The 104,416-nt window shown below is 37.0% G+C and overlaps 1 protein-coding gene across 6 annotated transcripts; it reads left to right on the top strand.

Annotated features, from left to right (window-relative positions):
* Window positions 1-3,355: 3,355 nt before the first annotated feature.
* Window positions 3,356-69,663, top strand: LOC121323706 (growth factor receptor-bound protein 14-like). 6 transcript variants are annotated; one of them, XM_041264914.1, is made up of 15 exons: window positions 3,356-3,439; window positions 7,939-8,020; window positions 24,818-24,947; window positions 56,766-56,922; window positions 57,958-58,079; window positions 60,960-61,034; window positions 61,332-61,469; window positions 64,251-64,361; window positions 64,621-64,716; window positions 65,076-65,138; window positions 66,014-66,130; window positions 66,665-66,731; window positions 67,035-67,122; window positions 67,575-67,668; window positions 68,299-69,663. In XM_041264914.1, the coding sequence occupies exons 2-15, from the start codon at window positions 7,989-7,991 to the stop codon at window positions 68,443-68,445; spliced, it is 1,437 nt and encodes a 478-aa protein (XP_041120848.1). In that variant the 5' UTR covers window positions 3,356-3,439; window positions 7,939-7,988; the 3' UTR covers window positions 68,446-69,663. The 6 variants fall into 6 exon arrangements, with proteins under 6 accessions (XP_041120848.1, XP_041120847.1, XP_041120845.1 ...); XM_041264913.1 differs by having other exon boundaries at window positions 3,365-3,469; XM_041264911.1 differs by lacking the exon at window positions 3,356-3,439 and adding an exon at window positions 18,363-18,573 and having other exon boundaries at window positions 7,938-8,020.
* Window positions 69,664-104,416: the final 34,753 nt, after the last annotated feature.

The following is a 104,416-nucleotide window of genomic DNA, read 5'->3' as shown; positions in this document are numbered from 1 at the left end:
CTCGCTTACATCACCTCCCACCATTCACACGCACAGTAAGCCCGCGTGGTCGGAGCACACATAGAATCGGCAGCAGAGCCATTCACAAAAATACAGGCAGTACAACTCGATGATCCCATTCCTCCCTCAAGTTCAAAACCAAGCACACAAAGTCTCAGTCTTTGATGGTGTTTGACCCAACACTACACTGCCCCAAGCTCAAACACTTCCCGTCCCAGGAAGAACCTGCTTCGGTATGGTAGCGGAGGGGCAGGTGGTGTGGTCTGACTGGGCGTCCGGTGGTGGTCTGCAGGCTTGGTAAGCTCCCAGTAAGAACATAAGAAAGTTTACAAACGAGAGGAGGCCATTCGGCCCATCTTGCTCGTTTGGTTGTTAGTAGCTTATTGATCCCAGAATCTCATCAAGCAACTTCTTGAAGGACCCCAGGGTGTCAGCTTCAACAACATTACTGGGGAGTTGATTCCAGACCCTCACAATTCTCTGTGTAAAAAAGTGCCTCCTATTTTCTGTTTTGAATGCCCCTTTGTCTAATCTCCATTTGTGACCCCTGGTCCTTGTTTCTTTTTTCAGGCTGAAAAAGTCCCTTGGGTCGACACTGTCAATACCTTTTAGAATTTTGAATGCTTGAATTAGGTCACCGCGTAGTCTTCTTTGTTCAAGACTGAATAGATTCAATTCTTTTAGCCTGTCTGCACATGACATGCCTTTTAAGCCCGGAATAATTCTGGTCGCTCTTCTTTGCACTCTTTCTAGAGCAGCAATATCTTTTTTATAGCGAGGTGACCAGAACTGCACACAATATTCAAGATGAGGTCTTACTAGTGCATTGTACAGTTTTAACATTACTTCCCTTGATTTAAATTCAACACTTTTCACAATGTATCCGAGCATCTTGTTAGCCTTTTTTATAGCTTCCCCACATTGCCTAGATGAAGACATTTCTGAGTCAACAAAAACTCCTAGGTCTTTTTCATAGATTCCTTCTCCAATTTCAGTATCTCCCATATGATATTTATAATGTACATTTTTATTTCCTGCGTGCAGTACCTTACACTTTTCTCTATTAAATGTAATTTGCCATGTGTCTGCCCGTTAGGGACTGATTTGAGGGCGATGCAATGTGTCATCCATTGTAGGGGCTGGGGACCACTTTTGCAGGGTTTCAGGGTGGCCACCAATCCTTGATACCCATGCCAGTCGTAGACAACCTACTGGGTCTGGGCTTCCTTAGACCACGGCTCATCCCCACAAAATGAGGCAGAGGCTAGCTTGTACAGCCCAAAAGCAACCTCCGCACCTGGCTGTTTCGTGAGGACTGGGTGCTGCAGCCACAGCGTGGGGTACTCTCTCAGGTGGTGGCGCTGGACACTCTCCTTTGGGGTTGGGCAGCTCGGAGCTCTCTCTCTGGCTTTGGCGATGCGGTGCTCTCTCTCTTAGGTTCTGGCGATGCAGAGCTCTTTTGGAGGCTCTCGCTCGGGGGCTATGGCAGTGCGAGGCTCTCTCAGGGGCTTTGGCGATGCTGGGCTCTCTCTCTGTGGCTCTGGCGATGCTGGGCTCTCGGGGGCTTTGGCAGCACTGGCCTCAGGGGCTCTGGCAGCACTCGACTCTTTCTCAGGGGCTCTGGTGATGCTGTGCTCTTGGGAGCTCTGGCAGCACTGGGTTCTCTCTCTGGCGATGCGAGGCTCACTCTTGGGGACTCTGACAGTGCAGGGCTCACTCTCGGGGGCTCACTCTCGGGGGCTCTGGCAGTGTGGGGCTCTCTCTCAGGGGCTGTGGCTCTGTCTTGAGATTTCTGGCAGTGCTCTGCAGTTTTGCGTTAGAACAACAGCTTGAGGGACGCTTCTCTCTCTCTAGATACAGCTCCGCTCCAGGACAAACACAATGCAAATACAGCGTGCAGGCCGCCTTTATATAGGCTCCTGCTTATTGCTCATTGGCTGGTATTTACAGTGACTCATTTACATAACCTCCCACCATTCACAGGCACAGTAAGCCTGCCGTGGGCGGAGCACACATAGAACTGGCAGCAAAACCATTCACAAAAATACAGGCAGTACAGCTCATTCACATATAACAGTAAAATAACAGACCTACTTACAAAAACGATGATCCCATTCCCCCCTCAAGTTCAACACCAAACCCACAAAGTCCCAGTCTTTGGTGGCGTTTGACCCAACGCTAAAATAGTAACTGTATTTATTGGGGCCTTAATCCCATTACTTGTCAGTGTCTGTGTTTTATTGTTAGGCCTGCTCAAACCACACGAAACTTGTTGTGGCATCTATTGAAATGATTTTCTATATATATATATATATATATATATATATATATATATATATATATATATATATATATATATATTTTTTTTTTTTTTTTTTTTTTTCCAGGATAGTAGTAGTCTTGTGAGTTACAAATATCCCTCTATAGTTACCGGCAGGTGTAATATGGTTGTTACAAGAAAAAAAAAAAAAGAAAAAGTAATATTGTTCTTTCCATTATCATTTTGCTATAAATAATTAAATGCAATACCTTCTGCACAGGAATATAATCTATAGTGTGGTGACAGCATACATGGACGTTGTCAGAATTAAAAAGTGAAAAAAAAAAACAATACATAAAAGGAACCTGGAGGAATTTGAGGAGGAAAAAAACAAAACATGTATTAATGAAATGCTGAAAAGAAAACCAAAATCATGCTGATGCCTGATAAACTGTATTTTAAGAAATTATTAAAGATATCTAGAAATACTAAAATAAACTTGAGATACAACTTAAAAATTACATTCTATATAAAATAGTGTATACGAATCTGAGGATATAGAGGATATATTTTTTATGTATCTAGAGAGCTGTTTTTCATACAGTGTATTGTGATAAAAGGAAAGAGTCTTACATGGTGGAAATGTTTCCTGCAAGTCATGGTTAAAAATTGAATATTTAATTAAATAAACTTGTCAGAATATATGGGTGTTTGGAGGCTGTCTGTAAATATGCCACGCTTATATTTATACACACATCTAGTTAAATCACTTGTACAATTGTGATGCACCTTGCACAGCACATTCTTCAGCACAAGTTACTGAATGTATGAGAATCGTGGGTTATATGGAGGTTGTCTGTTTGGAAGGCATAATGAATGAGTCAAACGTGAACAAGTCTGTCTGGAAAACTAAACGATGGTGGAATTATATTTTTAAACGTGGGTATGTACAGTTTGACCTCGTTAACAGTTTGCACCTACAACAAGTGAGGTCTGAACTGCTTTTTGTACATTCAGTTTAAGAGTGCCAGCGAGGTTGCAATGACGTAATACACGTGTCGCAGAGGACACCTGTTTAATACGAGCAGTGCGTGAGTCAGATACTCGAGTCGAGGAGAGAGAAAAAAAGATTCTTCTGCAAACTCAACAGAGAAAAACTGCAAGAACCTTTGGAAGAAGGTATCTGTTAGTACCACACACCATAAACTGGTACATGGCATTAACATGTTTCTGTATTTGTTTGTTTTTACGTATCTAATTTTTAAGCAGTTGCAAACTATGTTTTACTCGGGGAGGACCTTTCGAGAGGTATTTATTCTATAGTGTGAAGTTCGACTTTTTTTTTATTTGTTACGTTTTCTAAGTGCATGCTAAGTCATTATATTTCGTGAATGTAGCTGGTGCTAAAAGCGTAATCGTAATATAGACAACGTCATTAATTACTGAATTTGTAATGCGCATTGAGAGTTAATTTGTGGATTGCTTAACATGTAGGTTATCAGGCCTTGGGTACATTTCACTCCATGTATTTTACCAGCATAGGGTTCATGTATGCACACTAGTTACAGTCTTTTAATAAGGCAATAAACGTGCATGTGTTTCATAATGTTTTAATTGAGGAAGGCAACATAACTGTTTAATTGTTTCTACTGTTAGGTCTACCGGTATATGAAAAAAGTACTCCCCAGTATTTGTGTTTTATGCGTTTGTGATAGATTGATTTAAACTGTTTAAAAGTACAGTTATGATGCATACTGTAATGATTTACAATAATTGCAAATAGTGGAAGTTATCAAACTAATGAAGTAAAATTAGAGGACACTTTAATTGTACTTAATGACACGTTTAACCACCGGTAAGGGAAATGGGAAGGGTATAGCACCTTTTTGAAAGACGACAGCTGAGTTAAACGATGTCCCAAATCAAATGCACATCACCGTACTCTGCAGAAGCACAATACTGTGCATGCAGTATTGAATACATTTCAGTATGTGTAAATAGCTTCTGACTTGGCTGCCCAAGTCATACCTAATCCTAATGACTGCAATCTAACAAAGCTTGTCTTGAGTCCTAAGTAACATGTAGTATTTTTATGATGAAGTTTGGTTAGAATATTCTTTAACAAACGAGTCATAATCTAGGAATATATGGAGTCATCTGTCTGCCTGACATTTACATTTTTAAATGTGCATATTGTAGATGTAGGCCATTGTGATTTACTTTTTAAATTATACTTCATATACTGTACCTCTGGGTCAAATTAACTGTTTTTAACCAAGTGATTTCATAATGAATTAAATGCTTGAAAATATGGCTACTCTCCAGCTCCTTTAGGTTAAAAGCTGGAAGAGCAATGCGAGTAATGCAGTGATAAGCAGATGGTTCTTCCAAAGAGGCAGTGTCCTGTAATACACCCACATGTTATACTGGGTGATAAAACAATGGTATAAACACTCTCCATATTTACTGTGTTGCAGCCAAGGCACTGTTCTTCCCATGGCTGTGAATAGCACAGCTGTTACACTACCAGGAATGTTAAGGAGAGAGTTCTCTTGTCATATTTTCAAGGCCTTTTATTGAAGGCCCACCCAATATTATAGCATGTAAACATAACTTGCATGTTTGCAGTAGGTTAATATAAAAGCTAGTTTGTTGAAATATGAGCCACAGTTAGATATTTCTCTTAGGGCTGGTTGAATGCCAGTCCTATTACTATCATATTGCCAGAAGAATGTTGGTGTCACAGTTGGGATTACACTGGGGCTTGCTGGGGTTAGGCCCCAATAGCTCAATAATGAACAACCATAGCTTTATAAAAATGTCAACGTTCTTGGGGAACGGGTCAAAGCCCCAGTTGGCAGTTCTCTTGTCTGCAACACGTTAAAGCTAGATCAGTAGACCGTCTGTATTAATAAACAATTCCTACAGCACAATAATACAAGCATTGGGAGATTTAGGGGGAAATATATCATATTTCCCTGCAATTGAGGTTTGTACAGGAAATGTTGCCCCTCGAAAAGAGGGCATGATTCATTATCCCCATACATTTATCACTTTTGTTTTACTCTTACCATGGTCTTATTGGTACTATTTTCTTGTAGTCCCAAAATTTTATAAGCAAGTGCAAGTATCAATTTTCAAACTGCAAAAATTCAAATCTCTCCCAGTCCCCGTGGTAATGCAGGGCTGTCAGCAGTTCCATCTGCAGTCTGGAATTAGAGGGAGCAATAATCAATTATCGTGATATTATTGATAATTCTATTATTGGTGTTAATCTAACCCTATAAAGCACCCGTGCTACTTCTACTTTGTGTTCCTTTTACTTCCCGTAGGCAAGTGATTTGTCCATAAAAAGAAGCCCGCTGAGGTGATTTAGTACAACTAATTATTGTGCACCTTTTTAGCAGTTAATCCTTAAAAAAATGCAATTATCATCCTACTCGTTGCTAGCCAGGTTCACTACTGTGTATCACCCGATTATAATTTAAAGAGTGCCCCTTTTAATGTAAACACATGGTTAATCTGACCAATTGTTTATTTGCCAATTCTGCCGCCTTGTTATTTGTTTATGAAATAAACATTGTGTAGTGTAATGATTACACCTTTTACACAGGAACATAAAGAAGATAAAGCTAAAAAAAAAATTGGTTTGAGCTTGTTTCTTCATTGTGAGATAATGTAATTTAATTAAGAAACGGTCATGGTTTAACAAGGCTAATTATAACTTTATTAAAGGCAGGTGTGGAAAGAAGTAAACTAAACAGTAATTAAATGGGCAATTAATTTAGCTTGCTTGCTTACTTTGGGAAAACCCCGCCTTGAGCGCAGTACCTTAGTTTCAGTTTTTCAGCACAGAATAATGCAGTACTTTGCCAATTTGTTGCCGTCTTTTTTGCTTTTCTTATTCGCTACGTGTTTATGACTGTGGCAATATGATCTTTAATGGTAACGACTCGTACATGATCAATCGAATGACAGCAAAACTTGCAGAATAATATCCCACCATCCTCATCTAGATGATCAGAAAATTATTTAACTCTTGTCTTTTGCTGAAATGTTGCATTTTTTTCTTTGTTGGTGCAGCCGCCATGTTGAGTTTCAGAACAAAGGCAAGTTGGCTGGGTGTAGCGCAAAAAAGAGGAGAGGAGATAATTGAATTCCCAAAATGTCTAATTCTAGGGCCCTATGAAATTAGCGTTGTGGAGAACACGGACGGAGTCGCAGAATTCAGAGAAAAAAACGGAATTAGGCATCCAAGGACATTACCAGAAAATCAGTTTAAACAAAATATATATGTATATATTTTAAAAATTACATTACAATAGCATGTTGTTTGTATGACAAGAGGCTTCAAGAAACACACATCATGGGAACGCATGATAAAAACTATTTTTTCACCTCTCAGCCATCATACACGACCGTGATTTTAACTGTAAAAAAGCGCTGCGCCTCCTGCCACTTCACTTGCGAGCTACTGTTATGGCTTGGGGGGGAAATGACTACCTGTAAGTTAATCTAAGCAGATATTACTGTAATGACTACTGCAGAATGTACAGTCTCTGCTGCATTTTTTTCTGAAAAGTTCTCAGGGAGATATTACTAAGTGCCTTTTTTTAAATTAGAATAAATCAGAGTATTTAGGCTTTTATTTACATTGTCATTAATTATTAATGAAAACATTTAATCTATTTTGAAATGTTAGAGTTCAGCTTGTGTTGAAAAGAAAAACTACTAAAAAAAGCCTACATTTAGATTTTTTATTTTATTTACAATGTTCCTAGTTTGTTTCTGTTACATTGTGCCAATGTGTACCCTTTTTTTTCTGAAAGCACTTTGATTAAAACCATTTAGAAAGGGTTTTTTTATGTCATTTTTCATGCATTTCTAGCTTCATCATTTCTGTCAATGTATCAAACACTTATGGTTATTATAAAAAAACAAACTAACTAACAAATTACAGATTTTTAAAACGAAAAAATCTGAAATCCGGAAAAAATAAATCAGAAAATTCAAAATAATAAAACGGATTTCATAGAGCCCTACAATTCTGGTCCTAATGCCTGATTTCACGGTTCAGTGATCGTGGAAAATCAGTAGCTCTACCAGTGACATCAGCTCTAGGCCAGCAATTATAATTGCTATAACATTGTGTATTGTAGAACAATTACAGGGTTTTGCTGTGAAAATTCTGTTGATTACTGATGTCAGAAAACAAGTAATTGTGCTTTAGAAGATAATTCTGATAATACTTTATTAAAAACAGAAGGAAGCACTGTGTTGTTTACCAAAACCTGATGTCAATTAATATATATTCCAAGGAGTTTCTTTAGTTTTGCTGAGATTATAGTTTAGTGTTTAAAAATACGCATGAATAAATACTATCATATGGCCAAGTAAGGATACGAATTTGCAGAGGCCTGGTGAAATGAAATAGCTGTATGAACCAATCATGCAGCGATCACTAGAAATGTCATGGTGACCTGCAGATGAGCTTAACAAATGCTAGAGTGGATAGAAATGTATTGGCGGGGGTATCTTGGCAAAGCCTCTTGTTGATGAAACAGAAAAAGAACTGGGATTCTGTCCTTAACCTGAAAACTAAAAAAACTGTAGTAAACCTCCTGACATACTGTGTAGTGCCTTCTGTTTATGCAAGTTTATTTTATTTTATTCTTAAGGAAAACAGAGGATTGATACTGCAGGATACATGGAGAAAGGATGCTAAGAGATGTCTGGAAGGCAGCAAATGATGGCAGCAAGGTATAGTATGATTGAAGAAATGGGTAAGAAAGACATTCAGTGATTAGCATTGCCAACTTTAGATTATTAATTAAACTCCAGTTATAGTACATTAATCTTGTTGAGGCTGATTAGGAATACTGTAGTTATTATAATATACTTTATACAATATAGATATTAATTTAACCAGGAACTAAGCCATGAGGTATTGTGGGAAGCCAATAGGGGAGCTAAATCTTACCAGTACCAACTGTGTTCTTTTTTTTTCTTTAATTAAAATAGTGACAGTATTTAGATATGCAACTAGTTGGGTCAGTTGAAATAGAAGATTTCCTATTAAATGCAATTAGTTACTAAGTCAGATTAGGCTTTCATTGAGACAACAATTCTTGCGGCATTTATTTTGCAATGTCAGTTACTTATGTCAACGTGTGCAATAATGAGCATAGTTATTTGCATTGAAGTGTAAATGCTATTAATTAATACATGCATGTTGTAGAAAATGTTTTAATAAGTTAGGATTGAAAAGACAGTACATCTACATTTCTATTTAACATTGTTCATTTCAAATTACATTTTACTTTCTCATATTTTGGTCACAAAAGAGATCACTTTCTGCCTATTCTTTGTGCTCCTTCCTTCCCTGTGAAAGTGGGTGTTGCCCTAGGACCCTGAAAATACAGTAATACCACTTTATCATGAGTGGCACGAGGGCAGTTTAGAGTTTAAGAAAGATACATAAAATAATTGTTAGGTGGTGGATGGTACTAAAAAAAAACCCCAAAAACACTTATTCTAAGTACTACATAAGTAAAATGCAAAGCACTGTTAAGATATAAGAGGTAACACAATGAATTCCAGTTATTTCCAGAATTGCAGTACCACATGATGATGGTTGATGCTGGCAGGTATTATTAATAGTTTAGTATCCGTCCATTAGAAACTTACTGTATTGAAAATCTGAAACACGAAATGGATACGCAATCGCCAAACTCTCATTGGTATCATAACAGACCTATTATATCTATTCATAACATTTTGACAAAGTTATTGCATCATAGAAAGGGTTTTGTGGCTTTGTGGTGTTGGATATGAATATGTTAACTGTAAATGTGCTAGCTGTGCTTGTCTTGGCAGACACTTTGTCATAGGCTGAAGCATTGGGCTGTTGGATTGCATGTCAGATTTATCTCTGCTTTAACTCTGTTGGTTGATGAATCACAGCATAACTGCCAAGTCACATAAATCCATGAAGTGTCACAAGGGGCTGTCTATTGTTATGTTATTAGCGTGTGGTGTCATAGCAGTTCAGTCAAACTCACAATAGCTCCTACGGTAACTCTAACTATCCTGATGCACCACTTTTTTTCCCAATTGTAATAAAAATAAAAAAAAAAAAAAACACATTTATGGGTGTATAGATTTTAAATTCCCAAACATTTAAACTTTAAAATATTTGGATTGTATTTGAATTGGGGGGGGGGGACATCCCAGGAAGCCCTTATTTTTATATACCGTATTCCTTCGAATTTAAGATGCCCTTGAATTTAAGACACAGCCCACATTTCCCACCCTCAATTTGAGGAAAAAATAAAACTTTAAATAAATATGCATTTACAAAGATACAACCTCAATTATCGCATATGGAGGCAGTTTGCGGCCGTCTGCTGTCACAGAGCATTACAGTTATGCGCTGCTTCTCATTTCCAGTCATGATTACTCACATCTGTGTTTCTCCCTTTTTGTAAACTGTGTTATTACTTGGCATGTGGGGTCTGATCAGCATTTCCGATCTGTCCAAGCTGGTACTGTTTGTTAGAAAAGCTGAAATTTTAAAAGCTTATCTTTGAATTCCTCAGGAAGCTAATGATGACTCTTTGAAAATGGCTGCCTGTATGTCACGGATGATTCGAGACCGCAGTAACGTTTTGGTTTGTCTTTTCTCGGCAGTCAGTCATGTTGCTGTTTGTGTACTTGGGGATTTTTAATTTGTATTTTTAATACACACATCACTACTGTACTCATTTACAACGCAGGCTATTTTTGAGAAGCAGAAAATGGTTAAAAAAATTTGTCTTAAATTCAAAGGAATATGTTATATATGTTACACTAAGAGTCAGGATTTGGTCAATCACAGACAAAAATAACCATTTTGCAGTTTGATTATATCACTTTACTCAAAGATCGAAGAAGCTGTCTGTTCTTTTCTGTTTCGTTCTTTGCTTCTTTGGTATTTTAAATAACCTTTCATTGTGTTCTTTGATAATTTGTAAATATGACAGTGTTCAGAATAATTGAGACCTGATTTGATGATTTCTGAATGCAAACTAGACAGATTGTTTTTCAGTGAGTTGGTGTCTGATTTGCAGTTACAGGAAGATTAAAGAAAATAATTCCCTTTATGGTCGGGATTGTGGGATAAAAGCCTAGCGATATCTCATCTACCAACTTGATGAGGGTAAAAACCACCAGCACCATATATCATACCGGTAATCAAGTTTGCTTAAACCTGTATCTTTTTTTTTGCAAGCAGCTTTATAGTTCTTTTTGTTGCTCATATTCAACAGATTTTTTGAATTTATTTAAAAAGCAGTGTGAAAAAAGGGGATTAGATGTCTTTTGCAAACATGTTTTAATTAGCAAAGTAAAACCTAGCTTTATGCCATCAAGAAATGCACTGATTCACTGATGTGAAATTAAGGGAAGAAACCTATTACACAATTGTATTTGATTTGAATACAAGTACAAATAAAAGTTGATGTAATGTCTTGCTATGCCATAAAATATTTTAAATTATATTTATATACACACACAGTATTTAGTGTATTTATTGTCATCAACATATTGCAGTACCAGGGTAAAGCATAGCAAGTTATGGTAATTTACAGATACATATTAAAGCTATATAATACATTGTTTTGGAATTGACAAAGTAAATATCAAGGTCACAGGCCTGCTGTCTGCAGTGATATTGCAATATAAGATTTCAGACTGTGACATAAGGTGTCAACAACCTTTTTATATGGCATGTTGAAAAGGTCAGGACTTACAGTGGTTTGATGGAATGTGCACTTTCCAGTTCACACAATTATATAACTACTACAATTGACTTTTGAAGTTTTTATAAAGCTTTTTATTCCAGTTGAACACTAATGTTTCCCTATATTTTGATCACAGACGTAATGGTAACAGCAGTCATAATACAGTTGCTTTCGAGATTGTTCATTGTGTGTCCAATATTACCAGTATTTTCCTGCAAAACAGAAAACATACATGCATTTCTGTTATTATACTTCCAGTTATTCTTTCCTTTACAGTGCTGCCACATACATTTGTAAATGTAGCCCCATGGTGCCCAAACGGTTTTTTATTAGATACCACTTTCCAGATTTAACAGCTGTCCACCTACCCCTACCAGCAGACAGGGTTTATTTTAACCCCTTTAATACCAAAGCATTGTATAAAATGTACACATTATAATACACATGAACACGCATAATATACGACTATAATAATAATAATAATAATATATTTAATTTACGTTTTTAATTTTAATATACGTTTACTTAAAAACTTAAACAATGGCTTAATAATACTACTCACCATTAATGTGACAGATAAGCTTGTTTGTTCGAGCATAGGCGCATAATGTTGGGAGTGATGGGAGATATCTTGAGTCGTAAGTTGTTTTCTACAGCATGACGCTGACGATACTTTGATTTCATTGCAGTGAGTGACGAAAATCCGCTTTCACACAGGTAAGTTGTAGCAAACGGTATCAAAACTTTTACAGCTTTGTCCGACAATTCGGGGAACTCTGCTTGCATTTGGATCCAAAACTCAGCCAACTGTTTTTGTTGGAACTCAGTCTTTAGTCCGTCCGCAAGGTTGTCTTGTTCTTTTATTGACAAGTCTTGCGGCATGGGTATTGCAGAGAAATCCAGCTGTTTGCTTTTTCCATTGGGGGAAAGTACTCACGTAGTTGCCTCGCTATTTCAGTGAGATGTTGTTTGATGTCACCTTTAACACTGTCTTGCAACTGTAGTTCATTCGTCGTCAGGGATTCATGCATGCTTGGGAAAATTTCAGTGTTGTTTTTCTCCGCACAACAAACCCAGAATTCTTGCTTTTTTTTTATCATTGCCTCAATTTTGTCCTGGACGTTGAAGATGGTTGCACTCAGCCCTTGAAGTGAGAGAGTGGGAATGGGTGGTCTGTAAAAAATACCTTGACCTCAGAGTGAAGTTCAAGGAAACGTGCCAGTGCCTTGCCCCATGAAAGTCATTGCACCTCCGTGTGGAGCAATAGATGTATGTGCTTGCTTCCCATCTCATTACATACAGCGGAAAAGACTCTGGAATTCAGAGGTCGAGCTTTTATGAAGTTTACCATCCAGGACCTCCTTTAAGTTGGTAGGCATGCCTTTGGTAGCGAGTTCTGCTATGTATACTGCAATGCATTCACATCGCATTGGGACTCTGATCCACGTCACTACTCCACTATGCCTACCAGTCATTGCCTTTGCTCCATTAGTACAGATGCCAATACATTGTGTCCAGATGATATTATGTTCATTTATAAAGCTGTCAAGCACCTGGAAAATATCCTCACCTGTTGCTCTGGTAGGCAATGGCTGGCAAAACAAAATGTCCTCCTGTATTGCACCTTCGTAAACGTACTGTACGTACACCAGAAGTTGAGCTAAGCCTGCCACGTCTGTGGATTCGTCCAGCTGGAGAGCAAAGTACTGGCAGCTGATTACACGGTTCGCTAATTGAGTTAGGACATCATTGGCTATGTCATCAATTCGACATGACACTGTGTTGTTTGATAATGGCACTAACTGAATCACTTTTTGGACCGTCTCCCCAAGCATAGTGCTTACCATGTCTGCAGCCGCAGGTAATAGTAGTTCCTCTGCTATGGTGTGAGGTTTTGCTGACTTTGCAACTCTGTAACTTACTAAGTATGACGCTTCAAGGGCCTTAATATTTTCATCTGCAGCAGCAGCAGAACGTAAAACTTTCTTTCAAGCCATTAGCTGCGCAGGGTCTGCTTGAAAAATTCGGGTGGTTTGTCCTTGTGTTGTTCATGTTTTGTTTCCAAGTGTCTGCGTAGAACAGATGGTTTTAGGCTGTTATTCGATAGGACTTTGCCACATAAAACACATTGTGGCTGAGGGTATTCACCGGCTCCAGTCCAAGTAAATCACATTTCTAGTCAGTAGTTGTCTCGCCAGTGATTTCAGAAAGTGCGCTGGTACTGGCAAGACAGCATTCATTAATTCGCTCATTGCTCTTCTTTTTAATTGTACCTGTCTTTAACCATCTGTCCATTTTCACTGGCAGATATTGCTATTATTGTGTGAAAAGAAATATACAAGTTCACCGAAATGAGAAAAAAAACAACTTAGTTCTGAAATCAGTTACTAGATTGGACTGTTGCTGGGCAACTGAAACCACGCTGTACGATGACTGGCGGTGAGAGGGCTCTGGACGTCATGTATGTCTCTGTGTTCTCATTGGTACATCTTGAATTAAATTAACTACCTCGTTTAGCAAATTCCAACAGTTTAAAAGCTTCATCGTAGAAGCCTATTAAGAAAATCAACCCCCCCCCCCCCCCCCAAAAAAAAAAAAAAAAACATATAATCTGCCATTACACAATTTCTTCCACGTACCCACCCAGAGATCTCTGACGTACCCTTGGGGATACGTGTACCACAGTTTAGGAACCACGGATGTAGCCCATAGAACCATAACTACCAGTAAAAATAGTTCACCACTGGGTGTCACTGTTGCTCCATCCACAGTTTATTTTATAGGAGCAGAAAATTATAACTTGAAAGACACTCAATCTGAAAAATAACTTGACCACACGTGTCTGTCATCAGTATAACACTATGTAACACAATTTTTGTTCCTGGGTAGTAAGTGTTATTTCCTAATTGCTTATGCCTCAAAAGTATAGAAAATGGCTATTATTCCCCACAAACTTTGCTTTTGTGACCAAGACAGGTAAATTTCAAAATATCACTATTTCTAATGGGAAAACGGGCAAATGTGTGTCTTTTCGTTCACATAAAGTCGGAAAAAAATGACATATGAATCCAAATTAACATGTATTTATACTAAAGTAATACAAAAATGACTACAAAAGATTTAGAAGCGAGTAGTTTTTCGAGATTTACGATTATACTGTAAATACAGTATAATCGTAAATCTCGAAAAACTACTAGATCCAAGGATGTACCAGTTTACCACACACCCAAACGGATCAATACACTGACTACAGCAGCTCAACCAATAGGCTCTGTGCTTCCTAAAAACATCCTCGTTACCATTTATCTATCTATTCTGAAGAACGTAAAAAATGTGTCATGCAGTTTAATATTTCGTCCCCTGCTAATACCTTATGGATTTCCCAGCTGTTTCAATAAACAAGTTAGGCATTTGGTAATAACCAGCCAGGCTGAACCACTGCAAAACCAACTATATATGAAACTTTGCCTTTTTGGAGCCTAGGACACACACGAGCAGCAAAATGCCACACGTATCGCTCACCTTTTATTTCAATTAGAGTGAACATTGACAAAAAAATGACTTTGCAGAAAAGTATTGCAGCGGCAAAATTTTAGAATGGCAAAATATTGCTCGGTGAGCTCAAACATTTTCCTGCAGCGGCAAATCTGGGTCTAGCTAATCAGGTCCATGGTGTGTGATACGTCATGTCTTGATGAACTCGAATATCCATCAACATGGAGGAGCTACTGATAGCTGAAGTTTCTCAGCATCCTGAGCTATTTGATTATAATAATAAGAATGTCAAGTACGTTGGTTATGGGTCTATTGAATGATCCAAAACAAACAGGGCCTACTAACTGCTTACACCCTGCATTAATCCAGCTACTTGACATCCTGTATCATTTGTCAGATATACATGTCAATTAATTAACGAGTTGCCAGCCGACTGATTATTGTGTATACAATTGCGAAGAATGTGATCCCCTTTTTTCTTAATAATAGCAGCTCCTATACAATGTATAACCACAGATACAGTACTGCAGTCCAGTCTGGTTAAGTGCAATGCTGGATATATAATATCTGTTTCTTTGTAGAAAAAGGCTTTCAGATTGTATCCCAAAATAAATATCATATTTTACTTACATATCCTTAGGTAAATAAAATGCAAATATTTCTGAGTGGTGTTCTAATATGAGAACTTATCACGTTAGGTCCTAATAAAAATTTCTGGGGGTGGACATGGTCGTTCACTCTGGGTTCAAGCAGTAAAAGTTCAAGAATTATTTCTGTTTTTTGGGTTGTACAGCGCTGCAAGGTGGTGTGCCGTCTTGTTTTAATTTTTTTATTGCCGCCTCACTTTGCTGCCAGCAGGCGGTGCTGCGTGTCTCGTGTCCTAGGCTAAGCCGAGGGACTTGCATACCGGACTTAAGTGTAGGAAGCATGTTTTAGTTTGAGAATTCAGGGTAGCACAATTTGTGACTTTGGGAGACTTTGTAATGAAGCCTGGTTTTGTTTCATTACTATTTAGTTACTTTTAGTACATCCTTTTTTGTAACTGAAATAGGTTGTCATTTTTAATAAGTTGTCTTTTTTGGTAATACCTTGGTAATATCCTTTTTTGAATTGGGAGAGAAGGTAAACTGAATATAAATAGTGATAATCTCCAAATAACTGCAAAAAGTAAAATGTATAAAATACTTACATTGCATTGTGGAAGTCAGAAGTACACAAGACACCATAGCATACTACTGTGTGTGTGTGTGTGTGTGTGTGTGTGTGTGTATGTACATATATATATATATATATATATATCTATATCTATATCTATATATATATATATATATATATATATATATATATATATATATACAAAGAACATTGTAAGATAATATTTCTTCTTGCTGTGAGACTTAGCATTTTGTTTTGGCCAACGGTTTACTAGTCGTTATGTAACTTTTGGTGATATTTTCCTAAAGTATAGGATGAGTTTGTACTGACACAGCTGTTACAAAAAATAGATTTGTCTCTCTGCTTCTATGCATGTAATTAGAAAGTATTCACTTTGACTGATACCAGAAGAATGTGTTTTAAGCCACTCTATTTTTAGTTAAGTCATGCTGCTTTAGCAGTATTTTCCTGGAGGTCAAATTGTGTTGCTCAGTGGTTATACCACACAAATCCTGTGTAAGTTGAAGGGATGCCCAAAATCTTGCTTTAAAACACATGTATGCATTAAATTAAAGTAATGCTAACAACGCGTTTCCTTTTTAAATAAAGTGGATTGCAAGCAGTACAGCCAATGTCTTGCTGTTCTCTTCTCACCACGTTCTCTACACATACAGTACAGTAATTATGTCAGGCTGAATGGGTAATATGAGACCCATCTATAACTGGTTCATCAAGAAGTATCCCCATTTCAGTGCCTTCACATTGCAAGTGCATTGCTGGAACAGGCATCAACAGATAATGCAGATCAGACTGATTTCCATTTAAATAGTAAGTGCAACTTTACCAAACATGAATAGCCTGACAGAAAAGCAGTTTGTTTGAGTGGATTGAGAGTGGCTTGCTTGCCTATTTCTCTGGTTCTCAAGAAGGTCAAACACTATCTTGTGGATGCAAGCTGCTTGTTCGTGACTTTTTTTGACTGAAAACTTTGGAATTTTTGAAGCTGCAGCTTCTCAAAGAAACTACATAAAGCAAAGCCCAAGGGACCTTGATCTTCAGTCTCGAAACTGCATGCACACTATAAGCGTTAATATACAGCATTTACGGGGAAGTATTTTAAAGTAGTTTTACAGAGCAGCCTATGTGGTAGGGTTAAGTAACCATGACCTATTCAATGTTGAAGAGAGGCTAGACCTTTTAAATATACTGGAAATGAGAGTCAGTGTATACATTGGTGTGTACCAGGTGATTGGAGAGCTTTCAGAAAAGTACATCTGAGGCAATAAATTTTGTAAATTGTTGTACAGTAAAATACATATTACCATGTACACCACTGCAATTTATTGGAATTTAATGGAACATTACATTGGCAGGTAATTGTAATATTTCACATGTATCTCAATTTAAAAACAAAGTAATATTTCTTTTAACAAAGATTCTGAGAAGCTATATTTTTTAAAACATATTATTCAGTTTTTACAGATTGAGAGACAAAGCTTTTAAAATAGGTAGCTTTATTGGGGGCAATAAATGTATTCTAGTGTTCTGTCTTAATTCCAAAGGTCTGACTGCTTTTTCTTGTGCTGATTGATTTCATTGCACAATTAACAGTTGTGTATTAATTAAACAATTGATTAGTTAGAGGTGCACATTTAAACACTGAAGGGAAATGTAATAGAAAAATGGTTTACTTGCTACTATTTTCCCTCTGCCTCCTTCTAAAGTGCTATTTTTTGAGGTCCAGCCAGGTTGCTGTTTATTAGTAGCTGCACAGGGCACTGGATCCCTTGACCTGTAGGATGGGTACAAACACAATTAACATATAAATGCTAAGTCTGATTTTTTCACTTATTATGTACAGTGATGTTGTTTATATTCGATCTAGTATCTTTTAAAAAAAAACAAAAACAAATATAACATCCCTTGTGTACACAATTAATTTTTATTTATTCAGACTGAAAAAAATGAGGTTGGTATTTTATGTTTCCTTAAGTGAGAAACGTGCATGGCAGCCTGGATAATTGCTTACTGAAGGAGATATTTGCAAAAATCAGTGAGCATTATCTGATAGCAATTAGCTTCTCACAACGCCAGACCACTTCCAAATAAAGATTACTTCAACTATGGGCCAGTAAATGTGGTTTAACTTACGTTCATTATCGTTCAAGTATACATACATTTTAAGAAACTTGTAGCATTAGCAATGGTTTACTTAAAAGTTTCAATATAGTTTTGAGTTTAAAGTACAATTAGTGACTTGGTGCAAAGTCCATGATAAAGAATCAGTTGGTTTACAGTCAGTCTTGCCAGATCTCATTACAGTACGCTTCATACCAACAACGAAGAACCTTTTATGTACGTTGCACTGTGCAGCAGTACAGCACCTCCAGGTAGTGCCAAAAAAAACAAAAAAAACAAGTGCGTTCTATAGTGACAAAGGACATTTCTGGAGTTTAATATCAACTGTGAGAAAGCAATGAAGGCTAATTTAAGAGACATCACTTTAAAAATAACTTTATTGTGGAGGATCATGTTTTCATAGGAGGGATCATTTATCCTGCTTTAGCAGACTAGCAGCAAATTAAGTTCTGAGGTTAAGCTGCATGCAGAGGGCACAGGAGCTCAATGTGTTAACAACAATCTCTGTAGTACTTCTGTTCTCTCTGATTTAGATGATGCATTGGATATAGACAACCTGATGAATGATATGAATAATACACTGAAGGACTTGTACACTTCTGGGAGCCTGGGAGAAAAAGCAGCTATTTTTCGAAGCTGCAGGAATAATGCTAGCGGGTTTCTCAGTGCACCGTTGATACCTCTGCGTGCACCCCTATTACCACCAAAACTACAAGAAAGGGCAGCTCTTTTCAAGAGAAATAGGTATGGCCAGTTTAATTACTATTAAACATCTTATTAAACACTTTTTTTATAGGGTTTGTATGTGTGTATTTTAAATGTCCTTCAACAGATACTGGAGGAGAATATCTGTCAAAGGGGGTGTTTTATGTGTTATTTTATACTGCGAATTGATTGGGCTATTCTAGATTATGCTAGTCACAGCCTGATATCTACTGTTATCTAAATAACGTGGCAATCTGTAGTTCTATGTACCTGTAAACCGTATAGGTCAAAGATTGATTTGATTTTAATATGTTTATCACTAAGTCAGCTACAGTAATGCACATTTTTTAAATTTGATATTACCATCTGTTTCTTTCCAGTAAATACTAAGTAACATGTGCCATGGAGCTCTGCTCTTTCTCTGTAGAGCAGTTCAGCTACCTGTGGCACAACCAATCTGGTTGTTAGTGAGACTGTCGCAGCCATACTGTCTTCTCCTCCTTGCATAGTTTCTTTTTTCTTGCAGTCTAACAACACACAACTTTTTTTTTTTGCATTTATTCATTTTATATATGTCCTGAAATGCTGGAGACCATGATTGATATATTATTTATGAAAAGGCTGATGCCTGCCAAGCATGATAAATGAGATCTACGTGTACAATCCTGTTAATTCTGATAATTTGCAACCATTTAAAAAAAATAAAAAAAAAGGCTCAGATGATATGACAGATTGATGCTAAAGTGCTTTTGTGGTTGCCAATACACACCTCTCCTTGTGTGATGGTGTGTGTTGACTTTTTGTTTTTTTTGCAAGCAGAGGTGGAGGAGGGTTGTGTTTGAGAAGGTAGAGAAATGATTGCAGATCTTTGTCTGCTAACTGTACTGAGCCGTTTGCTGCCTCTGTGAGGACACTGATCATGCATGCATTTATTTATCTACCTATCCTATATCGATGGATTTGTCTGTGTGCCTTGTACAAACAAATTCATTGGAATTTATTTTTAAATATGTTCCTAGTTCTGCTTTTTTATTTTGAGTTACATTTTCTTGGAATAGATTTAAATTCTGTTTTAAGTACATTTAAAATCTGGGATAGACAGACCTGTGGTCATTTTTTTTTCTTTAAAACAAAACCTTTTCTATTTAAACTTTAGAGGTTATGCCAGAGAAAATAGCCAACATGCTGGAGTGTTTTTGATTCGAACTGATGCAGGTGAAAATCTGCTTTCATGATTAGTGTTTGTAACCCCAGGAACTGTCCCTTAAAACTTTGAAATAAACAACGTAAAGTTTATTTATTTATTTATTTTCTGAATCTGTTGTGTTTTTTGAGGTGTTAGTCTTAATTTTAGTTACACTAAAATAAAGTTTTAAAGGCATTGAGAAATGCTTCTATTTGGAATTTTTGTCAAATAAATGCAGGGATGGAAATAAGACTCCTGTTGCATAGCAGTTTCACCCATTACAGGTTTTATTACAAGCTTAACTAGCCACCATGTGTCGGTAACAAGCTCAGAAGTGTCTCATTAAACTCATAGTAAACCAGGAATTTCTTAAACTGCTATACAGTGGGAGTCTTGTTTCCATTCCTGAATTGTATACGTTTCTTATATATTAGGAATGAGTGTTTTTATAGTTGTGTCAGCTGTAGTTATAACGTACACCCACGGGTTGGGTTGCCTTACAGCCTATTTAATATGCCTGTGTTAATGATGTCTGAAATGGCTAAATTAATTTCATTTAAACATCAAAGAGTAATTACCTTTCATTGCTCACTGTGACCTACATTTAAAGTAGGTGGAATAACGTCTTGCAACAAATGTCTAAGAAACGTTTTAACAAATATTATTAAAGGGTTCTACATTAACCATGGCCCGGCGGCCCGGGGGTCGGTAGAGATCGCAGTCTGGCCGGTAGTTATGAAGCACCACAGGCCCAACTGGGCTGGTTCCATTTTTTAACTGTATAATGTAGATTATGTAATATTCCACATTTTCGGTTTTTGTCTTTAAAAACATTTCTCAAGAATTGCTAAGAGTTTATTTTATAAATATTAAAATAGGGATAAAATCATTATTATATATATATATATATATATATATATATATATATATATATATATATATAATACACACACACACAGTACTGTTCAAAAGTTTTAGGCAGGTGTGAAAAAATTTTGTAAAGTAAGAATGCTTTCAAAAATAGACATGTTAATAGATTATATTTATCAATTAACTAAATGCAAAGTGAGTGAACAGAAGAAAAATCTAAATCAAATTTATATTTGGTGTGACCACCCTTTGCCTTCAAAACAGCATCAATTCTTCTAGGTACACTTGCACAAAGTCAGGGATTTTGTAGGCATATAGTCAGGTGTATGATTAAACAATTATACCAAACAGGTGCTAATGATCATCAATTCAATATGTAGGTTGAAACACAATCATTAACTGAAACAGAAACAGCTGTATAGGAGGAATAAAACTGGGTGAGGAACAGCCAAACTAGCCTAACAAGGTGAGGTTGCTGAAGACAGTTTACTGTCAAAAGTCACATACCATGGCAAGACTGAGCACAGCAACAAGACACAAGGTAGTTATACTGCATCAGCAGTGTCTCTCCCAGGCAGAAATTTCAAGGCAGACAAGGGTTTCCAGATGTGCTGTCCAAGCTCTTTTGAAGAAGCACAAAGAAATGGGCAACGTTGAGAACCGTAGACGCAGTGGTCGGCCAAGGAAACTTACTGTAGCAGATAAAAGACACATCATGCTTACTTCCCTTCGCAATCGGAAGATGTCCAGCAATGCCACCAGCTCATAATTGGCAGAAAATAGTGGGACCCTGGTACACCCATTTACTGTCCGGAGAAGTCTGGTCAGAAGTGGCCTTCATGGAAGACTTACGGCCAAAAAGGCATACCTCCGACATGGAAACAAGGCCAAGCGACTCAACTATGCACGAAAACACAGGAACTGGGGTGCAGAAAAATGGCAGCAGGTGCTCTGGACTGATGAGTCAAAATTTGAAATATTTGGCTGTAGCAGAAAGCAGTTTGTTCGCCGAAGGGCTGGAAAGCGGTACACGAATGAGTGTCTGCAGGCAACAGTGAAGCATGGTGGAGGTTCCTTGCAAGTTTGGGGGTGCATTTCTGCAAATGGAGTTGGGAATTTGGTCAGAATTAATGGTCTCCTCAATGCTGAGAAGTACAGGCAGATACTTATCCATCATGCAATACCATCAGGGAGGCATCTGATTGTCCCCAAAATTATTCCGCAGCATGACAATGACCCCAAACATACAGCGAAAGTCATTAAGAACTATCTTCAGCGTAAAGAAGAACAAGGAGTCCTGGAAGTGATGGTAGGCCCCCACAGAGCCCTGATCTCAAAATCATCGAGTCTGTCTGGGATTACATGAAGAGAGAGAAGCAACTGAGGCTGCCTAAATCCACAGAAGAACTGTGGTTAGTTCTCCAAGATGTTTGGGCCAACCTACCTGCCGAGTTCCTTCAAAAACTGTGTGCAAGTGTACCTAGAAGAATTGATGCTGTTTTGAAGGCAAAGGGTGGTCACACCAAATATTGATTTGATGTAGATTTTTCTTCTGTTCACTCACTTTGCATTTTGTTAATTGATAAATATAAACTATTAACATGTCTATTTTTGAAAGCATTCTTACTTTACAGCATTTTTTCACACCTGCCTAAAACTTTTGCACAGTACTGTGTGTGTATATATATATATATATATATATATATATATATATATATATATATATATATATATATATATATATATATATATATATATATATATATATATATATTTACATGTGTAATATGATGCGTAGCAGTTCTGGTTTCTGATTGATTAATGTCCCTGGCATGTATGATGAGCAGAATGTGCAAGTTAAGGCCACATTTTCCCAAGTTAGCTGGTACTTTGCGAACCTTTGGGCAATGGCTGTGCTGACAGAAATAGTATCTATAGAAGGTATGAACATGACATCAGCACAAAACAAACCATGTTTATTCACCTTATCAAAAAAAGAAAAGAAAATTTACAGAACTAGACTGTCCAAGCCATCTGGTGACGTGTCAAAAACCACACTGGACATTTCCATCAGTGCATTCAATATAAGTTTACCAACTAAAGCATCATCATTTTCTGTCAAATATTTATGATTAAGATTGTAGGCGTTAGGCAGTATTTTAGCTGATGGACAGACAGTACTGTCAAACAAAGACACTAATACACACCTCTCTGCAGTAAACAGTGGCTGTCCAGCAAAGCACAGCGCTCTGACAAACTCATTAATATTCTGTGCGCATGTAAAGGACGCACGATTGCTCGTCTCTCAGTTCACTTTCTTGTTTTAGTTTAATGGGTCGCTTACTTTCAGTATTTTCTTTTATTCGTCAGTATGAACATGTACCTCAGTGCAGCAGTATTTGCAACGCTGTGCATTCTCTGCCCCATCTGGTCCACTTCTGCTATTTGACTTTTTGTATACTTCGAAACATTTGTTTTTCTTTTGAATATTCATAAACTGATTTATCTTTTCTCCCCATTCCTCACTCACTGAAAATATTATCTTTTCATGCAAGTATTTCAGTTTAGTTTTTGATCAAGCTAGTTACTACTCCCAGTACATGCCACAATCAAAGTTGATTGGCCAACAGAATCAGGTGATAATGTGCTTGTGAACAGAGAACCAAATGTGCCACGCTTGATCCTCTGACGTCTAAACGTACAGTACCCTGAAAAAGTATTTCCCCCCGTCTGATTTTTTTTACATTTTTGCCTATTTTTGACACTGAATTTTTCAGATCTTCAACCAAAATCTAATATTATATAAAAGGGACCCTGAGTGAATAAATAACGCAAAATTGATACTTATTTCATTTATTTATTAAAGAAAGTTATGCAACACACAATGAGCCAATTTGAAAAAGTAATCTTCCTCTTATGCTCGATAACTGGTTACACCACCTTTAGCAGCAATAAGTGCAACCAAATGCTTCCTGTAGTTATTGATCAGTCTCTCACAGTGCCGTGGAGGAATTTTGGCCCTCTCCTTCATGCAGAACTGCTTCAGCAGTGACATTTGTGGGTTTTTGAGCATAAACAGCCTGTTTCAGGTCCTGCTTACTATGGAATGCAGTGTTTGGTTTTTGCCAGATATAACTGGGCCCAAAAGTTCCACTTTTGACTCATCTGTCCATAGAACATTGTTCCAGAACTCTTGAGGATCATCCAGGTGCTTTTTGGCAAACTTGAGATGAGCATTCATGTTCTTCTTAGTGAGCAGTGGTTTCCGCCTTGCTACTCTGCCATGAATCCCATTTTTGCACAGTGTGTTTCTGATGGTGGAGTCATGAACACTGACCTTAGCTGAGAGAGACCTGCAGATCCCTGGATGTTGTTGTAGGTCTCTTTGTGACTTCCTGGACAATTTTACACCTTAAAACAAAAACACATTTACAATTACTCCCCGGTGCAGGGGAAAATTAACAATGAAATAACTTAAATAATTAAACAAAATTATGTGTTTTTGGCAGGGGGCATATTAACCCCCTCCCTGCCGTGTTACAATATTTGTTACTACAGATATATATATGTGTATATATATATATATATATATATATATATATATATATATATATATATATATATATATATATATATATATTATATATATAATATATATATATATATCTCGGGCCAGTTCAAATTGTATCTGGGCTAGTAAGAACACAGTCTCAGTGTCCCAAGGAGCAGTAGTTAAAAATCTACATGGAGAATCCTGTTATTGAGAAAAAAAATGGGCAAGAGGTTCTGAAGATAGATGAAGATAGCTTAAGAGAGTCATTTTTTTTTCTTTTTTTCTTAATATTAATTTGTTCTGTACCACATTTTGCTACACAAATAGTTTCACAATGTTTTTGTTCCCATTTTGTTAAGGATCTAAGTGGTAGAGATCTTTGCTCTTGGCATATGTTTTATTTCGAGTTACCACCCATGCTCCTGTTCTTTTAAATTGTAGTTACCCCTTTAGCTGAGGTGTGCTGCCAAGATACAATTATTGGAGGTTAAGTGGTTAAAGGATTTTATCTCGGTGCATACTCTATGGCCAATTTAATTTGTTTTTGCATTTTGAACAAGTACATTATACAATAATTTGAATGTATTATATCTTATATAACTGTATTGGTGACACCATTTGTTATGTACAGTAATTTATTGCATAGTGATATTTGAAACATGTTTTTCATACAGGAAACATGAAGAGGGTGAGGAAATGCTGGAAGCCTCAATTCCAAATCCTTTTCCAGACCTCTTCACCTCTGCAGTTTCATCAATAGTCTCAGAATGCTTATTACCTTGGACCAAAAAAAGTAAAACTCAGGTTTGTAATATTAAAGTTTTATACAGACAAACTGTTTTATTTTGGCACACATGAAAACAGAATAAAGAATCATATTTACAAGCTTATTGGAAAATGTATATTAATAACACAAATTAGTAAACATCATATATAACAGTATACATAATGCCTAATATAGGGCTGCATAATGTTTTTTATTGCTATTGTACTGTGGTAACTTTTGGTAATGTTAGACATGTTAATCATATTGTCACGTAGAATTGATTAGATCAAGAAAACACACAAAAGGACAGTTGTTATTGTTGTTGTTAATAATAATTATATATATTTTTTTTTTTTGGGTGGTGGGGAGAGGGGGGTCACAACCTGTTTTAAATCTCCACATTTTGTAAAATTACTTTACACTTACTTTAAGCATATAATGTGTATCAGTAAATTCAAAAGCCCAATAAACTTTGTATCCCTAGAGAGAGAACACAAACATAACTTCATTAAGTGAGGTTGACACAGCAGGAGGAAAGGGAGGTTTCAGTTCTGAGTGACTGTTCTGTAAACATTATGAATTCTTATTCACCACTGCTACACCCCGCTAGACTTTTCCTGCATTTTTTTTTAACGCAAGAATGTGAACGTGAGAGTATATCTGTACATTTGTTTTAAGTACTCGCCCAGAGGACTACAGAGACACAGACATCAACTAGTCCTTATTATTTAATTTGCCTCAGGCAAGCTCTCTCAAGTTGCTTGGGGATCGCTTATGGACAGCAGTTTTCAAGTCTTTCCACAGATTCTCAATAGGATTCAAGTCAGGACTTTGACTGGTCCACTCAAGGACATTCACTTTCTTATTCTTAAGCCACTCCAGTGTAGCTTTGGATCATTGTCCTGCTGAAATGTGAATTTTTGCCCCAGTTTTAAGTCTTTAGATGACTGAAACAGGTTTTCCTCTAGTGTTTGCCTGTACTTTGCTCCATCCATTTTTCCTTCAATCATAACAAGCTTTCAAGTCCCTGCTGAGGAGAAGCATCCCCATAGCATGATGCTGCTACCACCATGCTTGACTGTAGGGATGGTGTTAACTGGGAGATGTGCTGTGTTGGGACTGTGCCAAATGAAACGCTTGACATTTAGACCAAAAAGTTCCCATTTGGTCTTGTCTGACCACAGCACCTGTTGTCAGATTTTTTGCAGGATCACTCAGGTGCTTTGTTTTAAACTCCACGTGGGCTTTGAGATGGCTTATTTTTAGTAATAGCTTCGTTCTTGTCACCCTGCCATACAGCCTACTTTTGTGAAGTGTTCTGGATATTGCTGACTGATGCACATTTTTTCCCCATCACAGCCACTGAACTCTGTAGCTCTTTCAAAGTAGTCGTTGGCCTCACAGTGGTATTCCTTATCAGTTTCCTCCTTACCCGGCTGCTCAGTTTGGAGGGACGGCCTGATCTAGGCAGTGTCTGGGTGGTACAATGCACCTTCCATTTCTTGATGATTGAGTAGACTGTGCTCACAGGGATATTCAGAGATATTTTTTTGTACCCTTCTCCTAGTCTGTGCTTTTCAATGACTTTATCCCCGACTTGCTTTGAAAGCTCCTTGGTCTTCATGGGTGACTCCTTGGTCACTTTGCTTGAAATTCACTACCTGACCAGGGAACCTCACAGAGACAGGCGTTTTTATTCTGAAATCATGAGAACCACTAGTAGTGCACAGAGACAGAGACCATTCAACTAATTGTGTGGCTTGTTAAGGTCATTTTGTGCATTAATTTAGGTTTGCCAGAGCAAAGAGTTTGAATACTTATGCAATCATGACTTTTCCATTTTTATTTCATATTAATTACACTATGTAACACAATTTTTGTTCCTGGGTAGTAAGTGTTATTTCCTAATTGCTTATGCCTCAAAAGTATAGAAAATGGCTATTATTCCCCACAAACTTTGCTTTTGTGACCAGGACAGTGACATTTCAAAATATCATTATTTCCAATGGGAAAACGGGCAAATGTGTGTCTTTTCGTTTACATAATGTCAGGAAAAAAACAACATATGAATCCAAATTAACATGTATTTACACTAAAGTAATACAAAAATGACTACAAAAGATTTAGAAGTGAGTAGTTGTTCGAGATTTACGATTATACTGTAAATTATAAATGAAATAACTACCCAGGAAAAAAAAAAAATTGTTACACAGTGTTATCTATTTAGTTATTTCTTTTTGTTTTTTCTTTGAATGTGGAGTAGGTTGTGTATATAACGCATATTAATTCCTACTTCAAAGTGTCATGACTGCAAGCTTTAAAGCAACAAAATGTAAAAACTGTGAGAGGGTCTGAATACTTTTGCAAGGCACTGTGTGTGTGTGTGTGTGCGTGTGTGTGTGTGTGTGTGTGTGTGTGTGTGTGTGTATGTGTATATATATATATATATATATATATATATATATATATATATAGATATATTATATATCTATAATATATATTGTATATAATATAAATCATTTTTAATAGATAGAGAACGAGAGACATAGACACATACGTCGTTTGATATGTCATACTATATAGCTATATTTCATAAGTCATATTAAATACTATATTTCATATGTCATACTATGTAGCCTAAACAATACATAATTACAGTGTTTACAATGAAGTATGCCACGTTGTATTTAAATAATACATGAATGGTCTCCACACATTGATAAAGCTTTCTCCTCCTCCAGTAGAAGCTGCTCAGTTTTTAGTGAATGAATCATCGACCTGTCCCTTTCCTCTTTTAGATATAAACAAGTCTTTGTTTAAGGTCTTCTGACAGAATGAATTGGTACAGTAGCTTCCTGCAGTTTGTCTCTTGGCAGCATAGGAATTGTACTCATTAGTAAAAGATATTTAATTAATAGCTCTTGTCTCATTTTAATGTGTTTGTCTTTGAGTATATCTTGGGTTCTGTGTTTTAGCTGTTTAACTTCAAATCATTTTTCAATACATTTTTCAGTTCTCTCTTTTTCTGTTCCTAATATTTGTATGTGTAAAATATATTCTTGATTGTAGCTGTATTTACTTCCGCGCTGTATTCTAGCTATCTAGCTACGCAATAAGAGTAAACATAAGACAGAGCCCAGGTTGAGCACTGTGATTCCTGTCTACAGCAGTATGAGTCACATATAAAAACCAAGTGGAACCAGGTATTACTCATATAAAAAAGAGTTTAATGATCAATCTCCCCTTTTAGTAAATAATAAAACAACAATAAACTCATTATGTATCTTTTTTTATAGGCAATAATAAAAATGACTTGTCACTGTCTGCTACTGAAATTGTTTACTTATGGATAAAAACTCCATCACCTTAGATAACTCTGTGAAGTTCATTAGTTTGAGTTTAAACCTTTGTACCCTGTTTTGCTGCAGAAGATTCGACTGTGATCGTCAGTGTCACAGTCTACTTTTATTCTCAGAAACAAGAGGGCACTGTTCTTCAATAACTAGCAATGAGTACAGCTATTTCATCAACCTAAAAAGGGGTTCTGCAAGCCTTGACTGACATATATTAGTAGTATTTCAAAATGTATTGAATTGATGAGCTCAGACTAAAACTGCCACTTTTTTTTTAAGTTTCATGCAAGGTACTATTTGGAAAAAAACTGTTATGTTGGGAAATATCAGACTAGTTAGATACTCAAAGCCAGTGGTTTTCAACCTGAGGTACGCGTACCTTTACTGGTACGCGACAGGCTTGCCGCTGGTACGCACCAACAGTTCTTTATGACGATATGATTCCTCAAAAATGCTCTCTCAGTCGCACCATCGTAATGTATCAATCTGTTTGTACCACTGAATCAAATAAAAATACAAATACGGTTGTGTATTGCACACACGTGCCATTAACAAAATGCCATGGAAACTAAAATAAAGAAAACAATTAACAAAGGGCTGTAATGCAGCAAAAAGTGCAATAATTAAACAAACAAGGAAGTGAAAAGGTTACTGAACCAAACTGGAAAAAGTTATCTTTGTGAACTCCAAAAAAACAGAGTTCTCTTTTGCCAGTTCAAAATCGTAGTGCCTAAATAAAGCTTTGAGTCAACACGAATAGATTTTTTTTGTCTATTGCGTCTTGCATCCCAGATATAATAGATTTAGTTACATTGTTTACCATCAGGAGTTTAAGTATGATTTAATTGCACAAGATTTCCTCATTCAATGATGAGCTGATAATATCTCTTCACCCAAAAAAGCAGGCACAGTAATCTAAGAGCACCGTTACCATTATGTAAAACAGTCTGTAGCGTGAGTTTTGTACTACAGCAGGGTCAGCTGTTGCAGGGAACACAGAGTTTATTTCTCAAACTGACCATTTAAAAAATGTGAAAGCAGAACACACAGAAATAGTTGGGACTGTAATTAGGAAGTGTGCTATGTACTGCAGCTTACTTGATTGCAGTAAACAAAAAAACAAACAAATCTCCATTTACTAAATTACACTCTGAGATTGTGCTGATGAAAACACTGTGCATTTTTTTTTTTTTTTTTTGTTCCTGGGTAGTAAGTGTTATTTCCTAATTGCTTATGCCTCAAAAGTATAGAAAATGGTTATTATTCCACACAAACTTTGCTTTTGTGACCAGGACAGTGATATTTAAAAATATCACTATTTCCAATGGGAAAACGGGCAAATGTGTGTCTTTTCGTTCACATAAAGTCGGAAAAAAACAACATATGAATCCAAATTAACATGTATTTATACTAAAGTAATACAAAAATGACTACAAAAGATTTAGAAGTGAGTAGTTTTTCGAGATTTACGATTATACTGTAAATACAGTATTCCCATTGGAAATAGTGATATTTTGAAATATCACTGTCCTGGTCACAAAAGCAAAGTTTGTGGGGAATAATAGCCATTTTCTATACTTTTGAGGCATAAGCAATTGGGAAATAACACTTACTACCCAGGAACAAAAACTGTGTTACATAGTGAAATGTATGGGCTTGCTGTGGTGTATTTAATATGTAGATATAGCAGAACAAACTCGCTGCAATTTAAACTTTTTTTTTTTTTCCTGAAAAATAATCTGTGTAAATCATAAGAGCTGTCTGCGTTACATGCTGTCAGATCAGGACTTCACCAACACTGAGCATGCGAGCTGCAGCATTCTATTCCCTATATTATAACTGTACACAATTAAAGTTGCTTGCAAAATATTTAAAATATAAACATGCTGATTTCATTGCTGTCATCAGCTGCATAGATTACCATTCACAAGAATGAGGCAACAAACAAGTGAGCACAGACACAACACACCTGGTTGTAATGGGGTAGGTTTCAGTTTTACAACAGCAGTTTAAGTTTGCAATTAGTAACTGGTACAGCTGGTGGTAGCTGTTGGGAACACTGGTACTTGAGAGGAAAAGGTTGAAAACCACTGCTTTGAGCAACTGGCATTTCATTTGTGTAAATTCACCCTGTAGTAAGCATATCTCTCAGTGTAAGAGTGGACAAAGCTAGCAACACAAATAGTGGCTGCTTGTGAGAAAACGTTACATCTCTGGTGCAAAGAGAATCCTAAATAATGCAGGACGGGTGTAGATTTAAGCCCGGGGAAAATTTAACATCTAGTTCAGTCTTGTTTGTCTGCATAGTTACTGATGAGACAATTTTTTACATGTTTTAAACTAGCAATATTTAGTAACAAGTTGGCAGATTTATAATAAAATATTATTTCCAAAACAAAAACAGTGAGGGTAATGCCACTTTTGTACTTGGCTCATTCAATTAAAAATGTTATTATTATTATTGTTATTATTTAATATGCACAAAAAAGGCAAATTGCATGGCCTGCAATTGAAATGCACAAAAGGGATCAATAAGATCCTGGTACATTTTTAAACACATCTATTTTTTATGGGTTAGCTAGGTCAAATTTGGTCAAATATGTTGCCCTCGAGTTCAAGAGAGAACACTGCGTTCTAAATATTCAGTGTTCTCACAGTTCAAAGAAACTGTGGAGTGTCATTTTCCCCTTGATATGAAGTTTGGCAAATACAGAAAACCCATGTCTCAAGGTAATAAACATGATAGTTTTTGGGAAAATGTTATCTAGTTATGTGTAGCTAGCTGTGTGTTCTTTCTTATCCAATACGTTTTGCTATTTTTATCCACATGCTTAAAAAATATGAATCTAAGTATAGCATTTCATAATCTGGCCTTAGAGCTTATTTCTGCAACAGTTTAGACATTCAGAAATGTAACAATAAAAAGAAAAACCCAAAACCTCAAATGTCTGATACTGTGCAATTTGGTTCAGCTCCACGGTAGTGTGTGGGAGTGAAGCTAAAAAACACAAACAACATTTTCCCTCTACACTGTGAAATAGTGCAGTTTTCTGGACTTTGTACACATTTGTGTAAAAATAAATAAATAAATAAATATATATATATATATATATATATATATATATATATATATATATATATATATATATATATATATATATATATATATATATATATATATATATATAATCAAACTGTGTTAATGTAAAGAATAACTGAATTAAGAAAACATGTATACCTGCTCTCCTATTAAAACCCAACTGCTTAATTTTACATTAATACAAACTAAAAAAAACATTAAGTATAACAAGATATATATATGTTGTATTACTTCAAATCGACGATATATATGGCATGTAATATTTTATATGTAAGAAAATACGTTATGTTGCCGAACTCATTTTAAACTCATTGAAATTCGTCTGCTAAAATATCCTTCTCACCGGTGTAGTCCAGTTTACTTCCACCCTAAATGTTTGATATTTTGTGAATATCAATGAGTTGTTTAGATTTGTCATGACACTAATTTCAGACCACTTTGGGGAACTAAAGTCCTGTCACATACTGCCTGGGTGGGTTAGGTACGTTTTATATGTTTTGTTCATGGAGTCGTCTCCTTATCCAGTGAATATATCAAATGAAGGTGGGACTATGCAGATGTTCACAAAAGTTGTATCTCTCTCAATTTTTAACACTCTATAGCTGTCTACATGACAGATGAGGGGTGTTTGTTAAGGTATGCACCATTGCATTAGCTGCCCCCCCCCCGGTGCTTTGATACCTTGGTGCACTCTCAGCCCTTTGTCACGGTGCTTGTTGGGTACGGTATCTAGTACCTTGGTGTGCTTAGCACCCGCGGTGCTCTGTGCACGTGGTGCTCGTGCCCTCTGCCTGTAGACTGTGCTCCACTCTGCTGCAGGTTACGCGCTGCTCTGGTTGTGTGACTGCACCCCTGTCCAGTTTCTGTGATCGAGTCTGTGTAGAACTTCCCCTACAATTTTTATTGCTGGAACTCGGCTATAAACGCTGCACAAATACGCTCTGTTTACTCTTTTCCTTTTCAACAGCCTACACTGCTTTGCGATTCTAGACTGCTTTTATAACCTTACAGCGCTTGCTGTTTTTGTGTTTACTGCAGCAAAAAAAAAAAAAAAAAAAAAAAGACGCGTGATCTTCCACCGGGCCCCGGCTCTGCCATGCCCCGATGTTAATTTGACTCCGCTAGATTGTCTCGGCCCGCCCTCACAGTGCACTTAAAAATTCAGTTCACCTGCGTTGCCGTGGTGACTGTTCTATTTACCCTCACAGCTTTGCTGTTGTGTGTGTGTGTGTGTGTTTGCGTGTATGCCTTTTTATTTCCTTTAACTGCCTAAAAAGTTAGGGGAAAAAAAAAAAAGGCATGATTCCTCCACCGGGATTGAGCTCTGCTGCGCCCTGTTGTTCAGTTGAATCTGCCAGCTTTGTTACAGCCCGTCTACTCGGCGTGCTTGGTTAAAAAAACGAAATAAATAAAATAAAATAAAATGAAATAATATTATTATTATTATTATTATTATTATTAATACATTTTTACAGCTCATCCACCTGCTGTGGTCCCCATTGCTAAAAAAAAGAAGTGCACTTTTTCCTTCACTTCCTGTCTGACACTTCCTGTCTGACACGCCTCAGCTCCTTGAGCCTGTGCTCCACTCAGGTGTATGCTATACGCTGCCCTGTTTAATGACTGCACATGGTCCAGAACCAGGTTATCTCCGTGCGCTTTCGTGTACTGCTCTACTGATCGTCGACCGCAGCAACTCGAGCCTGTGTATTCACTATGCGCTAACCCAGGTTGTGTCAGAGCCTCGGTGCCTCGTCGCCCTCGGTGCTTAGACACTCGGTGCACCAGTACTATATTCTACCTCGCTCAGTGTCTTCAGTGCTTCTGCGCCCTTGGGGCCTGAGTGCTTCAATACACAGGGTTACACCCTCCAGTGTTTAAACAACAACCTCAGGGCCCATAGAAACATCAAGCATGACTAAATTCCACGCTTGCACGTCCTACATAGCATCCCCTGCTAGCACGGCTGAGTCATCATACACACTGTTGTGCACACAGTCACATTTTCCAGTCTGTTTGGCTGGGTGACTTGTTTACTAATGTGGGCTGAAAGGACGTGTATTCACGTTCAGATTTATCACTTGCACAGGAAATATCTCTACTTCCCTTTCAAGGAAGCATCTTCAAGTTTTCCGTGCTGCCATTTGGCCTCTCTTTAGCCCCCTGCATGTTTTCAAAGTGCGTAAATACTATCCTAGCCCCTTGTGGCTGCAAGGTATTGAATTACCTGGGTGACTGGTAGCAGGAAGGGGCAGTGGCCCATACGCAGCGGTAATGGAGCATCTGTCGAGGCTGGGTGTCACTCTCAACGATGCCAAAAGCCATTTAATTCCCTTACAATGTGAGCCTCTGTCAGAGTTCTCTTGGTCTAGAATAATATTTACTTAAAGTAGGTCACTGTAAAGCAAAGATGTTTTTTTTTTTTAAATTAACGAAAAGGTTTTCGCTGTGCTTTTTGTGCGCATTGCATTATGGGATACCTATTGCATACATTCCCTACTTTAAATCCCAGAACTCATGGGGGTAAATAACAAGATGTTTTATTTCATTTAATAGTATACTCATGTTTAGATATATCTTTTATTCTATTTTCTATCTGTGCTATGTCTCAGGATTTCATATCGCTCCTCCGTAAATCCTGGCTGGTCCTTATTGTCTGAATTTATGCACTGTGTAAACTGGAACGCTGTCATTAATCTCAACCTTTAGCAGTGTTTCACGATCATGTGGTTGTGTTGTAAATAGCTTATTTAAAATAATATGCGGTATGCTTAGCAGTAGAATATATTTACGTTGCAGTACATAAAAAGGGGAACAACTAAAAAATATAGTGACTTTCCATGTTACCATGACATAAAATAGAAAATAACTCATGGAAATTTAGCTACGTATGTAGTATATGTGTTTATTAAGCACACTTCAGAAGTATGTACTGCTTTAAGGATCATGCAGTGGTAATCAAATTGTATGGTCTGAAGTTGTAACCAATTCTCCTTTCTTACTTCAGTACTTGCACTTATAACTGGTCCCCTTTTCATGTTTTGGTTGATTTTCTTTTAAAGAATCACCCTCCATGAAGTAATGTCAAGCAATATTAATGTGAATTTAAAGAAAATATATGTAAGTGTGGTTTCCCTTTGGCCAACTCCTGTATACTAATTCACTTTGCTACTTTGAAAAGCAAAACTAACATTCCTTAGTGCAAGGAGTCGCTGAATATTGAGTCTGAGGCACAGCATATAAAGGATAATTTGTTTGCAATCAGACTTAGAAATTTCTTCCATGCAAACTGGAATAAGTTGCAAGCTCATGGCTTTTTTTTAATGTAAGTTGGGCATGTGCAATATGTGACTCAGGACTGTTTTTAGTTTTGTGTTTCTTTTATAGGATAGATAGTGTGAATGCATTTTTGTTTTGAGACTTAAGGAGACTTTGTTATCAGTCTGGCTCCATTTATTATAATGTAGATTTTTTTATTTTTTATTTAAAGCTACAGTATGAATTCTTAAGCGTCTACTTGTCTGTGCTCTTGCATGCAGATGTACTGAATTTTAGGATATTCCTGATTTTGTAGAATGCTCCAATAAGTGACACATATTAATGTGGTACGTGTTTCTTTTACTTTTAACAGTGCACATGTGTATTATATAGTGTCCAATATTTATAATATGTGAAAATAAGCCAGTACTTGTGTAGGTCATCAGGTTTATTCATCAGTAAGGCCCAACACAAAAGTCATTACCATGCATGAATAACTGATAAGGTGATAATGTAGTAGTGTATTCTTCCCATAAATGTAGCTACTTTAAATGTATATAGTGTGACAGAATATAGTGTGACAGAATATAAATTGCTCAGTCTTTGTGATTTGCAAATTAGTCGAAATACAGACAAACTTACTAAAGACAAACATTAATGATGGATAGTCATTTTATTGCTGAACAAAATGCAGCACAGTGAGCTGCCTAAATACTGAACATATACAGGACCTTTACTTTTCCTTTTTTTTTTTCCTATTTTCTCCCCAATTTGAAAAGCCCAATTATTTTTTATTTCAACTTAGCTCACCGCTGCCACCCCCGCACTAACTCGGGAGAGACAAAGATGGACACGCGCGTCTTCCGAAACGTGTGCTGTCAGCTGTCCACTTCTTTTCACTCTGCAGGCCCACCATGCACCTTCAGAGCTACAGAGTCAGAGAACCACGCAGCTCTGGACAACTTACAGGCAGATGCCCAGTCAGTCTTTAGGGGTTGCTGGTGTGCGGTGAACTGAGGACACCCTGCACGACCTAAGCCCTCCGCACCGGGGCAGCGCTCGGCCAATTGTGCGCCGCATCCTGGGAACTCCCATCTCCGGTCGGCAGTGAAATAGCCTGGACTTGAAGTGGTTACCTCCAGGCTATAGGGCATATCCTACAGTCCATGCAGGGTGCCTTATACCGGATGCACCACTCAGAAGCCCCACCTTTACTTTTGTTAACAGCTTTGTACAGTAGTGTCCATCATTATTGCGTCTCCTAAAATACTGTTTCCATGTACAACTACAGTGCTACCTCATTATAATGAGGTTGTCGGGGTCCATAATTAGGAGGCTGCGTTATTTGTGTTTCGCCTTATAACAAATATTGGCATTTTTGTTCCTGAAATGATTTACAGTGCCCACAAGCTAAATTAATATTCTAGCTTATGGTGGAAAATGAAGGAAGGAGACTCGCACAATTTGCAGGTACTCGAATCCATGGTCTATTGGGGCGGTTATTCCTACTGTCTGCCATGCTTCGTACTCTATGTCTGGAATGTTCACCCGACGTTTGCAAGGCAAATTGCATTATGGGGAAATGGGAGCCCCAATCTTACCGTGTTTTAACCGATTCTGCAATATAACAGGTTGCGATATAACGGGGTAGCACTCTACTTCATTTTAAATTCTGGTCCTAAAGGGTTAAGCTCTGAAATAATTGTGCTGCTTTGGCTAAATCTGTAGCCAAGTTCCCAGAGCCTTGTTGTGACGGTAATATTTCACACCATTCCTCCCTGCTGTAGTTATTTAAAAAAGGGAATGCAGAAGGATTAAGATTACAAGGTCAGTAGCTATTTTAATGTACTGGATAGCTAAATTCTGTTATTTGGTATTTTGACATCTTTTAATTGACCCTATGGAGTTTCCAAACTAATTGAAAATAGAGGGTGTTAGTTCAGTAAACCTAATTATAAAAGTAAAAATGTGTTATGCCATGCCCCTCAATACACATTCAAACTAAATGCAGTACAGCTATGCACCTTTTAAATGTAAAACATACAGTATATTAATATGTATAGTGCAATACTGTAATTTCTGTGAAGTCATGGCAGAAGAACATTGCCCATGAAATGGCAGGTTTCCATGAGGCTGTTTGGATAATGGAGATGTTGTAAAACCTCATTTTCGATTGGGGTAATCAGGGTTTTACCATACTGTTGATTACAATAGGGGTCAGTGGTATCTGATTCACAATAACACTGAATGGGCTATATATATATATAATATATATAACATTTGGCAAGGCAAACCAGCCTGTATAGATAATTACATTTAAAAAAAGACCAGAATCATAAAAGAAAATTATTTTATAAAGACAGCAACAGTCTTGGGTCCAAACTGTCAGCCTCGCTATATGGCCTTCATTAAATACTGATTAAAATAAAATAAAATAATAATAATAATAATAATAATAATAATAATAATAATAGTCAATCTGCTGCTGCTATTGGCTCGTACAGCTCTAGACAACCGCACAGCAAAGCAACATTGATGCGTGTGGTTGTGTTTTTTTTTTTTTTTTTTTTTTTTTAAATAAGGAACCAAGATTTAAATTTAACATTAGTGTGGCAGGCTGGCGAGTGGAAAGAGGCCCAGAGACAGACTGCAGTTCAAAAAAAATAACTATTTTATTATAAATAAACACAAAAATGAAAGGGCACAAGGGCCAAAACAAAGCAATTTAAACACAAAGAAAGACAAAAAGCAAAACTTACAAAAATAACAATTTCCAGGCTGGGCAATGCCTTCACTGGATTCAAACTTTCCAAACAACCAAAAAAAAACCCCAACCTGCTTCCTCAGCTCCCTCTCTCCAAATGAGAAGCAGAGGCCTCCTTTTATATCAGGTGGCTGGGCGCTGATTGATCGTTAATCAACCTAATCAACTAATCAACCCCAGCCACCTGAACATAATAAACCCAGGCAGGTAGGGGAAGTTAACCCCATCCCTGCCAATTTAAAGGGCAGAGCTTTGCTCTGCCACAATTAGCAATTGTTTTTTTTGGGGTGGTGGGGTGGGGGTGGGGGGTGTTGTACTAATATGATATAGCCATGAAGCATACCACAAATAGGAAGCATATAGATGAAGCATACCACAAATAGGAAGCATATAGGTGAAGCATGCTATAAATAGGAAGCATATAGGTGAAGCATGCTATAAATAGGTACTGTACTTGTAATTCTACTTTTATTCACAATCTCATTGCTATTATTATTATTATTATTATTATTATTATTATTATTATTATTATTATTATTAGTGGTAGTAGTGACAAGGGCTGTAATAATAAAGAAAATACTATTACTAATTTTTACAGTACTAATATTATTAATAATTTAGCTAATGCCTTTATCCAAGGTGACTTACTCCAGCAGCTTATTGTTCGTTTTGGATTGTCCTTTTACTGTAGCGAACAAATGGCTGTGGACCCAAACAGGGTTGTTATAGCGAGGGTGTACTGTATTTATTATTTGACTTGTATGTTTAATATACGACACTTGCACATTTTAATATATAATGCGTGCACATTTGTTATTTAATTTTTGTTATTTTTCACCTCCCATAGTGTTCAACATTTAACACATGCTATAAAGAAGTTATACCAATATTCTCCCTTACAAAAAAATAATATACTTGTGCCAAAATTGTCTGGTTTTATTATACTTTTTGTACCATTGTACTATCCTATGTTAGCACAAGTATACTTGCAGTATATTACTTTTTATATTAATTTTGTAAATATTGCAACATAGTTCTCAAATATTGGACATTTCTTAGCTCTTTCTTCTCTTTTGCATACCTGCATTGTCTCTTGCTAGATATGCACCTCCGGATTCTGACAAATACTTTTAGAAAACCAGGAGCAACTTCTGCTCTGGATCAAAAAGCTGTAATGCTCTTTGGCTGCCCGTCTAAGTAGATAACTCTCGAAAAACTAGTAGAAACTAACTAAAACACAAGTCTGTAAAATTACTGCAAAAAAGGTCAGTACTTACAATACTTTTTCAGTCCATGCCAAAGGAATTTCACGTTTTATTATATTTTTTTCTTACTTTTTTTTTGCACTGCAAGTGTGTGTTAACGCGACAAAGAAATGGAGTTTAAAAAACAAACACAGACTCCTTCTGAAGGTCGTTGATGTTGTGAAAAAAAATGATGTTTTTATTATTTTAGCGGTACATTTAGTTAGATGAATCCTTTGCTTTCTTGTTCTGTTTTATGTGAACTTAGTGACAGCTAGCATCCAAAAGGTCTTTTCAACTGCCTCTGGGTCTGCAGCAATACCCCTTTCGTCTTTTCTAGCACCTGGTTTTTATCTGCAACTGAATCCATTCTGTCATGCTAAGAGCTGCATTTACTGTTTTAGACACATACTAAAATATACATTGATCAGTTTCCATCTGTACCATTCAATTGGTACCAGCATGTGTAAATGACATGTGCCAGAGATCCATCACTGAATAGAGGTTTTCATGTCTTACAGGATGGGATGTGATGGGTTCTACTGTAAAGTGCTGAAAAAAGACACCTTATTTTGTTAAACTTTCTGTTATTATTTTTTTTTTTTTAATTATCTTTTTAATAAAGTTTATCTTTGTTTTCAAAGAAAGCATTTTGAGTTTTCTTCCCAAGGACAAAGGAGGAGCTTCTGTTCACTGATTGGCTGCTCAGTGCTCCTGTGTCCCACTCTCCCATTCTTTAACAGGTTTAGCAGTGTGCGCAATCTATATAAGCTTCATTAAAGTGCTCAGAGAACAGAGATATAACATAAACTGCCAAGGATTGCTTCTTCAATCTCACAACTTGGATATTTATACTCTTACTGTAATGCTTTGAAGACCAATTATGAACTTCTATGCAAGAAGAGTGACATTGCCTGCTATTACTCCACTGTTTCTTCAAAAGCGGGTAGGGGGTTTATTTTTCATAAATAAAAACATCTTAGTGAGCAAACATGTTCAATAAAGTATAGAGAATAACTGAGAATTTAATTTTGAAATACTGTTTACACGGGTTGCAAGAAATGCACATTCACTATGCAACTGTGGAGAATTAATCCTTGCAGATAGCACACTCTAAAACACTGTATGGACCGCTTCATTTCATTGTCTGGAATTTTTGGCAGCAGCAGTTCTGCAGCCTTGAAAACTACATGCCTTAAAACAGTGTAAGAAAAAAAAAACAACAAAAAAAACAGCTGCTGTGCTTTTACATTGCTTGGTAGAATTTGTCATTTTGATTGAAACCACACAGTGGATACATCTTTTTAAATAAAGGCACTTATGAATTGTATTCCATAGCGCTGTTTTTGTGTTAGTAATGGGACTATAGATTTATTTTTTTTAATTTATGCAGTGCAATTTTACAGTTCACTTCCTGCATGTTAATCTTTATTAATTTTTTTTTACACAAAATATGTTTTACTTATTTAGCAGAGTAATCCAGAATTTTTATGGCGATACGCTGAATGTTTAAAAAATGGAACACTGAATTTCACCTGTTCCTCTTCTATGAATTCAGATTAATTACAGTGCTCTCTTGCTGTTTTACTCTGGTTTATGTACAAAAAAAAGTAATATTTCATGACAATTGAACCAAATACAGTATCTGAATAACTGAATTGCAAAATAACGAGGGAGTAGTGCATTACATAGCTGTTTCTGGTTTCAAAACTGCTAATGCAGTTTCAATTTAAAAGTGGAAAAGTTATCCCTTCCCTAAACTTTATAAAATACAGTTCAAGAGCTAAGTCAGATGGACGTGTTGTCTTTGTCAGAGTAAGCATTTTCACAGCCTTATATTGCCACAGCCTAACTGGGCAAGGCAATACATTATTCGGGTATCTGCTTGCAGATATTTCTTACTAAGTCCAGTTTTGAATACTCCCTTTAACAATTCTAGCGTATCTGATATTTTTTACAGCATATCTTTTATGTACCAAAATAAAAGGGGTCACAATAGTTTGGAGAAGCAAAGTTTTACTGTATGAGAAATAAATTAATTAAAAGTCTTTGCATATGACAAGCTTTGGAAATAACCATGGCGATATGTAATGTTGTTTACTGTAGCTTTATTAGCAGAGAGTGCTTTGTATAGAGGACTTATTCCATATAAAGCAGGAATTTATTTTAGATTTAGATCAATATCGGTTTACTGCATGTGTATTATGGTCTATCCTATATATATGCTTGTAATTGAGAAGGCTATAGAGTAAGGTGCAAAAATTTAGCAAGAAAAGAAAATGAAATAAATAACATGATTTAGAATTTGTGATACCTTTTTTACAATTAATTACAGTAAACCAATTTACTAGGTATCATGAATGCTTGATAATAGTGTAATAGTGTGCAAACAATATGTAAACACTAATATGTGCAATGTAGATATCCGTGTATATGTGTGCATATACAGTTGTAGTCAAAAGTTTACATACCCCAATGGAAATTTATAATTCTTAGAAATTTCTCGAAAACAAAGAATTTTAGGAAAAATCTTTTGTAGCAAAGTTTTGCTTTTGTGGATGAGGAAAAAGTTACAAGAAATAGATGTCTACAAGAATTTATTTATTTATTTATTTATTTTTTTTGCAAAACCACCAAAATGCTAATTCAAAAGTATTCGTACCCTTTGATACTATGATAGCATTGGCTACAAGGTGCTAGAAATTCCAATGTGATAATGCAGAACCTAATCCTAGAAAAGTCTAGAAAATGCTGAATTGTAGGGGAACATTCTTAGAGAGTATAACAGGGTTAGGCGTAGAAAAATAGAGCTATCAGAAGACCTTAGGCAGAAAATGATTTACTGTCATAAAGCCAGAGAAGGATACAATAAGATTTCCAAGCATTTGAGTATCCCAATTTCAACTGTTGTTTCTATTATCATTAAGTACAAGACTCATGGTACTGTCACAGCACTCCCTCGTTCTTGAAGAGAGAAGGTTCTTTCACCAAGAACAAGTAGAAGAATTGTGAGGAAGGTTAACAACAATCCGAGATTGACTGCCAAAGATATTCAAAGTGAATTGGCTGCAGGTGGGAGTGGGGTTTCCATTTCAAGCATAGGCCGAGTATTGCATGGTGAAGATCTCAATGGTCACAGGCCAAGGGAAAAGCCACTCTTAGGGAAAACGTAACAAGGACATTCGCTTAAAGTTTACAAAACTGCATTTGAATGGTGGATATGAGTTCTGGTTAAAGGTTTTGTGGAGCGATGAAACAAAAATCGAGCTATTTGGTCACGCTGATAGTTGTTAAGTTTGGAGAAAGTCTTGCGAGGCATACAAAGAAAAGAACACCTTACCTACTGTCAAGCATGGAGGTGGTATCCTTGTATGCGCTGTTTTTCTTTTAATGGCACAGGAAATTTAGTTGCAATACAAGGAAAAATGGATTCCATAGCATACCAAAAGATATTGTCCAACCCTCCGCTACAAAATGTGGTTTAAAGTGCACTGGACGTTCCAGCATGACAATGATCCAAAGCACACATCGGAATCTGATTCGGAATGCTTAAAGAAGAATAAAATCCTGGTTCTAGAATGGCCTAGTCAAAGTCCCACTCTAAATCTGATTTGAGAATCTTTGGTATGAGTTGAAGAAGGCTGTGCAAGAGAAGTCCTTGCAATTTGAATGAACTGGAAACATTTTGCATTGAAGAATGATAAAAAAAAAAAATCACTAAATAATCAAGCCAAAAGCTCGTTAACAAATATCCTAATCGTTTAAAAGAGGTTGTTATTGCTAAAGGTGCCTCAAGTACTTAATTAAATTTTCCTTGTTGGGGTATGAATACTTTTCAATTAGCACTTTTGGAGTTTTACAAAAAAAAAATTGCTGAAATAATTGTTTCTTGTAACTTTTTTCATCATCCACAAAAGCAAAACTTTTGCTGCAGAAGATTTTGAAGATTTTTTCCTATAATTATTTGTTTTTGATAAATTATAAATTTCCGTTGGGGTATGTAAACTTTTGTTTGTGTGTGTGTGTGTGTGTGTGTGTAAGTATTTATTTATTTACTTTAAACATCCTCCCTTTGGCATTTCATTGTACAATAAATAAAAAATAAATAGATTGCATGTGTGAACTGTGGAAAAAGTACCTTAGCCTGGGGTAAAGGAGTCCGAAGCAGATCTATTGACAAATATGGGATGAGAATATTTTGTGAACAGACAGTTTCTTTCTAATGTTTGCTTCTCTTCAAAGCTGCTTTGTTCTGATTCCCTTTTAAAAGTGCTGAAAAGTGGTTAGCCTAAGGATACTGTAGTGTAAAACAGATGTGCAAAGTTTCAGGTTCCTGTTTGAGACTGAACAGAATGTCCTGTCTGACCAATCCAGTTATCCATCAATACCACAATATACCGGTACTTTATACTGCTGGTATATTGTTTTCACTTTTCTTTTTTTAGCGCCTTTGATTACTGAAGCAGAACCAGTCAACCAACATTTCTTGGTGTAATTTGATCTAAAAAAATCTACTCAACTGTTTTTAAATAATGAAGCTTTTTCAACAATTTGTATATAGCCCAATATTTAGCATTGTATGGATATGAGTCAATTATTATTAACGACAATCTTATATTATATATATATATATATATATATATATATATATATATATATATATATATATATATATATATATATATATATTCCTCCCTGCCTAAAACCATGTGAAAAATGCATGTTTTGTTTAATTGAATTGCTTTTGTTTAAGTTAATTGTATTATTTGTTAATTGTTAATTATCCCCTTCAGCTGGAGGTAATTGTAAATTAGAACCAGGTGCAGGGTATTTAAAGAGGGCAGCCAGTTTATTCTGGGCTGCTGCTGTAAAGTGTAGAGCCCGACTGGAAGTCCGTGTAAAACCTATGTTTGGTTTTATAAAAATCTGTATTAGAGTTTGTTTTTGTGTTATATGTTAGGTAAACAGCTTAGCTGTCCTGTGCGTTAGTCAGGGACCTGTATATGTTTAATTAGTGCTCCTAGGGAGCTAGGGTTTTGTTTGTTTGTTTTTGTGTTTTGTTTTGTATTTTGAATTAAAGTGTGCATAAGCACTTTAAAAATCAAATTTTTATTTCTGGGTCACATTTTTAAAGGGGCACGAACCCAAATTACGGCCAGCTTGGTCACAATATATATACATTATATATTTGGCACGGTTGTTATGTCCTTCCCTTGAGGGAAATTGTCCAAATACAATGCACAGTATTCAGAAATGCTTAAAATATATGCAGATATATACTGCAACTGAATATACCTTCTAAAAATGAATAAAGAAATGAGAGGAGCGCAACTAAGAATTGTGTCATTCAGTATCTTGGACAGGGAAAAGTTGAGCCATGCTTTCTGTGAGGCTGGCTGTATAAATAGAATGTGTTTGTATACCTCTGTGAGCTCCTTAAGAGAAACGTGAAACCAACACGAGGTGTAGCCAGGCCATACCTTTGAAATGATGTGTGATTTTCAGAAACTGGGTTATTCCAAAGGACAGCCAGGAACACTTTAGAGGTTAGATAATATTTAGTTTCCCCTGACATCATACACTATATACTGCTGCTGTTGTGGAATATAAATTAGGGGCATTTTGTGAATATATCAAAACCTGAAAATACACAATTCAGAAATATTAATGTATTAATAATAATGACTTTGCAGAGCCGCTCAATCATCAGTGCCTGCAGTATACATTTCTTTGTGTGCAGCATACATCATAGTGACTGTTAGGGTTAGAAATATGTTAAACTCTAAACAGCTATATGTATTTTGTTTTAAGTAGCTTGCAAAACAACTTGCTTAAGTCATTTTATGTCTCCTAGCTGTTTCAGAAAATGAGAAAACACATGTAAAATTGTTGGGAACAAAAAACCAAACAAAAAAAAACCATGGAAAACTGGCGCAGACAGGCTGTCTAAATTAGAATTTTGGGTATCAATTGCATACGATGACATCAGATTAAACACACAACTGGAAAGAAAGTTTCCTCATAGTCTCATTTTTGACTGTGGTCCCAACACTACATTGGATATTCTGACTGAAGTGAGGCATTTACTGTATGGGAAGATAGCATTAGGCAGAAAGTGCAGATCAGAATTCTAAGACTTGTTGTCATGGCTACAAATACAGATATCTATCTATCTATCTCGGTACAAAACAGTATAAAAATGTTTTGTTTTGTTTTTTAAATCCATTTTAATGCCTTTAAATTAGATCTCTATGTCCTTAAGAAGTTATTGCATTCGCAAAATATATCACCCAAAAAGGTTATTGTGCTATTCACCTAAACATTCTTGTATGATAGCATATCATAAAGCTATGTCAACATTTTCTTCGGTTCTCTATTATTGTAGTAGTCAGCAGTTTTTAGTCATAATCGCACCCAAACAGCTGCCAAACACTTGGAATAGGATACTTTAATAACAGGCAATTCTGTTCATTACAATAAAGCAGCAGACAAACGTGACTGTGTGTGCTTCCAGAGTCCAATCAATATGACAAGTGGCAGTAAAAAGTATTGAATCCACTTAAACCTTTTAATTTTACCTTTAAATTAGGAGAAGTATGTTTTTCTTATTTATAACTTTGGAGCCTTTGCTTGGGCCCTATTTTTAAACAAGTGCAAAGGCAAATATATAGAAATAAGGCAAACCATTTGTACCCACTGAGAAACTTGCGCTTGATTACCGTCGTTGCCACAATAAGTTGTGTACATTTTGTGGATCAAATATACTGTCAAAAAAACCACTAGCTAACTAGTATTTATTTATTTATTTTCCTTTCAAAAGATTTGTCTCTGCACCTTGACTTACATTACCCTCCTTCCATTACTCGACCACTGTGGGGAAGTATTGTTCTTTTGAATATCCTTCAGATGGACATAAATGGTGCTGAAACCCTGATAGGAAATTGCCTGAATACAAAGATATAAAATAGAGAGTCCATGATTTGTGACAGAACCAAAACAGTGTATACTTAGAGTAGAGGGTCTCATTCCTCTGTGTCAAAGCTCTAGAGAAATACCTGCTAGTTCAGATGTTTGAACCATAAACATATGTGTAGTTTAGAATAATGGGAAAAGTTAAATTCATGACAATTATCTTAGTTTATGGAGGTAAAGTTTTTTGCACAAATAGATAAAAACCCGCTCTGTACAGCTGTGGGAGTGAAGTTCAAGGTAAAACTATTTGTTTGTAATTACAAACTGTTCTCCAATATGCTCTCCTTGGCATTAGCTGGCTTGAGAAAGTGTTTCTATTTAAGTAAAGAATCTTTCAGTGCTGCTTGGTATGAAGTTCAGTTAAAAATGCTGAACAATTTATTTGCTTGAATTTGTCTGAAGTAAAGATGCTTTTTAAATATTTGCATATATGTATATATAAGAATATGGGGATGCCTGTCTGTACGTACATACAGTATAGTGCCTGTATTACACTTTTACATACATTGGATATAGGTCATGGAGATACCATTTTTTTAAAGATCACTGTAGTTTTTTATTTAAGTTTCTAGTGATGGGTAGATATACTGTAAGTTACTTTTATATCAAATTAAAAAAAAAAAAAATCTAACATAGAATCCAAGGATACATTCGCTACAGACATGATTTTCAGAGGCACTAAACTCTCCACCTAATCACCCTCCGTCCAGCTGGCAAGAGGAATTGATTCTTATTTTGATACTAGCTGCAGCCAAATAAATGTTTGATTATTAACACTTATACAAGTCAAATGTCTTGCTCCAATATAAAGTGTATTTTTGTGATTGTATTGTGGATTAGAAAAAGCCAAAACAATGTAGAAAGATCTTAATGAGTTAATTTTTTTTTTACACAAGGAGGCCTGTAAAGTATGCTGTTTTATCAACTGTAGCACTGGAGTATACCATATTCTGACCATAGTCCAACTTCTCTTAACTCCCTAAACTCAGCCTAATTCATATTAACTGTTTCAGCCGTTTGAGTCGACCCTGTTATCAGTTGTACTAGAAAAAACATTATTTTCTTGTTTTTGTACAGGCTTACTCTAACTCTGATTACATTCATGTTTTTCGATTTCCTTTAATGGCACAATTTGGGGCTCCCGCTAGTGGAAATTTCTGGAGACAATGTAATGGATTGGTAACAGAAAGTGAAGGGTGCAGGTTACATTGTGATTGGGGTTTACTTATTTTATTTATTGTACTTCTGAACAGTATTTCAGTATTCTTGTTCTTTTATTTTATGAAGCATTTTTATTTATATTTACTATATATATTGAAAAAAAATGTCAAAGATTTTACTTGAGTTACAGTTCATATAAGGAAATCAGTCAATTGAAATAAATTCATTAGGCCCTTATCTATGGATTTCACATGACTGGGAATACAGATATGCATCTGTTGGTCACAAATGCCTTAAAAAAAATAAAAAATAAAAAATAAAAAATAGGTAGGGGCGTGGATCAGAAAACCAGGCAGTATCTGGTGTGACCACCATTTGCCTCATGCAGCGCGACACATCTCCCTCGCATAGAGTTGATCAGGCTGTTGATTGGGGCCTGTGGAATCTTGTCCCACTCCTCTTCAGTGGCTGTCGAAGTTGCTGGATATTGGCGGGAAGTGGAACACGCTGTCGTACACTTCGATCCAGAGCATCCCAAACTTGCTCAATGGATGACATGTCTGGTGAGTATGCAGGCCATGGAAGAACCGGGCATTGTGTACAGATCCTTGAGACATTGGGCCGTGCATTATCATGCTGAAACATGAGGTGATGGCGGCGGATGAATGGCACGACAATGGGCCTCAGGATCTCGTCACGGTATCTCTGTGCATTCAAATTGCCATTGATAAAATGCAATTGTATTCGTTGTCCGTAGCTGATGCCTGTGCATACCATAACCCCACCGCCACCACGGGGCACTCTGTTCACAACATTGACATCAGCAAACCGCTCGCCCACATAACGCCATACATGCTGTCTTCCATCTGCCTGGTACAGTTGAAACTGGGATTCATCCTTGAAGAGCACACTTCTCCAGCATGCCAGTGGCCATCAAAGGTGAGTATTTGCCTGCTGAAGTCGGTTACGATGCTGAACTGCAGTCAGGTCAAGACCCTTGTGACTTTGACGAGCACGCAGATGAGCTTCCATCATGGTTTCTGACAGTTTGTGCAGAAATTCTTCGGTTGTGCAAACCCACAGTTTCATCAGCTGTCCGGGTGGCGGGTCTCAGACGATCCCGCAGGTGAAGAAGCTGGATGTGGAGGTCCTGGGCTGGTGTCGTTACACGTGGTCTGCGGTTGTGAGGCCGGTTGGACGTACTGCCAAATTCTCTAAAACGACGTTGGAGGAGGCTTATGGTAGAGAAATGAACATTCAATTCTCTGGCAACAGCTCTGGTGGACATTAGGAAAGGGATATCGTGTCTAACTAACCTGCTTGATTTTTTTGAGGATGTAACATTGATAATGGATAATTGCAAAGCATATTATATGGTTTATTTAGATTTCCAGAAAGCTTTTGACAAAGTCCCACATAAAAGATTAATTCTCAAACTGAATGCAGTAGTGATTCAAGGAAACACATGTACATGGATTAGGGAGTGGTTAACATGTAGAAAACAGAAAGTATGATTAGAGGAGAAACCACAGAATGGAGGGTGGTAACCAGTGGAATACCACATGGATCAATATTAGGTCCTCTGCTATTCCTAATCTACATTAATGATTTAGATTCTGGTATAGTAAGCAAACCTGTTAAATTCGCAGACGACACAAAAATAGGAGGAGTGGCAAACACTGTTGTAGCAGCAAAAGTCATTCAAAATGGTCTAGACAAGATTCAGAACTGGGCAGACACATGGCAAATGACATTTAATAGAGAAAAGTGTAAGGTACTGCACGCAGGAAAGAAAAATGTGTATTATAAATATCATATGGGAGATTGTGGCAGGCTGCCGAGTGGATAGAGCCCTAGAGACAGACTGCAGTTAAAAAAAATATATATACTTTTATTATAAATAAACACAAAATAAAAAGGCACAAGGGCAAAAATAAAGATTTCCAGGCTGGAAACCTTTTCCGAAGTGACCTAAATCTTTTTTAAAAACTGTGTTGGTTTGTGTTTTGGTTGGACGAAGGAGTGGAGGAGAGAGGGTTTACCTTTCTCCGGAGGAAAATACAAAGTCCACCGACCCGCGACTAACTAGTAATTATTTGGATTAGTTTGATTAGTTGGGGTCGGTGCACCTAACTTGTATTATTTTGGTCCTCCATCCCCTTTAATGGGGTATAGGGACGGTTATATTTTTTCCCGCTCGAAACGAGACTGTGTGTGAAGGGGGGTATGTACTCCCCCCACCCTCCCCTCCCCCCCCTCCCCCCAAGAGTCCAATTATGTCCCTTGGGTGGGCTGTTATGGTGGGTGGTGGTGGGCGGGGTTGATGTCGGAGCCCCCAAGCCTTCTTTAGTTGAGGGGGCCCCGGATCTTCAAGGTAATACGGCGACGGTGGCCCGGCTCCCTCTGGTGGCGGCGACGGCGACGGCGGCCCGGCTCTCTCTGGTGGCGGAGGCGGCGACGGCGGTCTGGCTCCCTCAGCAACCCTAGAAAACAAAAAGGAGACACCAGCAGTCCCAAGCGATGTGGAGCAGCAGGCAACCCCAGGCGATCCAAATGTGTCATCCCTGAGTGGAGCGGGCATGGCATCCCTGGACGGTGCAAGGCAGGCATCCTTGGGTCATAGCTCCTCCCCTCTCGGGCTCTGAGAGCGGCGGCTCATCCCTCTCGGGCTCTGAGAGCGGCGGCAGCTCCTTGTCCCTCTCGGGCTCTGAGAGCGGCGGCACCTCCTCCTCCCTCTCTGGCTCTGGGAGCGGCGGCACCTCCTCCTCCCTCTCTGGCTCTCGGGACGACTGCAGCTCCTCCTCCCTCTCTGGCTCTCGGGACGACGGCAGCTCCTCCTCCCTCTCTGGACGGCACCTCCTCCCTCTCTGGCTCTCGGGAAGGCGGCTCACCCCTCTTTATTGGAGTGACCGGGGCATCTCCCATGTCTACCGCCAGGTAATTAACCACCATGAGGGCAACCTCTGGGAAGGACGCTGGGTGGTGTTGTTCCTCCCACTGTTCCCACCTCTCCCCATCTCGACGCCACAGCGTGTTGATAACTATGGGGAGATCGTGGACGAGGTCTGCCTCAGGGTGCATCAACCAGTCCCAGATCTCCTGGGACAGTGGTGAAGGTGGTGGTGCTGGAGGTAGTGGGGTGGCCCCTGATGCCCGGGGTGAATACTGCACCTCCTCCTGGGCCTGGTTGTAGGGGCATCCTGCCCAGTTGTGGCCATCCTCCTCACACTGGCCACACCAGTTTGCCGGTGGCACATCTGGGCAGGACCACCAACGATGGTCCTCCTTCCCGCACCAGGAACACCAAGGGAAGAGGCTGGCTGGGTCCTCCAGCGGTGGCTGCAGCAGCTTACATTTCTTCAGCTGCTGCTTGTCCTGCCTTTGCCGCTGTCCGCTCTTCTTTCCCATTTTTATCCCAAAAATTCAAAAAAAAAAATACTGCTCTGAGCCTCTAGGTGGTGCTATCCCGCTTCTGACACCAAATGTGGCAGGCTGGCGAGTGGATAGAGGCCCAGAGACAGACTGCAGTTCAAAAAAATATATACTTTTATTATAAATAAACACAAAATAAAAAGGCACAAGGGCAAAAATAATGATGTTTAAACACAAATAACCAAACAAAAAAAGCAAAACTTACAAAAATAAAGATTTCCAGGCTGGGCAATGCTTTCACTGGATTTAGAAAAATTTAGACAACCAAACAAAACCAACCTGCTTCCTCAGCTCCCTCCTTCCAAATGAGAAGCAGAGGCCTCCTTTTATGTCAGGTGGCTGGGTGCTGATTGATCGTTAATTAACCTAATCAACTAATCAACCCCAGCCACCTGAACATAATAAACCCAGGCAGGTAGGGGAAATTAACCCCATCCCTGCCAATTTAAAAAGGGCAGAGCTTTGCTCTGCCACAGAGATACTGAAATTTAAGAAGGACTCTATGAAAAAGACCTAGGAGTTTTTGTTGACTCAGAAATGTCTTCATCTAGACAATGTGGGGAAGCTATAGAAAAGGCCAACAAGATACATTGTGAAAAGTGTTGAATTTAAATCAAGGGAAGTAATGTTAAAACTGTACAATGCATTAGTAAGACCTCATCTTGAATATTGTGTTCGGTTCTGGTCACCTCGCTACAAATAGGATATTGATGCTCTAGAAAGAGTGCAAAGAAGAGCGACCAGAATTATTCCGGGTTTAAAAGACATTTAATATGCAGATAGGCTAAAAGAATTGAATCTATTCAGTCTTGAACAAAGAAGACTACGTGGCAACCTAATTCAAGCATTCAAAATTCTAAAAGGTATTGACAATGTCGACACAAGGGACTTTTTCGACCTGAAAAAAGAAACAAGGACAAGGGGTCACAAATGGAGATTAGACAAAGGGGCATTCAGAACAGAAAATAGAAGGCACTTTTTTACACAGAGAATCGTGAGGGTCTGGAATCAACTCCCCAGTAATGTTGTTGAAGCTGACACCCTGGGATCCTTCAAGAAGCTGCTTGATGAGATTCTGGGATAAATAAGCTACTAACAACCAAACGAGCAAGATGGGCTGAATGGCCTCCTCTCGTTTGTAAACTTTCTTATGTTCTTATTCCTGCAATCAGCATGCCACTTGCACGCTCCCTCAAAACTTGAGACATCTGTGGCATTGTGTTGTGTGACAAAACCGCACATTTCAGAGTGGCCTTTTATTGTCCCCAGCACAAGGTGCACCTGTGTAATGATCATGCTGTTTAATCAGCTTAATGATATGCCACACCTGTCAGGTGGATGGATTATCTTGGCAAAGGTGAAATGCTCACTAACAGGGATGTAAACAAATTTGAAATAAACTTTTTGTGCATATGGAATATTTCTGGGATCTTTTATTTCAGCTCATGAAACATGGGACCAACACTTTACATGTTGCGTTTATATGGCAGAAAATTGGCCCTAATTGACTTGTTTAGTTAGGCACTTTTTATGTTTGGCTTTATTTCCTTTTATATTCAAGTCTTTTATCAATTATAATAAAATAAAAGTATTTTTTTCTGGAGGCTGTGTGAGTGTGGTGGAATTTAAATATTATTTCATATATGTTTTTTTTTTAAATTTGATATAAGATTATCCCAGTAATCATCAATTGCAAAACAAATATATATTTTTTAATACAACTTTTTGTCCACGACACACCTGTCTTAAAATATCTAAATAATTTTTAAGTGGTTTTCTATTTACAGAGCACTAAGGTCACTACATATCGCAAAAGACAATGAAACCTGTCACCTCTGTACCTCGGTGCTTTGGCGCCCCAGCACGTCCCTGGTGCCCTTTGTGCATACGCCCTCGGTGCTCGGTGCCCTCTGTGCTTCAGTGCCCTCAGTGCCTCCAGAGCCTCAGTGCACTTCCCTTGGTGCACGTGTCCTCTGTGCTCGCTGCCCTTGGTGCTCTCGGTGTCTCAGCACCCTTGGTGCTTAGGTGTTCTGTGCCTCAGTGCTTCCGCGCCTCAGCACGTTGCTGATGCCCTGGGTGCACGCACCCTCAGTGCTTGCTGTCTGCGGTGCTTCGGTGTTCTCGGTGCCTCAGAGCCTCTGTGCTTTGACGCCCTCAGTGCTTAGACACTCAGAGCCTCAGTGCCCCAGCACATCCCTGGTGCCCTTGGTGCACATGCCGTAGGTGCTTGCTTCCCTCAGTATGTCAGTACCATCTGCAAGCATGTCTAATTTCCATGCTTCCTGCACAAGGCAAGCACCTCCTCTGTGTTCATTGCCTGGGCATGCAGCATGCCTCCTCTACCCTTGGAGATGAGACATTCTGGTCTATTTGTGCAGCATTCCAGCTTTGGGTGCTACACAGGAGGCTTGTTAAGTTTACGGGTGATACTTCCCCTGCTAGCATGGCTGAGCCATGCTGTGTAGCACCCGAGGCCTTCCGTGGAACTGGGAGCTCCTCCCACCCCCCTCCTCAAGCTGTCCCTGAGCCCCTCACAGAGCATTCCCTGCGCTCCTGCTCAGGTGTCTCTGTTTCGCACCCGTGCCAAGTCTACAACTCAGAGTTCCAAGAGGGCCAAACACTGAAGACAGGCGCAGGACATTAAGGACTTGAAAAACCAGATGGCCAGAAGTCCTGGAATATTTGACCAAGCAGCAGGCTTAAGCCCCTGCCCCGGAGCTAACCCTGTATTCACCGGTGGTCACCCGGGATGTCCCAGAGCCGGATGTCAGGATGGCTGACGAGGACCAAGATGCAATCTCGATCGTGGCCTCTTTGGAGGTTAGCTCCCTCAATCAGGAGGAGGAAGGACAGGTCCAAGATCTGACCTTTGAGACGGGCCCAAGCTCAGAGATAACCTCTGACAATGGGGTTTCCCCGATCTAAAACTCGATCCCAGCGCTGGTGGATTGGGCCTCCAAGTTCCTGCAGGTGCCTTTGAAGGCAGCGCCCGTACAACGCCAATCTGTTTTTAATATCCAGCCACCTAGTTCCCTCCCCCAGCCCATCCCAGTGTTCCCGGACTTTCTCAAAGAAGTACTGTCCACTCGGAGCCCCGCTGACCTCCTTAAAAGGCGCAAGGGCACTGGTGCTTGGCGGATTTTCCACCGGTGGACTCGACCCTGGTGCGAGCACCTCCAGTTGGGGGTTTAACCAAGGACCCTGCATGCCCTACTCTGCATACTTTCATAAGGTTCTACTGACTTAAGGTAGATCCCTCTATGCCTTCATTAGGCACAAGGGTCCTTGACGTTGCACACTCTCAGCACAAACACTAGTTTTTCCGGTAGCAAGATGTCCACTCATGCTTCCTTGTGATGGCTATGGTATACTTTTCCCAAAAGTATTGGTTGGTGGTTGTCTTCGAATTGAAAGGGAACATTTTGTTACGGATGTAACCCTGGTTTCCTGAAAGAGAAGATGACCACAAAACCTTGCAAGGTCGCTTTTGCGGGTTGGTTGCAAAAGAGAAAGCGAGCTCCGTGGCGTGACTTTGTTCCCTCGGGAGGCGGGATGTAGGACGTCACTCCCTGGAGGGGCCTATCGGAAGCTCTGACATAAAATGCTCTGTAAATACTTGACCTGTGGCAGGCATATCCCAAAAGTAATATTGTTGGTCATCTTCGAATTGGAGGGGAATAACTTAACTTTAGTGTGTGAAGAAAAGGCACTTTTTTGCTTTGTTCCTTGCAAGCAGACGAGTGATTGACAGCAGTGACATAGATGGTATGACTGGTCAAACGTCACAGGGCAGTTCAGATAGTGCAGACCCAGGGCTAGTAGCATCAATACAATTCACGGTAAATTTGATTCTGCAAATATGTTAGACCATTTAAATACATGGATTTGTAATATAGAAGGGAAGTTAAAACATGCTGAAGACATGACTTTGCAATGCACATATTTAGTTTAAATTGGATTACATTTATAACATGGCAAATGCATTAATCCAGTGTGTTTTAACATTCTTTACAAATTATTATGTAAAACATTGGTATTATGACTTTCTGACCCCTAAGAAATACTACAAAAAAAATATAAAAATGGGTATAATTTGTAATTTTGTAACAGACAAATAAATGCCCTTTTAAAAACGTGCTGTAATACGTTACCTTTCTGTATGTTATAAACAAAACCCATTCATTTAAAAATGACCCCTATGCATTTTTTGCATTACATAGTGTCTCGTGCCATACCCTCCTCGCAATCTTGGCAGATGTGTTTTTAGGGGTAGGCTGCAGCGTAATTATTTTTTTAAAATCATAATCGAGCTTAGAGTAAATGTTTTCCAATAAAAAGTTTTAACTTTAGTGACACAGCTTTTATTTTATTTTTTTTTATTCTGAAAGCTAAAGTCAGTAGATTGCAAAACTTAAATCCAAGATGGCTATCGGGCAGGATGTAGTCAGATTTGGTGCATGAAAAAGCATTTTTACATGTATTTTTTTATTTGTATTTCACATGTGTTTTAAATGAAGGAAAAACTATTGATAATAACCTATTTGGGGTTTTGTTTGTTGTAAATGTTTAACCACCCTATTCATATGTGGAAATATATTAACTTGAATGCTTCTTATTAAGATGTTTTTAGCAAAACCTAATCATGATTAAAAATGTGCTTCCTTGTAATGGTAACTCACTCACTCACTCACTCACTCACTCACCATGGTTATTAAATGAGCTCCTGACTTGTTCACTTGCTTTAAATTCAAATACAATCTAAAAAGCACACTTAAAATGTCTCAGTAATGTCATATTTGGGAAATTAGATTATTTTAGACAAATGTACATATTGTAAATATATTTTAAATGATTATTTTTCATGAATGAATTATCAAACTGAAGCATCTGTACTGGATATTCAGTTTGTGTCAGGGGGTTACTTCAGTTAATAAAAATCTTTCACTCTAAGATATTGGTACTGATGTATTTTGTTTTGTGTACCTTGTTACAAAAACTGCTCTGTTCTTCATGAAATATAAGAGCTCTGAGACTTGATTTGGCAGATTCTCAGGAAATGAAATGTACACAGGGATATATTTGGAATTAGGCCTAGAGCCAATTCCCCACATTTTTTAATGCATAGTTAAGTGTGAAAACTATTAGTATGACTTTAGTATATATTGGTGTTATGTGGGAAATCGAAAGCTGGACAGTATCACTGTTTTAACATGTTTTAATACAAATTAAGGCACAATTATTACCGTTTTGCTTCCCCCCCTCCCAAGCATAGAAAATGGACAGATTTACAGAAACCTGAAAGAGGTTTCTGTAAATCTGGGCTTTTGTTAAAGGTCTGCAAAGCGAGATCCTTAAGGGTTTTTTTTTTTTTTTGTCTTGTAAATCTGACAATCTGACTGATTAAAAAGCAGATTGTTTACCTCATTTGGGGATGATGTCATAGCTAAAGGTTCCTATTCGCTGCAGCTCTTGAAGAGTACAATTCCTGCCCCAGCTGGAGCACAGTGACCTCCTTTCTTCTACACAGGCAGGCAGGCTTGTCCTGCCCCTGCCGATCCACCTTAAAAGAAGAGTCGAGCACAAAGCCTGTAGACGCAAGTTGTTCTTTCCTGTACGTAGGTTCCCCTCCCCCTTTCCCTCCAACTTTGGATATAGTTGACCCAACTGGCATTACAGTTAACTATTACCTTTGTAATTGCTTGAGGTTTCAAGCAATGCTTTTTGCAATGAACTACGTGGAGTGAACCTGGAGTGACTATTTATTTTTTTTTTTTTTTTGCTTGAACAGAACTCGACCTGTGCTTTAATATATATTATATATATATATATATATATATATATATATATATATATATATATATATATATATATATATATATAAAAGGTAGGTGATTGATTGGGCAGAACCTCTGTGACATGTAGCTGTGGAGTCAGGAAACTCTACTGCAAAGCGGCATCTCTACATAATCGCTTCATTTGAGCTTGCTGCAATAAAACAGTAGAATGCTTCACAGCTGACACAGTGTTGTAATGCATGTTTTGATGCTCAAAGCCTTTTCCACAATGCTGTGCACTCAGACTTATATCAAATGCCGAGATAACCAAAATACACACGTCTGCTTTGCTCCATTTTCACTGGTAAGTACAATATATTTTAAAGATGGTATCTATCAGAACCAAATGTAGAACCTATTTTTTTATTTTATTTTCATTGTTGTTGATATATTATTGCATTTTTGAATTCTGAAATTGAATATTTAATTTAGGGCTGGCAAGGGGAGCTAGATTCATAGCACTGAAGTGAAAAAAGCCTAGTCTGTGGCAATGCATGTAATTCGATTCTACCTTTGTTAAGGTGCCCTACCCAGTAAGGTGCCTTCTCTAAAGCTGTGAGAGGTCTTGTAATGGATTGTCTAAACTAAAACTCAATTCACAGGCCCCCCAAAGGCCAACAGGTAGGAATGAGATATACGTATCAGCCAGTGCTATGACCACAGCAAAAAATATACCTATCGTATGGCTGTACATAAAAATAATAATCCTTTTAAAATGGGATTTTATTTTCATTGCAGGTAATCAAAGTGTACAATGAAGATGACACAAGTCGAGCACTAGAAGTACCCAGCGATATTACAGCACGGGATGTCTGCCAGCTGTTCATACTAAAGAACCATTGCATCGATGACCATAACTGGACACTTTTTGAACATCGGGCCCTCATAGGCATTGGTAGGGTCATATATTCTATTTTTGTCTTTCCCTTCTAAATATTGTATAGGCTACAGTACAATATTGCTGGGTCATACTGAATTAAAAACTGCTGACATACAGTACGTGTTGTATTTGTATGTCATTTGAGGTGCATATAGTTGATCTTACAGGTATGGTATAGTACATCCCTAAACAAATACTTTGTGCATACATTATTTTTGATGGGCCAATCACATGAGCAGGGAAAGCTAAAACATATAATGTCCTAGGTTGTCATGCTCTTGTCTGTCGACCCTTGCTGGTTTCTGGTGCATCTCTATGTGGACAAATTGGTTGTTCATAGGATCCTAGTGCTGATCCTTTTTTAGCTTTAGATGACTGTCAGAAGCAAAATTATTGATGATTCTTAATATTGTTATCAAAACAAAAAATAATCAAGACAAAAGAAATTATACAGAATAACCCAATAACTGATTACTGTTCCAGTTCTCTCCTAGAATGGATAATCCTCTGCTCTTCATATATGTGCAGGTTATTTTTAACGAGGTATGCGTCTCTCAAGAGTAGCGATGATAACAGCTGGGGACATTTTATTGTCCCTTAACTAGCTGAGACCTCTGGTGTCTTTGGTACCAATTTTTCAGAAATATACTAAGTGTTTATGGATCTAGATCAGTATAAATGGTAAGGGGCTGGTGGCCAAAGATAATTTGCTGGTCAGAGCAATACTCTGAAAACCCCTCGGGTTGAAAACATAGAATGGAGAGTGGTTGATTTTGGACACTCTTTGTAGGAAGTCCAAACTCTTGTTCATGGGGACTGGGTTCGACCTTTCAAAAGTACATCATTAAGTCTTCATGGCCTTTTTGACCAATTACAACTGTTGTGATTTTAATAAATATGCATTATTGGTACATTAAAGAATCTCATTATGTTAGTATTGTTGTTCAAATTGTCCACTGTATTTTATTCATCTTTTTACATTCTGTTTGTCTGTCTAACTTTAGGAAAATTTACATTTTATATAAACTCTACTTTGTATTTAACGCACAGAAAGAACCATAGAAGACCATGAGTCTGTTATTGGAGTGCAAGCAAGCTGGGGAATGGAAACAGACGACCGTTTATATTTTAGGAAAAATTATGCCAAATATGAATTCTTTAAAAAGCCACTGGTAAGAATTACATCCTCAATTTCTATAAAAAATATATTGTATTTAGTAGTTGTCATATGTATTATTTTAGGAAAAACAAAAATGACTAGTTTGTGCTTATGCAAATGCTTAGTAAATGCTATTGCTAAAAATAAAAAGATACATGCATTTACAACAAGTGTTCCTGATTTGCCTGTTTTTAATGGCAAGTGAAATTTTAGGCTGACACTATAGTAATACCCAATGTTGCTAAACATATTGGCTAAATTAGCTCATTTACAAAAAGCAGCTTGCTGTTCTATGCAACAATTAGTCCAACATGCTTGTGAAAATGCATAAGACAGGATAGTCCATGTCCCATGTACTGTGCTGCAAATAAGGTTCATTTACTGTTTTAAGAAAAGTTTCCAAAGCTGTTCAGATTACGACAAACTCCATTGTCTTATTAAGGGCCTCATTTACGAAAGGGCACTAAACATTATGGTGCACCATAACTGCAGTTAGTGTGCATGTTCATGATTTTCGTATTTACTTTTTGTGCCATACTGTGGTAATCAGAATTAATATGTGATTTGCATGGTAATACATGATAATTTCATTGAGGCACCCTGCGCTGAATAATGAGATGAGCTTTATTCACACCACATTTACTAAAGAGCGATAATCATAGTGTGCAGCTTAAAGTGAAGGATAATTAGTTTGTTTGGAAACCAGGTTTTAACCCTTTGCAGTCCGCTTGTCAGGCGAGTCAGGTCCAATTTATTTTCACACGCGCTGTTTAAAATATTTAATTTTTCAGAATAAAACCGGTTTAAAAGGCATTGAATCGCAAAAGGACCCTCCGTACTGTTTCTCCAGCGAAGCCCCACCTCTTGTTCGCTGTATTTTTCACATACCTCTTTATAGACATGCATACTGATAAATTCTCTCCTGATCACTCGTTTCATCACCAAACTCCTCAGTAATGCGATCCAAGTCATTATGTTATTACTATATCATCTCTAAAAGCTCTGCAAATCTCTGTGATATTCTTTGAACGCTGAGTGCAGAAGCAGCTACCTCCTTTGTTTATGTCTGTGTGCATGGGTCTATCAGATTCGGCCTTTTTTTTTTTCAGCTCCTATTGATCTCACTCTGCCATCAAAAATGTTATGATGTCGGACAGGGTCCGACATCAGACTGGAAAGGGAAAATTGTAATGTTGGACTTGGTCTGACACAGGACCGCAAAGGATTAATCACAGATAGGTGCACTATTTAAGCCTATTTGTGTGGGCTGAAATCTACCTGTCAACACAGAGGCATTGCTTGCATTAAAATGTTCATATAGATAAGTGAATTACCTGTAAGAAACAGGTTATATTAAGCGTGAATAAACGTGAATGAAAGTTATAATGTCTTAAATTTTATTTTATAGTTCATTACATTTGTACACGGAATAGAGTGGTTAAATAAAACACTGGACCAAACAAGGTATTATAATTTAAAACAACCTCCTCCACTAGAATTTCTAACTCCTCTGCGTGCAGTTTTAGTTTGCGTTGCCTCTGCCTGTCCCCTGCTGAGTGCTGTGTCTGCTGATCGCTCATTTTCGGTCAGTGTAAGCCACCTCCACCTTCACAATAAGCCACTCACCAAAAGATACACCTGGACTGCTGGGGCTTTTTATATCATGGTGGTCATGGGTAAGTCTTGGACATTATCATGCACATTAAATTGTCACTCACAATACATGTAGTGCACACTGTGGTATGTAAATTAGCCAAATAGTGTGCACGTAAATTAATGCGTTCTCTGTTCGCAAATGGGACAGTAAATTTAGATTTATGGTGCACGTTAGGCTCACTACTTAACCCTTTAAGGACCAGGATCGTGTTAACACGATCATACTGAAGTGGGCTTCTAGGACAGCTATTGTGTAAACACGATAAAAAAAAGCACTTTAATTTGATCACTTACAAGGCCACCATACTTTGCAGTACAGGCTTGAAACACACATCAGTGGACAGGGGAGGGACTGACATTCACTTCCTTTTTTTCATGTGATGTTACTGAATGGGGTACTTAGAGCGAATAAAAAAGGGGAATCACTAAGTCTGATGTATTTGACTTATAATTATATTAGAACATTTATTATATTTACAATATTTATAAATGTGGATATAATCAGATTCTATCAGGTATGCTTTTTTTTCTTTATTGATAATAATGGAATGAATAACTATTATTCTATTTATAAATATTTATTTTGAAAAAGAAATTGAGTGGTGGCCATTATTGCTTGTAAAAACCCTGAGAATAAACATGTCTTTGGTCATTGCAATCACTCTGGTGAAACAATGTCTTGTAATTTGCCCACACATCTATATTTTTGAACAGGACTTTCAGGAAGTATTGTAAGGTCCCTCGGGTCATAGAATAATGTATTTTGTTACACGTATATCTAAGCAGAATACATAATAAAAAATACCTAACTTTAAAAAATAAAACAAATAATAAATACATATTGTATTTAAAAAAAAAAAAAAAAAAAAAAAAAAAAAAAAAAAAAAAAAAAAAGCAAAGCAACAAAAAAAAAAAAAAAAAAAAGTTTCTAAAGTACTTTATAATGTTCCCCAGAGTGTTCTGGGGAAAAAAGGACACCATTTCCAAGATACTGCTGTAAAACAGATTTCTGGTGAAATTTTATAGAAAGTGAGTCAAATACAGCGAAAAAACACCTGGTCCTGGGGGAGCATCACACTGAAAATGCCTGGTCCTGAAAGAGTTAACATGCATGTTACAGCTACATTTAACGCCCTTTTATAAATGAGGTCCTAAATGTTACACGTTTTTCTTGGTGACCATTGACCGTTTGACATGGAAACATGAACTGACCTGCTTGTTATGTTTGCTTCATCAGGATTTTTTTCCAGAGCATATGGTGTCTATATCAAGCGAAACCAATGGAATTCTGAACCATTCACAGCTTGTACAGGTATAAAGCTTACAATTTACTAACCTTCTTTTTGCTAGGAAAATTCTGGAAACCATAAATAAATGTCCATCTTAGTAACATTTTTTACTTTTTTAAAGTAAAAAAAATAATGTCATTTAAACAAGTTTGTATAATGTACCTGACAGACTGTTTTAACATGTGTACTCAATCATCACAGTTTATATAAATAATGTATGACAAATGGTTTAATTCTAACTTCTGCTGTTGTTTAATAAATAAATACGTTTAACAACTTAGTGCCCCTGTATTAAAAAAAATAAAACATCTCTTTTTAAGACATTTCTAAATGCCAGCTCTTGTCCTGAAATCCATGGCTTTCTACATGCTAAAGAGCAGGGAAAGAAGACTTGGAAAAAGATCTACTTTGTCTTGAGAAGATCTGGGCTTTATTTGTCTAATAAGGGAACTTCAAAGGTCAGTAAAGTTTGAAAAATGTATATTTTTTAATAATTTCATACTGACTGCCACTGCATCGCTACAATACAGTGCAGACAACTCTAATCAAAGCCGTAAACAATGATAGAGGTGGTGCCAGTGGGTTATTTAATCAGGATTTTCAAATTAAGTAAATACACTGAGAACATGTGTGTGTGTGGTTTTATTCACTGGAGAAGTTTCTGGCATTCTGTTAGATATGATTGCAATGCATCTCATTAAAGCAAATTGTGTTTATATGGGGAAAACACCACCCCATGCTGAAGATAGGGACAGGTTAGAATAACACTCATTTGAACTTTTTAATAAAGTGCTATACACTGGTGAATCATGTGAACAAGTCACAGTAGCACACTTCACTTTTAGAAGGTGAAATGAACACATAAACCCAGATTGGCACCTTCGGTAGTGTTAGTCCGAGATTAGTGCTAATCAGGGTCTTTGAAATCAGCCGATATGTTTAACATGTCTGTAATTCACCAGTACAGGTATATATTTTGTTGTTGTTGACTGGTGATAAAAACTTGATCTGACTATAGTTCTGTTTTATTGAAACGTAAATGTCACTTCATTAGTTTTATGTGATTTTATCAGCATTTAAAATGATAAATTAAAGAAGATTCTTTATGAAGATTAATTCCATTACAATGAAATATAGGATGCATTAAACAACATGATTGTTAAACTGAGTTAATTTCAATTTAAATTAAAATGTATGTCCAGGTTGTCATTGAAATAAACAATGATCTGAATCTCCCCAGAGGTTTCCTCCCTTTCTTCGGTGGTGGTGGTGGGGTGTTCCTCTTCTCATTTAGGAAATAATTAGAGGGAAATGTTGGATAGCTATGAAGTCAATGGAGATCAAATGTAGTTTGGAGATTGAATCTTCTACAGTCCTTGCAGATAGCACAATCTAAAGCACTGTATGGTAAAACACTCGGCTTCATTTTTTTTGTCTGGAATCTAATTGTTGGCAGATGCAGTTCTGCAGCTTTGAAAACTAAATGCATTAAAACAGTGAAAAAAGAAAACCAGCTGAAGAAAAACAATGTGTTACATCATTTGATAGAATTTGTCATTTTGATTGAAACCACACAGTGGATAAATCGTTCTCATTTTTGTATTATTTTATTCCACTGCTCTGTGCTTTGTTTCTTTTATTTTGTATTTTTTTTTTAAATGGGTCATTAGATTTTTGCATAATTAACCACTAATTAATTTTTTTTGCATATTTTTTCATTCTCAGCCCACAAATAAGCAATAAGGAGAGTCTTCAAAACAATGTTTGACTTATTTTTTTAAATACACACTTTTATTGTCATTTTGAAAAGCGGAAATATATTATTTCAATCGAACTTAAATAACAATGTGTTTACAATTGTAGCTTTATAATATAGATCACAACACAACATTTTTTTTACAATGGCATATGTAAGTATAAATAACAATATATATATTTTTTTTACAATGGCAGCATTATAATAACATAATACTTGTGCAAGAATATCACATCAAATTTTCAATCACGTTGTATACAGTGTATTCCCCAGTTTCAGGCACAAGTGTATATAGTGCTGTTATATGCATTATTGTCTGTAAAGTGTAGGTACAATAAATAAATAGGTCGTTTTGACCAGCACCAATCCTGACAAGGCTTCCTTACACATTGTAACACCAACAAATAATAAAAAAGGTCCTTATTTTTATTCTCTGTAGATACAGGCATCCATTTTTCACTCACAGCTGTATAGATGACCCGGGCCGTCAAGCACATTTCTTAGGGACTGCTGCCATCTGTCAGTGAAAGTCAAAACTGCAGACAACTTTACTCTATTGTCAACTTATTTATTAACTGAAGCACATTAAAAAGATGTGTTAAACTTTGCAAATGCACATATAAGCGCCTGCACGCTGTTCTCATGGGAGTGACAAATTTGTACTCGTTTTCACTCCACATAATATTCAATTACTGTGTCTTAGTCTAGTTTTGTGTATATTGATAGAATAATATAATAATAATAATAATAATAATAATAATAATAATAATAATAATAATAATAATAATAATAATTTGCACACACAAGTAAGGTAGTATATGACTTTATGTCAAGAAATGCAGAATGTTATGGAACTATATGGACATTTTTCAATATGGCACACTGAATTAATTATTGGTGTTAGTTCAGATTAATTACAATGCTCCCCTGTTCACTATCTCGTTAGAAAAAGTGTGGACGTCTGTTTCAACAGAGTAATCTCAAAACAGATATTGGCATTGGCCTATTCAAATCAAAGAGAATTGCATGAAAAGCACTGTTGTACTATGAGCAAACGACACGTGTGAAAATGAATAGTTGTGCGAATAAAGGCCATAGAATATAAAAAGCAGATTCTAAAGGTTAGAATGTATTTACACAATAAAATAGATGTGTTCATTGGTTTTGGACTGAATATGGCTCGAGAACCTGTAAGAAGTGTTATCTGGGCTGGGTGTATACAAACTCATATTATATTGTAATCCCATCTTCAATTTTAGAGAATTTTCTATACTGGGTTTAAAAGTATAAAACATTTTGCATAGTGCTGCTGTTGGCATCCTAGAGATATAACTGTTAAACTTGTTGACAGGTGAAGTATAGTATGTACATCCAGTTATCTGATATATATATATATATATATATATATATATATATATATATATATATATATATATATATATATATATATATATATATAAAAAAATCTATCTATCTTCTCTAGGAACCCAGGCATCTTCAATTTGTTGCTGAATTCAGTGACAGTGATGTTTATACATTACTGGCAGGCAGAAAGAAGTACGGGGCACCAACAGACTACGGATTCTGTATTAAGGTATGTTTACCCATTTTAAACCTATTCTATTCACCATGTGTTTGTGTGGCATGGAGAGTAAAAACAGATCAGTTATATATTTTCAGAAAAAAAAAAGACAGTAAAATTAAGACCGTGTATTACAACAGTTTGTCATTTTTAACTTACAAGTTATTTTAAGTTCTTTTTTTAAAGTAGGAGAATTTTAGTGGCGTTTATTCCAACAGGTGTTGTCCTCAGGATATACATTAACCCTAAACAATGCGCTGTGGCCTTGCAGCATAACAAATCGGGAGGAGCCAGGGGCCTGAGACTGCTCTGTGCGGACGAGGAGCGGAGTAGGACCTGCTGGGTGACCGCCATTCGGCTTCTCAAGGTATTATTTTAAACCTGAAAGCAGTGTTTGTAGCTTCCAATTAATATTCCACCATGACGGATCTTTGAATTCTGAACACACACACACACAAAAAAAAAAAAAAAAAAAATCAGTCTTGACTGTTGGAGGTAATAAATAATTCCTACCAGTGATGAATTTGAAACTACGCTTATGCATAATTGAAATTCTGTGCTGCCTGTTATACAGCACACTGTATGCCTGTTCTTAAAATATCTTATATATATATATATATATATATATATATATATATATATATATATATATATATATATATATATATATATATATATATATATATATGAAGTGATTTTTAAGCATTGCTTGTTTTTCATTTTTAGTATGGGATGCAGCTGTACCAAAATTACATTCAACCTCATCAGAAGCAGAAAGTATCACCAGTGGTATGTACAATATAATAATATGTATGCGTTTTTTTTTTATTATTACAATTTCTGTCTTCTTGAGGCCCTGCGAGTGTGGTAATATTTTAAATATTGATTTGACTGTATGCCCTTACCTTGTCAACTTATTCATAAGTTTATTGACATAATAATGTATACTAACATTTAATGCAAATATAATGAATCTGCAGCTATATGCTGGCAAAACTGCTCAACACCAACAGTAAGCCCAAACCAGACAATTGGAGGTTTAAATAAGTGAAATGCTTTTCTGTTACAATAACTATAACTAGATACACCAGTGCTGCAGTCTTCCCAAAATAGCTTCTTGATCAGCTGTTTTCAGACTTAACAACTCATCACAGCTTCTCTAATAAAAATATTTTAAAAACACATACACGTGGATAAGTTTCCAGCCAGCCTTGCTGTTAACTATATGGGCACCGTGTTATATTTGTAATTGTAAATAGAAATCATCTTTTTCCATAGGACAGCTAAATTGCTACTGAATATTAATCTAGGGGCTTTGGAGTTAACCACAAATAGACAAGTGGAACCCATTTTAAATAATAAAAAATATGATATGACTGACACAAAAAAAAATACTTTGACTCGAAGGTTGTTTCGATTACCACCACAAACGTTCATTTTAGAGGAAAATTTTAAAAGATAATTTGTAAGTGGTTGGTTACTGGCGTTTTCTCCAACTGAACAATTACATAGACGACTGCATGCTTTTCCCTTACTTTGCCACAAGATGGCAATAGAATACAACACAAGTCATTTTTTTTAGCCCCCTTTGGGTAACTTAATTCTATTCGATTTAGTTTTTACTGCTATCATTAATCAGATTGTGATTTTTTTTTTTTTCATAGAGGAGCATTTCAGAAAACTCACTAGTGGCAATGGACTTCTCAGGGCGCAAGACCAGGGTGATAGAAAACCCTACAGAAGCTCTTTCTGTTGCTGTTGAGGAAGGACTTTCCTGGCGGGTATGGCTGATTTTCTTTTAGGGTAGGGCAAACTTCCCCTTAGAACATGTTTGGATGTGTAACCTAACTTCCCTTTCAATGCATTACAAAAATCCAACTTCAGAAACATGTTTGCATTCCATTGGCATGCTATGCAAGATGTTGTTGAACAATGTTGTTAAAAATGTTCCCTGTTGTCTTTAAAAAAGGCGTATTGCAGTATACCATGTTAAAAGAATAACAAAGCGTAGAAAAATAGTGAAAGCATAGACAAACAAAGCAAGTCTCAGACATACTAAAGCATTGCAAAGAAATAGTTAACATGGCAAAGCATAATAACTGCAAAGTTAAACATAGGGAATGACATCAAAATGACAGTGGTAAATTGTTTATAAATAATTAGCCTCCCCAAGGTGCCAAAGAGGTCCACAAATACCCCATACACCTGTGAAATTGGTAAGCTAATCCCCTTTTTCAGGACTATTGCATTTCTCTGTTATTAATGAAAGATATTTTGCCTAATCTTTCAGTATTTAAAATTACTTCTTTACACAGAGGAAAAGCTGTCTACGACTCAATCCACATGGAGGTCCCTCTACTCAGAGTCCTACATCAAATTTAGGTCAGTTAATAAAGGAATGTGAAGTAGTGTTTGCTTTAGTTTTAGACATGTTTTATACCAAACTTTAAATTGATTGTTCTAACTATACATGCATTTTCCATTAGCCCTATATTTGCTATCTAGAAATTACATAGTTAGTATAACCAGTAAAACATGAGTAATTTCTTATGTGCTGTTTGAGTCGCAATATGTTTTGTTTTTGTTTGCCAGTAGAAATGAAATATTACTAACCTAGCGTGCTTTAAGTAATAAGTATATAGTTTAGCAAACAATATAACAAAGGTTTTTTTTTTTACCTAACAGTTATTCACAGAACTCACCCCTGGTTTCATCATAAAATCTCTAGAGATGAAGCTCACAAATTAATTGCACAGCAAGGTCTTATTGATGGGTAAGCAGACTTTGTTTGATGATAGATGGAAATGATAACTGTATTAATCAATTGTTATGTAGTGCATGTCATTATCATACCTCACAGATAGTCGCTGGGGCTGTTCCCTGTTCTGATAACATTCTTTTCTCTGAATAGCCTACTTACAAGGAACTTTTGTAAAACGTGTGCTTCCTCTTAAATAGCGTGCATTCACATATTTGATTCCAGTTAAGTATGCATTTCCCATCATGTCGTCCACATAGCATTGTGCCACAATGAGTATTCATTTTCTACAGTCTTTTCCTGAATTAAGCAATATACTTGTGTATGAATTTGGCCAAATAATTTCTTCTTAAAGATCATATTTCACCTTTAATGAATTGTAACAGGCAAGTGTGTGTGTGTGCGCGTGTGCATGTGAGAGTTTAAAATATCTGACTGAATCTTTGAGTTCTTTTATTGTATTTCAGGGTGTTTCTTTTAAGGGACAGCCAAAGTAATCCTAAAACGTTTGTTCTGTCATTATGTCATGCCCAGAAAATAAAGCACTTTCAGATTGTACCTGTAAGTATATATTTAAGCACTATGTAGCACTTGGTAGTTAAACAGTTAGTTATTCAAATATATCGTGCGTTGCTTATATAAAGACAATCAGAAGTTGCACGCCATAGGAAAATCCTATCCATGATGGAGAAGTTAGAATTAAGTGCCATTCTGTTACTGTCAATTGGCTTAACATATCAGTCAAACCCTGGCTATGTGTGTAACTCCCATACCTACTAAGCTACTTTTTTCTATATGCTGTACAGTAGCCATTGATCTGAATTAACTTAATTAACTTGATATGGTAATATTCAAACAAAGAAAATAATTCATGGCAATTAAGCTTTTGTGTCATCGCTTTCCCATCTAGTGCAGAATAAGTTTTTACAGATTTACTACAACTGTATATATAATCCACTGTTGGTGACTTCTCTGACACAACAAGTAAACCAACATGAGCCTAAATAGGTCCATAACTGTATGACCTAATTTGATCAATTGCTCAATTTGCAAGATAGGACATGTTTGTTTGTTGCATGGGGGTCAGTGATTTTATAAAAGTTGGTCATTTTTTATGCTTTGTTTTGAATGCATGTTTAAAATTATTTTTTTTAACTTTTTTTTTTTTTATTTCTGCTATAATTTGTGGAGTTGGAGGAAGATGGAGAGCTGTTCTTCACCCTGGATGACGGTCACACAAGATTTACTGATCTTATCCAGCTTGTGGAGTTTTACCAGCTGAATAAGGGAGTGTTGCCCTGCAAGCTAAAACATCACTGTGCTCGAATTGCTCTTTAATCAGGACGTGACATTTCTGAAAAGAACCACAGAAGACTAAAGGCAGTGAAAAAACAACTGCATTGAAGGTGGTTTTTAAAATAATTGCGAGTTCTGCACAAAAAAATATAATCAAAACCTCTGTTTATCCAGATGAGTCGATTTTGAGAACAAATTCTCATTTGCAACGTGCCTTGGACTAAGAAAATATTCATTGTATTGCAGCCAAATTAGCAAGAAGCTGCTGATTTCATATTCATGGAAACAGTGATTTATTTCTAATCTTCATTATATGAGCATTTAAGCAAAAGTACAGTAACTATGGCATTATAAAAAGCTGTTTTGGGAAAAAGTGTGCTCTCTTGTCATTAAGATATTTTGTAAAGCTTGTGTCTTATTTTTTGGTGGCACGATAGGCAGGCTCTGTATTACTGATAATGGTTAAATGTCATTACAAAACCCATATCATAAACTTCTGTATTGGTATTTTTAGTAAAGTTGTCTCCCCATCAAGTAAAATGGGGCATACTTTTAGATTAATGTTTTTTTTTTTTTTTTTTTGCTGTTTTTTTTCAATGAATTACCCCACATTTTATGTGTCTATTTTCTACTCCATAGTAAATATATTGCCTTCAGTGGGAATTCAGGCCCATAATATCTATTGCTCTGAAAAAAACAAACAAAAAAAAAAAAACAATCAAACAAAAAATTGCACAATCTCAAAATCTAGTAAAAGTAGTTTGTTTTAAATGCCCTTGCATTTCTTTTTAAAGAGCAGCATGGTTTATATCTTTTTTATTGAAAGTACCGTAACATGCTAAGAGAGAATAGTTCGTTGAAATGAGTAATGAATGTCAATGACTGCAATGTTTTTTTGTATTAATCAAAGTCAATTTGCACTGTATGTTTTCAGTTTGATTTTTGTTCTTAAATCTATTCAGGATTGAGGCGGTTACACAACTTTATAACATATTCTACATTCAAAGATTACTCTATAATCATTGTAGATGACATGTTTGATTTGTTAATTGCACTGTAGTTGGAACACTGGTACCATTTATTACTAATTATTCACATTGACTCTCTGGACTGTCACAATATGCCAAGTAGTTAAATGCTGTTTCGTTCTTTAAATGTATGGTCATGTACCCAATTGCTTACATTTTCTATAAATGGACCTAAGTGACCTAAAGTGTATTTATATGACAACCTAGTATAATAAATGTTTATATAATTTAATGTTTTAAAGAACCTGTTATAGAATTTCCTCTATGTCCCTCTTTTATATATGTTATCAGCTGTATACTTTGACAATACTCAAAAATATGACAATACATTTTTAAGTTCACCATAAAAATAGTTCAAACATCTGCTACAAGTGATATTTTATTGAATATTCTAATTTTTACATGGCCTGCAAAATGTTTTAATAAGTTCCCCCCAGCAGGTTAGAATGGTGTACTTACAGGGGACGAACTTTGATGGGCCAAATGGCCTTTTCTCATTCTCAAGCTTTTATGTTTACAGGATTGTAAAGAATTCCCAGATTAAAAAAAAAAAAAAAAAAATGAAGTCTATTGAAAATATATTTTTTTAGGTACAATTTTTGTTTTGTTACAATGTCCTGCTATTCTTCTTAAACTCCTGTGTATACCAATACATCACTTGTATTATGTATGTGTTGCATTAGTAACACTCTTCTTCTGTGGAGACACTGTGTGTGTGTGTGTGTGGAGAGAGAGAGAGAGAGAGAGAGAGAGAGAGAGAGAGAGAGAGAGAGAGAGAGAGAGAGAGAGAGAGAGAGAGAGAGAGAGACTTTTGACTTTTAAGATCCTTTATTTAAATATTCCAAATAAAATCCATTAAAATTCAAATAAAGGTAAAACACAACAAAAGTTAAGATTCCTACTGCCTGAGCAAAATTTAAAAAATCCTAAAATATATCGTGTTCTCCTTAAAAACAGATTTTAAACAAAATAAAAGGATCATTAAAAAATCAATATTAAACAGTGTTTTTTTTTTCTTTGTTGAAAACAGATAAAAGCCAAAAATAAAACACTGTAAAACAAAAATTAAATAAAATTAGAACAAAAACTGGAGCTCCCCCTCCTCACTCACAGCACACAAGGCGTCTCCCACACACCACCTCTCCTGAAAGTCCTCCAGGTTACTGACCAGTTTAAAATACTCAAACTCTACTCTGATCTGGCTGACCACGAGCACCCTGAACTGAACCACTAAACTGGTCAGTCCAGAACCAGAGAGTTGATTTTTCCTTGTCTTTAAAATAGCCAATTTTGCCTGTCCAAATAAAAAATTAATAAGAACACACCTGTTTTTCATTTTAAAATTGTATAGAACCCCAAAAATAAAAAGCTCCTTACTAAAAACGACTCCTAAATTATTCAGGATTCCCTGCAGTAAATTAAAAAGTGGCCGCAGCCTCTCACACTCACTGTAGGCATGAAAGAGAGTTTCCTCTGCTGAGCAAAAAGCACACTGCTCACTGATGCTGGGGTCCACTCTATGGAGAAACCTGCCTGTGGACACAATGCAGTGTAGAATCTTCCACTGCAGGTCCCCCACTCTCTTGGCGAGAGGCGGCTTGTACAGCACCCTCCACACCGGCCTGTGCCCCTCCTCTACAGCCAAGTAAGCTCGCCACTTAGAGTCTACCAGACCCCTTAGCCTACTATACTCTGTGGCTTTAACACACAATTTGTATATCTGTTTTCCATTCATTGTGTGAAAGATAATTTCCTCCACATTCTGCAATTTAAGCAAAGTCCCTCCATTCTCTCCACCGCCCTCACCTTCCTCACCTACTGCTGGTGACACGATCATCCCTGGAAATAAGGAAAGCTGTCTCTGCTCTGTGCCTCTGGACAACTCCTCCCTCAGGACTGCCTTGAGCCGCGGGGAGAGGCAGCCCCTCAACTCACCCATCAGTCTTTCTGCAAGCCTCTCTGAGTGCCAGCCTAGCTGTGCAGTTAGCTGGGAGGCAGTTAGCCAGCAGGAGAGCTCAAGGTTTAACAGGTGGACCATCCTGGTTACACCTGCTTTTAAAAAACTGGCACAGAGCGTCATCGACTGGAGGAACTTAACTGGAAAGAGTGGATTAAAAAATAGGGGCTCCTCAAACAGGTCCTGCCCTGTCAAGGACTCCACATCCCTTTCCACCCTCACCAGCTGCCAGGCTTTTAAAATACTTTGATAAAAAGGAGGAAGTCCTGCTTTACTAAAACTGGTGTTCTCAATTAAAAACAGGTGTTTTCCTAACCCCAGCCCCCCAAATCTATTAAGAAGGAAACAGGCCAGCCTCTTCCAATGAGCCTCCTCCTCAGTGTACAGGAGTCTCTGAACCGCCTGCAGTCTGAAGGCTGCCACCCTGCTGGCAATGCTGACTAGCCCCTGCCCCCCCTCATCACTAGGGAGGTAGAGGACTGCCGGCCTCAAACTGTGTCTCCCGCTCCAAAAGAACTCCAGCAACACTCTCTGGATCTCCTTCACCAGGCCCTGGGGTGGGTCCAGGCATACCAGCTTGTGCCACAAGCTAGAGGCCACCAGATTATTAATAACAAGCACCCGGCCCTTGAAGGACAGTTGAGCCAGCAGTCCCTTCCACCTCTGCAGCCGCCCCCTCACCCTATCCAACAAACCCTCCCAGTTCTTTTTCATGTAGTTTTCTGTTCCGAGGTACACCCCCAACACTTTAATACCTGTTCTGTTCCATTTCAGCCCCTCAGGCAGGAAAGGAGGGGTGCCCTCATCCCAGCCGCCTGACAGGAAGGTGTCACATTTTGCCCAGTTTACTCTGGCAGAAGATGCTCTCTGGAACTCATTTAGAGTCTGCTGCAGCGCTTGGACATCTGCATCCCCCCTCACAAACACAGTCACATCGTCTGCGTAGGCAGACACCTTCACTGTGGCAGAGGAGGGTGTGGAGGGCGAGGAGGGCACTGTCCATCCAGCTAGCCTGACCCTCAGCAGGTGCAGCAGGGGCTCTATAACCAGTGAATACAGCATACCAGACAGGGCACAGCCCTGCCTTATACCCCTGCACACTGGGAAGGGCTGACTCAGCCCATTGTTGATCTTTAAAATACTAAAAATGTTGGAATATAAAAGCCGAATATAAGAAATAAAACCAGGACCGAACCCGAAGGCTTCCAGTGTATGAAAGAGGTAGGTGTGGTCGACTCTGTCGAAAGCCTTCTCTTGATCCAGGGAGACCATTCCTACATTAAAATCACAAATATCACTTACAGTTAAAAAATCTCGAATAAAAAACAAGTTATCAAAAATAGAGCGACCCGGTATACAATATGTTTGATCCATATGTATTACAGTTCCAATAACACTTTTTAATCTATTAGCGATTGTTTTGGATAAAATCTTTAAATCAGAACATAAAATTGACACAGGTCTCCAATTTTTAAGCTGGCATAGGTCTCCCTTCTTGGGCAGCAGTGTAACCACTGCCCTACGGCAGCTAAGAGGCAGCTCCCTGTGGCTGAGGCTCTCTCTCAGAACCTGGAGCAAATCCTCCCCCATTATATCCCAGAAATTATTATAAAATTCTGCTGGCAGTCCATCGATCCCGGGAACCTTTCCGCTGGAGAGCTGCTTGACAGCGGCGGTCATCTCCTGGTGGGTCAGCGGTGCGTCCAGCTGAATCTGCTCCTTCTCACTGAGGCTGGGTAACCCCTGGAGCAGCCGCTCAGTGTCCTCTATGTTGCACAGTTCTTTATTATAAAGTTCCTTGTAAAAACGCACCGCCTCTCTGCTGATTTCCTCCCGGGTGTGCAGTTCTTTCCCACCAGGAGTCCTGATACAACACAGCTGTCTACTGTCCGCTCTCTTCCTCTCCAGGTTGAAGAAGAAACTAGTGGGGGCATCCATGTCTCTCAACTCCATGAATCTGGAACGCACAATCGCCCCCTTCACTCTTTCCTTCAGCAAGCTCCCCAGCGCGATTTTCTGCTCCTTTAGGTTCTCCAGGGTCTGTTCTTTAAATTCTGAATTTAAACTTTCCTCTAGGAGGAGGATTTTGGACTCCAGTTCTCTCACGGCTGTGTTCAGTGACCTGGTTGCATTTATAGTATATTGTTGACAAAAACATTTAATTTGTATTTTGCCAATGTCCCACCACTGTCTTAAATCTTTATATTGTGCTTTTTCTTTTTTCCAAATTATCCAAAAAAGTTTGAATTGTTGCTTAAATTTTACATCTTGTAATAATTTTACATTGAAATGCCAGTAAGATGCTCTGTGGGGTTCTGATTGAATTAATACTGTAATTAATAGACAGTGGTGGTCAGAGAGACTACTGGGGATGATTCTTGCTTTGATAAATTTATTTAAATCGTTTTTTGAAGTATAAAACCGGTCTAGTCTTGCTCTATATACACAGTCTGTGTGATACTGAGACCAGGTGTATTGTCTTGAACTGGGGTGCAGGCATCTCCATATGTCAACCAGGTCACTGGACTCTAACAATGCAGCCAACTCTCTGGAGGACTGAGGGTGTGGTTCATCATTATTTCTATCAATATTAAAATTAACAGTACAATTAAAATCTCCTCCTACTACCACCACATCATTATTATTAATATTAAAAAGAGCTTGCTTTAATTTCTTAAAAAATAAAATTCGTTCGCCCCCTCTATTGGGGGCATAAATATTAATAAAAACATACACTGTACTGCCCAGCCTAGCTCTTACTTTTAAAATCCTCCCTTTCTCGATTTCATCTATATCTAGTAAAACTGCCCCCAGGCTGGGTTTAAAAAGCACGGCTACTCCTGCACTGGTACTAGCGCCGTGACTCATCACGCACAGCCCCTTCCACTCCGCTCGCCACGCCTCCTCATTCTCCTGATCCGAGTGCGTTTCCTGCAGAAACACCACCCCCGCCTGCTTCTGCTCTAAAAACCCGACTAGCTGCGCCCTCTTAAAAGACTGTCTGCAGCCGTTTAGATTAAAAGAAATAAAAACGCACCTTTCCATCATAGCTAAAAAAACTAACACACTAAAACAAGTAATAAAAGAAGTTTCATAAAACACAGCCATTTTTAAACAAGAGATTTTGAACCACTTTTAAGATCCTTTTTAATTTTCTGAACAATTTTTTTTAATCTATAACGTTTTGGCTGATCAAATTCTTCTATTGTGGCTTTCCTTGTTATAACGTGAGCGGAGTGGAGAAATAACCTTAGATCAGGGAAAAAACTCTCTATTTCTACTCCCCTTTTCCCTTTTGTTTCTATCATAAAATCATTTACCTGCTCAAGTGTGTATAACTTTTTCTTACTGACGGGTTGGCTATCAGGGATGTCTGAGATAAGCGAGGAGTCAGAGAGCTCCCCCTCCATCTCATCCGCGCTGTCCTCTCGCTCGCCCCCGAGAATCCGTTCCTCCGCAGCTCCCTCCGACTCCTCGACACCGGTCTCTGCCACAGCCGGCACTGTTTCAGGCGGCTGAGATTCAGCTAGCGGAGAGTCTTGCACCGCGCCTGGCTCACCCTGCGCTGTGCTCTCTTCCTCCGCGTTGGGAGGGACTGACGCCCCGCCTGGAGCCCGCAGTCTCCCTGTCTGCACGGGTTCGGAGTTCTGCACTGGCTGCGCTCTGCCATCCGGCAGCTCTGCAGCCTTCCGCTGAATTCGTGTCTTTTTCGCTACTACCTTGAATGATTCTTCACCATTCTCAGTAGTAGCGGTATTATCCTCCGAACCCGTCAGTGACAGGCTGCGGCTGGGTCTCTTTGTGCGAGGCCGTGGTGTTGGTGGTTCTGCTCCGGTTTCCCTCTGGATCGCCCCCTCCTCGGTCAGCACCGGCTCGCTCTGCGGCTGCGCTGGGGGAGCCGACTCTTCCTCCCGCTCACCCCCAACACCCCCGACTTCCTCCCCGCCAGCATCGCCCTGATCCTGCCCTGTCTCCGCTCTAGCCTCCTTTCTCGGGCAGGCTTTTCTCTGGTGTCCCTGTTCTCCACAGTAAAAACATCTCATCGTTTCGGAACTGACAAAAACTACACAATTCATCCCTTCCACGTTAAAATTCCAGGCAACATTAATGACTTGGTTAGGATCATTTAGTAAGACAAACGCCTGCCTTCTAAACGACATGACGTGCCTAACACTGTTATTTTTGCACCCCAGCGGGATTCCCTTAATCGGGGACACCAGTTTACCAAAACGAGCTAAATTCTTTTCTAATTGCTCATTTTTTAAAAACGGAGGCACGTTAGAAATAATAACTTTCGTAACCGGGGTTACTAGAGGGGAAACCTGAACAAATTCACCTTTCACTGTAAATCCTTCCTCTACCAGCTTGTGTACCAGAGACACCTCCACTAAAAATATTACCAGCGCTTTATTCATTCTTGACGCCGACATAATATTTTCAAACCCCACCACCTCTCCTACTGCCAGCAGGCACTCCTCCACCGAAACCCCGGGGTCAGGCAGGCAACGGACCCCGTGTCGGCGGGTGAGAGCCCCCAGCCCTCCTGAACGAGACCCCATAACGGGATCTCCAAACACCCTCCAAACAAACAAACACACACACACACCACTAACCTACGAACAAACAAACACACAAAAAAAAAAACAACTAAGTAACTATCAAACAAAAACAAACAAAAAAAATAAATAAATAAATAAATAGATAAATAGATAAATAAATAAAGTTTTAAATTTCCCGGTCCTACCGCACCGGCGTTCCACCTCTCTGCAAGCCCTTCCCACAATCCTCCACACGAGAGAGAGAGAGAGAGAGAGAGAGAGAGAGAGAGAGAGAGAGAGAGAGAGAGAGAGAGAGAGAGAGAGAGAGAGAGATTGTTTTATTTAATTAAACAGATGTGTGTAATATACCAGCTGTTTTAAGAGACAATTGTACTAGCATACAGCTTTTCAACACCATTAATGGAACAATATGAAAGTAAGAAGGGCACAAATGAACAAAATAACTTTCCTTCTCTAATGGCAAATTACTGTTGTCTGAAAACTGGTAATTTAAGTTTCAAGCACTGGGTGGCAGCAGTGTGCTATTAACAGACTTCTCTTTCCTTGACGTCTCCCTGTAATAATATGTATTGCCTTACAGTCTCTGTACACCTTCGGAACATGCACTGCTGTTTTCACAGATCTAAATTAGCCAGTCGTTCTGTACCAATTAGTTCTATGAATTGCTGGGTTTGTTATCATTAAGCTGCAAGATAAGACCCTGAACTTGATAAATGATAAAAATGTTAGCAGTATAAATCATTAAATATGGAAATGTATTTCTTTAACACTAGAACCGCCAAGGCAGTCATTTTGACAGTTTTGACTTTTTAAAATTTAAATTGCTCTGCGTGTGTGAAAGATACACGGTTGTCTGTTTGCGTGGGGACTGGAAATTACATTTACTATTTATATACCCTTATGGCGTTTGAGAGGCAGGATCGTTTTTATAAAATATTTCAATATCCCCTTGGTGTAGTTTTTTTTTAAAGTAGTGAGTAGTTTTTTATTGATTAAATAAATGCACAGTCATTTTCTTCGATATAAGTTTGGTTTATTCAATATATACATGTTTAATTCCGGAAACAAAAAGATCGCTCAAAGCAAAACAGTACAGATCACACATTCATATGCAAACTGCATGGTACAAAACTTAAGTTCAAAAGAAAACAAAACAGAACAAAATAATATAATGCAATACTATAGGTTTGATCCTCCAGGACTTCTCGATCGACAAGTCTTCAATACTAGTCTTAATGAAAGAGAAAAGTGAGCTGAGCTGAGTGTACCTTGATTAAGTAGCCACTGACCTCAGCCCCACCCTCCTTTCTTCCCCCTGTGGAGAGTCTCATGTACGTGTCAGTTCTGGCTCACACTGCCTAAGATGGTGTTATCTTGGTGTGGCCCTTTGTTCCTTTATGCTTAAGCTATGTTATCTCCTGAGCACATCTGTTCCTCTAGCAATGCACGATTGTGTTTATTCCAGCAGTCAGACGGTCATCGTCAGTGCAATGAAATGCAATCTTGTAATCTCGCATTTATCAGTTACTATACCTCCTCTGGCAATGTCCTTTAAAAACTAACAGTGTACAAACCTGCAAACACGTGCATCTTATATTGCATTCAAAGTTCTTTCTATGTTATCCAACACCCCTCTACGTAGAGCCAGAGCAGTCTTTTTGACTGCCTTTTACAATGCGTTTTTATTTTGAATATAACCTACAATGTTTTATTTAATTTTTATATACAAGAATGTTGTTATCTCTACTGGACCTGGCAGACATCAGTTCTTACGTTTTGCACAATGATTGCACTGGGGAAAATCAGTAGGAGAGATTTCATCTCAAAGCTAGCTACAGCGCTTCAGCAGAAATATTTCAACCAGAAAACTACAAATCAGCAAAACAACCTGTATTTTGTGCTGCACCTAGTGACAGGCAAGACAAAACATATGTTACTTTAGTTGTAATTTAAGAACTAGAGTACTTTCATTGTTACAGTTTTGTGTGTACATATACCTGTTTACACACTAGTTTCTTTAGAAATGTTTATTTTGGATTATAGTTTTTCATTTTTTGAAGTAGTGCTTTATATGTGGTAAGTTAGAAAATAAACCCTTTTATGTTTAATTGTTCATTTAAATACGACGTTTCGGCTGTGTAGATGTTCGATATGATGTGCTTGAATAAAACTTATGTATAGCCAATAGTTTGTCTCTCATTTTAATACTGATGTTGTGTAAAGTGTTACTGTCGTAATGACTGCTGGCAGTGGTTTTAGATATGAGTATAATCGCGGCGGTTCTAGAGTTAATGTGAGCTGAAAAATAATATTCTACAGTCGTAGGCAAAAGTATTTGGGCAGATTAAAAAAAGAGAAAAAACATGAAAAAAGTGATTTCTAGAATCTCTAATTGTCCTATTGAAAAATATAAATCAAAGCAGAGCCAGCTTTATAATAAAACAACAAATTAGAATAATTATAACATGCGTAAAATGATACTTTGACAAAAGAATTTGGGTAATCAACATGTTTCGTATGAAACCCATTTGTTGCAAATTATTGACAATTATAATGATTGAAAACCAACCCCTGATAATTATAGAATAAATAAATACATAATCATCAAGTGCTAGAAAATAAATGTGTGATTCAATAAAGCAACAAACATGGTCAAAACCAAAGAGTACAGCAACGATCTCAAAATGGCAGTGATGCAATTAAGTGAAAAAGGAAAAGCTACCAGAAAAATAGCAGAAAGACTTAGTTTACCGAAAAGCACTGTGTGGTCTATTATTGACAAGCACAGGAGAACAGGAACTACTGCAACTAGCTCCAGGTGTGAAAGACTAAGAAAGATTTCTGCAAAATCTGGAAGACTTCAAAAGATTTGACACAAGAATTGAGAGAAGATGGTCAAGAAATTCACAAGTGAGCAATTCAATGATACTTTAAGATGAATGTCCAAAGAAGAAAATCAAGATCCAAACCTTTGCTAAAAACAATACACAAAAGAAAGTGATTGGAGTTTTCCACTGAATACTTGAAGCCGTTACATTGGTTAGATGTGCCACAGCATGTGTGGATGTACCCCAAGTGACTTTAAGACATCCTTGTACAATGCCCTTGAATATTGGAAGTTGTATTATTCATTTACTCTAATTATCCCTTAAAAAGTTGAGCCTGTTTCACTGTTTATTTAGTTAGTGACACAGAACTAAAAACTATAGTACTGAATATGATTTTGAGATTTGCTTTCCCACAAATATAATGTTGAAGAAATAAAAAAAAAACATATTCCTTGTGCAGCATAATATATAGTAATAATACAAATATATATTAAGTTTATACTGTAAGCATTGAGAGCTTATATCAGTCTTGATGATAAGTTGGAACACAGTACGTAAACAGCATGACCTATAGCAGGAGCCATTTATTAAAGGCAAAGCTTTACAGGAGGGCTCATTAAACCAGAAAGTTATTATAAAATAATATATATGTTTTGATAATCCTACACATCAATTCTTAAATTTACAGCACAGGGAATTTTAATTTCTGCGACAAAGAAACAGCTGTTAATGCAAATGTTCTAAATAAATCATGGTAAGTGTTTTTAAAGGTGACCAACTTTAGTCTCTTTATTATTCATTTTATTTACAATTGAAGTTTATTTTTTCTTCTTTTTTTTCACATTTTCATTGCTGTATATAGCAATTCTTACCAGGTTGCTCTCTTCTTGGGGGATGTTTTTGTTCTACAGAATTCTTTAAACTGTATAGCCGTGTACATGTTTTAATAGGTGTACTCATGAAACAAGCAAATAATAACAATGACATAATCATAATCAAATCCTAATTACGATTCCATTGAATCAACCAATGCTATATTGATTCAGTAAAGTATAGCAACGAAGTTAATATGTCAAGCATTATTGTATTTCATTTCTGTTAGGAGGTCAGGATTTCTGATTGGACTGTTGCCTGATGTTCTTCTGACTGGTGCACATGAACCTCTGTGAACTTATCTGTCTCACCAACTGAAAACCATCCACTACACTGGGCTTCTATGGTACTGCTGTTTATAAATATAACACCACTGTTCTGTGTCAAATGACTTCCTTAACTCAAATGAATATACCGTAATTACATCTTGCAGGGATATTTTATTTATTTATTTATTGTTTATTTTTTTATTCCCTCTCACATTTTTGCAGACACAGATCTACATTTTCAGGGACTTTATAGTTATGCATGCATTGTGCACCTTGCATATGTTAGTTTTAGTTATTTTATTCTTTTATGAAATATTCTATATCTAATGCTGCCAGTAAAGGAAATGTGATTCATAGGAATCTCATTTTAAAATGTGTGAATGAGACTATAAAAATGGGTAAATGTTTCTAACAGTGTATAATACTGCCTGGCTGGATTATGCAAAAGTGTATGGCTGATGATGGTAAAGAAAGGCAGCAACTCTTCCAAATTGTATTATTCTCTTCAATGATAAATCCAAATCCTTTCGAGAGGATCTAATACATAAAACTGTGAATATAGAGAATATTTTTCCTTTGCCAATACTGTGACTAAGAGAAGCCTCATTTGTACTGTTACCTAAGGATTCAGACTGGAATGCATTCACAGTTTCCTAAAACCTTGAAAGAGAGAACTAATATATATATATATATATATATATATATATATATATAACAGGTTGTATTCATCTGTCTGTCTGTCACTTGGTGAACATGGTTACTGCCTTGAATGTTCACAAATCAAGACTCCTGGGCTCCTATAGACATTTAGGATATATGCATTTGGGTATAATCTGATAACAGTTGAATTTATTCAAATGTATTAGCTTCATATCCTACTGCTCAATCCTAATGTATATGTATTTACAAATATTACATCTATAGATTGATATAGTACAAGATTATGAGGACCCTTTAACCTACCAGTAAAGGAATATAGTTCTGTTGTTTTTTGCTTGTTTTTGCATTTTCACACAACCTAACAATATGAGAAGTGTTCTATAATAATATGCCAGTGTCCTGGAAACCAAGGGTTGTTTAAGATGTTGCTGGTTTACATTAACACTTAAAACCAGCACAGAATTTTCTCTTTAAAAAAGTATAAGGTGTTTTGGTTTAATCCACCTGATAGCATATGAAATTATATTGAATACAGGCTACTTGATAAGAAAGCTTTTGTTTGTATGGCTGAAATATTCAATCAATACTCTGTAAGTTCACTTGCATATTAAGTATATTGTAACTCTGCATACTAAGTGTGTAATTATGTGTAAGTACACATGTGTTTACTAAGTAACTACTGTACTGTACTATGTAAATACACAGTAATTAGAGACACAATCTGAAGTGCTACCTCATTCCTTACCCCTATTGCACAGGTATGTGCTGCAGAATAAATACATTTGGTTATTACTACTCTTTTATTACCTATTACTCTTTTCACCTTGTCACATGGATTTTTAAAAGTGTGGCACCAAGTGAACTACAGTACTTGGAGGATGCCACCCGCCAATAATATAACAATGACTCATGGACCGCAGTGCTTTGATATTAAGCATGGGATGGTGAGACTCTTATTCTGCTGTATTATTCCACAATAAGTCTAAAATGTCACCTGTTTTATTCACCAATCTCAACTGGCCACAAAAGTTAATTGCTGTGAAAGGCCCTGATTTCATATTACTATTCTACTATCACTGGAAACACCAGTTTTACTCCAGAGACACTAATGATTTCTGCAAGGAAAATGAAATTTTAACCTTTAGTACTTGAAGAACAGCGATAGTCAAAACTATGTGCATAAAATGTAGCTGTGAATATAAAAAAGGGGGATTAGGGGTACCACTATTTAACATGGGTCTCCGTGACATGAACAAATCAGTCAATAGTAAGATGCTGTACCTCAATTACATTCCGTTACACCTTAACCTGTGCTTAATAAGATGGTGTTTGGTGTTTTATGAGGATCTATTCAATTGATCTATAATATCTAAATGTGGCCATTTGAAACAACAAAGTTATGTATAACAGTGTCTGTCTTTGCAACATTTAGATCCACCGCCTTTTGGATCAATTTAATCCATCACTGGCTACACCTTAATACAAACACTGTGCATTTGCCTAAGGGTGGTGTTCAAAAACAGGAATAAGGAACAGAAAAGTAAATTGTCCTGATAACAAATGTAAACCAATTGAAAAGCTACATGGTTTACAAGCCTATTAGCTGATTTCCACTGTTTGAAAAGAGCTACATCTCTCTGTGTTCCACATGAGCAGACTTAAGAAGAAGTACAAAGGAACAAGCTCAGAAAGAGCATTCTAAATGGTTTGAGTTTAAAGTTTCAACAATTATTTTTTCTTGGAAAACTGAAAAGCAATTCACTGTTCTTTTAAAACTACACACACACACACACACACACACACACACACACACACACACATATATATATATATACATACACACAAAGTACTGTGAAAAAGTATTTGCCTCTGTCTGATTTTCTGCATTTTTGCACATTTTTCACATTGAATTTGGTCTGATCTTTGGTGGGTTGCAGTAGTATATAGAGGGAGTCTGAGAGAAAAAATGACACCAAAGTATGGTACTTCTTTCATTTGTTTGGTGTGTAAAGTAATCAAACATGCAATTTTCAGGTGTGAAAAAGTTATTGCCCCCCCCCCAGTTAACGCAACCCAATTTAAGGGATAATTATGTTTGAATACTTTGGTTAACAATCAGGCCCAATATAAATCTGACTAACTTTGGCCTTTACCATCAGAGTGAAGTTGTCAGCACACAGGTTCTAGAGGCACATCATGCCACGATCAAACAAAATTCCTGAAGACCTCTGGAAAAAAGTTGTTGATGCTTATCAGTCTGGAAAGGGTTACAAAGCCATTTCTAAGGCTCTGGGGCTCCACCAAACCACAGTCAGAGCCATATTGTCCAAATGGAAAAAGTTTGGGACAGTAGTGAATTTTACCAGGAGTGGCCGTCCTGCCAATATCATCCAGGAAGTCACAAAGAACCCTAGAACAAGATTCAGGGATCTGCAGGTCTCTCTTGCCTCGGCTAAGGTCAGTTCATGACTCCAGCATCAAAAAGACACCGGGCAAAAATGGGATTCATGGCAGAGTAGCAAGGTGGACACCACTGCTTAGTAAGAAGAACATGAATGCTTGTCTCAACTTTGCAAAAAAGCACCTGGAGGATCCTCAAGAGTTGTGGAATAATGTTCTATGGACAGATGAGTCAAAAGTAGAATTTTTTGGCCATCATGGGCCCCGTTATGTCTGGCAAAAACCAAACACTGCATTCCAAAGTAAGAACCTCATACCAACGGTCAAGCATGGTGGTGGTAGTGTCATGATTTGGGGATGGTTTGCTGCATCAGGACATGGATGACTTGCCATCATTGAAGGAACCATGAATTCTGCTCTGTATCAGAGAATTCTACAGGAGAATGTCAGGCTATCCGTCCATGAGCTGAAGCCGAAGCGCAGTTGGGTCATACAGGAAGACAATGATCCGAAACACACAAGTAAGTCTACATCAGAATGGTTGAAGAACAAGAAATTTAAAGTTTTGGAATGGCCTAGTCAAAAGATCTAAACCCCATTGAGATGTTGTGGCAGGACCTGAAACGAGCAGTTTATGCTCGAAAACCCACAAATGTCATTGAGTTGAAGCAGTTCTGCAAGAAGGTGCGAGCCAAAATTCCTCCACAGCACTGTGAGAGACTGATCAATAACTACAGGAAGCGTTTGGTTTCAGTTATTGCTGATAAAGGTAGCATAACCAGTTATTGAGTCTAAGGGGGCGATTACTTTTTCACACAGGGGCATTGGGAGTTGCATAAGTTTCTTTAATAAATAAATTAAATAAGTATCAAAATTTTGTGTTATTTGTTCACTCAGGGTCCCTTTTATCTAATATTAGATTTTGGTTGAAAAAAAAAAACGTCTTTTAATCTACCCCGATTAAAAGTGTCATATATATATATATATAGATATATATATATATATTATATATATATATATATATATATATATATATATATATATATAATAGGATAAGTTTAAATGAATAAATTATATGAATAAATTGTTAACTATTGCTTTAAGACTACTGCTCAATCTGGCTACTGGAGGACAGTAAGTCCCAAGCTTTGTTAATTACAAGGCTAACATATTCACTCATCTAATAATGGATATGGTTTGCAATTTCAAATTTTAATAATCAATTACTGGAAGTAATTCTCCATTATGTCACAAGAGAGTCATTAAGTCTCAAAAGACGAAACATGCTGCATGTATAGTGTCAAAAGCTCTATTTTTACTAACCACGAGGGAACTGCTTCTGTTTCATTTCTATGGATTTATTCTACTTTATTCTAATGCAAACTATCTCATTTAGAGAAAGAAGACTGCACGTGAGATTATAAAACCCAATCTAAATACCTTACTTGAATGCAGGAACGAGTTTTTTGTATAAAATGACAGGACATTTTTTTTATTGCAATAACAACATTCTGATATATCACTGACAGTGCTGTAGGATATAAATATTTTTTTTATTATATTATTAAAAACACTATTTACTAGCTTTTGGAACAGTTGTTTTTCCTGCTTTGTAGTTATTGGAATCCTTTACATTAATGATTCAAAGAAGATCCACAGATTGAAGACCTAGGACCTCCAGTGGCTCACTTAATAAGAGCACAGCTGATTAGAGTGCCGGGTGAATCCTGTGACCAGGGTTTGAGTCCTGCTCTCGCCAAGTTTCCGATCTTGGCAGGGGAACCACAGGGAGTGCTGCATTTGCCTTTGCATTCCCGCTGGGTAAGGGCTGTTGAACATCATTGGGGAGAATTCCAGGTTCAGTAGCTTAGTAATATCCATTTTAGGTTTGGAGGTTGACAGCGGAATTAGCTTAACAGCAGGAATGAATGTTTAATTTTTTTAATTTTCTGTGGTCTTGATTGGTAAATGGATGGCAGAGGTGTGGCAAGAAGAACTGCAAATGTGTATGTTTTGTCACTAAACTGTTGCTGTTTATTTATTTTCCTAGGAATTTAAGACAGGCTTAGTATGGCACAGCATACAGGTTTAAATGCATTGTCTTTTGGTTCTTTAGATATTGTCATTCCTTTAACAGCTCTGTTACATGTAAATGCCCTGCAGACAATAAGTATAGATTTCATTGCATTTTGAATAGCAGACGTCTGAAATACAATTTTGATTTCTTAATAGATATTCTGAGCACACAAGGACAAGCATTGCTCCCCTTTTGAAATTGTCAGAATGCTGTATTTAGGCATTTAGGTGAAAACAAGTACAGATAAAAAGGGTTGAGAAAGCTGATCAAGGTTTTACAGATTGAATACCTTTGAAAAGACAGTTGCGTCACCATGATTTATTTATTTTTGCTTAGGAAGGGGAGTCAGATAATTTTTATCACAATGTGGGATTTCTGATATGAATAAATCATTCAACTACAAAAACAAAAAACACCTGGGAGGCGTATCAAAACAAGTATCAAATGTAATTCTAAAACACAGTGTTAATATTTATTTTAAAAGTATGAAAGAAAAGGAAAAAAGACACTAACAGTTGAAAAGAATGCATTGGATATAGATGGGTCTAGGTGGTAAAAATAAAGTTGTTAATAATATTGTCACATTAAACAGTGCTGTTCGGTATTTAAATGAAATGTAGATGTTAATGTATTTGCATGTCTATTATTGAGACTATCCAAAAGTTGTCCATACTGGGTAACACTTACATTACATGCCTCTAATTACTGTGTATTTGCATAGTAATTACAATGGTATTATGCATAGTTGCAAGGTACATCTTGTGTAAATTGTTTTGCATTTACCATTTTAAGTATATTGTAACTATGCATAATAACAGTGTAATTATTTGTAGATATCCATGTGTTTACTAAGTAACTACTGTGTAAATACACAGAGACACTTTGTGTAAAGTATTACCCTTAATCAGTTTAAGGAAGCTTTTATCTATATTTCAGCTCACTAAAACAAAAAATGTATAGAAGAGGATATTTACTGAACTCCAAACCATTGTTAGCACTATGAAGAACAAACAATTCTTCATCGCATCAATAATCTGACTAGTGATAATATTGCTTATGCTAACAATAATTTTAATGTTTTGATTATCACTTCAACCATAAATCATAGGATTATGAAACAAAACAAAACAAAAATTAAAATAGTCATATTTTCTGAAAAAAAATTGCACATACTGAATTGTGTTCTACAAGCTCGGCAACACATAACATTTGAATTAAACTTTTATCAAGGTAATAGTAACCCTCAGAGGTGTCTAATTATAAAAATCTGAACTTCTGTTTAAGAGAACATTAGCAATTGCATTTACTAGCCAATGAAAAGCATGAACTTTGAAGTGGGGAAAAAAATCTACTTGTTCTTAATAAGGAAAGTAGATTATTCCTGCAGACCAGCTATGTACATTATAACTCATTTTACCCCAAGGGAGAGAGATGCAAATCAAGCTCAGATTCATGTTCTACTACTCTTTTATATTTTGGAAATCATTAACATTCTTAAAGAAGATTCTAATATGAATATGCTATTGCACTGTTAGAAGACACATTGTGGTACTAGTGTGAATGGGATTTTTTTGTTTGTTTGTTTGTTTAGTTACAGCCCCAAGTCTCGTATGTAAATCGAATGATTTTGCTGCTTATTTTGATACATATCCCATATGATTTGTGCCCAGAATTACTTCGGCATCCTAATGATTGAGTGTATCAGTGGCATTCAAAGAAAGCTTGATTATTTAAAGTAACTCTTCAATTCAATGCCAATATTTATTTCAAGAAAACACACACACACACACACACACACACACACACACACACATATATCATATGATGCTATATATATATATATATATATATATATATAGCAAATGGTGTTGTCTCTAACCCGCCTCACAATGATTAGAGTAATATTTTCATCATTAGTATTTCAACACCATGTTAATTACCAGATATCTTATGTTACAATTGCTATTGTAATTTTGTAACTGATTTTGTAATTGATTTCTAATACAGGTTTTATCTCGGGCAATATGTGTCATGATATGATTAAGTGACGATATGATCATGTCATGATATGAACATGAACTTAGAATTTTGTAAATATGATTCTCTGGTTTCATTTAAAAATACAGTTTAAATCAGCTTATAAAATATTTAACTAGAAAAAATATATAAATAGGATCCAATATAAAAGCAGCAGTGTTCCTGTAAACAGAAGGATGAATTTAAAAAACTGATACTTATTTACAAATGTTGCCCTTTAAATGCCTGAGCTGGTATCATTTTGGACAGGAAATGCAGATTTCTTGAAAGAGGTTTTCTGCTGTAGTACACATGGAACAATCCTGTATCATAACCACAATGACCCTCGAATCTACAAAAACTCAACACAAGATTTAAATTCTCAATCGATGAATAACCTAGAGCTGTGTATTTCTGGATGCAATAGCAGTATCCTACAGTGTGCTGGGATAGTTAGGCATCCCCACAGCAAGGATCAGTGGTCAGAAATATTTCCAATGCCAGAAGGTATTATGAAAATTGTATAAAACTCTGATATAGCGCTGACCTTTACTGGTTATACAAAACCATTCACATTTGGTGTCTCAAGCTTATTTATAGCATTGGGAATTATATGATCTTACATTATAACTGTTCAAATGATTAATATGAAAAGTTTCATATCAGTTTTAAAAGTTTACAAATAACATTTTGGTCTTTTTAAATGTAATCTGACCTCTGCTGGATAACGCACTATTAAGGTAAATGCCCTTATTGCAATTACTGTATGTAACTCTTTTTTGACAAACTAAACAGGGAGGTTTCTAATAAAATAAACTATACTTAGTACAGAGAGACAATCAAGTTGTAAGAAATTCTAGACACACTACAACTGCATTGTATAATAAAACTAAATGTGTATGGCATGTTTTCATCATTATTAAGTAAAACTATTTTAGGCTAGTAACTGCAAAAACATGGGTCAACCAACAGGCGTCTCTATGGCGGCGTTTACATGCACACGTCAGAACAGTTTTCCTCACCTCCTGTTTGCTGTACTTTTCAGGAAATGCGTTACTATGCAGTTCTGATTTAGGAAAAAACTAATAAAAAATCGGCAGTATCAATGCAGATTAGGGGAGGGCATAGTTTGTCTGTGTCTGCTTATTAAGTAGGAAAAGAGAAATTAATTTAAGTGTTGTCACACACATTCTGAATTACCAACCACACCACGCATTAACTACTAGCACATATGTAAGATAAATCATGTTATTTTCATTTTATTTTAAAAATTACTTTTGTTTTTACAGTTTTGTATATACATAAACCTGTTTACACACTAGTTTCTTTTGAAATGTTTATTTTATTTTATTTTTTTGTTTTTTGAAGTAGTGCTTTATATGTGGTAAGTTAGAAAATAAACCCTTTCATGTTTAATTGTACATTTAAATACAGTGTTTCGGCTGCGCAGATGTTTGATATGATGTGCTTGAATAAAACTTTTGAGTTATATCCGATAGTTTGTCTTTCATTTTAATATTGATGGTGTTTAACATGTACCGCGGCGGTTCTAGTGTTGAAGTAATCCATAAATGACATGCACCAGAGTGTCATGTGACACACACCAGTGTTCTGATTGGATATGGCCTGGAACCTTTTGCCTATAGTAGGATTGCTGTCCACTTAAGCAATCGCGTTGCCAGGCAGTTGCCAGAACGTTGACAATACGTTGTCAGGGCTGTTACATGGGTCAATCCTCACAAAAGTTGGTCACAAGCGAGAAAAGTTGCTAGTAAATTGACTCGTGTAACAAGGGCTTATGGGTATGTTTACAATGACTTCTGACACACAGCATGGAACGTTCTAGAGTTATGATGTCATCGTACCGACTGCACTATACTTTTCTGGAATTTGGAAATGCATTTTGCGACGTCTCTGGAGGGGCTAGGCCAGTGCCAGTTTGGTATGATTAACACTGTTACATAGGATACAATGCTTCAAATTTATAAGACAAATTGAAAAAAATCATCATCTTACTGAGACAGAATTACACGGAGAGCTCAGCTGGTTGCTGACATTTCAATGATTTATCAAGCACTGTCTGAAGGTGTCTATATGAACTTGTATATTGCATTTCAAATGTAGTATAAAATTACAGTATAACTGATTAACCTGTTATGAGATTATTCAGACAAATCTGTTGTAAAATTCCTCAGATTGCATTTTTTGGCAGTCATGGTGAAGCACTGATGTCGATTAGTGCAATTTTGCTGGTTGGCATTGTTTGGTTTATATATTTACAGAGTTTCATTGGCCCATGTGTTGTGTACTGAAGTTGTGCTATAAGAATTTATTAACAAGAGACAAGGAACTGTTTTTTTTGTTTTAGTAAGGTGATGATTCTTCAGTTTGTCCCTTGAATTTGATGTATTTTGACTCATGGAATTAAGTTAATTGTACCAATTTGGCGCTGCCCTACCCCCTCCAGACACTGTGCTCTTGGAAAAAGCCTTTCCAAAGCTAGAAATGTATAGTATGAGGACGGTATGATGACATCAAAATTCTAGAAAGAGTGTTTCATGCTGGGTGCCAAAAGTTGTTGAAAGCGTAGCCATATTGTATCATATGTGATACACCAATGGAAATGACAGGAATAATAACTGTTTTTTATAAAATGTTTGTAATTTTTATTTTTTAATTGCCACATAGGTTATTGTTGTAAAACATGTTTCAAGCATGTACAGTATGTTGCTTTAATTGCATTATTTTTCAAGATACCTTATAAAAAAAAAAAAAAAACATGTACTGTAGTTACCTCAACATATGTTTTATATACATTTCAACAAATATAAAAAAAACAGTACTTCAAATCACATCTCATTGTTTCAGCATTATAAAAGTTTTTTTTAAATGGAGCCGACACTGAACAATCTCAGTGGGCATGTTATATATTTGGAATGGTGGTAATATGTTTAGTGTCACAAATTGTTACATTAGAAATAAACACATACATTTTGATTGGTGAGCAAGCCTGTCATTGTATAAACTGGTATTCCAGTAACCCATTTTGCTTTTTCATTTTTCATCATTTTGGGTCTGCAATCTTTTGTATTGTATTATTTTAACAGGCAACATTCATCAGCCTTATGCATTGCACTGGATTTTCGTACACAGCCAATATCATACAGGTCATTTGACTGATGCATTTAAATAAAACTGTTCTTAGATAAACAGTATCTTGTTTAATTAAGTTTTTTTTTATCCCTAAAAACTAAGCACCATACTTTCATTAATAACTCACAGAACAGTACAGTATGTCAAGCTACTGTATACATACCAGCATTGTATTTGATTGGTGGTGGTTAAAACCAAAGGTTATATTATTAACTAATAATCTGAAACAATATCACAATCTCCATCAGTTCGCTGACCACTAGAGGGCACTAGTAACACTGAGATTTTTTTTTTTTCTCCAAAACAAAGTTTGTAAATCAGACCTATGGTGGGTATTTTTTTTTTTTTTTAAATACAACTAAAAGTAAAATAGTATTTCCTGAATGCAGGGGTCGAAAAAGGGTATTGAAGAATAGTCACAACATGGCTGTACATTTAGGGACAATGAATTATCACGTTTGTGTTTCATGGTCATTATTTCTCATGATTATCTCATATCATATCACACTCATATTACGACTGGCTTTTTGTGATTTAAACTTCAAAGACAATACATGCAACTGCCATGCTTTTGTTTAATTAACCAATGAAGTATTAAAGCAATGAGAAAATCAAACAAACAAACAAATAAAATAAAGACAGCATCTAACATCTGCACTGCGCCTTGCAAATTATGACAGCATTTACTTTAGTTCAACAGAGTTTCCTGATAATCAATTATACCAAATGATATCCATATTGGATCAGTGGTTACACATCTATCAAGAGAGTGTTGAAAATAAACAATTGGTCAAGTATTCTGTGACATTTACCTGGTCAAAGGTTTCTGTGGCAAAGTGCCCGCCCCTGTGTGTATTTTGTATTATTATCTGTTGTGTGTTAATGTTAGTGTATAGTCATTGGTACACGGGATATAAACGGGTCTGTGTAACACGAGTGTTTAAAATGTATATATGTATTTAGGCACGAGGATTGCACAGCACTTCACGTGCAAGTAAAATGTAATAATATGTGAGCATGGGGAATTGCACTTTATTAAGTCATGTGAAGTTGTACCGCGACTCCAATTGAATGATTGATTAGCAATCGAGTCTCGGTACAGCTGCATAAAAGCAGCATGTTTTCACTCACTCGGGGTTGTGTGTTCGGTGAGTGGAGAACAGGATTGGAGACGGAGGTAATAAATAATAAAATAATAACGTAAAGTTAAAATATCTGCTCACTGTGTTTTGTGTAGTGTTAGTCCGTTTTGTTTGTCTCTCTTGTTTTGGCGAATGTGCAGTGTCCTGTGTGTTTTTTGTTTGTTAGTTAAGACCTCTTTATTTTCTGTTCTGTTTATTTATTAAATGCTGAGTGAAACCATTCGCTCAGCTCCACCAACCTCTCTCTGTCGTTTATTTCCCGTGTCTGGTCTGACGTCACCCACTCCGGCCGTCTTTGTGACAGTTTCCCACAATCCTTGAACAGTGTGACCTAGTTTATCTGTGTGACACTACCACTACCATAACCAACGGTACAGTACCTTGTGAGATACAAAGTATCAAGAATAGACAAACATAACAAATCATTACTATACTGAACTGTAGCTTCAAATAATAAACTAGATCAATCAGCTTCATTAAATACAGCACAATAGATATCTATACACTCAATACCAATATTATATATATATATATATATATATATATATATATATATATATATATATATATATATATATAAAACCAAACCACTTTGTTGTTACAAGCCCTCTGGGGTACTTGTAGTCTCCATTAAAGTTAACAGTAAAGCTTGTTCTCAAAAGGCACAGCTGACAGTCCTCTGTCTTTGCTGAATGATCACTCTCAATAGCAATCGATTCCATGAGTAGTGAACACAAACCCCCGGGCAACTGAAGGAAATGGAATGATGAAGGGCAGCAAACAAATGCATTACACTTCTTCATTGATTAGCTATTATTTTGCCTAAATGACAAAAAGCTTGTGGAACAGTAACTGAAGCCTGTGATTTATTTACTTACCACCCAGATATAAGGGTGTTACAAGTGTCTTGATTCTGAAAGAACTACAGAGAAGTAAAGTGGGTCTATAAATAAATAGAACAGTTTTTTTTTTGTTTGTTTTTTAATTATAAAATCTTTAAAACAGTTGTATAATGGGCAATATAATTACTTGTTTTATTACGTGGGATCAAAGAAACATTTTTTATGCTTGATTTTTATATTTGGATTGAAAACACATGTAATGTACTGTAACATTATTTTTCTCCCACCTGAGGAAAATCTTTATGAAATTGTTGCTCAACTATCCATTCTTAATTAATAACTTTCAAATGATTAGGCCTGAAGTTAAAACTTCTAATCTATTTAATACTATATATCTTCATTTAGACAGATATTGATAACTTTAACGTTTACTAATTAAGATTATTTTACATTCATTGCTAGACAAAGACCGGTTTGACTTGGGAGTAACAAAGGTCAAAGAGAAACACTGCATTCAAATTACAGCTGAAATGTAATTGCTGACAATAAAAAGTAACACATCCTAATGGCTTTCTTTAATTAGATGTTTATACCTTTGTTCTTTAGAAACTGCAATAAAGCAAAGCTTACACTTTGCATTCAGGCAACCTTACCAATCAATGTGTACGTGCTTTAATGACACATAGGTGTGTGTGTGGGGGGGGCATTTCAACTTTATTTCGATGGGATTCATAATGGGTTGGGCAGGGGGTAAGTGGGGTTGATCCTGGTATGTGATTGTTCAGTAACAGAAAAAGCCATGAATCTCCAAACAAGTGCAACCCCCTCCCGCCTCTAATTTACTTCCCGATTCTCAGCACTGAGTGGAGCTTATCAGTAAAATGGGACACATCTTTTCAAATGGTAGGGCTGAGAGGACTGCAGTAGTTTAGGAGGTCCCCACAGGCCCTTATGAATGGCATGACATTCATTAATGTTGCATTCAGTGGGTTGATACATCAGATTGGGTGCACTGATTAACTACCTGTTCTGTTTGTGCATCATAATTGTGACTAATGTAATCTGAACATGAAATATTGGGAATGGGCGAGCTATGTCTCTGCAGTATAAGGGATGATTAGTAAGTAAGTTTACCACATCAACGCACCACCCTGTATGTGCAATTAGAAGAAAAATATAACACTTCATTATTTCAGGAGATTCTTCATGTATCACCTATTCTTCCTCGCTTAACTCACATTTACTAAAAGCTAAAGCTGTGTGCACATGGGTAACCATTTGTCAATTAAACACATTTCTTCATGAATAGTGCAGTCCAATACAGGGATACATTATAGACAATCATCAGCCTTTATACTGAAGATTTACTGCAAACAGTGATTGATGCAAGATACTGTATACAAAGTGTGTATGTACCAATAATGTTGGTCTAATAGGCAGACTGGGAATTACAACTTACATCCTTCTGATGCAGACAGTTGACAAAGCAGCCTGACAGCTGAGCTACCATGCTGGCTTGAAAATCTGCCTTTATCTAAGATACAGCTGTCATTAAGATTGCCACAGACTGAACACAACCTTAAAGTTGAGCTGCAAGCCACAGGTTAGCATTGCAAAGCATTTACCTTGCTTAGATTTCAACAGACATTTAAGGGTCAGATCTTTGGCAGAAGGCATTAAGGCTAACAAGATTGTCTCTTATAATGTTGCCTTTAGCCTCTTCTCTTATCGATGCTTCCACCTCATTTAATTCAGCAGACAGAAGTTTAGAATGCCAGTAAAAATCTATGAGGGAGTAACATGTTGAACATACTGACATGTTCTGTAAACTTATAGTGTCGGAATTTTGCAAAATATCAAGGAACACATGTGCTCTTAAACAAGTCTACATGTTTGGATTAATAAACTACTTCTCTTCTAGAATGAATTTAACTGTTAATCCTAACTCTGCTGCATTAAGCTGTGTGATATACAGATGTGGAGGAGGGACGGATAATAATGCACTTGGGGTGAACAATGAAGTCCTGAGTTACACTACCTTTGAGATACGAGACAGTATAGAAATGACTTTGTAAAGAATGTTGTGGAGCAGCACTGGACTCTTCAGGATGCATTCCACAAAACACTGAGGCAGCCCAAACACAGTTAGTCCTATATCACTTTGGAGCAATCAGCTCTGTTCCATAAACTATTTTTATATGGATCTGTCTATCCATACCCCTTTCTTGCTTGATTTAACTAGTGTAACATAACTTTTAGAAATGCATTGTAGCATGCTGCTGTCACCGCCTATTGTACTGTTGCTGGGTATTGATAGATCGCTATTGTCAACAGGTTCGTTTTATTTAAAAAACAAACAAACAAAAAAAAAAAAACACTAGACATTGCAATGTTTATTGCAAAATGAACATATTACAGTTCTTTGTTAAACATTTTGATATTAAACTCCTATAAATTAAGTAAAAATACAATGACTTTAACATTAAAGATCATTTAAGATCTTATTCAGGTAAGTAGGTCTTTTTGAAAGGAACACTTACAATTAACCTAGCTTATATCATTTTTAAATGCACCTTGGAACGTATCTGTGAACCTTGATATGAAATACCTAGGGCATGTTTCTGCTAATCTCTTTTTGGTCTCTTGAGTCCTGTATCTCCTATAAACTATTCCAGAGGAACTGCCATGAATGCCATTGCTCAAGCTGATCTAGTTCTTCAGTTGCACCTTTCACTCCTTTAATAGATGTGCTTCAGGTTTTACAGTGTGCATGTACTGTGCAGTATGAGTGCACTGGTAAATGGAACTTCAAATCACATGCTAGAATTTCCGACCCTAGGTTTTAAAAGCATGCAATCATCAGGGCTGTATTAATTATGGACAAAATAATTTTTCCTTTTTCTCTTTTCTTGTACAGCACAGGATATTGTTTATTCTTTTAGCTCCTCATTGTTCGTTTACTTTCATCATCTTGCCAATTAAATGCGGTGGCAGTGTTTTTGTACACAGTAGCTTCTTAAAGAATCAGCAGTAGTCTATCCTCCTATTTCTGTTTTACATCTTCAGTGTGAGTTACAAATGACTACAGATTGGACAAATAAGTTCAAATTGTTTGCAAAAGCAATAGACATGCAATGTAAATGCATTATTTTACAGAAAACTAGCATGTACCGATATTAAGAATTAGCTAACCTTTAGCAGAAAAAAAGTTTAGGGAAGTTGTTTGTGAATCAAACTCACACAATATTTGATGTTCAGGTTGTTGGAAGTCAATCAATCTCAAACCCAGACAACTAAAGTAATTTATTTACGAATTTACAGATACACTGAATTTCAACATTGATTTTATTGCACTGTAATATAATTTACACAACACATCTAATAGGAAATAGACCTTTAAATTGGACATACATGCGTTTTAGGCTTTAACAAAGATTCAAGTGAAAAGAATCCACACTCCAGCCTGAAATTCTCTAAATTCTACATAATTAGCACTAAACATAATGCATTTTTTTCCTTCCTGCAAAAGCCAAGATAATTTTATTGACCAATCTGTGATCCAAGAGATTAAAGAAAGCACTGTGTTAGCTGCAGAATGGTTAATGCTCTTGGTGTCAATAGGCTTTCTGCTACTTGGGAATGAAAGTGAACTATTTCGCTGGGAAAAACACAGGCTTGACATTCTTAGAGGGATCTTGAAGTTTACAGCTTCATCCCTCTATTGTAAAGAAGAAAGACTGTTCAGTTTACCTGCTATAGGAACCCGACACAGCCCTTCTGCATTTACGTCATTTGAAGGAGTTTGTGTAACAGTTAAAGTAAGTTTAGTTTACACAATTTTGAATAATGCATTCTAAAGTAGCATTCCAAAACAAGAGCAAAAATGGGGATGAATTTAATTAAATCTTTCTTCTTTGGAGTGAAAAATACATTCCCCCATTAATTGCATAACGTTGCCTACAACATCACAAGTAGTCATTTACAATTTAACACCTATAAGTGGAAATGAATTCCAAATTGGAACCGTTTTTTGAACCCTCCTGGTTCTAATCTCTTTTTTTTCTGAAGGAAAACTAACAAAGTTTCTTATATATTAATACAAAAAATATTATGCACTGAAATAGAAATAAAATTTAACACTAACAATTTAGCATTATCCTTTCCAAGGACAACATACTTTTTGCTTTTTTCTTTAAAAAAGGATTGAAGAGCCTTTTATTAGGAATAAAATTCAAAACATTAATATCAGAGCTGCAGAATGTGCCACTCCTCTGAGAGTGAAGGACTACTCCAGATAAGGATAGCATTTCAGTGTTATTGACAGAAAACCATTAACTCGCCAAGAGCACAGGCACACTTCATTTGTCAATGACATACTATATTTAACTGGTAAATTGATTCAGAGCACTTCAGCAGATTTTTACTTTGCTGATTTATTTAAAGATTATTCATATTTGCTCAATGTTTAGGTGGATACTTGTGAGGCGTGTGGGTAGAAACAATAAAATTTCCAGAGAAATCAGTGAAACAACTTTTTTTTGTTTTTGTTTTGTTACACAAAAAACAAAGACAATTACTGGTATGAGGGAGGGAAATATTCTTTTGTGCATGACCCCTTGTGCCTTCCACCTTCTCAGTCCTCTGTGGATCGGCTACCGTACATAGAAAAAGAAAAAGAAAAGTTAACAGAACACAAAAAAGCTATGGCACAGACACTCCTTACCATCACTACTCCCTCCAGCCCAATAAACCCACCTGTACTTCAAAGATTCCCCACACAGTACACAGTAACCAGTACCCTGTTGTATGCAAAGCCCTGCCCCTGTAGTCAGTGAAGCACCAATCCTGTTATGACAAGTGTTACTATAATTCATTTGACTTTAGTGGCCGGTATCCACATACTTGCACTTCCTCCCCACATCAAGGTGATGCCTCGCATAAAGGTGACTTCTGTCACGGTCACGTGATCTTGTTGAGGGAAGTCCAGAGTTAGCGTGGTGCCTTCTGTTTAACTTTAGAAGAAGTGGTCTGTATAATACATACCTAATAATGTACTTGTGGTTAATTGATGCAATTACAAAAAAGTATAATCACGCAATTTGGGTAAAACAGTATAGTAAATAAAGTACAAATTCTATATAGTACCTTACCCTCCCCAAACTCGAAAGCAGTGTTTTATGTTGAAAAATTGGTTTACATAAGTATAATGAAGATTGCATCACTGACAATGCCCAGCAGCAAGCCCATGTGAAGCATTGGTGCATAATAGATTCCTGAAAGGTTAATGCTTAAAATGTTTTCTAGTTATTGTGTTCCAAGGCAGACAACCGAATAGGAACATTCAGTGTAATTGGAATGTATTTTTTTTTTAATCTACCAGCATTACTGTGCTTGCGACAGGAGGTAATAAATGAATGTGGAAGTTATTGATTGTGTAAATTCTTTAAAACAGAAAATACTTTATTTTTTAAATGTTCATGTAAATTGCAGAAGCCCCTTGAATTGGCAGCCACCTGAATTAAACAGCCACACATACAGTTCATTTGGTGACCAGTTCATTTTGTTTGTACTGTATACAGTATGCACTGTACAGGAAAATAGTTATATATAAAATATTACATTTAATTATTATTTCTCAACAGCAAGTACATACTGTATTTAATTTAAACCAAATAAATACACTTCACATGTATACTGTAATGAAACCAAACAACATTTTACAAGTTTATGATATGTGTCTATATGCAGTATTATCTTATTAGGATGAATGCTATATTGCCCTCTATATTTTGATCAGCAATGACGTTGCAGTTACCATAAAAGATAGTATATATGTCTGCTTTCTCAAGGTCATAAAAAATAAGTATTTAATTTTAGTGTGACTTTCATACTAATGACCTTAAATGCTGATGCAATTATGGGGCTTATATACAGTAACCATGGACAGTATATTATCCCCTTTGTACCTTGAACAAACTTATATTGTATTATGCACAGTTAAGACTAGTACACTAGATTTTACGGGGAAAAGGGATATAATACAAATAAACTGCCCTGATGCTGTTGTGTAGTGTTGTATGAATGTAAGGTTAGCAAACTACTTAAAGCACAGGGCTTCTGCCCAGCGGGTCAAATTTATGGAGATGTTCTACATGAACTTGGTATATATATATATATATATATATATATATATATATATATATATATATATATATATATATAAAATGTCTAACAGTGGATTAGTGGGATAATAGTATTTTAGTTATCCCAAATAAAATGCTTTAATTTAAGTTTATTGTACATGGTAACCTTGAAATATAATTGCTTTATTCATTTGTTAGTGAAACCCAGGTTTTATTTCTTTTAGAAAACACATCATAGAAGATAAGAGGTTTATAATTGAACAGCTTTGCCTTGAAATCAGCTGTAAAACAAAAGCACAGCTGAACAGATCCCATCCTTCAGCTTCATAACAACATTTTCAAGGACATGTAGTGAAGTCCCTTATTCACCCCATCGCCGTCTCAATTGCTTCAGTTAATATACAGCTCAACGATATGAACAGACAGTTTGCTTCCAACACTGCTGCAATCTCCATTACTTCAAGCCCAGTATTCACCACTTCAGCCATGGCTGCCACTGACATTCTTTAATAAAGTCCATATATGCAGCACGTTCGTTGTCGTGTTATTTGTCCCATGCAGAAATGTATTGTATCAGTACTGGGTCAAAACAAAGAAAACGTGCCTATTCGGGTCTAAAATTCTAACTGCGTTTAAAAAGTAAACAGCAGGTTGTTTGAACCGAGGTAGCTGTGCTTGATTGTACCTGTAATGCTGATTTAACTTGGGTACAACCAACACATGAATACTTTTTTGTCTGCGCTGACTTTCCAGTTTGTTTGAAGTTATAGTGATCGATTGTATATTCTTTAAGTCACATTGCAAGATGTGCTAAACAATTACCTTCATCTGCATGTACAGTTTATTTGGGAAATGTCTTGACTCAATCATCAGCAGAAATATACTTTGCTTGTTTTGCTTTGTCGTCCATTTCTGGTATTTTACGTCTACTGCTGAAAACTAGATTTTAGCAACCTAAATCAAAACAATGCAGCACTGCCTTTGTCCCACCTGCTACGTGCAGTACAGCAGGTCACAGAAAAGCCAGTAGATAGCACTGATAGGCTGATTAAAACATTGTTGTTATCTGAACAGTAAACACGAAAGCAACTGCTTTGGAGTATTTATATATATATATATATATATATATATATATATAGGTTTTTGATTTTGCCTAAGTGCAATTCATACAGGAAGGTGAAGGAATAAAAAAAGCCTACGTAGATACATAGTTTGTGTCGCTTGTGTTGTGCAACCAACTGAAAGTGTCCCGATTTTTAACTCTTGCTATCTGGTCACCCTATGCACCGCTCAGCAGACACAGATACACATACAATCTGCACCCCCGCGCAGTCATAGACTCGCCCCACTTTAAAAGACTTGGCTGGCCCCCTTTGTAATCTCCCTCTGTCCCATTCATATGCAAAAATCTGTTCTGCTTCCTCCAGACCCAGAATCACTGAGTCTCTAATTCATGGCCGGTCCCTTCCCCGTCTTCAGGATTAGTCCCATCGGAATAGCGACCCACAACATATCAGGAAAAGCACCTAATCATCGACTCCAGTCTCAACGTCCTAATTCCCAACAATCAATTCTCATTTCATTACATTACAGCTTCCAACGCTAGTAAATCCATCAAAGCAGCAGGGCACAGCGCCAAACTCGGAAAAGCGGATATTAGAAGCTTTTAAATCATGTCCATTCATCCTTCCACCACCTGTTCTAGATCTGCAGGGAAGACAATTTTCTCCTGACATCCCCACCTTCGGACCCAAGCCCCCACCCCCCAAGCAATCTTCAATCTGCGATCCATGTTTTCTTCAGTAGGCATCTCACTCGTAAAATAAACCATCGGCCTGACTAGAATTTCTCAGAATCACTGGGGACACTGTCAAACCCAAAGCCAGACTCCCACTCAACAATCCTGGAATACATTTGTCAGTCATTAACAGCTTCCAAGTATCAAAATCAATCTCTAAACGCAACCCATTATCTCCACTGGGTCACTTCAATTTCGCAATTCGCATTATTCCAAAAGCAGAACATTCATATCTCACCTTCTCGCTCTTGCCTCAACTGCAAAAACCTGGATTCTTACGTAAAAATGTCTTTCAGAAGTAAGAAACCCTCCTCCAGAGCTTCCAACGCTCCAGCTTTTCTCCAATACTTGGATTGTGGCAGCCATTTACACAGTCAAGCTAACGGTAATTCCCATCTAATATGTCCACTCATCCTCTCAAATACTACAAATACTAACCCTTTGAGGTCCAATGTCAGACCAGGTCCGACATTACTATTTTCTCTTTCCAGTCCAATGTTGGACCCTGTCTGACATCATCGAAAAGACGTAAAGCACAGGTCTCTAGTCGTTTTTTCTCCGGAAAAAGCAGAGAAAACCATTCAATAGCCAAGTGAGACCAATAGGAGCCGAATGAAAGAGGAAAATAAAAAAGGGCCTTGTGATCAATAGCCCTAGCAGCTGGACCACAGAGATAAGCGCACATAAACAAAGGAGATAGTTGCTTCCACATCCAATGCTCAAAGAATATAAAGAGGTATGTGAAAAATACAGTGAACACGGGGTGGGTCTTGACTGGAGATGCAGTACTGATGTTGTTTTGCATTGCAATACCCTTTAAACCTGTTTTATTCGGTGGGGAAAAAAAAATTCAAACAGCTTCGTGGAAAATAAACAGCGAGTGTGAAAATAAATTGGACCTGACGCGCACTGAATAATTGGACTGCAAAGGGTTAATACATGGTGAGAGACGTGGTACAACAGACTGAAAATCTGTTAGGAGAATGACTGGAGTTGTGAAACCCAAATCTCTGAATGTGAGCTGGTATGCCCAGAGTGGGGGGGGGGAGGGGGAGGGGGAGGGGGAGGGGGAGGGGGGGGGGGCGGCGCGCCATCTCCTCCAGGACCACCAGAGGTTTTCCTCTAATAGAAGGGTTTTTTTCCTCTCCACCGAGCAGACAGCCGACACATAGCTTGTTCCACTAACCATTTATTTTTACTTATTTTGTTTGCCATTGTTTGTCTTTGTCATTGTCTCGTCTTTTGTGCTATACATTGGCACGCAGTCTTTGTCTTCAGAGGTGCGGGTTCAGTGGAGAGCCAGTGGTCTATCTTTTTGGAGGATAGTGACTCTCACTTCCCCGACCAGGAGTCCCAGTATCTCTCCAGGTTCTTCGTGGGGTCAGAGGGGACCACCGGCCACACTATTCTTTCACAGCTCATGAACTATATCTTGCCTCAAGAAAGAAGGCTCTGTTTTACTTCCTCCTTTACCCTCCTGGGACATGGCTCTCTTACTCTTAGTGCCCCAAGTCCCATAACTAACCATTATTTGTGTCTTTCAGATTATCTTTTCTTCCTTACATCAAGGCTTCATATGAACCATTCTGTGCTCTGAGGTTCGAACCTGGTCGCTAACTGGAACCCAGTCGTGAAGCCAGGCCTATAACAAATCTTTGAGAAGTCAGAAGACTCTGTCTTTTCAGGGGCCCGGACGCCATTAGGGCTGGCCAAGCCTCCAATCCTAAGCTGCAAAAAACACTCCCTTCCTCTCGCAGCCCTGTCTCCTGCCTCGTGAATTTTTAGTCTCTCTGAGGACAAGCAAATCTATTGGGTTTTTATGTCCTTTAGATACTGGGCGGTTCTCCAGATGGCAAGTTCCTGACTGGTCAACTGTACCACCCGCTACTAAAGCTTTCCAAAATTATTCTGTGGAATAGTTTCATTCTCATCTCACACCTCAGAGCTCTTGAGCTCAACCTTGAGCATCCCTTGTGTGTTTAAATCAGCTTAGCAGTTCATACAGAGTGCCGATTTCCTTATAGGCCTCTACTTTCTCAAAAAGTGATCACCTTTTGCCAATGCCCTCAGGATTAAACAGGGCATCTTGGGTTTCCTTCTCTACATTGCCTATACCTTTGTAGTCAATAAAAGACTAACTAGAAAAGAATCAGGCGATGAGAGAATCAATCTGCTGGAAGCCTCCCCACAGTTTTCTCATCATTCTTTGTGTCGTGTGTCGTCTCAGATTGTAAAATGAAAACCACAACTCAGTATGTGGGCAAGCTTTTAGCACTGTATGTTAAGAAAAACAGAAAGGGAAAGGGGCTTGATCCTGTGGGACTGTGAATAAATAGTCATTTAGACTGTATATATTTTCATAGGGGTTTTCTTTGGCTATATTTCCTATGTGGAAGAATCTGAGCCAGTAATATAAATTGGCCAGTTCTATAATTCTCATTGCTTTTCCTACTGAACAATACATAATAAAATCCCTGTCATAAAGTGTGTGTATACTAACTCATTATAAGGGCCATTATCAAAATAGTGCTTATGACAATAGTTATCATATACATGTATGTATATAACACATTTTAATGCAGGTACTCAACACATTTTAAACATGTATCATTGGAAATATACAGTAATTACTTTTGTATTTATGCTTATAAACTATTTTAGAATCCAATGGTCTATTTTAAAATTCAGCATGTATCACATAAAGCATACAGATTTTCAGCTTTGGTGTTGCTTCATTTGGAATCTGCTGATGGTTACAGAGAGCTGTAAGGACCAGTACACTCAGCACTATTGTATTGTAATCAATAATTACATTTAGTGCTGACACACAATTGATACAGTGATCTCCAACAGTCACATTCTCCAAAACTAATCTCTTTCAGTTTATCTCACAGTATATCAGAACAGTAAAAGAATTCAGTTGAGAACCCTGCTTAGTATTTATTTTTTCTTATATTACGTCATTATGGATTGGCTCCACATTATCATTAGTATTTTAACTGTCAAAACGGAATGAAGACAACTTTCTGTTAAATGATAATTATAAACACTTTGGACAACAGGACATGTAACTATATTAGTTGTAGCATGAGTGAAAGACAGTATTCAACCAACACTGTCCCACACGTTTAGTTGTATACTGGAATGTGTTTCCATGGTGGCTTCTTCCCTAGTGTGTTTGTTCATTAAAAGCAAACCTTGTTCCAGTTTGTTTATATTCCCCAAAGGTAGTTTCAGCTGCGGGCACACAAAAGTCTTTAAACTTGCCGTCTCAAACTGGCTTGATCCTGGGGGCTATAGCATTCTTCTACAAACTCTATAGCTCAGAAAAGCAAAACAAAAACTGAATCAATAGAAACCTGCTATTCACTCCTGCAATAGAAACCTGCTATTAAATTGGATCAGACATCATCCAAGATCTCCAACCTCACATAAACGTGTTTTATTATTTTAATTGTTTCAATGGTTCAGACAAGTGAAGGAACAGGTTTGAAACCTTAAAGGGGTGCGAAAGCAAATGATCAATGATCAATATTGAGAATCTATAGACTACTGCTAGACAAGCACAATCCAAACGCATTTGGACAGTAAGGCTCTAATTTCGGAATAAATAAAGTTTTTTTTCTGTCTATGAAATGGTGCATTAGGGCATAATTAATATAATCATCAAGGCCACAAGTATAGTAATTAAGTAGAACACTGCAACCTATACCAAAAAGAATGTGAACAGCACATTCCCTCCAGATTCTGTTTTTTTAAGAAGCAAATATCCCTGACATTTAAGGAAGGACAACAATATGTTCTTAACAATTGCTTATTGTATTTTCTTATTAGATTGTTTTAGCTTCTGTTAGTATTTCTTAATACAGCACTTTTGAGTGTTTATTAGTTATGAAAATAAACAGATAATCCCAATACGTAAGAGAAAGGGTCAGTCTTGTCTTTGGTCCTGCAATTCCATTTAAGATCTTTCTTTTTATATCTCATCTTTTAAAGTGTGTGCCTGTTCAATTATTAATATTTTTCTATATATCTCTGTACTTTTATAACACTTGTATAATGACAAGGTTTGGCCTTTCATAGCTTGATAATTTATTATAAAGTCTGGCTGCTGAAAACCTGTCTAGACATAAAAGCCTGTGGATGGTGAACTTTTGTCAGTATGGTGACTAGGATTCAGATTAGAAAACACAACTTCATCTTCCAATCTCACATCCTTTCAAAACCCCCTGTAAGATTGTAATAAGATGTTGTAGTATTTTGTATTC

The sequence above is a fragment of the Polyodon spathula genome, chromosome 11, assembly GCF_017654505.1.
Source record: "Polyodon spathula isolate WHYD16114869_AA chromosome 11, ASM1765450v1, whole genome shotgun sequence".
Lineage (NCBI taxonomy): Eukaryota > Metazoa > Chordata > Actinopteri > Acipenseriformes > Polyodontidae > Polyodon > Polyodon spathula.
The sequence above is the reverse complement of the archived record's forward strand: the minus strand, read 5'-3'. Positions and strand labels throughout refer to the sequence as shown.

Excerpts from the sequence above, each read along its gene's own strand:
- LOC121323706 (XM_041264911.1), top strand. The coding sequence starts at position 18,389 with ATGAATGATATGAATAATACACTGAAGGACTTGTACACTTCTGGGAGC. Across the intron at positions 56,923-57,957 it reads TCGGGCCCTCATAGGCATTG|AAAGAACCATAGAAGACCAT; the intron begins GTAGGGTCATAT and ends TTTAACGCACAG. Across the intron at positions 67,123-67,574 it reads CAGCAAGGTCTTATTGATGG|GGTGTTTCTTTTAAGGGACA; the intron begins GTAAGCAGACTT and ends ATTGTATTTCAG.